The sequence below is a fragment of the Pelmatolapia mariae genome, linkage group LG3_W (genome assembly GCF_036321145.2).
Source record: "Pelmatolapia mariae isolate MD_Pm_ZW linkage group LG3_W, Pm_UMD_F_2, whole genome shotgun sequence".
In the NCBI taxonomy this organism is placed as follows: Eukaryota; Metazoa; Chordata; class Actinopteri; order Cichliformes; family Cichlidae; genus Pelmatolapia; species Pelmatolapia mariae.
Genome location: NC_086229.1, coordinates 140,879 through 285,057, shown reverse-complemented (window position 1 = coordinate 285,057; position 144,179 = coordinate 140,879). Strand labels below are relative to the sequence as shown.

The 144,179-nt window shown below is 43.0% G+C and overlaps 2 protein-coding genes across 2 annotated transcripts; both read right to left on the bottom strand.

Moving 5' to 3' along the window:
- Positions 1-43,460: 43,460 nt before the first annotated feature.
- LOC134624128 (uncharacterized) lies at positions 43,461-68,207 on the bottom strand. The gene is made up of 4 exons (XM_063469106.1): positions 68,003-68,207; positions 56,462-56,797; positions 44,028-44,354; positions 43,461-43,836 (listed from the first exon to the last, which is right to left on the bottom strand). Exons 1-4 carry the CDS (start codon positions 68,145-68,147, stop codon positions 43,745-43,747), a joined length of 900 nt encoding a protein of 299 aa, XP_063325176.1. The 5' UTR covers positions 68,148-68,207; the 3' UTR covers positions 43,461-43,744.
- A 9,846-nt stretch (positions 68,208-78,053) lies between these two features.
- LOC135932564 (uncharacterized) lies at positions 78,054-117,021 on the bottom strand. The gene is made up of 3 exons (XM_065470048.1): positions 116,933-117,021; positions 98,640-98,987; positions 78,054-78,433 (listed from the first exon to the last, which is right to left on the bottom strand). The coding sequence occupies exons 1-3, from the start codon at positions 116,967-116,969 to the stop codon at positions 78,054-78,056; spliced, it is 765 nt and encodes a 254-aa protein (XP_065326120.1). The 5' UTR covers positions 116,970-117,021.
- Positions 117,022-144,179: the final 27,158 nt, after the last annotated feature.

Genomic DNA, 144,179 nt, shown 5'->3' with positions numbered 1-144,179 from the left:
TCACTAACAAAAATCACTCAGGCCTCATTAGTCAGATTCAGTTCACCTGTGTTCCCTTGTGTATTTACGCCTTCTGTTTCCTTCTGTCCTTTGTCACAGTCTTCATGCTGTGTGTCTCACATGTTATAGTCTCTCTGTTGTTTACTCATATCTTTGAGTATATATCCTGATTTCCTGTGTTCCTGTGTTTTCTACTTTGTAGAGTTGGATGTCTTGAGACCGGTCTTGGTCTCGAGACCGGTCTCAAGACCACTTTTACTTGTTCTTGGTCTCGTCTTGGTCTCGACGGACTTTGGTCGTGGTCTTGTCTTGGTCTTGGATCCCTCGGTCTTGTCTCGGTCTCGCTGTCTCAGATCGACATAGTGGTCGGGAGATTTGGAGTCAACAGTATCCATGACACACAACGTAATGTTCAATAATGTGTCATGCGCAAAAGCATCAGCTCTAAGAGCCGTGATTAGAGAGTGCTTTGTAGTGAATCAGAAGAGTCAACTCCCATTGAGCGAGAGCCTGTGTTCTGGGAATCCATCCTACCTGACAAACCATCCTACCCATTGTTTCTACGCATGTGCACAACACGCAATTCAGTGCCAAACCGTCCTACCTTTGTAAATGTGACGTACAAGCATATTTTAACAGCTATAATTAAGTGGCAAATCATCCTACCTTTGTTAATATAAGCTAGAAGCATACCTTAACAGCTAAAATTAAGTGGCGAACCATCCTACCTTTGTGAATAAGAGCTAGAAGCATAATTTTACAGCGAGAATTCAGTGGCAAATCATCTTACCTTTGTTAATAAGAGCTAGAAACATACTCTGACGGGTAAAATTACGTGCCAAACCATGCTACCTTTGTGAATGTGACCTACAAACATACTCTGATGGGCAAAGTTACGTGGCAAACCGTCATACCTACTTACATTTGTGCTGGAATTACTCTGTGACAGCAGAAATGTGCATAAACTACTTACGGTAGGACGTTTTACCAAAGTAGGACGTTTTGTCAGAACACCGGCTCTTCACTGAATTTCCTTTCGCTGCTCAGCTCTCACACAGTGGCTCAGCTATGCTCCTCCATATTGTAGCCAATCACATGCAAGGATATAGGATAATATCATTATGTGAAAAACAGAGAGGGTGAGAGACATGACAGTCAAGTGGAGCATGCGTCTGTCCTCTCAGTAAATGAGTGAGACAGTAGACAGCGGTGAGGAGGGCTGTGCGAGTGCATCGTAAAACCACATAAATATGCCTGACACCTGTAAACGAGGCAGCATCTGGCTGCAGTTTAAAGACTTTTTGTCTTGGTCTCGGTCTCGGTCTTGGTCTCGGTCTTGGTTTAGGCAGTCTTGACTACAAGTCGACTACTTTGTAGTTCTCCCTTATTTTCCAGCAATAAAGCTGTGGTTAACTTTAGTTCTGCATCTGTACATTGGCATTAATGACAGAGCTATCGTACTACAACGAAAATAAATACTCACATATGAACAGAGGTGGCAAAAATGCAGTACAAGTATCTGTATCTGTACAAGTGCAATACAATATCTGTACTTGTACAGTAGAAGTACAAATATGTGTGCTAAAAAATACTTGAGTACATTTCAGTACTTTTTTTTAACTTCTACTTAAATAAAGAAATGTTGTCAGTACTCCAACTTTTACTGAAGTAAGAAAGTAAAAGTAGTTCTTTGGAAGTTTCTAGCAGCTGTTTCTGTGTAAAGCTAACTGAACCTTGTGCTATAGTAATGTAATACAATAATAGTACATAGGAATAAACACTTTATTTCATTTTTATTTGATAGTAATGAATGTCGTCAGCTTAAATCTGTCATGTAGAACATGAAAAACAAGGAGAATTTTAAAAATTGCTGTATTTTGTTTGCTTCAAAGTGGAGTCAGCAGGTGGGGAACGCTAAAATCAGTCACAGTGACCCAGCTTAGGACAAAAAAAAAAAAATCACTGCTTACGATAATGTCAGTTGTGACCTCCAGTAGTCTTTCTGAGTGTACAGGCTGTGGTCGCCTGACCTGTGCTGATGTACTGTTGTACTTTATTACTCCCACGTCTGCACATGAAGATACTTTCCTAATGTCTCATTCATTTTATATGTTGCTTTACTTTAACAGGATTTGTCATTAGATCACTAGCAGGGTTCACATTCACATCATCACCTATGAAGGGTCAGGCATTAAACCATTCGTTAGAGTTATACTAGTTTTTCAAATACTATACACCAGCAGTACCACAAGCTAGCTTTGGATGGCGGCAGTCAGAGCACCAGGACCTCCACCTCTGACTACCATCAGATCCAATAAGCACCAAACATCTATGGCTCCTCCTGTGGGAAAAACACCACCCTTTTTGTGCTGAGCCCAGCTGAGAGTCATGGGCAGAGGCCTGACCAGAAAATTGGCCTTGAGGCTCTACCCCAGGGTCCAGCACAACCTACCACCTTATTCAGGGTAGGTGGCCGCAGAGACAAACAGACAGACAGATCTCTCAATTTCACAGCTGTGAGATCGCCAGACTGTCAACATTTACAGACACACTGAGATGGTTCAGCTGAGGCTTTGTGGTCTGCTGAAATCGGCTCTCGCGAGCTGCTAGAACGCCCGAATCAGCTGACGGCTCTCGCGAGGAGGTGCATCCAGGCCAGACGTCCCTCAGCATCCACCACCTGAAAGAGCGACTTCCGTAAAGAAACCCAAACCTTATAAACAGTACCTTTGCACAATGACTGAAACTCACACCACTGAAGGAACAACGGGCTGTGAGGTCAGTTCATGATCATTAATATGCAAATTGTCTTGACCAATGATTAAAGACCAGCTAAGACTGAAGAAGTCACTTGGATGAGTGATGAAACGTTTCCCCCACTGTGTCCACATAAACAGAATCAACCTTTTTGGATACATATAGAAGGCAATTACATCTCCCAAAAACCTAAGCCTGGGTAGTCAAAGAGTTTGCAAAACAAAGCATCTGGACTTCTTTAAGTTGCTTGATGACGTTTCACCTCTCATCCGAGAAGCTTCTTCAGTTCTAAGGTCAAATGGCCGAGAGTCCCAGATTTAAACCCAGTGGGAGTATCCCCCCAAAGAGGGACAAAGGACCCCCTGATGATCCTCTAATCACATAAGCCAAGGTGTGAAAACGGGTGTAGGTCCCAATCAGCCAGGGTTTCGGGTGAGCTCATTGTGAAACCTGGCCCCACCTTGTCATGTGATTTGCTGAGGTCAGATGGCCCAGGATGTGAGTGGGTGTTAAGGCGTCTGGGGAGGGAACTCAAAACTGGATTATAGATGGCAGACAGTTGGTGTCGTAAACCACCGCCTCTGTTCAAAGATGGTCGCTCACAGTGGACGTAAACGGCTTCTTTCACTCTTCTTTCAAACCATCTGTCCTCTCTGTCCAAAATGTGAACGTTGGCATCCTCGAAAGAGTGACCTTTGACCTTTAGATGCATCCTCTGACACCACACCCTTAAGCCGCTGCTCCACCCCTCCCCTTCCGCTGAGCCACAAACCACACCCCTCCACAAACAGATGACCATAAAGTGTGACGTTGTTAAGGAGTGTTGCCATGGTCACCAGTGGACTGCTGCCCCCTTTTGGATCTTTGCTAACCCAGTTTAAAGCCCCGAGGTCCTCGGGCTGAGTGGGGGGATGGCAGCAGTTTGAGGTTAACTGCTGACTTCATGTGTGTCTCATTCACTCCTGGTCTACTTCATGATTCCTCTAATCCTGCTGCCACTAGTGCAACATTAATGGTGCCACTGATAACTGAGATCTCAGTTGGTCTATCTTTAAACTCCCCCTGTGTGTCTGATTTAATGTTTCCTCTGTGACACATTTCTACTGCCAGTGTTACAGTAGGCTCTTTAATGCACACTCAGCAGCTATGTTTATGTTTATTAGCACTTCTAAACAGGTCGTAGTTCTGACAGAGTATACTCCACCTATGATGGCCAGGTCCAGGCCCATCCATCTGTTTGTATTTAAAAGTTCATTTTAGTTTGCCACAGTCTTAATGTCTTAGTTTTCCTCTTTGACTGTCTGTTGGAGCTTGATTGAATGAACAGCTGACTCACTGAGGAGCAGAGATACAGATGCAGACTTCTGATGAGCAGAGACGCCCTCAGAGTCACGCTAACATCCCTGTTACCATATGCAGCCCATCAAAAAGACTGTACAACGAGGTCTTAGTGTTCCTGTGAAGGCCACACATCTCGTCACGGTCTCATCAAGTCCTCCCTTTAGTCTTTTTTCTATTTGTTGGTGTTTTGGGGGCTTTGTACTCACTGGCCACTGGTCTGTGATTGTTTCCACCAGGTCCTCAGCTGGTCTCATTAGCAGTGAGTTCATATTAATCAGTTTTCTTGGAGATTGTTCCTGATGAGCAGCCTGTTCTCTGTCGTACAGTAGTTTGTTTCTTCAGGATTGAGCCTGTGTCGGGTTAATCCCGTCTGTTCTTTGTTCATTATGAGCTGAATCCAAATATGACAGTTAAAACAGTTCATTGGCTGATTGACCTTTTACACTTGTGCACATGGTTTAGATGAGGTTTATTCATAGATTGCAAGTTTCTGTTTTCTCTGTCTATTTGATTTAATTCTGTTTTATTTAAAAATCACAAAATCACAAAAACACTTGCCTAAAAATGTTAAAATTACAGTTTCTTCAGGTGATAATATTTCACATAAATTATTACAATGGCAGGTCGAGCAGGGTTATTCCAGCTCAGCTCATACAAAAATATCATCTTTTACTGGAAAATGATGTCATGTACAGTTTATAGTATCATCACTTTCATGTCAGTGGATAAAATGTGTTTCATGTCTTAAAAGAACAAAAGATTATCAGATTTGATGAACAGTTTGGGAAGTGTAAACTTATAAGTATTCACTCTTCTTTTCTTTGGTTTGGTCACAGAGCTCTGTTAGTGTCCATCTTTGGGTTTCTTCTTCTGGACTTTGGATCTCGGTGTTGTTGATTGAGTAGGTCTGGTTTTGAGCTTGTTAGAGGTGTTTCTGGGCTGTGTCTACGCACTGAATGTTATGTTGTTGTTTCTGGGCTGTGTTTACGCACTGAATGTTGTGTTGTTGTTTCTGGGCTGTGTCTACGCACTGAATGTTATGTTGTTGTTTCTGGGCTGTGTTTACGCACTGAATGTTGTGTTGTTGCTTCTGGGCTGTGTCTACGCACTGAATGTTATGTTGTTGTTTCTGGGCTGTGTCTACGCACTGAATGTTATTTTGTCGTTTCTGGGCTGTGTCTACGCACTGAATGTTATTTTGTCGTTTCTGGGCTGTGTCTACGCACTGAATGTTATTTTGTTGTTTCTGGGCTGTGTCTACGCGCTGGATTAAAGGGGTTTTTTTTTTGTTGCTTCGCTGAAGTCTTGTGTCTACTCGTTGCTACTCTGCTACAGTCTACGTCCACCGTTTTCAACATTTAATGTTCAATTTTTCTGTCATGGTACATACCAATAACAGGTCAAAGGTCAAGGTCATAGCAAATGTAAAAACTAGTAGAAACTTTGTATATTTATGGATCATCTTCAAACTTCACAACAATGCACCAGGGCTTTGTCAAATGCGAGCTTGGCTAAGTGTTTGACCTTATAAAATGTGTTAATAAACCGTATTATATCATGAAGGCCATGGACAGAACTGAATCACAGATTTAGGGGAATCACAGTCCATGAGCTCCAGACTGAGTCACTGACTGCATGTGATTTTCATTAGCATTAAAAATAATCCTCATATTTTAAATGATCTTAGTTTGTCCCGTGACCTTTGACCCTCTGCCTGTGTAAACCAAGTGTTTCTCCAACAAACAGGGAGCTGAGTGCACGCAGGCTAACGTGCTGATCCCAACAGACGTTTTTTCCATAAATCTGAAGCTTCAAATCAAAGAAAAACAGTGTGTAGTTGGAGCTGAACACACTGATGTGTAAATGTGTTTAGAAGCTTCAGAGCTTCGATGTTCAGTCGTGATGAACTCTGATGGATTTAGATGATCAGCATCTGCAGTTTTGCTCGTTTGATGATTATCTGATATTTATAGTATTTTATATCCCGAGGGAGTTTACTGTAGTGATTGTGATAGCTGTTTACATACCGCCGGATGCTAACGTTGGCACGGCTCTCAGCCTCTTGCTGAGAGCCTCTCACTTTGGACCCCCACCAATTTGCCTACAGGACAAATCGATCCACCGAGGACGCTATCACCATAGCGCTCCACACTGCGCTGAGTCACCTGGAGCACAGAGGAAGCTATGTAAGAATGCTCTTTCTGGACTTCAGCTCAGCATTCAATCATATCATCCCGGAGATCCTGGTCCAGAAACTGTCTCACCTGGGACTCTCCACCCCCATCTGCCTCTGGATCAAGGACTTCCTGACAAACAGACCTCAGTCTGTCAGACTCGGCCCCCACCTGTCCAGCACCATCACACTCAGCACCGGGTCTCCACAAGGATGTGTTCTGAGTCCCCTCCTGTTTACGCTCTACACATCCGACTGCTCCCCTACCCATTTCTCAAACACCATTATAAAGTTTGCGGATGACACCACTGTGGTTGGACTCATCTCAAGGGGGGATGAGTCAGACTACAGAGATGAGGTCAACAGACTGACTGAGTGGTGTTCAGTTAACAACCTCCAACTGAACACCACAAAAACTAAAGAACTCATCTTGGACTTTAGGAAGGGAAGTGCAGACCCGGCCCCACTTTACATCCACGGGAACTGTGTGGAGAGGGTAGACTCCATGAGGTTTCTGGGCGTGCAGATCTCTGATGATCTCTCCTGGACTGCAAATACCACGGCGGTGGTAAAAAAGGCCCAGCAGCGTCTCCACTTTCTAAGAGTGCTCAGGAGGAACAACCTGGAGGAGCGGCTGCTGGTGACATTCTACAGAGCCACCATAGAGAGCATCCTAACGTACGGCATAACAACATGGTATGCAGGGTGCTCAGCTGCAGACAGGAAAGCACTGCAGAGGGTCATCAACACAGCCCAGAAGATCACTGGCTGCTCTCTGCCCAGCCTGGAGGTCATTGCAAACTCTCGGTACCTCAGCAGAGCTGGCAATATCATCAAGGACTACTCTCACCCCAGCAATCAACTGTTTGAACTATTACCATCAGGCAGACGGTACAGGTCACATAAAACCAGAACAAACAGATTCAGGGATAGCTTCTTTCCCAGAGCTATCACCATTGCAAATAAGCACAAAAACAATTGAACCTGCTTAGCCATACCATACTGTCACTGCCATTATATTATGCTGCTATTCATACTGTCATACTGTCATTATATTAATGCTGCTATCCTGTAAATATCATACTTACATTTGTTTGAGTACTTATGTTTGTTTTATTGTACCTTTTATATCTTACTATTTTTTATTATATTTATTATTGCATTTTGCACCAAGGGAGTGGCACTCCAATTTCGTTGTACCCTGTACAATGACAATAAAGGCTATTCTATTCTATTCTATTCTATTCTATTCTATTTTAAAGCTGTATCTGTAAATTCAAACAGTCTTTGAATCCACTTAATAAGGAGATGATGATGATGATGTGTTCTGCTGTCAGTGCTGACATCAGCTAAATAATAAAACTGTGGACTCCTTCATGATCATCTGATTGACCCATGATCCTCACGTTCTCCTCCTGCAGGAGTTAACTTGGATTATTAACTCCTCACTGAGGTTGTGTGAGGCAGGAGTCCAGCATGCATCAGCACTGCCAAAATGATCATCATGATTATTATAATCAGAATTTAAATCAGGACTGATTTCAGTATTGATCATGATTATTGTGTGATTTTAGAGACTGAAAAGTTTTTATTGCAGTCTAATTATTATTTTATTCAGTCTGATGATAATTTGTAAAAACTCTCAGTGTGACTACACACAGAGATATTTGAACAGTTCAGAGAACACAGAGTCTCTCAGACCTCAGACTGGACTTTGGCTCAGGACCAGGAATTGTTCCCTCTGCAGGGCTGTGGCAGCTCAGCACACCAGCAGGTCGGACCCACATGTACACTGATGGAGCTCAGATCTGTAAATGTCTTACAATAAAGAGCTCAGAGGGAAAAGACAGACAGGGATGCTGATTCTTCCACTGACACAGGACAGATCTGATAATGATGACACAAAAGTTCCCAAAACAAAGAGTTTTATTCATTTTATCCGATCAAACGTTTAGAAAACATTGAAAAAAATTTCATTGAGAAACAAATAGAAAAAGATTACACACACACACACACACACACACACACACACACACACACACACACACACACACACACACACACACACAGGTTCTGTTCCAGGAAGCAGGTTTGATGAGTTTGTTAATCCTCAGATGAAGGAAACTCCAGCCTTTTGGTCTTGATGCCATGGTAACTTGAACAGGGTCAGTTACCATGGCAACAGATGACACACATCCAGAAAGCCATAACTCCTGATCTTTAGTACAAACATGTAAATAGTGTGAAGGAGAGCATGTAGGAGGAAAAAGGAATGAACAAATATGGTCTGTGGACAATCAGCAGCAGCTCAAACTGAGACCAGCAGAGGGCGCTGTCGGCTCATCTCAGTGCTTCTGTGCTTTGACCTCACCTGCTGCACCTGCTGCTGCCTAAGTGTGTCTGTGTGGACATCAGAGGGGACAGACAGTAGTTGTGTGTGTTGCTCTCAGTGCATGTTAATGCTGCTGAGCTCACAGTGAGCGTCGACTCAGGCTCACATCCACGCTCTGTCACACAGACTCAGCTCTCTGAGGAGGTCACAGACCCTCATTCACACCTGTGTCCTCAGCTCTCACTACTGCTTCTGTCTGTGGCTCAGGGGTACACCGGGTCCCCACCAATCAGAGACTGTGGATTGGCAGTCAGAGGACCTCTGTGCTAAACAGCCTGCAGCCTCCATCAGTGTGAGAGTGTGTTAGAGTGCAGCACAGCGTCTGTGTGCAAGTCTGAAACCTGCACAGGTGACAACAGGAAACTCAGAGTTACTGAACCTGCTTCCTGAGCAGATGTTACTGTGTGCACAGGTGAGAGCTAACAGCTGTATTTAAAACAGACTAAAGCACAGACAGCATGAAGAAGAGGAGCAGAGGGAAAGATGAAGGTCCATCAGGCCCAGGGTGTCCTCAGCTTCCTGTTCAGAGACAAACATGATGTCAGCTCCTCACAGTCAGCCCATCTGATCTTAATGACCTTATAGTAGAATAAGTAAAATGTGTTCACAGGAGATCACACACTCACAGATAAAAATCACAAACTGCTTCACAATAAAACCAGAAGTATAAATACAATAATAACATGAAACGATTAATTAATTAACAGCTTGTCTGTATAGAAATGCCTTCAGCTGCTTTTTAAAGACACTCAGTGGATTCAGCGTAAACACGGTGGAGGAGACGACCTTGGTGCTGCTGCCTGAAAAGCACAATCCACTCATGTTTTGAACCGAGTACGTGGGACCAACTATAACCTCTGACCTGAAGGCCTAAGTGCTCAGGATGAAGCGTGAGGTTGAAACAGGTCAGAGATGTACTGGGGAGCTTCACCATGAAGAGCTCTAAAATTTACTGGCAACCAATGAAGAGAAGCCAAAACTGGAGTAATGTTTGACCAGAATGCATCAGCATTGTGTATAATCTGAAGGCAATCCAAGGCTGACTGGTGGGAACAAGTAAAAAGACCGTTACAACAATCCAAGGGAAGGGCACATCCTCCACACTCCTCTTTGGTACACGCCACACTGCCAGAAACACACACAAAACTCCAAACTCACACTCAGGGATTCAGGGCAGAATCAGGGACAGGTCCAAGGAAATCTGCATACAAAGAAACAGGCGATTAGAATCAGTAACAACAAAGGCCAAGAGAATACGAGAGTAGAAAAGAGCCGACTGACGCAAGTAGCAATGATCCAACAAACAGAAACACTGAGCCGATGCTCTAAGTAGTGTCTGGAGGAGTCAGGTTAATGAGCAGCAGGTAGGTTATCAAACACAGGTGTCTCAGCGTAGAGAATGGACCTCAATCATTGTTACGCAAACAAAGAAAAGAAGTCAGTGTTCATCAGTCTGCTCCTGAATCTCTCCTGCTACAGCAGCAGCAAACCTCTCTGCGTTGATGATTGTTGGGTTTTCCTCTGTATGTATTATTCTAGGGTCCACCTTACAGCATGAAGCACCTTGAGGTGATTGTTGTGTTTTGGCGCTGTATAAATAAAATTGAATTGAACTGAAAACTTTACATTTGTGTGTAAATGTTACCTGCTCTCAGTGATGAATACACAACACCTGGATCAGCTGACTGCTCTGTAACACACACAGAAACACAACAGAAGAGTGTGAAGCATCATACGTGTCCTGCAGTCATGTGTAGGTTCAAACTGTCAGAGGCAGCTCACATACATGAAGCTCCAACTTCTCACTCACTGCATATAAATTCAAAGAGGAGTCCTTTCATCTCCTCCACCTGCTCTGAGCAGCCACCTGTCCCACCTGTCTGTGAAGTTTCCTCCAGTAAATGATCAGAAACAGATCAACCCTCCTTTCTGTTCTTCCACATCAGTTACTTAGGAAGTGATTGACTCATAGCTCTGTGGTCTTACCCCACAGCAACCCTGACACCAGAGCAGAAATCACCTTCCACTTCAGCCTCTCAGACTCTGGAACCCCTCCCACCCCAGATGTGAACTGTTTGTGACACCACCCTGACACGAGCTCCATCAGAACAGTTTCTTTCTCCCAGTCGTTGTAATCCTTAAGTCTCTCATCGGTCCTCATTCTGTGATATTAAACCTGTTAAACTGAGACTCGTCTCTTGCCAACAGTCCACTTTCTCATACCGACCCCCCTTCAGGTCTTGACTCAGCTGCTGGACTCCCATCCAGATGTTTGTGTTCTATGTACAGTGTCTTGACAAAGTATTTATATTCATCCTGTAAAGTGTGGTGTGAATCTGTATTCAGCCCCCATTAATCTGACTACATATTTTATTTCCTACCTTCTTCCTTAATCTGCTCTGTTTTTCTCTCTGGTGTGCTGCACATTTATTGTTATGAAAAAAAACCTGATCTAATAAAATTAACAAAATTCATTTTATACATTTGTACCTGCAGTGAGAATCCTCACGTCAGAGTAGACAACATCTGTATCAGCTTGATGTGTATCTGGAAAATACAAACACACACACTCAGGTCATGTTACAACTACAAGCAGAGGAAACACAAACAGATGATGTTTAAAGTCTGTAATCAGCTGCAGTCAGCACAGAACCTCAAACATACTGACTCATACTAAGTCACACTGACTGATACTGATTCACCTGTAATGAAGCAGACGTTTGGCAGTTTGGTGGTCTGGAGCATTCAGCTGTGTGTTAACACAACACCAACAATAAAGACAACAGTGATTTTACAGGTAAGTTTGTTAACATTGTGGGAAGGTTTTGAAGCCATTTCCAGACAAAGGTAACTGACCCCGAGGTCAAAGCAGACAGCCCTCAGAGGAAACAACAGAAACCCAAAACCTCAAGCCTCATCTCATCATTTCAGTCAGATGTTGCCAAACCTCAGTGTGATCACACTTCAGAAATAAGTCTGGTTGCTAAGCTAGCCTGCCTGTAGTCCACCTGTTTCACTCACTGAAACATCTGAAGCTTTATAAAACCAAAAGTTCTCTTAAAGGAGCAGCTGAGATCAACCAAAATGGAAACATCTGGCCTCAGACTGCAGCAGCTGGGCTCCTTGTTGTGATGAAAAATAAAAGATATCAGGTGAATGTGACAGAGGTCGTACCATTTGCTTCATTTTGCTTTTTGCAGTGGAAAAGAAGTCGAACTAGAACCAAGAGCAGAACCAGAAGAACCACAGGAACCAGGCCTGCTATGAGTGCAGTGAGAAAGGAGGTGAGACCCTGAGGAGGTGATGCAGCAGTGTCAACAGAAGAGTTCACAGGAGGAGTGGAGTCTGAGCTCCTGTGCTGAGGAGGACCTGCAGGAGAGATGATGAAGACGGTTCAGTCATTTTATCAGCAAGTCATGTCTGTAAACAGGAAGTGATGTCACTGTTCTGACCTCTGACCCTCAGAAAGCTCTGAGGAGATGGTCCAAATGCTTCAGTAGCACAAGAGTAGAGACCTTCATCAGACTGTTTAACCCATCTAATGACGAGCTCTGCTGCTGTTCCAGATCCAACAGGACGTCCATTAAAGGAGAAATAAGCACCGCTCCTCTCTCTGCAACGCATAGTGAGATCACTTCCTGTCATCACAGGAAGTGCAGGAATCTCTAGAATCGCACCTTTATCTGACAACAGAAACACAAACAGAGCAGAGTCAAGAGCTCCTCTCAGATGTGCTGCTTCCTGTCTGAATGAGCACCTCGCTGACTTCCTGTCACTGAGACGATCTGAGCAGGTCACACCTCAAAACATCCATCAGTCTGAACATATGCTGCCAAAATATTGGGACTGGGGTGGCTGTAGCTCAGGTGGTAGAGCAGGTCATCTACTGATCGAAAGGTTGGTAGTTCGATTCTTGGCTTCCCCTAGTCTGCATGCCAAATATCCTTGGGCAAGATACTAACCCTAAATTGCTCTCCGATGCCTCCATCGGAGTATGAGTGTGTGTGTGAATGTTACTTAGAAAGCACCCAGAAAAAATGTGCTTGGGTGAATGCACAAGTTGTGTACAGCGCTTTAAGTGCTCAGAAGAGTAGAAAAGCGCTCTATAAGAACCAGTCCATTTACCATTTACTATCTCACTTACAGACATGTAGCCAACATCTGGAAACACCTGCACAGAGACACTGGAACATCTCCCTGTCTGTACCTGAAACAATGATGGACACTTCATCGCTCTGCTGTCCAGATGGGTTCTCACAGAAGTAACTTCCATCAGAGGAGACGGAGCGATCCAGAACACAGGAGGAACCATGAACCCTCCCAAAGCCTGCAGCTGCTCCACAGTCCTCAGTGAGTCCTCCTCTGGTCCTCTTCACTGTCCATCCATCAGCTGTCTGTCCATCATCAACACAACTCAGAGACACAGAAGAAGATCCTCTGAAGACCTGCTGAAGGTTTGGACTGACAGACAGAGACACTGGAGGATACAGACAGACACACACACACACACACACAGAGTAAGTGTATTTGTGTTCTTGTTGGAATCTCACTGATTGTTTTCACTTCCATCAACTCACCTGCAGAAACAGTCGGTGCAGACAGCAGCAGCACACACACACCTGCAACAGGAGGACAGAGGTCACTAAAGGTCAGAGGTCATTAGTTACTAGGGACAAGTTACCCCTGGAAGGGTCATCAGAGGGAATTTGGTATTTGCATGAGCCATTCTTCTTCCAAGCTCAGGAGTGTTGGATGTTATCTTATTGTGTAGTTTGTATTTTTTATTTTAAGCTAGAAAGAGAATAATTTACCTTTCAAACTACAGCAGTTTGTCTCCTCATTAAAAAAAAAAACTTATGCTGATGAATTTTGCGGTGAACAGTGTTTGTGCTGATCTTGAGAGGACGTTTGGAGCTCCGCATTTTACGTGACTTTTACACACCAATTGCCTCGAGACTCGATGACTGTATTCTGTGACCGTATATGGTCTTATACTTCCGGGATGAGCTGCTGTGGTTACTAAATGTTTCCACTGTGAAATGATTTCACTTAGAGCCGATTATGGAAAATTTATAATCTGTCTGTGGAGGTTCTCAGTCATCCACTTTATTGACATCCAGCAACACACTCAGACAGAAACTGGTTCACCCGAAAGACAAAACTCCAAAACACTTCTGCATCTAAAGGTCAAAGGTCACTCTTTGAGGATGCCAATGTTCACATTTTGGACAGAGAGGACAGATGGTTTGAAAGAGGCAACATTTAGAATAAAATAGAATAAAAAAGATTTTTACAAACCGACGTGTTATGATCCTGTTACAGTTCTAGACTCGCGTTCACTGAGCTCTTAGAAAGATCCATTCTTTGACTAATGTTTCTAAAAGCAGTCTGCATGGCAGCTGCTGCATTTTATACACCTGTGGTCATGAGATTAAAAACACCAGATTTCACTGATTAATACTACTCAAACCCAGGCCAGCTGCTCTCAGCAATGCGATACACCGCCTATAAAGCTAAGCCTGCCCCGGGCTGCAATTAAGCACCAAAATTGGAGAAGGCATAGAGAGGGGATACACTAACATATGAAACTGGAAATGAGCGCCGTGTGTTCTATTTATTTCAACAAAGTAACTTCTGATTACCACCTTTGTAAACTGTAACTGTAAAGGAATGCAGTTACCCATATTTTGTATTTTAAATATGAAACACCGGTACATGTATTCCGTTACTCCCCAACACTGGGCAGATGATATCATGGATAAATGAGTAGATGAACGTTTGACTCACCGAGGAGCAGAGAGGCAGACGGGGACTTCATGGTGTCTGAATGGCGACTGAATGCTTTAAGTCTGAGCAGCGTAGACGTCTTCAGCTTCACCACTTCCCTGTTAACACTTTCACTGTCTGAGCAAACGCTCCACTGATGAGAAGCACACTCACACAGCGCCCGGTAAGTTCCAACAACATTTTTACTTAATAAATGAAATCCTCATTTAAAAACTGTAATGTGTAGAACTCAGGTTGTATTTGTCTAATATTACATTTGTTTCATGATTGGAAACAATAAGTGTGACAAATATGTACAAAACCAAGACATTGGTGAGGGGGCAGATTCATTTTCATGGTATAAACTGAAACATGATGCATCTAAAAAGGTAGGACCAGGAGATTTTAGTGCTGCACACAGGTTGGCAACCTTCTGACATTTATTTATTTCTATGCACATTAGGAGAAATGTGGCCCTGTGAGGGACTCTAATGTGTTCATAGTAAGAGTGTGTTATTGTAATTCATTAACTGTAAAGTGACCAGCAGACGGGCTGGAGGAATAAAGCTCGTGTCCAGTAGTTCAACTTCACATGGACAGAAACTGCTCTGGTGCTGAGAGGTTCTGACCCTGATGGACTGCAGCCTCCTGCCTGAGGGGAGCAACTCAGGAAGTTTCTTTTTGAGGGAGGTTGGGGAGGTCAGCACTAATATGTCCTACCTGCATCATGGTCCTTGAAGCCCACGTTGAGGAAGAGCAGACTGCAGGTGGTGAAGGTGGAGGTAAGGATAGTTTCTCTGATGAAGGAGTAGTTGTATCATTGACCACAGGAAGTTCATCGTTTGCTTTCGTGATGAGGGTGCTGATGATAGCGGTCACTCTGATCCTGGAGACGACTGTTCAGAAAGACTTCAGTGTCTGATGGACTCTGTGTCTCTGTAGAGCCTGAAACATACTCGTCCCTCTGGTTCTTCTACTTCTCTGTACAGTTGCATTCATTCCAACACTTTCACCAATCTGCCTCCAGGATTTCTCACATCTGTGAGTCTTTATATTCTTTATAGTCTTTATATTAAAACTCTGATTATTACTCTTCATCTTTGAAGTTCTCTCACTGATCCATTCGAAAAATGAGTCGACTGTATGGAACAGACCGATCACAATATTCAAAGACTGCAACAACCCAACGAGGTTCACCTCAAGTTACAGTGCAGGAAACAGGTCATATCTCAGCAAGCTGTGTGGTTAGCATATAGCTGTGCTATAGAGAAGAAGCAGAGGTAGAACTCCCATGAACCTTTGTAGACCGAAGGAGAGCCATTAGCTTTTATTATTTAACCTTTATTTCCACAGGTAGTCCTGCTGAGACTCAGTGTCTCATTTTTAAGATAGACCTGTATCTCTCATTAGCTCATGACCACAGGTGGAGGTGGAGACACAGACTGACAGATCGATAATGTTGCTTTCACACTCTCTCTTTACTTCACTTTAATATAATTTCCAAAAGTTTTCTACATTTTACACCTGAACACATGGTTTAGAAGATCTTTAAATTGATTGATTGATTGATTGATATACCTTTATTACTCCCACAAGGGGAAATTTCATAAGGCTGCCGACCTATTGCACGCAATGGCGGCGCCATCTTACCCTCCGACCATACATACATTACACAAAAACATCACATGGGGAAGACAGGTCAGAGAGGTATAACAATGGAAAATACACCACATGAGGAAAGATAAGGAGAAAAAATAACTCCCCCCAGACTGAGCTCCGACAGGGAGATCAGTTTGAGAACAGAAAAAAAACACCTCTGCACATAGCACATGAAAAAACTCTTAATACACCGAAGAAACACATGACAAGCAACAGGGGTCGGTAAAGGGTGAGAGACAGCCGATGTAGACAGTACATCCGGGCCTGCAACCTATGCGCTGGTCTCCTTGATCCACCGTCAGCATCGGAGGGGAATAAGCATTGAAGGCGTTTGGAGGGGGGAGGGGGGATGAGTGTAAATCTGCATGTGTATATATGTCTGTGTGTGTGTGTGTGTCTGTGTCCAGAGTTCAGCTGAGACAGTGTCCTTCGCCCTGCCAGGCTAAGTAAACAGTCTTCCAGCCAACCCAGGTGGCCTTGCATAGAATGGGAAGAACAGTCTAAACACAGTCGTTATCTCAGGGTGTTGTTGTTCAGCTCCAGCCTTGAGATTGCAGCTGGCGCCGAAGGGGTCTCCGCATGAAGTGATGGTGGTTTTAACTTTAATGCGAACAACTCAAATGAATTTCAAAGTTGTTCTAACAGTCCAACACTGGTCTCTCAATCTCCCGTTGGAGAGCCGTGAGCTTCCTAATTCTAATCTTATGTCTTCTCACTCACCTCTAGTCACTTCATATGATACCGCCAGAGCCCACATTTGACCTCTTTTATGGGCCCAGAACCATTTTTTAACCTTTATGAAATACTATTTCTCTGAAGCACCAGTGTCAGAAGTTTAATAGTTTTTCTTTGAAGGTCACAAAGACTACAAACTAATGAAGAAGCTCCACACACAGATGCAGAGACGACCCTCTCTCATCAGGCCGTGTAATGATGTGTATGCAGGTTGTGGTAGGTGGTTCAGTTCAGCTTAACGTGGGCGTTTCACAAAAGACAAAGACAGTAGCAGATGATCTAAAGAGCAAACAGAGAAGAACAAAGACAGCAATGCAGAGCTGAACTGATCTGAACACAACTGTCCTGTCCGTGTACCTGCTTTCATAACGTGTGTTTAAATGTGCATGTTAATGGTAAATGGTAAATGGCCTGTATTTATACAGCGCTTTTATGGTCCCTAAGGACCCCAAAGCGCTGTACATATCCAGTCATTCACCCATTCACACACACATTCACACACTGGTGATGGCAAGCTACGTTGTAGCCACAGCCACCCTGGGGCGCACTGACAGAGGCGAGGCTGCCGGACACTGGCGCCACCGGGCCCTCTGACCACCACCAGTAGGCAACGGGTGAAGTGTCTTGCCCAAGGACACAACGACCGAGACTGTCCGAGCCGGGGCTCGAACCGGTAACCTTCCGATTACAAGGCGAACTCCCAACTCTTGAGCCACGATCGCCCTTAATGATGCTTCAGCCTCAGCAGAAGAGACCGCAGAGACAGAGACTCAGATCTCTGACTGTGTAGTGGAAACATGAACCACAACTTTGACATCGTCAGACTGTCACAAACACTGACAGTCTGAGAGATTTAATAACATACATTATCACAGCACACTGAGGTAATCAACCACTCTTAGCTCTGTGTGTTAGCACAAGTGTTAGTCTGTGAAGAAATAATGTTATCAGGTCTGAACTTCAAACACTTGATTATCATCTATTCTTTAACCCTGCACATGCCTTTGAGGATGAGCTCCTTTATTTCCTTTGCTTTAAAGTCACAGGGCCCCCCATCCCCCAGCAGGGGCCAGACAGAGCCGGGGGGGGGGGGCACCGTCAAGCAACCTCCGTGAGTGAGCCAGTACACACCTGAGCACCCAGCCCCAAACACCAAGAACCACCAGTCTAAGTCACTCAATAATCAAACTGAAGGGGAGGCTGAAAATTTACATTTCAGACACTTTGATATGTCTTCACAGATCCAGGTCCAACACCTGTAATGGTCCCTGTGCCTGCTCAGCTGACTCGGTATGGCTCTGACATCATGACTCATGACATCAGCTCAGTGTAAAACATTTCAACAACTTCTTTAAGCTGTTTGGTAAAAAGGATCGGTCTCTTTTATCTAAAGGAGGCTTTTTTAAATCACACATGCTAATATCACCCTTAAATTTGACTGTCAATGGAAAATATTGTACTTAGTAGTCAGTATAATCTTTTAATAATATAAGTTTACTTATGGTAAAATACTGCATGTAATCATTTGTGTTTAGAAGTATGTAGTGGATTGTATATTGAAAGAATGTCTCATCCTAGGAGGTTTGTGTGCATTCCAGAGTGTTCTGGCATTCACCCCCACATCCTAGGATCATAGGAAAGGGAACACCTTCTTTTATTGTTTTACGGTAGGATAAACGTAGCTATGTCAGTTTTAGTCTAAGTGCCTTTTTTACATTACATTACCCTAACTGTTGGATTTTCCAGACCACCTAAACATCCACATTACAATTTAATGAACAAACGCACCCACTGGTGTATATAATAAAGAGCAGGACAATGGGAGAGCGGACTCTTGGAGCCCTGGCTTCGTGCGGGTGCTCTGGGAGCTCCCCTTGCTTGCAAGTGAGTTCTGCAGTGTGTGTGTCTCCACTCTCTGACTCTCAGCTGAAGAAGTGTTAATCAGAATAAATCTCTTGACATTGACCCAAAATGCACTTTGTGAAGGTGGATTCAAAAGATCAGGGTACCAACGTTCATATCTACATCACAGATATTAAATGTTTTCCCACTAGATCACAGATCTATGTCTGATGGTATTGGTGCAGTTTCTAACAGAGCTTAAACATGTTTTTCAGGTCATAATTTAATAAAAATGCTGGAACACAGTTAAAGCACCACATTTAGACCCACCTGTGTGCACTTCAAGGGCCTGACACTCTTTTCTACAGAGGCCACATCAGAGCAGTAATATACTGGTTTACAGGGTCAGAGCGAGAGGATACCATCCATTACTGTGCATGTGTGTGGTTGTTGTGGTACCTGTCCTCCTGCCAGCCTTCCTCTGAGGTTTGATGGCCACCTGACAATAAGTGACCTCAGGAGGACCTGAAGACATGAAGACATGAATGAAGTGATGCTGCTGGATCAGACACAGGAAACCTCTCAGCCCTGAGAGACCTGAATCAGCTGAACGTGTCTCTGAAACACGTCTGAAACGCTCTGGTATCCACTTGGGCTGCAACAAACGATTATTTTGATAGTCGACTAGTCACTGATTACTTTTGCGATTAGTCGACTAATCAGATTATACATCCACTGGACGTAAAACGTACAGCTTATTGCACCAGCAGCATCTGCTCTTATATAACTATCATTAGCTTACAGCTTGAAGTGTTTAAGGTATGTGCTAACTAAAAATAAAGACAAGATGATAGTTTATTAAATTTTAATGACATTTGCAGATTGTTTCGGTGGAGTTTAATAAACGCAGCCGTCTGCTCCTTGCTATCTAGAATATAACGGGACACCGGAGTATATTCTCGAGCATCTCACACTTCTGATAATCAGTTGTCTGCTTGATGTTTATTCAGCTGTGTAAAAACTATAACTTTAATCTCAGCCAAACCGATTTACTCAGGAACAAATAAAATACTGAAAAAAGCCAAACAATAACATTTTTAAGTTATCTAAGTGACTTATATATCATGGTTAACCTGAGTAGCGAAAGACGGCGGCGGGTTTGAAAACGATTTGCCGGGAGTCCGGTGTTCTCACAGGCTCTAGTGAGCCTTGAGCTCTCGGCTAGCTATCGAGCTGGTGGGTAACAGACGTCTCCGAAAACGTCGGAGCGCTATTGAAAATATGTGGTGTCTTGATAAACTGAGCAGATATTTGAGGTTTACACAGTTACATTCTCGCCTGAAAACATGTTAAACGTTTATTTTGTGACCCAGAAAGAATAATAAGAGTAATATTGAAACTAACTAGCTGCTGCCATTGTTGGAAACTGAGCAGGGCCGCGCTATGAATTCTGGGACGCAGCTTCTTCTTCTTCAGGGTTTAACGGCAGCTGGCATCCTTCTTCATGCAGTGCTGCCATCTTCTGTTTCAGTCCGTTATTACACTCTTAAATCCTACTACTTATTCCTGCGTCTTTTGGGATCTTACAAAGCTTCAAACAACGCGTCGACTATTAAATTAGTCGGCGACGATTTTGATAGTCGACGTAATCGTGACTAGTCGACTAATCGTGGCAGCCCTAGTGAGAACCATGAAACTGTTTTTGATAGAAACCCCACAAAGAACAGATCCAGACTGGGGGACAAAATGGTTTCAGGACATTTCTCAAATAAAAATGATTTTATCTTCATCTGCTGTTCTTAATAAGGCCAAAATAAAACGTGCTACATTAAAAACACATCAGTGAATGAACCTAAAGGAATCCTTCCCACCAGGTGCTCACACAGTCTGTCCCATCCTGAAGTTAATTTTAACACCCTGTTCCTGCTCCAGGAGCTGAGCTCTCAGACTCTCAGCCCATGCAGCAGGTCATGGTTACATGTCCTCTACCTTTGATCACCTCTGTGATCCTCAGAGCCACTATCTACTCTAACTAGACTCAGACATGATTATCATCTTGCATCACAGCAAGCGATTAACAGACACGCTGGCCCACAGTGTGGATTCTACGCTTTGCCTCTGCTCAGTGTGAAATGGACATGATTATTTATTCACAGCCAACCAGTCGCTACTGACAAAGGAATATAGGAAGTACAGTCCAGGTTACAGAAAATTTAAAAAAAATTACTTGAGATTTTGATGCAGCTTTTTGATTGATGTAACTAGATTGTTTATGCATACTTTCATATGTTATGTCACCTTACTGTACTTGTATGCTGCTTTATTCCTGACCTATACTGTTCTTTAGTTTGACTACTGCTTTGTTCTTATACTTGTATATGACTCTTTGTTGACATGTCAAAATAAGCGCTGTATTGTTATATTGTTTGAAAATTAAAAAAAAGTACAGTCCAGGCACCTTTTCTGTCAGGTGAGATCGAGCTGGGTGTCTGATATATACTTACATGTCCTAGAACTGTCTTTATGTTGGTCGGAAATCAAATGTCTTCTTACTGCTGATACTGCAGCTTACTGTAACTTGTGAATGCGTGTCCATTTCACACTCTGCTGTGACACTGGGTTGGTAAGGTAGCTACAACCCTCACAAAACTCATCTCAGAGACCAAAGATTAATTTAGGTGGTCTGTTTTTTAAACAAGTATCTCTTTAAGCGTAAACTGCCAGTAGCAACAGCACACATTCAGACAGAGTAGTGGATGGTGGTTTTAGTAGTGTATGTGTCACAGAGGGGCAAACACAAAAACATACAAAGGAGAGACAGAACTGAAAAAGGCGAAACAAAGTTGACACTAAACTAAAACCTAAATTGGAAAAAAGTAACACTAACTATGAAACTGCACAGGAACATGCAAAAACATAAATGTGAAAAAATCCAAACATGCAAACGAACAGTGGGAAGCAAAATCTATGTGAGCTGACATGAAGACAGACGACCCAACAGAGGACTTAAATACACAGAAGGGTACTGAGGGAAGTGGAAACACCTGGGGAGACACAGCTGACACAAATGATCATGATGCCGCTGGAAAAAGTAAGTAATCTGAGGCTGTATCCCAATCCAGCGACCGCACGCTTCAGAGTACGCGCAGTTCGCGTACTACGCACGGCACGTACTAGGAAGTACGACAAGTGCAGAAGTGAGGAGAAGGGTCTGGCTACAGCCAGGTGCTCTTGAAATTAGAGGAGATTTACGCACAGTCGTAAATTCCCACAGTCTGCTCTTTGTGCTTGTAGTGTGTGTAGTTTTGTTTTATACAGTTGTCAGTCAGGCATCTAACTAGGAAAAAAATTACACTCCAAAAGACAAAAACAACCCAGGCTTAAGCCCAGTAACCCAGGCAAGAAATTTATACTAGGGGAAAATTCCCCCCCAGCCCGTGGATATTTAGGGTGGAAGATACATGTTCATATACAGCAACATTGTTGATTATCAGCGAGTAGGAGACACACACGCTCCACTTGTTAGGTGTTTAAATGTCACAAACGAGGATAGACCTATCTCCATTCTAACTTTTTGAAAAGGTGTACTACACTTCAGCATCCAAATCCACCACTGATGATATTGAAATAGCATTGAAAGACGATCAAAACCAGTACATAATTGTAACCCAAAAGGACCTGACACGACTCAGAAGCTCACAGTTTGGTTTTTATTTTGCTACAGTGTCTGTGGCTTTTCCCTGCACCCTACAGCATTTTGCAGTGCTCACTGCTCCTGTCTGCACTGGCTCTCTGCTCCTGCAGCTCTCTCCTCCTCCTCTCCAGCCTAGCTGCTACTGAAATAGGGAAGGCATGACTAGATGATGCTCGTTGGCTGTGAAAACCAGCCTTCCCTAGCATCACTGTATATTTTGTAGCTTATTTAAATTTCCAGTACTGTTGCTTAACCCTGTAAGACCCAACCCATCAAAAAATGCCAGTTTACCTTTCGCAGCCTCGCTGTTCGTGGATTTTTTTGTCCGCAATTTTGCATGCTGCTTTTCTTTTTTTCTTTTTTTTTAACAGCGCAGTGTCCTGATTGGCTGTAGACCATTGTCAGTTTTGTGCCGTGTCTCCTGTACAGTACAGAATGCGTTCAGCTTGTTAAGTTTGACAACATCATGGAGAAGCTCACGGCTCTCCAACGGGAGATTGAGAGAACAGTGTTGGACTGTTAGAACAGCTTTGAAATTCATATGAGTTTGTTCGCACTAAAGTAAAAAACCACCATCACTTCTTGCGTATACCCCTTCGGCGCCAGCTGCAGTCTCAAGGCTGCAGCTGAACAAAAACACCCTGATAACGACTGTGTTTAGACTGTTCTTCCCATTCTATGCAAGGCCACCTGGTTTGGCTGGAAGACTGTTTACTTAACCTGGCAGGGCGAAGGACACTGTCTCAGCTGAACTCTGGACACACACACACACACGCACATGCACACAGACATACACATGCAGATGTACACTCATCCCCCCTCCCCCCTCCAAACGCCTTCGATGCTTATTCCCCTCCGATGCTGACGGTGGATCAAGGAGACCAGCGCTTATGCTGCAGGCCCGGATGCACTGTCTACATTGGCTGTCTCTCACCCCTTACCCATCCCTGTTGCTTGTCATGTGTTTCTTTGGTGTATTAAGAGTTTTTTCATGTGCTATGTGCAGAGGTGTTTTTTTTTCTGTTCTCAAACTGATCTCCCTGTTGGAGCTCAGTCTGGGGGGAGTTATCTTTCCTCATGTGGTGCATTTTCCATTGTTATACCCCTCTGACCTGTCTTCCCCATGTGATGTTTGTGTGATGTATGTATGGTCAGAAGGGTAAGTCGGTGCTGGCAAAGGTCGGCAGCCTTAACCCAAATTTCCCTCGGGGTCAACCTTCAGGATCAATAAAGTTTTATTGAATTGAATTTACATGAATCTTAAATCACTAGCAGTGTGACTCTGAAGTGCTGCACTGTGTGTTTGTAAGTTTTCTCCCCAACAAACACACTGTCAAGGGCACCTGCTGTAGCATCCAAAAGGCAGAGGAAGATGCTGACTGTAGCACAAGTTGGACTTCTGGACATGCTAAAGGAAGGCAGAAGTTACTGTGTTTTTCGGACCATAAGACAAGCCGAATTATAAGGCACATTAAGTGAAACAAAACTGTCAGATAAGTCACTTTTCTCAACTCATTCTTCTTGCTTCCTCTACTTCCGTACCATTGATTTATTAATATTGAATTCTCTCACAGCTGCTCTATTCCCATGTTGTAGACCTGAAAACAGGGTTTGATCTTTGGTTTCATTTTATAATTCTGGACTTATTTTTCTATGACATTTTGAAATCTGAGACTGTTTAAACAAGAGAGAAAAGTGTGAAAATGTTCATGCCTGTCTGAGAAAAGTGTATATAGAGCATCACAGAATGGAGGGCTATTGGCAATGGCATCTTCTGTGGATCTGTTTGCACGGTATGCAAACTGGTAGGGGTTGAACTCTGGGGGGAGGAAGTCCTTAATCTGCTGAAGGACTAGTCTCTCGAAGCATTTCATGATTACCAGTGTGAGGGCCACAGGGTGGAAATCATTCAGGCTGGTGATGGGAGACTTCTTCGGCACTGGGATGATGGTGGCTGATTTTAGACAGGATGGGATGGCTGCCTGATCCAGTGAGAGGTTGAAGATTATGGTTAAGATGAGGGTGATCTAGTGAGCACATGCTCTTAGCACCTTGCAAGGTACTCCATCTGGACTGGCAGCCTTCCTGGGGTTCACTGCTAGGAACACGTCTGACATCGTGGTCCGTTACAGTGAGTTGAGACATGCAGGAACCAGATGAGCAGATGAGTGCTGCTGTTGCAAAGTGGGCGAAGAAGCTGTTTATTTGAAGAGTGATTGGACCTGGCTGGTCATCCAGGGTTTTTGGTTTGGGAAAACCTGAATGCTTTTGTCCACAGTCAAATTCCCAATACAGAACTTGATATAGTCCATTATTGATCCTGTGAAAGTTTCTAGGTCCTGGTGTTCAAATATGTCCCAGTCTGTCTGTGTGAAGCAGTCCTGCAGTTTGGAGAGAGCATTTTCAGGCAGGGTTTTAACCGTCTTCGTGGTGGGCCTGGCACTGCATCTGAGGGGGGTGTAGGCTGGAGAGAGCAGGAGGGAGAGGTGGTCTTACTGGCCAAGGTGGGGGAGGGGTATGGCTCTAAATGCATGCTTGATGTTGGAGTAAACATGATCTCGAGTGTGCTCTCCCCTGGTGGGACATTTAACATGCTGATAGAACTTTGTTTATGTTGGCCTTATTAAAGTCACCTGCAGTTAAGTAAGTGAGTAAAATTTAATTTATATAACACCTTTCTTGATAAAAGAAGATAAAAGTGCTTCACACAGGGATGCCAAAGTATAAAACAAAACAGACAAAAGTTAACAAAGTGCAATTCTAAAAAGATTAGTTTTTGGTTGTTTCTTAAAAGAGACTACTGAGTCCACAGATTGTGGAACTCTTTCCCCTATTTTTTTTTTTATAAAGCTCTGACTTGTATTATGAGTATGAGTCTGTGGTCTGGGAGAGAGTCCTGTAACTCTCTGTCTGCAAAATACAGAATATAATGACCAATGTTGAGCAAATAATTATATAGTTACTTCTTCAAAAAAGTAACTGAGTTTTGCAAACAACAAAGTTTTTTGCAGCTGTTTACCGTTAGAACTGTGTCCAGTACAAGCATGAAACAGGAAGTGTTGAATGAACCCAGGTGACAGGTGCGTCACAGGTTAGTGTGGCTGGACTGTGACACTGACATCCAGTCTGAGTGCAGGTAACAGGAAGTGTGTGTGTAGATGTGCTGACCACCCTCACAGAGAGGTGTGTGTGAAGAAGAAGAACAGCAACAACATAACGAAATAACGAACACGGATCAGTGCAGACACCTGTCTCGTGCTTCAGTGCTGTAGAGTCACCTGATGAGGTCACGTGAGCTTTCTCAGTCTAAAATTAAGTGTTAAAAACGACACGCAGAGATCAGATTTAAAGATTAAACATCGACCGCGTTCATTTCCCTGGAAATCAAATCTGCCCAGATCTCAGTTACCCCGAGTGACCAGTTAATCTAAACTACCTGTCTGGAAACTGTAAAGAGTAGAAAGTACAGATATTTTTAGGGATTAACAGTAAAAAGTTAGAATACTCAGTACAGACAGTAGTAAACTATATTGAAGTACAGTATTTGTACGTTACTGCCCACCTGTGGAGTAGAGCCAGTTTACTAAAACATTTTGTTCTTTGATTTTATACAGAAGCTTCCTGTGTCTCTCTGAGACTACATAAAGTTTACTTAAAGTAACTGTGACATCAGTTAGCTCCGCTCACCTGTGTGGACCTGCTCCTTTCTGCAGAGCTCAGCCTAGAGCGCCTGGCTGCAGCCACTGTGGTCAGACCCTTCTCAGCTCAGTGACTCAGCATGTCCTTTGACTTCCTGCTGACGTGTTGGCCTCTACCGCCCCCTGTGGTTCAGTGTGGTAAGCCAGCCTGACTGAACACACCATGTTTGATGTTGTCTGATGATGTTTCTTGACTTTTGTGAACAGGATGAGATCTATTTTCTCCTGTTTCAGTCAGAGAGGCTGATGGCGTTTGCACATGTGCAGAGGACAGAGGGAGGATACAGTCATGAAAGAGGTTGGTGTCCTGCTTTTTAGGATTTCTGTTCAAACATTCAAGTTTCAAGTTTTATTGTAATGTACAGATAAACAGTGTAGCCACATTTACCCATCATGAAATTCTTTGGCTTGTGCTCCTCAGCTTTACATGAATATATAGAAAGGGTGCAGTTATATTTAAGAAGAAATAATAAATATAAAATGAAAAAGAAATAAAATACTAAAGTATTAAATATTAAGACAATTTAGGACAATCGTTGGTATATACGGTTTTTGCAAAAACTTGTGCAGTGAGGATTTAAAGTGGTTAAAATGATGGTGTGGAGTCTAGTACTTGTAGTGAGTTTGTAATGCTGTGTGCAGTTCAAAAGCCTTGTGGCTTGTAGGTAGAAACCATCCCTGTGTGCAGGTCTGGATGCTCCTGAACCGCCTGCCGGATGGCAGGAGTGTGAAAAGTCTGGCTGGGATCAGAGAGGATCCGCTACATCTTCCTCATCCAGTGCTGTCTATAGAGATTCTGCATGGCTGGCAGTTCAGTCCTGGTGATGTGCTGTGCTGATCTCACCACCCTCTGCTGTACCAGGTGGTGATGCAGCCGGTCAGAATACTTACAATAATGCATCGGTAGAAGTTTGTAAGTATTCTGGAGTTTGTGCTGAATCTTCTGAGGTGCCTCCGGAAGAAGTGCTGCTGTCTTGCTGATTTTGTGATCACACAAATTTGATGATAGTGTTGGAGCTGTGTGTTGCTGTACAGTCGTGAGTGAACAAGGTCTACAGCAGGGGGCTGAGCACACATCACTGGGGGGCACCGGTGTTGAGTTTGGATGAGGTGATGCTGCCGAGCCGAACCACCTGAGGTCTGTCTGTCAGGAAGTCCAGGATCCAGCTGCACAGGGAGGAGCTGATGTTCAGGTCATAGAGGTTCATGACGAGTCTCGATGGAATGATGGCAGTAATCTGCCCCATAATCAAAGCTGTCTTAAAATTCTTACATCACATCTGTTTTCACTTTTAATAGAAACACAGTTATTTAAAAAACACATTATTTTAAAATTTAAAAAGCAGATTTTTGTAAACAAACTTGTGTCTCTTGCATAAATCACCTGTACATAAAAAGTTCAATTATTAGTGATGAATAATATGAGAAACATTCATTTAAATTGTCTTGTTTTTATAATCTGGTGGTTTTGTTAACAATCTTGTGTCACTGATATTATTATCTTCTATATGTAATTCAATTTCAATTCAATTCAATTTTATTTATATAGCGCCAAATCACAACAAAAATCGCCTCAAGGCGTTTTATATTGTACAGTAGATACAGAGAAAAACCCAACAATCATATGACCCCCTTTGAGCAAGCACTTTGGTGACAGTGGGAAGGAAAAACTCCCTTTTAACAGGAAGAAACCTCCAGCAGAACCAGGCTCAGGGAGGGGCGGCCATCTGCTGGTTGGGGTGAGAGAAGGAAGACAGGATGAAGACATGCTGTGGAAGAGAGACAGAGATTAAAAGCAAGTGTAATTCAATACAGAGAGGTCTATTAACACATAGTGAGTGAGAAAGGTGACTGAAGAAGAAATAATGCATCCTTTTGTTGGTGTTAGCGAGTGTGCAGATCAGCCATCACTGATTCAGTCACCCTGGTAAACATTCGTTCCATAATGAACAAAAAGTCTTTCGGGTCGTGGTGGAGGACTTGATGCTGAGATTCAGAAGCAGACTGATGAACTCTGAAAGAGGAGTCCTTTCATCTCTTCTACCTGCTCAGAGCAGCCATCTGTGCCACATGTTTGTAAAATTTCCTCCAGTGATTGATGACAATCAGATCAACGCTCCTTTTTGTTCCTCCACACCAGTCAGCTAGGAAGTCATTGACTCAGACACCAGAGTGGAGCTCACCTTCCATTTCAGCCTCTCAGCCTCTGGAACCACCAGAACACAAACTGTTTGAGCTCCATCAGAAGAGTTTCTTTCACCCAGCACACTAAATCTTCATCAGTGCTCTTTCTGTGTTATTAAATCTGTTAAACTGTGTCTCAGATTCACCTCTTGCTAAAAGTCTGCTTTCCCATATCAACCCCTTCAGGTCTTGGCTTTGCTGGATGCCCATCCAGATGTGCATGTTTCATGTACAGTGTCTTGAAGAAGTATTTATACCTCTTGAACTTGTAAAGTGTGGTGTGAATCTGTATTCAGCTCTCATTGCATTTTATGTTTCCTACCTTCTCCCTTTATCTGCTGTTTTTCTCTCAGGTGTGCTGCACGTCTTGATTAAATTAACGAAAAAATACGACCATCAATGTTTTGGTTCATTTGTACCTGCAGTGTGAATCCTCTCATCTGAGTAGACAACATGTGGAGCAGCATGATGTGTATCTGGAAAACACACACACAGGTCATGCCAAACTGCAAAGAGATGAAACACAAGCTGATTATGATGTTTAAAGTCTGTAATCTGCTGCAGTCAGCACAGAACCTGAAATAACAGACCGACTCATACTAAGTCACACTGAGTGACACTGAATCGCCTGTAATGAAGCAGAGGTTTTGGTGGTCTGGAGCATTCAGGTGTGTGTTAACACAGTACCAACAACCAAGACAACAGTGATTTTAGAGACACACCATTTGCTTCATTTTTCTTTTTGCAGTGGAAAAGAAGTTGAACTAGAACCAAGAGCAGAACCAGAAGAACCACAGGAACCAGGCCTGCTATGAGTGCAGTGAGAAAGGAGGTGAGACCCTGAGGAGGTGATGAAGCAGTGTCAACAGAAGAGTTCACAGGAGGAGTGGAGTCTGAGCTCCTGTGCTGAGGAGGACCTGCAGGAGAGATGGTGAAGACGGTTCAGTCATTTTATCAGGAGATCATGTCTGTAAACAGGAAGTGATGTCACTGTTCTGACCTCTGACCCTCAGAAAGCTCTGAGGAGATGATCCAAATGCTTCAGTAGCACACGAGTAGAGACCTTCATCAGACTGTTTAACCCTTCTGATGACGAGCTCTGCTGCTGTTCCAGATCCAACAGGACGTCCATTAAAGGAGAAATAAGCAGCAGCTGTGTCACCGCTCCTCTCTCTGCAACGCAGAGTGAGATCACTTCCTGTCCTCACAGGAAGTGCAGGAATCTCCAGGATCACACCTTTATCTGACCAACAGAGACACATAAAGAGTCATGAGCTCCTCTCAGACGAGCTGCTTCCTGTTTGAACGAGCACCTCACTGACTTCCTGTCACAGCGACAGTCTGAGCTGCTACAGAAATCAGTGACTCTAAAAACACAAATGAAGAACCAAACAGAATATTTAAATAAAAACTTTACAAATGACATGACTGCTAAAAGACTTAAAAACCCTAGGTCAAACTGCTCAAGGCCATGACAAAGATAGACTAACAATCACAAAATTAGGGAAGCATTTCCAACTAATGAAGAAGCCAAAATTTTTTACTGGCTCATGTAATGAGAGAGAAGAGTCTGATGGTGCACAACATTGTGGGGATGAGGACTTTGAAGATCCATCTTCTAGTAGCTCATCGATCCCCAAATCTTACACTGAGTCCTTTAACCGATACAAGATTTGGATCTATCAAAGGAAGTGTCTGATTTTGTGGGTCTGGCCTCAGTCAGAAAATCTTCTGGCTCCAGGAAGTTCAGACCTGACGTCTCTACAATGAGTCATCTAGATGTAAAGGATGTTGTCTTTCTGACTATGTTCTCCTCTGTTTTCTCTTTAGAGTACCAGCTGGAGATGGTGGAGGTGACACAGGGGAACGAGTTTGTCCTGCTGCCCTTTAAAATCAAAGAAGGCTTCACCCAGGATGTCAAAGTGGAGTGGAAACACAAAAACAAGATGGTCCATGAGTATCAGATTGGTAAAGACCAGTGTCACTTAAAGGGCCAGGATCAGAAACAGCGCACTGAGATGAAGAAAGACCCACTGAACACTAAAGACCTCAGTCTGACCCTGAAAGACCTCCACCTCACTGACAGTGGAGTCTACACCTGCACCGTCTACAACAAGGATGGACACATGCTGCTACGGAAATCAGTGACTCTCAGTGTCAGAGGTGAGTGTTACAGCTGTTTGTCCACTGTCCAAAATAGGTATAGATTTATAAGTAACAAAAAAGAATTTAGAGACTAAAACTAAGAGTTCACGTAATAAAAGTTAAACAAAAACTAAACATTGACATGGTGAAGAGAGGATTATCAGTAGACGTTGTGAAAGACAGGGATACACTGTTGGATCAAATAAAACAGCAGACTTGGCAAACAAGTACGAAGAAGAAACGTGGAGACACGATCCAAAAGCAGGGTTTCAAGGAGCGTCTCCAGGTATTTAGGCACCAAGATGACTGTGGATAACCAGGCTGCTTGTGACGGAGCATCATATTAGAGGTAAACTCAAGAGTACAGAGACTTAAGAGGAACTGATACTACGAACTTTATTTTGATAAAGATGTTTTAGTTATATGTTTTGGTAATTCCATAAAGAGGGCATATAAAAGTACATTAAAGTCGAGCCATTTACATGCATAGTAAGCTGGACCCTACAGACCACTGGGCTTTCAGCCTGTGTGCCGAAGAGGGCACTCTTCCACAATGTTTTTTTTTTTCTATAATGTTGGTTTTTTTTTTGTTTTCTTTTTTTTCCATAGGGGTGTACTTTTCGATTTCTGGTTATGTTCAGAGATTAAAATCGTATAAGGTAGTACAATAATGCCTTGTAAGGAAACTAAAGTAGTGTCATTTAATGTAAATGGCTTGGGGAATTGTATTAAAAGAAGCAAATTAATGTCAAATATAAAAAGAGAAGGAATAGACGTTGCCTTTCTACAGGAATCTCACTTACCACAGTTTGAGCATGAAAAACTTAGGAAATGGAAATTTAACCAGTATTCTTCTTCTTGTCCTCAGAGTTCCAAAAGGGGTGTGGTATTTTTAATTTCGAGTAGGTTAAATTTTGAATGCATTCAAGAAATAGGCGTGTGCTAGTAAAGGGGTATCTGGAGGGTATACTGACTACTCTTTTAAATGTATATGCTCCCCCAGGATCAGAGTTAAAATGTTTTAAACAGGTCTTTGAAATGATTGCTGTAGAGGCACAAGGTCTTCTAATTTTGGGAGGATATTGGAACGCTTGTCTCAATCCGTCTTTAGACTCATCAAACCCACACGCCCTGGGATTAAATAAAATAACCAAAAATATTGAATTCATTTTAAAGGATTTAGGGCTTATAGATGTCTGGAGAGAGTTAAACCCCATAAAAAAGGACTACACCTTTCACTGTCAGGGTCCTGGGTCTGAGCGACCCAGGATCCCTGGGCAGTCATGGACTTGTATTATTATGTGTATAGGTGATACTATGCTGCTGTTCGGTGTCCACATTTCTGTATAGGCAGGTATGTGTGTGTGTGTGTGTGTGTGTGTGTGTGTGTGTGTGTGTGTGTTTATATATATATGTGTTTGGCTGTAAGATGATGTCAAGCACCTGCAGGCCTGGTGGGTGTGGCCCTGCTGGCGGACTGGCCACACCTGCTGCTGATCAGGGCTCGTCGGGGGAGCTACTTAGGAGAGTCTTGGAGCTCCCACCGACGCGGGATCATTGCGTGAGACTCCACGTTAGTCATCCAGTTGAGCTTAGTTAGTGTGTGTGTATGCCCGCGGTTGTATGTGTCCTGACGGACTTCTATTGTGTCCCCAGGAGAAGTGTGGAGCGCCAGACAGCAGACAGCACGAGGAGTGCTGAGACACGATCTGTTCACGGAGAGACACAACACGGGAGTCAGGGGAAAGTACGGGGATTTATTGTTGTTATTTCCACACACTGTAAATAAACGCACTGCTTGTACATAGAGCACCGCGACTGGGTCCATCATTCCCCACATCCCCACGGTCTGCCATGCCAAACCGTGACATTCTCTCTCACCCACATTCATTTTATGCTAGATTGGACTATTTCTTTAAGTTTCAAAAAGACTTTAACAGTGTGGTCAATTGCAGGATAGGAGTGATGGATTTATCAGATCATGCCCCACTGTATCTGGAAGTAGTGCAAGGAAACGAAAGAAGATACATCTTGGAGATTAAATACAAGTATTCTATGTCCGTTGAAAGAGCAAATTAGCCAAGATATAATACATCATGTAGCTGAAAATGATAATGAAGAAGTTTCTCTGAGTATTTTATGGGATGCCCTAAAAGCGGTTATACGAGGAAAACTTAAAGGCTACAGCACCAACTTAAAAAAGAAGAGAAATGAGCACTTAAGAAAACTCCAGGCGCAACTACAATATCTTGAAGATGCCCATAAAATAAGCGCAGATATAAATTTGAATTTAGAAATACAAAAGAAAAAAATGAAATTAATGAGATTTTTTCATGTGAAATACAAAAAAATATGGCTTTTTAACAGCAAAGATACTATGAGGTAGGAGGCAAAGGAAAAACTCCCTTTTAACAGGAAGAAACCTCCGGCAGAACCAGGCTCAGGGAGGGGCGGGGCCATCTGCTGCGACCGGTTGGGGTGAAAGAAGGAAAACAGGATGAAAGACATGCTGTGGAAGAGAGACAGAGATTAATAACAGATATGATTCGATGCAGAGAGGTCTATTAACACATAGTGAGTGAGAAAGGTGACTGGAAAGGAAAAACTCAATGCATCATGGGAATCCCCGGCAGCCTACGTCTATTGCAGCATAACTAAGGGAGGATTCAGGGTCACCTGGTCCAGCCCTAACTATATGCTTTAGCAAAAAGGAAAGTTTTAAGCCTAATCTTAAAAGTAGAGATAGTGTCTGTCTCCCGAATCCAAACTGGAAGCTGGTTCCACAGAAGAGGGGCCTGAAAACTGAAGGCTCTCCCTCCCATTCTACTTTTAAATACTCTAGGAACAACAAGTAAGCCTGCAGAGCGAGAGCGAAGTGCTCTAATAGGGTGATATGGCACTACAAGGTCATTAAGATAAGATGGGGCCTGATTATTTAAGACCTTGTATGTGAGGAGCAGGATTTTGAATTCAATTCTGGATTTAACAGGAAGCCAATGAAGGGAAGCCAAAACAGGAGAAATATGCTCTCTCTTTCTAGTCCCTGTCAGGACTCTTGCTGCAGCAGTTTGGATCAGCTGAGTTTTTAGGACATCCTGATAATAATGAATTACAGTAGTCCAGCCTGGAAGTAATAAATGCATGAACTAGTTTTTCAGCGTCACTCTGAGACAGGATATTTCTAATTTTAGAGATGTTGCGCAAATGGAAGAAAGCAGTCTTACATATTTGTTTAATATGTGCCTTGAAGGACATGTCCTGGTCAAAAATGACTCCAAGGTTTCTCACAGTGTTACTGGAGGCCAAGGTAATGCCATCCAGAGTAAGAATCTGCTTAGATACCATATTTCTAAGATTTTCAGGGCCGAGTACAATAACCTCAGTTTTATCTGAATTAAGAAGCAGAAAGTTAGCGGCCATCCAGGTCTTTATGTCTTTAAGACATTCCTGCAGTTTATCTGGTGTGTGTTACCTGGCTTCATGCATAGATAGAGCTGCGTGTCATCTGCATAGCAGTGAAAATTTATGCTATGTCTTCTAATGATGCTGCCTAAGGGAAGCATGTATAATGTAAACAGAATTGGTCCTAGCACTGAACCCTGTGGAACTCCATAATTGACCTTAGTGGGTGAAGAGGACTCTCCATTTACATGTACAAATTGGAGTCTATTAGATAGATATGATACAAACCACTGCAGCACAGTACCTGTAATACCTACAGCATGTTCTAATCGCTCTAATAGGATATTATGGTCAACAGTATCGAACGCAGCACTGAGGTCTATCAGGACAAGCACAGAGATGAGTCCACTGTCAGAGGCCATAAGAAGATCATTTGTAACCTTCACTAAAGCTGTTTCTGTGCTGTGATGAGCTCTGAAACCTGACTGAAACTCTTCAAATAAGCCATTCCTCTGCAGATGATCTGTTAGCTGTTTGACAACTACTCTTTCAAGGATTTTTGATATGAAAGGAAGGTTGGAGATTGGCCTATAATTAGCTAAGACAGCTGGGTCTAGAGATGCTTTTTGAGTAAAGGTTTAACTACAGCCACCTTGAAGGCCTGTGGTACATAGCCGATTATTAGAGATAGGTTGATCATATTTAAGATTGAAGAATTAATTAATGGCAGGACTTCTTTGAGCAGTTTTGTAGGAATGGGGCCTAAAAGACACGTTGATGGTTTGGAGGAAGTAATTACTGAAGTTAACTCAGAAAGATCAATAGGAGAAAAAGAGTCTAAATGAATATCAATGGTACTAAAAGTAGCTGTAGATAATATTACATCTGTGACATGATTATGGGTAATTTTTTCTCTAATGATTAGTTTTATTTGTGAAGAAGTTCATGAAGTCATTACTAGTTAACGTTAAAGGGATGGTTGGCTCAGTAGAGCTCTGACTTTTTGTCAGCCTGGCTACAGTGCTGAAGAGAAACCTGGGGTTGTTCTTATTTTCTTCAATCAGTGATGAATAGTAAGATGTTCTGGCTTTGCGGAGGGCTTTCTTATAAAGCAACAAACTATTTCTCCAGGCTAAATGATGATCCTCTAAATTTGTGACACGCCATTTCCTCTCCAGCTTACGAGTTATCTGCTTTAGGCTACGTGTTTGAGAATTATACCACGGAGTCAGATACTTCTGATTTGAGGCCTTAGTTTTCACAGGAGCTACAGTATCCAGAGTCAAACGTAGTGAGGAGGTAAAATTATTAACAAGATGATCAACCTCTGTTGGAATAGCGTTCAGGTAGCTGCTCTGCTCTATGTTGGTACAGGGCATTGAAGATGACAACAGTGGGTGGATTATATTCTTAAACTTAATTACAGAGCTTTCAGAAAGACATCTAATGTGATAAGGAGAGGGTTTTCAGGAAATAATGTTCAGTTTCTATGCCATATATTAAAACAAGATCTAGAGTGTGATTAAAGTGGTGACTGGGTTCTTTTACATTTTGAGAGAAGCCAATTGAGTCTAATAACAGATTAAATGCAATGTTGAGGCTGTCATTTTTAGCATCTACATGAATGTTAAAATCACCCACAATAACTAGTTTTACTCATCTCTTTGGAACAATCCAGCTATTCAAACAGAGAAAAAAATGGTGTTTTGCAAACTGTAGCAGTCTTGTGGCATAAATGTTATTAGTGACTTATTTAAAGATGGGGAATTTATGTCCTATATAGATCTTGTCCAAACATACAAATTGGAAGAGAAGGAAAATTTTGGGAGATATTTGCAATTTAGACACTGTGTGACGTCGAAGTTCAGTAGGGGACATGGAAATCTTGTTTTACACTTTATAAATATGCCTTGGGAGTGCCACACAGCATCATGCTTTTATAAGTTGGTAAATGAAAATAGAAGTAGGGAGTGTTCGAATATTAAAACTTTGTGGCAGTAAGATTTAAATGCACCAATTTCAAATGAAAAATGGATGGGGATGGGGATCTTGGCGGAAAATGGGATTTATGTTAAGGAGGCGAGGAGCAAAGGTATACAACATAAAATTCCGTATGAAGCTTATGCCTGACAACGTTTTTTGGAAATGCAAAATTGAGGTGGGGACTTTCCTCCATTGTTTTTGGGAATGTTCCCTTATTGCTCCTTTTTGGAAGGAAGTCGTCACACTTCTAAAAGGTTGGTCAGGATCAGAAGTGCCCTTAACTCCTGAATTGTGTTTGTTAGGAGACTATCAAACACAATTCTTATGGTTTTTATGGTTGTTATGCTTGGACTGGTAACTTCATCAAAGATTATCCTCAGGCACTGGAAGACCGCAGTACATCCTGAGTTGAAAGACTGGATCAGAGCAATGGCAGAGACTGCTTCCTACGAGTCCATGCTAAATAAACTTAAAAATGATGCAGAGGACAAAGATAAACATTGGGACTACTTTTGGAATTATCTGAAGCAAACAGGAAATCACGACCATAATACCATAATGTGAAGGATTATTGACTGTGACTACTGGTCACTTTTTATTGCCCGTTTCTGTGTTTCTTCTTTTGGAACCTACTGTTAGTTTCTATTTCCTTTTCTCAGACTTTTAAGGGGAGGGGGGAGGGGTGCACAAAAAAATGACAGCACTAATAAGCACAAACTTTAGACAAAGGTTCACTTTAAATGGAAAAACTTTAAAAACCGTAAACTTTCAACTTTAATCTCCCCTCAAACACATTTGAGGGGAGTTATTATTTCATCAGTATGAGCCTTCAAACATCAAAGTGATTTGAGCCTAAACAGAAACACATGAAAGGAAATCCTGTTCATTTATTAATCACATAAAAAGAGACCAAAGAGTCAAACTGTGAGTCACAGTCAGGGCTTAAAGTGGGCCATGTTTTTATTTGATATGTTTTTGGGACAACACCTGAATGACTGGAGGTGTCTCTAAGTTGTGTTAGCGCTACTTTAGCATCTAGCTAGCCCTGCTGAAGAGGAGCGAAGAATGAAGGGAGTAATGGTACAAACACACTGTATGAGCACAATAAAAATTGAGCACTATGTATGAGTGTCGGTCGTTGCCACACTCTTCTTTTATTTGAATGTGTGAGTAGAATAAAACAAAAATTAGAATAGAATGTGCTTAGGTTTGCTTAGATAATAAGGTATGGCTGCAGATCAGAAGAACAGGAAATGATAAGTGTGTGTTTTGTTAGGATGATGTTGTCAACCCCTGTTTAAAGGACAATTGTAGAATTTTGTTTTCAAAGCATTTCATGTGACCTTAAAGCTCTCAAGAATGAGATTAAGTTGCTAAACCCTGACCTCTGGCATCCCAAATCAGTTGGTTTAGCTATAAACTTTGGTGTGTAACTGTATAGTGTGAGGAATTTATTGACAGTTGTTCTCTGCCTGTCATAAAATGAGGAGTAAGAGCTTCCTCAGCCCGATAAATAGGAAGCCACAGTTACGAGCCTGGGGGAGAGCAAACCCCCGAAGACTGAACAGTAGAATTAGTGGAAAGTTACTGAAGAGGGGGGGACACAGGGCTGCTTACTCTATATAGGTGTGTGTATGAGGAGTGCTCCTCAGATCCACTTGGTGCTTGGTGCATGTCTTGGGATCTCCCAATGTGCATTGGTAATAAAGCTTTGATGAAAAATACTCCAGCCTCATCTGACCCTTTTCTCCAGCTGGGATATCAAATGGATCGGTGAGGTCGAGAAGAAGTGAATCTCTGTCACAGTCTGCCCCTGCCAGACTGTATGTGTTGTAAAAAAGGACTCAAGTGCAGACCAAAACTATGAAACGTGACGTGGATTAACAGAAGACGAGCAGTTTATTAAGGGCTGGCAAAGAAGTATAAAACAAAAGGCAAAGGTGAAACTAAACAATAAACTAAACTGGGTGAACTAAGATATAAGCATGGAAAAAACTAGTGATGGCTCGCTTGAAGCTGACGCTCCGGTGGGTGTGTCAAAAAAATCAACACACTGTTTCAGAAGCACTGTGTCGAAGCTTGATTCATTTGGCCAGAGTCACGTGATCAGTGACGTCCGAAGCTTCATTTAGAACCTAACTGCTTCAGTATCTGATTCAATGGTTTATAAGCAGGTGAATCATTCGCGGGATTTGTGGAGTGTTTTGATGGTGACAAATAACAAACCACTGATATTTATATTGAGAGATTTGAAGCCAGCGAGGGATAGAGGAAGTTCTGTTGTGTCGGAGTATTTTGAGTTGATTTTGGTCAGTCGGGTGGGTTTTCCAGCTTTGTGTTCTGGCTGTTTGCTTTTGTTTTGTGCGTGTGTATTTTATCTGGAAACGGGAAAAACTTAAAATGTCAAAAATCTGCTTTTCATAATATAAATATCATTAAATAACTTTAGAAAGACTTCCATTTGACTCATAACATTTAATGTTATAAAAAGATTTTTTTTTTTTTTTTTTTTTTTTTTTTTTTTTAATTCTTCCCCTGTCCCGTTTGGATCTTTAGCCATCAGAATTGTTGTCTTAAGGCCAAGAGAGATGCCAAGCGGATTTACTTTACCAACTGGATCATCATGGCCTTGCCATATTGATCCATTTGATTGACCTTTATTATAATTATGTATTTATTTTATTTTCAGTTGTTACAGTCGGGACAGACATGACTGGGAGATAGGACAGGGAGAAAGAAAGAAAGAAAGAGAGGGAGAGAAAGAAAAATTGAGGGGAGAAGAGATGGCGAGAAAGGGGAGAAGAAAGAAAGAAAACAAACAAAACACCTGGATCACCTGTATGGAGAGAAAAAACAGAAGAGACAACAAACAAACAAACAAACAAACAAACAAACAAAAAACAGCTACATAATAAATACAGCACCATCACAATAAACTAGCTAGCAGTAGATAACAGTAGATACTAAATATTAAATGTTGTTGTGCAGCACGCAAGATAGATAGCGCACAATGTGCTTTGAGGTAGCAGCCAAGAAAGGTGTAGTTTGTGTCTGTGAACACCCGTGTATACACCTGTGTGGATAAGCATGCTTGTATTCCAAAGGTTTCTCCATGTAACGATCTGCTAGGGAGTGTGGGGAGCCATAGCCCCATCCCCCAGGGCATGAAGCAGCTATGTAGGAGATCCAGGCCCCAGACATCCAGAGGCCCCAGAGTATGAGGACCCAAGGAGGACCACCAAAGGGGGGGAACCGTGCCACCCTCCTGGGAAGAGCTGAGTAGACCCCCAAACGAGATGTCACCCAGCAGCCACAGAGCAGAGGCCGGAGGGGGTTGCAGTGGCGTGCCCGCGGGCTCTGCCGGCAGCCGGCTGCGCCAGAGAGGACCGAGCTTCAGGCCCAGAGGCCAGAGGCCTGAGGGCACCCCACCCCCCGGAAGGGGCCCAGCCGGGCCACAGGCGCCAGGCCCCGCCAATCGGCCACCAGGAGTGAGCCGGTACATACATGAGTGCCCAGCCCCAGTCGACAAGAACCACCAGCACACCAACGTCTGAGGGCATCAGCCACCGGCAGGGAGTGTGGTGAGGGGAGATAGGCCTCCGTACTTTGGAGGGCCTGAGATGTTCCCAGAGAGGTAGAGTCTAAGGCCCAACCTGACATATAGACACAGACAAACAGACGCACGCAGACTCAAACGTGTATTCCCACCCCCATATATACAACCAAATACTCGGTACTTACCCAACATGTAGACAGACACAAATAGACCCTGCACAGACAATCACACTCCCCAAACATACTCTGTATCCCAGGTCCAGGTACCCCCGCCCCCAGAGGGGCAAGCCGCACCCAGACCCAGGAGGTGTAACGCTTCTCTCTGGGGTGGAGGCAAGCGGACCGCCCTCCCATCTGCAGTAGCAGGGAGGCCCCGCATCCCAGACCCCAATCCGACGGCCAGCACCTCCTCCCAGCCCTGACGGCCAACAGAACCGGGGTGAGTGAAGACCCCAAACCTCCCTCCGCCCGCTCATATGTAGTGTTGCTGTGTGCTGTTCTAAAGTGCATTTAAAACACAGGAGGGCATGGTGCTTCCTGCCAGAGAGCAGCACGGCTCCTCCCGAAAACCCTCAGTGTCTATATGCATTAAAATTGAGGGTAGGGCACCAGCGCCAGAGGTGGGTTGGAATACACCGACCATCCTCTGGATGCTGTAAAACGTGCCCACCCCCAAGGCCCTATATGTATGTGTTATGTGAGAGTGTGAGTAATGTGAATGTCTAGGTTGCAGAATAAAATTGAGGCACAGGTGGCCAGAAGGGGACAGAGGGGGGGGGAGTGCCTCCCCTGCACCCTGGTGACACATCTGCACCCCAAGCCCTGTGTGTGTGGGTGGGTGTGGTAGAGCGGGAAGAGGGAGGCAGCTGAGGATGGGGAGGGAAGAAAGGGAGGGGCAAGTGGCCCCTCCTTGGGGCCAGCTCCCCCGCTGACCCCAGTAAGCACCCCCAACTCTGGAACCCACCAGGGCAAGGGGGCCCAGGCCCATCCGGATCGGGGCCCACAGCAGCAGCACCACCCAGCCCCGCAGAGTCCGGGGCAGCCCACCCGACTCCACCGCAGAGAAAACTGCACCCACCCCATCATCCAATCATCTCCCAAACTACACAAGACAATAGACACCCAGGTTGAGTTCATTCTCTACCTCTCCTATATCTCTCCCCCACCTGCAAAGTGAGCTCCTGTAGAGAGGAGACCACCTGCAAAGATGTAACAGCCTCCCCACCAGTTAGAGAGTCCCCCAGTTGGGCTGATGCACCAGAGGTCCCCCGCACTGGGGCTGAGCCCCCCTGCACCCACCCGCCCACAGCCCCGGCGACACAACAGCCAGGACCCAAGCCCCCAAGGCCCCGCCAGCACCCCAGACCGGGGGCGGAGCACCCCCAGACCCCCAAGCCTCCACGCCCGTCCCGGACCCACCCGGGGGCAACCAGGCCACCAGGCCAGTAACCAACGTCCGCCAGTACAGACCCTCCCCCATCTCCGCTGTACGCAGCCACAAGGATAACACCATCTAGGAGCCATCAGAGCCCCTAACCAGGTCGTGGCCACATCCCCCGGGTTAGGCCCTCCAGGGAAAACATCCCTAGGGACTCCCCAGACGCCCTAAGGCCGTCCCTACCCCCATATCAACCACAATAGCGAAGGCAGGACCAAACCATGACCCCCCACCCCCACTAGGTGATGAAGCCGATCAAAGGAGCCCAAAGGGATTGATCAAATGTGGTGGCAGAGGCTGTATCAAGACTAATGTGATCTATTAGATGGTTTTTATATTGATTAGAATTAAGATTATTTTTATTTTTCCAGTTAAGGAGGACCGTTTTCTTGGCAATGCATAGGGCTGTAAAAACAATGTGGGCTGTGTTTATTTCTGCAGTGACCTCATCCAAGTTGCTCAGCAAGCATATTAAAGGGGAGGCTGGAATGTTGCATTTCAGACACTTTGATAAGTCTTCACATATCTCACGATATATTTTATTTTTAAAATAATCTTAAAATGTTAGTTTACAAAATGTGCAGCAATCTAATTTATTGCTTCTCTTTAGCTGATAGTTTGTGGGGCCCAGTTAGACTGTATAACTGCATCTCTACCAGTTTCTCTGCACTCCAGCTTCTTCTGTGCCATTTGAAGGGATTTTCCTTATGGAAGGAGAAATTATTTCCACGAAAAGGAACAGGTTCAGCCATCGCACAGTGAAACAAATTGTCTTCTTAAATAAAAATGAAAAAGGGTTACCTTAAATGCATCATGCTTTTAATTTGCAAGTTCATAAGCATTTTCCCTTTCCATTTCACAATCAATTCTGCCCCCAGGTCAAAAATATGTATAGGAAAATTTCCCTAATATAATATTATTTATAAATATACCCGTCTAGCGATTAATTGTATAAGTACATGGAGGCAGGACCTCACAGCAGAAGCATACTCCATAATATGTTGTACATTATTATTTGTATATTATATGTAACGTGGTATTTTTCAATTATTGTATTTACCAACATCAAGAAGTCACAAGCAAAAAAAGACCAAACCATGGTGCATGTTTAAAAAGGAAAGTTTACTGGTCAAAATTATTTATTAAACAAATAAACCACATTTTTTTTAACCACCAAAAAATACACGTTCAAAGCAACACAACAACGGCCCAATATCAGACAGAATTCCACTCTGTAGAGTGGGCTATCATTATGAAGCAGTTGGTTTTATTTTGTGGATTCAAGCTGCTCTTCATATTTTTGGCCACCAGATGTCACCAGAGAGGACTGTGTTGAAAAGCTTCGAGTAATGAGCCATATTTCAATACAAGCTTCAGTGCTTCAGAAAGCTTCATTTGGCCATCACTAGAAGAAACCTTACACATGGAGACATGGAGACATGGAAAAAACCTGGACGTGACATGACGTGAACACAGCAGACGACCTGACAAGAAATGACTGAAGACACACGGACTAAATACACAGGAGGATAATGAGGGAAGTGGGAACACATGGGGAAACAGCTGACACACATGAACATAACGACGTCACAAGGGGAGAGTAAGGGCGTTTCTCAATATGCGTACTTGTGCGTACTTGCGTTCTCGTGTACTCGTGATACGTCATCAGTCGGAGACCAAGTACTGTTCCAATTCGAAGTACGCATCAAGCCGAGAACGCGATAAAGTCCCGGATGTGTTCTCGCTCCGCCCGTTTTATCGAGCATGCATCGGTGTGGACTTGGTACAGCTAAATATCCCAGAATGCATTTCGTCCAGAACAGCGGACTCCCGGCACATCGTTTTCAACCCCCCCCCGCCCGCGGTCTTTTCACTACTCAGGTTAAAGAAACTCCAGCAGCTGTCTATAGTATTGTGTGTCCACTAAAATAAAAATAAAAGCGTTCTAACATCTCACCTGCTTCTTTTTATTAAGGTATGTACACGTATGTACATGTACACTATTTTTATTAATAGAGGTTTCACTACTGAGGTTAAAAATGATATACAAGTCACTTAGATCACTTCCAAATGTTAATGTTTGGTTTATTTCAGTGTTTTATTTGTTCCTGAGTAAACTGGTTTGGCTGTGATTAAAGTTAAGCTTCATAACATGTTACTCACAGTTACATTAAGAGGGGACGGCAGTAAAAACTCCGGACCTGTGACATCATCACGTACGCTGGTGTTCCAATTGTACAAATCACGAGTCCGTGCTCGCGTTCTCGGCGAGTACGTACTCGCCGAGAACGCGAGTACGTACTCACGTACTTGAGAATTGAGAAACGGCCTAAAACTAAACACATTGAACATAGGAACACAGGACCTCTTCAAAATGAAACAGGAAACATAATGAGATGCAGACATGACAACGTGAACTTGACAACACAAGACACACAGACATGAAACACATGAAGGGCAAGGGAGACTTAACAGGGGTTGAAAACACAAGGGGAAACTAATAAACAAATGAACTTAGATAACTTAATGAACTTAAACAAACCATAAACATCAAAATAAACTAAAACTCAAAATGCTGGGTCAAAAGACCCAGGATCATGACAATCTCATCAAATGTAACAGAAAAACATGACTAGAATTTCCACAAACGTGTTTACAGGCTGACTTTAATGCGTTTCTACACATGCTTGTCCTCTAGTCATGTGATCATGTGGTTTGTAGGAACGCTCCTCTTCCTCAGAGGATCCACCTGTGCTTCCTCTCCTCTCTCCTCCGCCTGTTACAGTGAGGGAACCTCCTCCATGATGGAGGAGCTGCTGGAAAGTGCTGAGAGTTTCCTCCAGAGTGAGACCTCTGTCACAGTTCAGAGGATCTACGGCAGCAGAGACCTTCATGGACACTAAAAGTCTCAAACACACAACAACAACATCACACTGACTCCACTCTGACATCACTGATCAATAATCAAAGAACACACAGATCAAACTGATTGATCAGCCATCAGAGGAGTCGGATCAATGGAGCTGCTCCTGTTCCTGATGTCCCCTGTTTGATCCTGGACCTGAACTCTCCCTGCAGAGGAGACACAAGACAGTCAGACACACACACACAAGACAGATATCAGAGGTGAAATGTCACCTGACTCTATTTTTACCAGAATTCATTAGAAACGTTTTAAGCTATTGTGTTTACAAACAGTGTAATATGACAACATAACCTCCTTTCCAGAGGTGATAATCAAATAGACAGACAGATAAACAGACCTTTGACTTTTAGCTGCACTGATTTGTATCTTATCCAGACATTGTTCATGTCAACTGCACACACATATTCTCCACTGTCTCTCTCTGTGGGGTGTTTCAGGGTCAGACTGAGGTCTCCAGTTTTCAGCAGGTCTTTGTTCATCTTCGTTCGGTTTCTGTAAACCTGGTGCTGTTCTTCAGGCTGGTCAGAGCCGTTCTTATACACGTGGACCTTCCTGTATGGTTCATAGTGTACCCACTCCACTTTAGCATCTTCAGGAAGGTTTTGTGTGGTTTTGAAGGGCAGCTGGACAGACTCCGCCCCCTCCTCCACCTCCACCTGACAGACTGAGAGGACAACAAACACAACATGAGCTGTACAAAGTGTGATTGGTGCTCACAGAGCAGCATCATGTGACTCTTGTTCTGCACTAAATGAAGCGATGGAGTGGCGCCTCCTTCAGGCAGAGAAACAGCTCATGGAGAGAAATAATTATTAGAGCAAAAACAAGAGTGGAGCTGCAAATAAGGCCGAGAGGAACGCTGCAGAAAACTGTTCATGTGTGAATTCATAACTTCATAGATTTATATAATTTCTACAATGGCGGATAGAGACAAAATACTGTTGCTGTTAATCTGACTATCTGCAGCTTTTACACGCACGCAGTTACTGTCCCTCTATTTAGAAAGACAAGCGTCAGCGTGAACTTCACACGTGGCTTCTACATTCAAAACAGACTCTGTCCCAAACTAAATCCTGATGTTGGTTTACAGCATACATAAATTTACTTTGAAAAAAAATGAAATTTATGTATGCTGTTTGCATTTTGTTCATTCTTAAGCTGTGAGTCTACACCAACCAAAATACTGTCTTTAGTTATTAACATTTGAAATGATGAAGGCACTTGAAAGCAATACAATTATCTGCCTTTTCAGAAAAACAAAAACTTTTCAGTCTTTTTAGTCTTTCCCTCCCAGGCTTCTAGACTTCTGATTGCACAACATTTCGTTTATAGCGTTTACATGTTTTACATGTTTTTTCAAAACTGCACGTGTGGACGGGATTTAAAAAAAAAACAAAAAAAAACAAAACGAAAACAGAAAGTCTTCGTTTTCAAAAATACCTGTGTACCTGTGGATGTAGCCTTAGAAATCAGATGTCCTTGCAGAGCCTTAACTCCATCCTGTACATCTGATTTCGACTGAAGCTGTGTGGTGAGGCTCGCTATGTCCATTTTGATTGTTAATGGATAAAAATGTTCTTCTTTTACTGTTACTTTTTGTGGATCACAAGGTTTAAAACTACTTAAAAAGACACACACACAAAGTAACCCCGCTAGAGCGCCTATTTTGGGTCACTTTTGCCGGTCCCAAGTCCAGATAAAGGAGGGTTGGAATTGTGACATTAAAAAAAATAATATTTGCTAAAATAAATTTAATTTGTAGTTCTAAATATATTCTAAATGCTTTTAGGGTGTTTTCTTTACTCACTTTATGTCTCGTCCACAGTGTTATTTCTCTCTCCTACAGCGCCTGTTACAACATAGGTAGGACCTAATATGCAAATTAGGCAATGACGTCATTTAGCGACTTCTAGTGACTTTTAGGACAGCCAATGGCAATTTTCCTTACTGAGGAATTGGCAACACTGCGCTCGCCTTCAGATCTGGCAGAAGCGAGAGAGGAAAACACACTACCTGTATTCCATCTTGTCATTTACCTGTTTTTTCAGGTTAGTAAGTAATAAGGCCACACATGTGGTCCACATAATTTACATACCAAGTATGGGTAAAACCCGACCAGCAGTTTGTTTTGGTGGGATCCGTTTTTATTTATTTTGCTCTTTGAAATGTGTTACGGTTAAGAGAGTAGCAGCTAGCTTAGCTCTCCGCATGCTGGAGTAGCCTTCAGCTTTGTCTTCTTCTAAACTTAAGGCACCCTCTTGTAACAACAGTACGCCACGGCTCCTGTATATTTGAGTTAGTGTGTTTGCAGAGACAGTTTGATGTGTTGCCACTGTAATTGTAATAATAACTCTAATCGCTCTGCAATGTTGATGTGGAGATTTCCACTACACAGATATGCCATTAGTATATGATACAGTGCTGGAATGTTTGTTTTATCAAACTATGTGTGGGGAAAAAAAGAGTGTGATTTGTAGCTCATAGTAACAAATAACAGATATGGCTGTTTAGATATTTGTTTATATTATTTAAGATTAAAGAGGTTAAGAAGTTTTTGCAACCTATTGTGGTGTGTCTGGTCATCATGAAGACACTCGTACTCTTAGTGGCTACTGTTGCACTCCTGGTGAGTTTATTAATACTCACCCGAAAGAGGAAAGATGAACAACACCACCTGCAGACAAGATGGATGCATGACAACTCACATCTCCGTGATATGACACAAGACCACAATCATCCATGGATGAACAACGCATGGTATAGATATATACATGACAGCACACCCAGAAAAGACTGCTATGTTTGCTCCTACATGCCCCCAACGACACAATACGCCACCCTGTATGCGAAGGGAATGGACATAATTCAAGCAAAGTGTGCCGCGAGCTACGCCAGCCTTGGGTATCAATTCCAGGGAATCGTGGTCAACCATGAGGAACCTCTCCAGATAGGACTGCGAAATGGCACATGTGACGAATGGTTCTGGGTTGACCTGAAAGTGAAGCACAGAAGTAAGGCTAAATCATTCCCAGTCTTTCTTGAAAACAATGGGAATTTGAGCCACAGCCTATGCTACCGCCAAGAGAACGGATCCACACCAATGGGAAACACCACCAACTGCAAAGCAGTACAGACACAAGCTCCTGGAGGGCCCGTGAAAAGCAACAACATCTCAAATGGCACCTTCTGGGTGCAAGGGATGGCCTGGATCTGTGGCCAGCAGGCCTATTTTATCCTTCCTGGGAATTGGACAGGTCAGTGCGCTCCCATTTTCATATCAGACCACACTTTCAAGATAACCATGGACGCCACGTCAACTTCAACATCAACAACAAGGAAAAGACGAAGCACCCCGAACCTCAAGCAGCATGATTCTGTGTGGGGTTCCGATGTCCCAGAGGAATTCAAACTTTGGACTGACAGACAGAAAGTTATTCACGCACTCTTCCCATGGGTGGGGGTAGGAAAACACGCTTTAAGGATAGAGACTCTGAACTATCGCTTTGGACTTTTTCTGAATGCTTCATGTAAAATCGACGAGGAACAGGATCAGGAAATTGACGCCCTGCGCATTGCAGTAATGCAACACAGGGTAGCATTGGACATGATTCTCGCCGAGAAAGGTGGACTATGTATCCTTTTTAACAACACATGTTGCACATACATCCCAGATAATGTGCACTCACCGAACATGACTGATGCTCTGGAAACACTCAGACAACTTCGAGATGCACAACAACGAGACTATGCCACAAACACAGAAGACTGGCTTACGTGGCTTTTAAGCGGCTCTTGGAAGTCCCTGCTAATTAAAGGACTTGTTTTTGTTGGTGTTTTCCTGCTGTTGTTGTGTCTGTTCACTTCATGTGTCATACCTTGTCTGAAGAGCATGGTATCACAAATGGTAACTGCTTCAATTCATGCTTACATCACCCTATCACCAACTGATGAAGATGGTAATGAGATAGACACTTGGATATAACATACTCACAAAAACCCACTATTTTATGATGTCTTGGCTAAAAATGTCTACAAGTGGCCATAGACTGATGCACTGTTAGTGGTTGCTATGTACATATATAGAAGGAAAGATCAAACAACAGGTGGGAATGTCAAAAGATTTCAGGATTTTGGCATTTTTATTATCATTTTATTTTATTATTTTATCTTTTGCTCTTTATGTTTATGTTTGCTCTTTCAGTAGGTCCCACTTTGTGCAGACTCTTAAATGGGGAAGTTACACTCTGTACTCCAGTCTGCACGCAGCAGCTATTTTATCTCTTCCTGTATCATTTCCTGTATGTGCTTTCAATAAAAGACTACTTCTTTATGCTGCAAGGGAGAGTCTCTCTGAGATTCCCCGTGTACACGTTAACCTGTCTGAGCGTTTTATTCTGACCTGAGTTGCATAGCAGGAAAACTCCTGACAGTAGTCATGGCAGACCATGACAGGAAGAGCCTGGTATGGGACATCAGGAAGAGCCTACTGTCTCTGTCATCCAGTGAACTTTTCCAGATTGTTTTTGCCGTAGGCCCTGTTCCAGGCAAAGTTGCTGCAGAGCTTTCCAGTGGAGACGCTGATGAATGTTTTGAGTGCATCCACGCCTTTATGTACAGTAAGGACCTGCTAGATGCTGAGGATAGGGACATGGGAGAACTGCTAGCCCTAAAAGATAATGTCGATGACGTTGTTCAGTCTCAAATTAGTGTAATCTTACCTGCTAAGTCGAGTGTAAATACAAAGCCAAATTCCCCACTTATCACTGATGCCACAAATGTAACCACTCCTGTAACAACAAACGCCAAACTAATCACCTGGACAACTAATGAACTCAGCTATGATGTTTCACCAGAGTATGTCCAAAAGATGCTGTTAGACTATGAGGATTTGAGCCAAAAGCTTTTTAGGCTGATGCACATTCCCACAACACGGCGCTGGCACTGCTGGCAGCCTTAACCCAATTTCCCTCAGGATGAATAAAGTATGATCAAATCAAATCAAACAAGCCACAGCACAACCTACATCAACACTTTCAGTCCCACCAAACGGGGTCCCACCTCACTCTGTGACACAGACAGACATTTCCAGACACAGAGGACTTGAACAAGTAGTGTCATTAAAGGATCTGTCCTACAGTCATCGCCGTAAATTTAAAGTTCAAGGAGGCCAAATTGGAGATCACTCATCTGACATTAGTTTTAACAATGTTTGCAGACAGATAGAGGAGGGGATGAAAGATAATTTCACTGAGTCTGAGATCGTGAGGGGTGTGCTAAGGATAATAAAACCAAGAGATTTCAAGGACACCCTGGTAAATAAAGAAGACATGACTGTAGTTGAGCTCAGGGGATTCCTTCAGTCACACTTAGGAGAGAGAAATAGCACAGAACTATTTCAAGAACTAATGTGTGCCAAACAAAATGAGTATGAAACCACTCAAGAGTTCCTCTACCGTGTTAATGGACTGAAGCAAAGAAAACTGTTTGGGTCAAGACAGCCAGGGACTGACATTAGGTATAGCCCAGACACAGTACAAGGTGTCTTCTTACACACAGTGTATCAGGGAATAGGACACAAGCACAATGATATTCGCAGGAAGCTGAAACTTTTACTTTCAGACAACACAGCTACAGATGAGATAATCCTAAAGCATGTTATGAGAGTAACAAGCGATGAGAGCGAATGACAAAGGCATCTGGGGTCGACACAATGCTCAAAACAAGCTGCTGCACATACTCTACAGGTTAAGGGAGAACATGTGAAGGAGGCAAATGCAAAGAAAGAGACGGCAGAGCACATAGCTAAATCAGATAAAGTACAGAAACTCCCAGAGAAAACAGATGTCCTCACCAAATTGGTAGGCACGCTCGCAGAGAAAGTGGAGAGAAGCCAGTCATACAGCTGTCTACCCCCTAAGTCACAAGCAACCAGAAGAGGAAGCCGTTATGGATGTCCAAAGTGTTTGCAGGAGGGGTTACAAGATTGTAAACACCGCTTCTCTTGTGGCAACCTGGGACACAGAGCTGTGTGTTGCCTAAAAAACCCTAGGCATCAGGGAAACATGAACCAGTTGCTGTGGGGGGACAAACAGTAACTGGAGTTCTTCCCAAGTCTCAATGCACAGAGTAGCTGAAACAGACAGCAGCCACAACATAACGGGGAACAATAAGTTCAAAACAACTATTGAAACAGCCGCTGTTAACAAAAAGCATAGCTGTGAGAGAACTACTGCTAACCTCCTGAAAGACATGACACCTACCAATGAATCTGTTGCCAAATTAATTGGTAGGAAAACTTTGACTAGGTGTATACTCAATGGCCTCGCAGTCAGTGCTCTCCTGGAGGATGGGAGGATAAAAAGACACTGGAAGTGTAAGCAGTCAATGGTGGACTAATCCTCTTTGATGGCTGGGTGATCATAACCATGAACTTACCAGGAAATGAGGACCCAGCCTTATCAATCAGTATACCCTTCCTGGTTAGCTCATTGCCCTTAGAAATGCCACTTTTGGGATTCAATGTGGTTGAAGTAGTGATTCAGGGAAAACCAGATAGGCTAGTTTCCACTAAGTCACTTATTAGGTGGGGCAATGTCCATCCCTGATGACACAGCACAGACCATTGTCCATTTTGTACAGACTAAAAAAACTGTTTCTGCTCAGGGGAGCTTGAGAACAGGTCCAAAAGACAAAGTCATCCCAGCTGGCAGCGTAACCTGGGTAAAGTGTAGAGTACCACCAAAATTTGACCCTGGTGACCCCCTATTTTTGTTTGAACCTGAGGAAAATTACCCACAGTTACAACAGCTAGATGTGGGTGAGGGCCTCTTAGAAGTTCAAATGGGCAAAACTCCACATTTAATCTTGCCTTTGGGGAACCAGACAAAACATGACATTATTCTACCTCGAAAAGTTTTGATTGGCAGTATTCAGCCTATCAAAAAAATTGTTGAGACTGACTAGGGCTGGGCCATATCATACCGTTCACGGTAATACCGGTATAATGTTGGGCAACGATAAGAAAATGAAATATCGCGATAGAATATGGGTAAAACGCGCATGCGCAGTGCCTATGTTTACATACGCACATGGCGGAAAAAGCATGGCGGCGATGGAGAATGAGAAGGGCAAAAGTGGATCGTTGAATGAAACGGATGAACCAGAATTGGTTTGTAAAAATGCTGCAACTTCAGTGGTGTGGAACTGGTTTAGCTTTCGTCCGTCAGATACACAACGAAGCACTATTTTTGGTAGAGCATGCTAGTGGGCCGTCGTTATTACCGTGTTTTTTGGAAAATACAGCACACTTAAAATCAATCCTTTGATTTTTCTGAAAATCGACAGTGCCCTTAAAATCCTGTGCGCATTATGTATGAATTCTGGTTGTGTTTACTGACCTCGACATGATTTTATTTGGTACACGGCGATCAAAAATCTGTCAAATGTTTTAGTACGACTTTGCTAAGCTACGAACCCGCACCGCTTGATGGATTGTCGGAGCATTAAGGCTATCGTAGGCAGGAGCCTCGCGGAGTGATACGTACTGTGCTTCAACATAATCTTACCGTATTGTGTGTGTATAACCTCTTTTTAAGTTTTGTGGATATTATACATGGTTATGCTGAGGATATGTCGGCCAATTTCCACTGGAAATGCCTTTTGGTTAAACTGTCAGCAAGGAATTTGCATCTGCACTGTTAAATTTTTATATAACTTTAATGCACATAAAAAACAGCTGCTTGTTTAAGTGAACATTCATTGATGGGTTTGTTTGGTTTTTTTGCACTAATAAAGTTGTGGAGTTGTAAAGTATTTTGTCTAGTGTCAATTATATCATCAGTTATATCGTTATTGCAAATTTTCAAATGTATATCGTGATAAATATTTTTGGTCATATCGCCCTGCTCTAAGACTGACTCACTCCCAAACAGAGACGTAGAGATTCAGAGTCCCACAGTTGAATATAAAAAAAATATCAAAAAAAAAATTGCACAGTGAAAAGGGTACTAAAGCTCAGTTGTTCCCGCCCTCTTTTGTCCTCCTGTTTCCCCTCCCTCTCCCCTCCAGAGAGGAGTTAAACAGTTTGATGGCGTGTGGGACAAAGGAGTTTTTAAGTCTGTTGGTCCTTGACTTTGGGAGAAGCAACCTGTCGCTGAATAGACTTCTCTGGTTGTTTATGGCCATATGCAGAGGATGCCCTGCATTGTCCATAATGTCCAGCAATGTCCTTTTCTCTGCCACTGTCATCAGAGTATCCAGCTTCATACCAACCACGGAGCCAGCCTTCTGATTGGTTTTTCCAGCCTGGATGAGTCCTTCTTTGTTCTGTGAAAAAGTTCCTTACCAGACTCCTGTACTCCTCTTCCTGATCATCCCAGATACACCCCATGATGGCCGTGTTGTCTGCAAACTTCTGAATATGGCATGATTCAGAGTTATAGTAGAAGTCAGAGGTGTACAGGGTGACGAGAAGAGGGGACAGCACAGTTCCCTGTGGTGCTCCTGTGCTGCTGACCACAGTGTCAGATGTGATGTCCTTCAGTCTGACGTACTGTGGTGTGTCGGTGAGGTAGTTGGAGGTCCAAGTGACCAGGCAGGGGTCCACCTGCATCCTGTTCAGTTTCTCCTGGAGCAGACAGGGCTGGATTGTATTAAAGGCACTTGAAAAGTCAAGAAACAGGATCCTGACCGTGCCTTTTTCCTTATCCAGGTGTGAGTGGGCTCTGTGTAGGAGGTACAGAATGACATCCTCCACTCCGACATCCACCTTGTAGGCGAACTATAGTGGGTCCTGGGCATGTTGTACCTGTGGTCGGAGGAGGTTGAGAAAGAGCCACTCTAGAGTCTTCATAAAATGTGACGTCAGTGCCACCGGTCGGAAGTCATTCAGCTCATTGGGCCGGCTCTTTTTGGGGACCAGGACAATGTAGGATGTCTTCCAGAGGGCGGGCACTGTCCCCAGTCGCAGACTGAGATTGAAGATTCTCTGTAGCGGCTCCCCAAGTTCAGCAGCACACGCCTTTAGCATCCTAGGACACACCTTGTCTGGGCCTGCTGCCTTCCTGGGGCGAAGCTTCCTCAGTTGTCTCCTGACCTGATGTTACGCTGTTGCATCACGATCAGGGTCGTGATGCAATTTTTTGACTTTTCTCTACAGGGGAGACTCATACATCTAATCTGCTCACAATCACTCAACTCACTTCAACAACATGCTGACTCAGTCATTTCTGCACGTTTCCTCATGTTACAGCCCTGACTTCAGTTCAGCTGAGGAGGAGATGAGGGAGGAGAGAGCAGTGGTGGAGGAGGCAGGAACAGTTAGCATCAGAGGCTTTGAGCCATCATGGACTCCCACTCCGACTCCTTCCATCCAGCCCTGTGTTGATCAGCAGCTCCAAAGGACTGCCTCCCACCCAACTTTGACCCCCACCAGTATGCCTATAAGACAAACAGGTCCACTGAGGATGCAATTTCCACCGCCCACTGCTGTGCTCTGCATCACCTGGAGAATCCTGGGACTTCAGTAAGGATGCTCTTCATTGATTTCAGCTCGGCTTTCAATACCATCATACCCAAGCTGGTAAACTTGGATCTCCCCCCTCCACATGTGCATGGATCAAAAACTTCCTCAGACCGTTCACAATCAGTCAAGGTTGGCAACCAAAGATCATCCACCCTGTCACTCAGCACTGACTCACCACAGGGATGTGTGCTGAGTCCACTCCTATACACCATCTACACCAGTGACTGCACCCCCACGCATCCCTGCAACATCATCATCAAATTTGCAGACGACACCACTCTGATGGGCTTCATCACCAACAATAACGATACCGCCTACAGACATGAGGTCCAGCGAATGACAGAATGGTGTGACTACAATAACCTCATCATAAAAGCAGGAAAACCAAAGAAGTGGTCATGGACTTCCGCAAGACAAGAACTGACCCCCCTCCCCTATCCATAAAAGGTGACTATGTGGAGAGTGTGCCCTCCTTTAAGTTCCTCGGCACCCTCCTGGGTCTGGGTGCAGTTTCCCCCTCTGGGGGCGAGGGTACCTGGACCTGGGGTATAGAGTATGTTTGGGGAGTATGATTGTGTGAACAATGTCCATTTGTGTCTGTCTTTACGTTGGGTGAGTGCTGAGTATTTGTATATGTGTGCATGAGGGTGGGAATGTACATTTGTGTCTTTGTGTGCCTGTTTGTCTGTGTCTATATGTCAGGTCATCCCTGTCTGGTACACTGGTTGCACAACAACCGACAAGAAGAGACTACAGAGGGTCATCAGAACTGCAGAGGAGGTGATCGGCCGTCCACTCTCCTCCCTGGACTCAATTGCCAGCTCAAGATGTCTCTCCAGAGCCAGGGTAATTATAAAAAGACCACTTCCACCCTAACCACCAACTCTTCAACATCCTTGTCTCTGGAAAAAGGTTCAGATCCATCAGGTGCAAAAACCAATAGACTAAAAAACAGCTTCTTCCCGTGGGCTGTCAGAACTCTTAATGCAAACTAAGAGTGTGAACAGACTTCTCCAATACAACTACTCTGTCGCTGCTACCGATTAACTACGTTGCTGCCATCTCAGGCCACATAAAACCAGAGTTATGATAAAAATATCTGCAATGTTTGGTTTTCTTCCTGAATACTATCGTTGTTTATATTTACTGCGGGAAGAAACGGTAAAAACGGCGTTTTATAAGGAAAACGATCGAAAGCAAAAACAACCCCCCCACCCCCCTCTCTCTTTTGTATTCGTCCAAAAAAGCACCAATCAAAAAATGATATAGCAACGTGGCATCTAGTTGTTAAGAAACGGGGGGAAGTTTTAGGAGTGACGGCGGTGTTTTGAGATGTGAGAGATTTGAGACGTTTAGCACAAATCTTGTGTAGTTAGTGTGTAGTGTAGTCAATAGTTTTGTTGGTGTGTCAGAACAATGAGGCGACTGCTGAATGTTACAGGTGTTACAGGAGTGATACATCTCCTGTTGACAGGCCTGCAGGTATCAGGCTGTTGTTCTCCTTTATCTCATAGTGGGCAGAAATTAATTTTTGGAGTGGCACAAATAATTTGTGTGGCATCAGATTTGATGCAGAACAGCTGATTGTTCTGTAAATAGTTTGAAATGTTTTTAAATAAACGCCTTGGCTGCATTAAAAAAAATAGCTCCAAAAACCTTTGTTTGCCAAACTGAGTTATTTTTTTGAAGAAGTAACTATATAATTAATTGCCCAACATTGGTCATTATATGCTGTATTTTGCAGACAGAGAGTTACAGACTCTCTCCCAGACCACAGACTCATAATACAAGTCAGAGCTTTAAATTAAAAAAAAAGAAAGAAAGTTGTGTTTTCAAAATTGGAGTTCAAGTTATTTTTACTTCCAATAGTGTTAACATACTACACAGGTCATGACTAGATTTCTTTTTACATTTTCATTGTAAGTGGGCTAAAGCAGTTAATTAAAAGTAGTCTAACATAAATGTAAATGCTGTAATTTGATTATTTTAATAAACCATGTAACTTGGATGGATTCGATGCTGGCGTGACCACAGTGCACACGTCTGATGTCGCTCACAGTGGTCCAAGGGATCGCTCAGGGAGTTTGTGTGTTCGCTCAGACACATGAAACATTAGAGGGAACATTGCTGACAGGGCTGGAGATGAACTGGATTCTGATTTCAGTCACAGTTTTGGCTTTCAGTCGTCATCAAAACACTTTGTTTCATTCATGTTACTCTGAAGTTTTCCTTTCTTCTCATTGACGTGTTATGAACCAATCACAGCCCTTTCCTTTACAGCGCTCTGCTTTCACCCCTCCCTAAAAGCCCAAATTCACTCTCAGTTTAGTTCAGCTGGAGCCAAGATGACACAGAGAGCCTTTGGTCCATGAGATCTATCTAGGAGACATCAGTAATATCAGGTTTGTGTAAGCCGTCCTGTAGAACGCTTACATACAGCTGCTTCTGTCTCTGAGTATCTCTCAGCTTCAGCTGGGACTCCACCCAAGTGTTGGTTGGTTGTTGGCACAGGTGTAGAGCTGCTGCAGTGATTCACAGCTGCTTTCATCCAGTTTAAATACAGACATGAAAATCCTCCAAATATCAATCTAGAAATTGAAATATTTGGAGGACTGTGGGACATGTGAGGCTGACATTAATATGTCTTAAAGTGGGAGATGAAGAAATGATTCCAGGGCCCAAATCATTGAAACAAACATCAATCCACACTTCACTTTGTTTCATGTCTCTAAAGTGGGAATATTTCAGTGTGATGAACAAACGGCCTCCAACAAATAAAGCTGATTTTCCTTTCCTCTGTAGCTTCAAGCTGTTTCTCTTTACAAGGAGAGCTACAAACCTTTTCATCCAGCCACAAAGACCCCATGGGCTCCTCTGGGTCATCACACTCATCTGTTTCACTTCACAATAAAAGCCTCATATTTATGGCTGCTCCATCCTGACATTTGACAACATCTAAATGACTGGATCAAAGTGTTTGAATGATCTCAGCAGTTTTAAAACTATTGATATTTGTACATTTAAATTGATTTGGACTAAACTAATAAAATTATTGATTTGATCCAAACTCAAATCAGCCAGAGGCTTTTATTTTGAAGTTAGGATCATTTCAACTCCATTTTTAATAGTCTTCTTAGTCTATTCATTTAAATGCACAGTTGCTCTGCTGCTGAATGAGCTGAAAATAGATTAAAGCTCTTAGAGAATCAACTCCTACATGACTTCTGACCTGTATCTACAGCACTGACCTCTGACTTTCAGCTCCACTTGTTTCATCATCACGAGGTTTCCCTCCCTGCTGTAGACGGTGCAGGTGTAGATGTAGTTATCTTTCTCTGTGGGGTATTTCAGGGTCAGACTGAGGTCTCCAGTTTTCAGCAGGTCTTTGTTCATCTTCGTTCGGTCTCTGTAAACCTGGTGCTGTTCTTCAATCTGGTCAGAGCCGTTCTTATACACGTGGACCTTCCTGTCGTTTAACTCGTAATTGTCCTTCCACTCCACTTTAGCATCTTCAGGCAGGTGAGGTGTGGTTTTGAAGGGCAGCTGGACAGACTCCACCCCTGAATCCACCTCCACCTGGGGGACTGAGAGGACAACAAAGCACAACATGAGCTTGGATGGAGACATTTGTGTTGACTCTAACAGGCTGAATGCTGCTGCTTCACTGGGAGCTCACTGTTAGATAGAAAGTGGTCAGTGTGAAGAGGAGACGCAGCAGAAAGATGAAGACTGACAGGAAGAAAGCAGTGAACAGACTGTTGGAGCTGCTGTTAGTGGGACAGGACTTTATTCAGTCTGTGAGGACCAGATTTGACTTGATGAAGCAGAGAAACACAGTCTGAGTGTTTCTGTCACACTCACTTCATCACACAGCTCAGTTTGACAACATTTGGAAGAATTTGATAGAAGCCTTCCTTTAGTAAAAGCACCAATAAAACACCATGAAAACACCTCACTACACACAAAACTGCAGTACTGGCAAATTGGACATAAAGTATGAAAAGTCAAAGTACTTATTGTGCAGAAAAATGTTCCCATCAGTGTCTATGGATCAATATTACTGCTGCACATGTTTAAGGCTGAGCTCATTTCAAATCCTTTCTATTGTGTTGAATGTGCAGTAATGCATCATATTCTATAAAATCACATGTTTGTAGTGGCTGTCCTGTGAGGACCACGTATTAAAGTTCAAAGTATTTGAACTGATCCAACTTTATTAACACAGACAAAGATTTGTGGATCAGCGGCTGTTTGCTGCTATAGATATAATCCAGCTGATGTGGGAGAACTACATGTGACACTTTGATGCAGCCATGAGTCTGACTGATTTCTTTCCATTTTCAAAGGTTGATGCATCAGTTAAAGTCCTTAAAAAGCTCAGAAATAAAGAGAAAGGTTGGTTAAAGCAAAGAGAGGCACTGGCAGCATTTAAGACACTAAACAAGAGAAACAGATCAGAGAACATCAGACTGAATAAGTGGAATAAAGTGAAACAGGAAGTTAGCTGTGTGCCGGTCTCCAGGACATCCTGTTCTTCTCCTTTAAAGAGCTTCTGAAACATTTATTTTTTGTCAGTATTAATGATATAATGAGTGTTATAAGTTCATCCAGCCCCTCTTTATCACAGAGATTTGTTACACTGTGATTATTGCTGAGCTGCTGTTATCAAATTTAGTGTGCATGTGGTAAATTATTATCATCATGTTGGTTATTTTGATTCTGTGCTCAGTATAAAAAAAATGTTCATAAGTCAATGAAAAAACATTTGTGTCTATTTTTAGTTTTAAAAACAAAGTTGATCATTTGACCAAAGATGAAGTAAAAGCTGTGAACTTTACTTCTGTGTCTGATGTTTATTGAAGCTGTCAGCTGTCTGTCAAAGTGGACAAAGGGACGAACAATAAGGACAGAACAGTAAAAAAGCTCCTTCATGACAAGCAGAGACATTCAAGGAGAGAAATCTTCACTTCAGAGCTTCTCAACATATCTGCTGCTGCTGACGCTTGGCTCACTGCAGCATCGAGAGAAGGACGACACAAAGAAATAACACAGCTGTCCGCTCTAGAGACCAGGTCAGTGAACTCATCACCATGTAGTGGATCAGCGTGTTAAAGTGGAGGCAGCTCATGGATGAGCTAATTATGCTGCAATGAATTCAGAGATGATGATGATGATTGGAAAGGCTCACACAGAGGTCAAACATACCTCCCAGTATGAAGAGGAGGTGCAGCAGCTGTGGATGAAGCCAGCGTCCTTGAAGCTGCGGCAGAGGAGTTTAACCAGAACAGAAAACCATGTTTGAGGAGGACTCTGGAGGACACAGCAGTGTGTAGAGCAGCAGCTACAACCAGCAGAGTGCTGCACCAGATATAGAGCCTACAGAGTCAGCTGTTCACCAGCTAACACCTGTGACTCCACCCAGATGAAGCTTTAGCACCACACCTGTAGAAGCTGCCTGTTTACACTGAGGAATCAGAGCATTTCAAGGACAGGACCACCTCAAGAACCAAAGACTGATTTATCCCCACTCAGCACCTCACCCACAGCATAAAGGAGCAGTCTTCCAATCATGCCATTACTCAACAGCCACTAGATGGCAGTGCTCAACTGGCTGATATTACATTTGGCACGAGGGGATCTCATTAATGTGTCTCACAAAGTTTGACGACTGCCCTGAAAATGATTGAGAACAGAAATCGTCCGTTCAGAAAGAATCAGTGAACTGAAACTCTGTCCTAAGTGGCTGAAACAGGACTCAGCACCAGATGTGAGAAGAATAAAGACGGCACAGGTCAGTCATCCTGAAGTTTGATTGAGTAACGTCTGGGACTGGTGTTTTGGCTCTCCAGTGATAATTTAGAGATCTCTCTTTGACAGACTCACAAACTTGTAAAGGTCAAAGATCCTGTGAAGCTGAGAGAGCTCCGCGACCTTCTGACACAGGTGAAAGCAGCTAAATCAGAAGGTTGTCTCACCCACAACATCCAGGAAAAGTGTCTCACTCAGGGTTTGAAGTATAAGCTCGAATAGCGTGTTAGAAAATGGAACATGTCCTGATGTCTTTGACTTGTTGAGTTCTTGTTCAGTGTATCAATAAGATCCAGGTTAACGTCCATGTTTCTGAGGTTTACAATCAGTCTCCTTGATATTTCTGACAGTATAATAAACATGTTGTATAGTTTCATCTTCTCCACAGTTCTCTCATTTCCCTGCATCTCTTCCTATTATTAATACTGTTCTGTTTAAACCAGTGAGTCCAAATCTGACTCCTCATATGACCTCCTCTCCTCTCTTCTACTCCTTCCTGTGCTCCTCATTTCTCCTCCTTTCCTTTGAATTTTCTAAACCATCATCCTCTCTTTTCTTCCACCCACTGCTTTTTCACCTGTCTGCATACCTGTAAACTGACCAAAGATGAACCCGAATCTGAACACATTTATTTATTTAACCTTTATTTAACCAGGATGATCCCACTGAGATTAAAAACCTCTTTTTCAAGGGAGACCTGGCCAAGATAGGCAGCAGCACGTATCTCACAGTTACAGAAATTACAAAATAAACACAGGCAGCAACAACACACACATGCAAAAAAAATAAAAATAAAAATAAATAATTAAATACAAATAAAATTCAATTAAAATGACAAGCAATCTAATTGAAACAGTTGCATGTTATGGCCTCAAGGATTCTTAGTTTTGATTTAAAAGCACTGAATGAATTCAGTCATTTTCCATTCGTTCTGCAGTTCGTTCCAAGCAGAGGGTGCTAAATGGACAAAAGCTCTTTTGCCAAGTTCAGTTCAGGCAAATGGAACAGAAAGCAACAAGTAACCTTGCGGACGAAGAGAATACCAACCAACATGTTTCAATGCAGGCAGGGAACATATGTAGGAAGGCAGCAATCCAATTATTGCCTTATAAATAAAACCGTATAGATGAGAGTTCCTCCAACTAAGCAGGCTATCCTAGCTGAGAGGATAACTCACAATGGTCAGTCTGAAATTTACGGTTAGTGATGAACCTCAGAGAAGCATGATACACAGTATCAACCAATCGAAGACATTGAGCCGAAGCATTCATATACAGAATATCTCCATAATCCAGCACAGGTAAAAATGTTGCAGCAACAAGCCGCTTCTTTGTATTAAAAGAGAAACAACTTATTTTGAAAATACAAACTCAGTTTTAACTTTGGTTTCTTCACGAGTTTCTTTACATGTGGTTTGAAGGTGAGCGAGTCATCAGTCAAGATACCCATATATTCATACGTGTGAACTAGAGATGGCACGATACCACTTTTTTATGTCCGATACCGATATAAATTTGGATATCTCCCGATACCGATATGAATCCGATATAGTGTGTTTTTTAATCAATAAAACTGTTTTTTAAATATCTTGCTGCATTGTGTATAAGTTCATACTCAAGTTTAAATAAACAACAACACTAAAGCTATTCTGTTATACCTGTATGTAAAAAACACACTGCACCCAAAATATTTCATAGTTCAGCAATACTGATCAATCTAATAAACTTAAACCTACTCCATCCTTCCTATTCTGGTATTTTGAAGAGTACTTAGCAGAAATATTAAGCAACCTAACTAATAGGGTTGCAAACTCCCAGCAAAATAAAATAGGGAACCACCCCCCACCCTCCACCTCATGATGCTTAATCGATGTAATCAACTTTAATTTGATGCAGGGTGAAAAAAAATGCACAGAAATAAATTATTTTTCTACAATAATTAAATAGATTCAACATCTTTCTTCTACAGAATTGCAGACTGCACAGATGGTACCATCCCAAAGGAAAAAGTACTATAGCTTACTAGGGTATATTAGACTTAACAGTTACTATATAGAGTAATGGACTTCTATACATTTTACATCAGATTAAAACTTTGGGTGTAAGATTCAGATAATTATTTATTAAAAGCGAGACATTTTAAATGAGAATAAGAAAGATAAGTATGTCTTTGTGCCCCCTTTTCCCTGTTCATGCCCTATCGGCCCCCCTGGCTAAACTTTGCTAGATCCGCCCCTGCACAGTTACCAGCCATCAGCTACGCAGAAAAGGATCCTGGTGTAGAAAGTAATATTAAATAAATTCTAACAACAGCTTATCAAGTTTAAACGTGCTGCTGTTGTTCCGCCGCTGGTTTCCTCTTTCTGGTGCAAAGTGGGCCAAAAACAAAGAAGAGAGACGGAGTCGCGACAGAAAAGCCGATCAGCTGATCATTGATCAGTTTCAAGATTGAAGTAGCAACAGAAGAGGGAGGGAGAGGTTGTTAAGCTTAACATGGGAATGCTTTACAAACATTCAGAGATGAACTTACACACTTGCTTTACTTCTCTCTGGGATAACTTCCTCGGAGATGAAATGCTGGTTTGGTAGCGAGGCTACAAATACACACAGTCGCTCTATCACGTGAGCACACTGCTCCGACGTGCTATGGTTATGAGCCGAGTTACGCCGTGTCGCAAGTTTTGTGAGGTGCTTTTTTGATATTTAATGGATCGGATTACATTTTTTATTTCTCGCCGATATCCGATCCAGTAATTTACGTCAGTATCGGACCGATACCGATACGTAATATCGGATCGGTCCATCTCTAGTGTGAACCACACATCACTCATTTTAATGGTCTCATGTCTTCAGTCATCTCTCCTGTGTACACTGATACCATAATTGATCCTTTTCCTACTTTAACATGAAACTCTGGAATAATGAATGCTGTGTTTTGATTGGCTGTGTTCTTTGATCCATCTGTACAGATTTGAACATAACTGTATGATCAGTGTTTGTGCTGTGTGTGACTTTAAAGTAAAAGCTCAGGAAGATCCATGGCTGTACTGCTGGTACCAACACTGTCTGACTGAGAGATTTTAACTTCAGCTGTTTTCTGTTTCTTCTGACAAACCACACACTGACAAACTTCAATTGATCTGTCCTTCCCAACTGTTGTTCATAATATCTGAGTTTGATTTCATCTCCAAATTTTCATTATTTCATGTTTTAAACATGAAGCTGGATCCATCGTACTTCTCCTTCTCCTAAACCCACTCTGATATTTACACTCTGGTATCTTTTATTTTCCATATAGTTTGTTAATCTGTCGTTAAGCATCGTCTCCATTATGTTGCAGATGTTGGATGTTAAAGCCATTGGTCTGTCATTTCCTGGTTTTCATTTTGGTACAATCACTGCTTCCTTCCAGCTCTGTGGAAGTTTTCCACCCTCCCAAACTCTGTGATATGATTCTAATAAAGTGTCTTTGGAGACTATTTATCCTGATATAACAAACCTGATCTTTTCCTGGTGCTGATAGTTTGGATTTGTGCCTGATTTTATTCTGTCTTTGTAAACAGTGTATTTAATAAATCATGTGAGTCTTCTACTCGCTGCAATAACTCCTGATTTTCTATAACTGTGTCTTCTTCACTAATATTATCTGAACTATATCTGTCTTTCACTGCTGTGACTTCTCTTCACCAGCCTCCACTGTCACTGCTCCACCCTCCCCTACACCCGAGCTACAGACCACCACAGATCTTTATCACATTCTTTGTTTGTGACCTTCCCTTCTTTCTTCTTCATCGCCTGCTTTGCTGTTTCTAAAACAGTGTTACAAACAGATCAACTTCAATCATCAACACTCACATCAGTTTGTACATTTCCTGCTCACTAACAAGTCTGAATGTCTTCCAGTGAGCAGTACTGAAACACCACCTCATCATCCCCCTGTATCACTCCTCTACACTCAGCTCTGTCTGATCATTACAGGAGTGAGATCACTTCCTGCAGGAGTGTCTGTGACTTCCTGCCATCAACAAACATCTGACAGCCAATCTGAGACCACCCTGAGATCAGCTGCTGACTCTGTCCCTGCTCTAATATCTACTCCTATACAGCTTCTTTAACTTCATTCATTCTTCACTGACTGCTCTGCTCACTGTGACCATTAAAATCCCCACACCACATTATTTTCACTGCACTGGTTTCATCCACTGGTTCTGATGACAGTCTGCTACATGGGCTGTAAAAGCTGAGCTTAAACTGTCCCAGTTTAAAATAATCAGCCCGTTCTCTCTCCTGGTCCTCCCCCAGTCTCTTATTAACATGATACGTCTCTGAGAGCAAACACGTCACTGCTGCCTTCACAGTTTATTTCATTTTCTCTCATGTTTCCAATGGTCTGAACACTTTATTATACATGCAATGAGTAGAGTAATCTTAACCCCTTGTGAGAGCTGTATGTGGTTCATGTATCTGTCCTACATCTGATGCTGACACTGGACAAATCTTTCATTGCTTACCAACGTCACCTCTTGCATTAAGTAACATGCAAGAAAACAGTCCACCTTAAAAGCTGCTGCTAGCTGCTGCTTTCACACGTTAATGAGTGAAAATAACAGGCAGCAGGTCAAAGGTCATCACAATGAGGAAGGCCTTTACTTCATTCACATGAACTGTGTTTTCTCTTCCACACACTGACCTTTAACCTTTGACCTCACCTGCTGAAGAGAACTTTTCTTCTTCTTCTGCTTGACAGAAGAATCAAACAGTGATGTCCCAATAATCCATCAGTCTGTTTTGGCCCTGCTCTCTTAAACTTACTGCACTACACTCTTTACGGAAACATATCATTTCTTGTGTGCATTTTAAATTAAAAGCACTCTAACATGTCAGTGGACACAAAACCTTCATTTCTGAGGGTCCGCGTGGTCACAGTGATGTAAATGTCATCAGACGGTGAGCGCGAGGGGCTGTGCGCAGGTCCGCTTTTCCCTTTTTGTTACCGGGTGGATTTCAAGTGGACTCCAAAGAAGTCTAACAGGAAGGACTCCTCTGCCGTGGAGTCTCAAGCTGTCCATGTCCACAGCAGAGTAGAATCAAGGCTTTAACCAGGCCTTTATTGTGAAACACTGAATTTGTGGAAAAGTCAGCCTGAATATCTCCAACTGTGACGTTTCCTCTGAAGCAGCAGAATTCAAAATGTACTACGTGTTATTTCGTGAGAGAAGAAGTCAAGGAGAGAGATGGCATCACAGTCAGAGAGAGAGTGGACAACTATCCCACAGGAAAGAATGAAAGAGAGAAGACACATCCAGTGAGGAGAGAGATGGTAGCAATATGTAGCAGCTGATGAAGATGGTCAGACAGACGGGCTGGGCACACAGAGGACTTTATGATCTGTTCTTAAATTCAGTCCAACATGGATCATTTCTGCTCAGAGTCCAATCATCTCTGGAAACTTGCCACTGTGCTTACATGGCACACGGTGCGCTGGGCTACTTCAACAAATAGCACTACACCTCTGGTTGTCAGCTTCATCTCTCCATCGCTCTCCCCGTGGCTACAGTACAAGTGAGCTGACACATCCATCAGTGGAGACTGTGGGCCAGTAAGGAGCAGCAGCTGCCTGCAACATGGGCTTTACATTGAAAACAGCCACAAGTCTGGGCCTAACCACGCCTTTGGACTTCTTCATTTCAATGAGATTTACATTTCAGGGAGTTCCCCTGGAAAAAGAGCCATTTTGAAAGCTGTTTGCTGACTTCATCAATAATCTGCTTCAATCATCCAGATGAGAATCCTGAGAATGGAGCAGCCCTGATAGCAGCTCATAGGATCACAGTGTTTTTCATTCAGCTGATTGATTTCACAGGTTAGGAGGTGAACAATCTAACTGTGCTCCTCCTTCCACCTTTGGACCACTCATTTAGTGACAGCCAGGATTTGACAATCAGCTGTGACACAGGAAAACATGAGGTGGGAAACTCTGAAGATTTGCTTTTCTCTACAGGGGAGGCTCGCACATCTAATCTGCTCACAATCACTCAACTCACTTCAACAACATGCTGACTCAGTCATTTCTAGGGCTGCACGATTTTGCATAAAATGAGAATCACGATTTTTTTGCTTAGAATTGAGATCACGATTCTCTCACGATTTTCTTTTCCAGTATAAATATTTATTGCACTTATTAACTGCACATCAACTTCGTAACAGTTGAGACTGAACATAAAAACAATAAATGAACATAAAAACAACAAATGTCTCACATTTTGTCGTTGCCGCAAAATGTTGTACTGCTTGTAATTCCGTCTCCACCGTTGCTCGACACTGCATGTATAGAGCAGGTAGTGCAACAATAGAAAAATAGTTACTGGACGGCACTGTGTAGCGTTTGGCTAGGGTGTTGATCATTTTCCTAAATCCCTCGTTTTGCACAGTGTTGATGGGAGCCATATCTTTAGCCAGGTGATAAGTGATAGCCTCCGTAATTTCTTTATGCTTTGCGCTTGTTTTCATGCAGATTATGTCCCGGATCAAAATGCGGTACAATCGTCATCTTTTTTTCTTTTTTTTTTAATCGTTGTCATTTGGAAATGAGATCGCACATAAGTATGAATTGAGATCGCGATTTTCTAACGATTAATTGTGCAGCCCTAGTCATTTCTGCACGTTTCCTCATGTTACAGCCCTGACTTCAGTTCAGCTGAGGAGGAGATGAGGGAGGAGAGAGCAGTGGTGGAGGAGGCAGATAAGGAAGAAGAGGAGGAGAAGATCCAAAGAGGAGGCAGGGGGAGAGGCTCAGGAACAGTTAGGATCAGAGACTTTGAGCCATCATGGACTCCCACTCCTTCCATCCAGCCCTGTGTGGATCAGCAGCTCCAAAATGTCTGCTCACTCATGTTCTTACTGTCTGTGCTCTTCTTTCATTTCACTCATTATATATGAACTGCTTCTAAATCACACTGGATATGGATTTTCTGTCCATCCACACTAATTCTCTTCATTCTCACCTGATTGTTTGGATGCTCTTTGGTAGCACATTCAAAATCCTCACAGTGACTTCTATTGCCACACTGACTGGACAAATACAAAGTTGAAGGCTTCATGTGTTTGGCACAAATAATACTTTGGTAGGTCTGAATTGTGTTTTGAACCATCTCTCAGGACCAAAGTCTTTTTGCTTCATTCAAAAAGAGCTGAAGGCTTTTTACCTCACAGTTTGTCCTTTGATATTATTGGATGATGGACTATGGAAAACACAAATGTGCACTTCTTAATGGCTCATATGTGCTGTGAAAGAGCTCTTTGTCATCTTGAAGCCTTTTCAATAGTTTTTCTTTGGCTGTTTGTAAAGTTTTCTGTGTGAACTCTCAGGAATCTGGAGCAGTCTAATAGAAGTCTACTGGGGTATAGAGGGAGGAGCTTCTGTCAGACTCTTTCTGATGAGGAACTGAAGCCGCTCTCATGGTCTCATCAAATCCATCAGACTCTGCTGAGAAAAACAGTCATGTGACCTCTCAGAACAAACAGCCTGTTAGTTTCCTGCTGCCTCCATCACTCACTTTCATTCACTCTCAATCACACTAACATGTTAAAGCAGCGCTATAGCTCACCTGGCTGAGCAGGTGGGCTGAAGGCGGGGTTGGTAGGGTTGAGTATTGCAGCCTTGATGCGATCAAATCGAAGGAAAATGATGATGGAGGCAAAAATATCCTTAAGATTTTGGTAACTTTATTCTACGTGTAGACACGATACAAACTTTCCTCATGGTTGCCATTTCTGTTGTGCACCCTATCACTCAGTCAGGGGCTTGATGACGCAACATACATGCCCTTGCAGTGAAACACCCCTTTGTGGTGACAACTAAAATACTGTCGCTCAGTTAAACAACAGTAACCATAATGCAGTTCAACACATTCTACAACACAATGAATACCTTAACACTGGGCTTACTACAGGTGCCTGTGTGTCCCTCACTCTCTCCCCACTTTCCTGTCTACTCTCTGCACCTATATAATTAAAGGCAAAAATGCCTCCAATAGAAATCTTTGCAAACACAAAGTCCCACAGCAGCCCCTTGTTCTCCGGCTAAAATGAGAGTTTTTGTCAGTGGAGTCTGGTGGCTTTAACCACACAAACATTACAGCTGCGCTCAAATATCACAAAGAGCTGTGACAGCAGAGAAACACATGAAAATCCTCCAAATATCATCTAGAAATAGAAATCTGTCCACTGTGGGACATGTGAGGCTGACATTAATATGTCTTAAAGTGGGAGATGAAGAAATGATTCCAGGGCCCAAATCATTGAGACAAACATCAATCCACACTTCACTTTGTTTCATGTCTCTAAAGTGGGAATATTTCAGTGTGATGAACAAACGGCCTCCAACAAATAAAGCTGATTTTCTTTTCCTGTCTTTTCTCCAGCGGCCTCAGCTTCTTCCTCTTTCCCCTGTCTTCTTCTGCAGACGCTCCTCTGTAGCTTCAAGCTGTTTCTCTTTACAAGGAGAGCTACAAACCTTTGCATCCAGCCACAAAGACCCCATGGGCTCCACTGGGTCATCACACATCATTTTCACTTCACAATAAAAGCCTCATATTTATGGCTGCTCCACCCTGACATTTGACAACATCCAAATGACTGGATCAAAGTGTTTGAATGATCTCAGCAGCTTTAAAACTATTGCTATTTATACATTTAAATTGATTTGGACTAAACTAACAAAACTATTCATTTGATCCACACTCAAATCATACCAGAGGCTTTTATTTTGAAGTTAGGATCATTTCAACTCCATTTTTAATGGTCTTCTTAGTCTGTTCATTTAAACACACAGTTGCTCCGCCTGACATTTTTGGCCGTAAGATCAAAATATCAAAGAATTTATTTTATTTGAACAAACTGATAATAGGTTCAAACTGAAAGCTTTTAGAGAATCAACTCCTACATGACCTCTGACCTTTGACCTGTATCTACAGCACTGACCTCTGACTTTCAGCTCCACTTGTTTCATCATCACGAGGTTTCCCTCCCTGCTGTAGACGGTGCAGGTGTAGATGTAGTTATCTTTCTCTGTGGGGTATTTCAGGGTCAGACTGAGGTCTCCAGTTTTCAGCAGGTCTTTGTTCATCTTCGTTCGGTCTCTGTAAACCTGGTGCTGTTCTTCAATCTGGTCAGAGCCGTTCTTATACACGTGGACCTTAAAACTATCACTGTCCTTCCACTCCACTTTAGCGTCTTCAGGCAGGTGAGGTGTGGTTTTGAAGGGCAGCTGGACAGACTCCACCCCTGAATCCACCTCCACCTGGGGGACTGAGAGGACAACAAAGCACAACATGAGCTTGGATGGAGACATTTGTGTTGACTCTAACAGGCTGAATGCTGCTGCTTCACTGGGAGCTCACTGTTAGATAGAAAGTGGTCAGTGTGAAGAGGAGACGCAGCAGAAAGATGAAGACTGACAGGAAGAAAGCAGTGAACAGACTGTTGGAGCTGCTGTTAGTGGGACAGGACTTTATTCAGTCTGTGAGGACCAGATTTGACTTGATGAAGCAGAGAAACACAGTCTGAGTGTTTCTGTCACACTCACTTCATCACACAGCTCAGTTTGACAACATTTGGAAGAATTTGATAGAAGCCTTCCTTTAGTAAAAGCACCAATAAAACACCATGAAAACACCTCACTACACACAAAACTGCAGTACTGGCAAATTGGACATAAAGTATTTTACTGAGATTTGAACTGACTTAGCTTAGCCTGTGTTTTAGCCACATGCTAAACAAACACATGTTCAGAAACTAGAAGATGTTACCTTTCAGATGAAGTCTCACACATGAACTTTGCTCCTACAGTTCATCTGCTGAAGCTTTTACATTTGGGTGGAAATCAAATAAAAACCAAAACAGCTACAAACATCAGACATGCTAACACTGTAACATTATTGGATGGAGCCCACTGAGACTGAACCACCATCATGAGTCTGACCTCTGACCTGTATCTACAGCACTGACCTCTCACTTTCAGCTCCACTTGTTTCTCCATCAGGATGTTTCCCTCCCTGCTGTAGGCGGTGCAGGTGTAGGTGGAGTTGTCTCCATCTGTGGGGTGTTTCAGGGTCAGACTGAGGTCTCCAGGTTCCAGTAAGTTTCTCTTCATCTTTGTTCGGTTCTTGTATTTATCGTCCTGTTCTTCAGGCTGGTCAGAGCTGGTCTCATACACGTGGACCGTCCTGTTTTTTTTGTCCTTCCACTCCACTTTAGCATCTTTAGGCAGGCAAACTGTGGTTTTGCAGATCAGCTGGACAGACTCCACCCCTGAATCCACCTCCACCCAGGGGACTGAGAGGACAACAAAGCACAACATGAGCTGTAGTGAAGGTTACTAATGTTCTCCTTATAACCTGGTCATAACCTCCTTATGACCCTATGATCATGTGGTCGCCCCATGGTCGGAAAGCCCGGGTTTCAAATCTACCGAACGGCTACCCTGAGGTACCCCTGAACAAGGTACCATCTCCACACACTGCTCCCCATGTTGCCCACTGCTTTACTGAGTGAATAGGTTAAATGCAGAAAACTAATTTCTTGTGGACAAATTTCCTACGGGATTAATAAAGTATACAGAGGACTTATTTCTGTGCTTGGACCTCAGTGTAGACCACAACATTTTACTAAAAGGACAAGAGCACACCAGAGTTATTAAAGGAAATTCACTGCAGTGGTTTGAATCATATTTATCTGATAGATTCTAATTTGTTCATGTAAATTAGTTTTCTTCAAGTAAGTTTTATTTATACAGCGCCAACAACAACAGTTGCCTCATGGCGCGTTTATATTGTAAGATAGACCCTGCAATTATAAAAACAAAAATTATTTATTGATTTCCACTATTGTCATGCAGATGATACCCATTTGTTAAATCAGTTACAGGCGTGTCTTAAAGACATAAAAGTCCAGATGCCCTCCTGCTTCTAAATTTATCACATCGATCTGGGACGTGTATATAAAAATAAATCATATTGTTTAACTAACACGCCCATATTGGTGTTTTTTGCAAATAACTTTGTGATCGCTGCAGTCAGACAATTGAAGCTCCCAAAATCTCCAAATTCTCAAATAGTTTTTAAATAAGATTTTAAGAATTTCTGTGAGCAAACTTTCTTTCACAATTTATGGGAATACCACTCTAATAGGATCCACCTCATTACTGATGTAGACCTGACAGTGAAAACATTATATACCGTATTTTTCGTATCATAAGGCACACCGGATTATAAGGTGCACTGTAAATGAACAGGTCGGTTTTCATATATAAGGCGCAGCTGATTATAAGGCACATTAAACTCCTTATAATTTTTGCTATGTAACTTTGCACTGTCCACTTTCTGCTGTAACAAAACAAATTTCCCACGTGTGGGACGAATAAAGGTCATCTTATCTTATCTTAATGACTAACCTCGTATTGTGGGTGGATTATCGCTGTTGTTCTCCTGACTGAAGTTTGGTCCGTTTACAGCATCTTTCCATGTGATTGCATTTGTCACAAACCATCGGGAACTTTTATCGAGTGGAAAAAAGTTAGCGTTAATCCTCCAGCTTTACTGTGTTTATGTTATGCTAACATAGCTGTGTTGCTAGCAATCACGTAGCACAGCATTATATACCAGCTAGTCCAACTTCAGTAACCCTACACAAATTACTGTTGTGTAGTTTTCTGTCTTCATTTATGTTGGAAGTGATAGAAGAGCTGTACATTTTATTTTTTTTCCAGAAATCTCTCAGTCAGAGTGAAACCAGCGAGCTTACTTCCTGCTAACTTCTAACTCCGTAAAATTTAATAAATTCTGTTTTTATCGATGCCTGGATGTTAAATTTAATTGGTACATCTGGTTGAGCAGCAACACTGATCATTTTATTAAAGATGAAAGAATTTAGATAGTTTTTAACTCTCAGTGTTCGTTTGACTTTGGGACCTGAAGCCGATGGAGTTTTGGGCCTACTGTGTTATGCTTTTTGTCAGGCTAACATAGCTGTGTTGCTAGCGATCACGTAGCACACCAATATATACCAGCTAACCCAACTTCAATAACCCTACAAACGTCACTGCTGTGCAGTTTTATGTTTTCATTTATGCTATAAGTGATAGCAGAGCTGTACATTTTATCTTTTTCCAGAAATTTGTCAGCCAGAACATGGTATATCATGTTTAGGTAACTAGCGAAACCAGCGAGCTAACTTCGTACTAACTTCCTGCTAACTTCTAACTCCGTTAAATTTAATACATTTTGTTTTCATGGATGCCTGGATGTTAAACTTAATTGTTACACCTGGTAAAACAGCAACGCTGATGATTTTATTAAAGAAAGAATGAAAGAAAGAATTTAGATAGTTTTTAACTCTCAGTGTGCCTCAGTGTTCGTTTGACTTTAGGACCTGAAGCCAAAGGAGTTATGGATCCAGATCACTATGAGTCCGCAAGGCTCCTGACTACAGCCGTAATGCTCCGACAATCCATCAAGCTTCGTAGCTTACCAAAGTCCTACTATAACATTTTTTGTCAGATTTTTGAGTGCCGTGTACCACATAAAATCAGTTCAAGGTCAGTAAGCACAACCAGAATTCATACATAAGGCGCACCGGATTATAAGACGCACTGACGATTTTTGAGAAAATTAAAGGATTTTAAGTGTGCCTTATAGTGCGGAAAATACGGTAAATATGAATCTAAATATCATATAAATAAAATATAGCAATATAAATAAACATGCCCCCATACAAGAATAAACTACAGAAACAATGCTTGGTTTTCTTTTCCACTGTCCAGTCTCCTCATTCAAAAGGATGCTGTATGAGGTCAGGCCAGATAAACTAAATCTGAAGCAATTTGGCTTTAGACAGCTCAGAAGTCATTCAGGTCAAGTCATTCAAACTCCTTAATTAAAAAGGCAAAATCAGAATTATATCTTTCAAAAACTGCTAAACATCATATCATCATTGCTTCTTCCGGCGCCGCTCCGAGCTGGCAGCCAGTATCAGCAGCTCCTACCTGACCGTCCTTTTCTTCTCTTTAATATATGTTTCTTTTTGTTTTTGTGTTTATTGTTTTTTATTTTTCTATTGTGGACTGCTGTCCGCTACAATGGAGCTCAGAATTCTATGGACAATGGTGTTCTTTATTACATTTTTTACGGCGTCTTTGTCCGGAGAGCGCGTGGAGGTCCGACCTCCCATTGTTTACAGCAGGGATCAGCTGTTAGCCCTCGGAGCCTCTGTTGCCATGCCTACCGCCGAGCAAACAAACATCCCCCGCGAGGTGAGGAGGAAGAGACGCGGTACTCGGGCCGGGATCGGGCGTCGCAGTAAAGTTCGGAGGTATCGGCCAGCGATTCCATCTATTATTATGGGGAATGTGAGATCTCTCCCCAATAAAGCAGACAAGCTGGCAGCTCTTACCCGACATCAGAGGAGCTACAGGGAGTGCAGCCTGATGTGCTTCACAGAGTCGTGGCTAACTGCGCTAACTCCGGACTCACACGTAAACATGGATGGTTTTCATCTGATCCGGGCCGACAGAACAGCGGAGAGTGGTAAGAAGAGAGGAGGGGGTCTGGCTGTGTTTGTGAACGATAGATGGTGTAACTCTGGACATTTATCTATCAAAGAGACGCTATGCTGTAAGGACATTGAGCTGCTAGCGGTTAGCATGAGACCGTACTATCTACCGCGAGAGTTTACACACGTTATTGTGATAGCTGTGTATGTCCCGCCCTCTGCTAACGCTGCAGCAGCCTGTGAGGTCCTGCACACTGTGACCAGCAGACTCCAAACACAGCACCCTCAGGCCCTTTTCCTGATCTCTGGGGACTTTAATCACATCTCCCTGTCCTCCACTCTCCCCACCTTCACCCAGTATGTTACCTGCCACACCAGAGACAATAAAACATTGGACTTATTGTATGCCAACACCAAGGAGGCATACAGCTCATCACCTCTCCCTCCCCTGGGGGGCTCAAATCACAATCTGGTTCATCTCCAGCCTGTGTATAAACCTCTAGTACACAGAGAACCAGTAGTGAAACGCACAGTAAGGAAATGGTCGGCAGAGACTGAAGAGGCCCTGAGGGACTGTTTCCGTTCTACTGTGTGGGACAACCTCTGCAGCCCCCTGGAGGATGACCTCAACAGCATCACAGACTGCATTACGGATTACATGAACTTCTGTGTGGACAACACCGTACCCATCAAAAAGGTACGGTGTTTTTCTAACAACAAGCCATGGATAAATCCTGAAATTAAGGCTCTCCTCAAGGAGAAGAAGAGAGTCTTTAGATCTGGGGACAAACAGGAGCTGAGAGTTGTCCAGAAGAAGCTGAAATGGATGATAAGGCAAGGAAAGGAAAACTACAGGAGGAAGATGGAAGAGCAGCTGCAACAGGACAACATCAGAGGGGTTTGGAACAGCCTGAAGACAATCTCAGGACAAAAACCAACCCCCCAGGCTGCAGGAGACTTGGGGTGGGTGAATGACCTAAATAAATATTTTAATAGGTTTGATCATCCACCCACCCCTCCCACAGCATCGTCCCCCCTGCCTGTCCTTCATCTCAGGACTTCACACCTCTCAGCTTCACACCTCCCAGCTCCCAGTCATTACACCCACCCCCGGCTTCTGTGGACTCCAACATTCACCCCCCTCCCCCAGAACCCAGTCTTTCTATCTCAGCACTTCAGGTGAGGAACGAGCTTCACAAGATCAAGGTGCGGAAGGCTGCAGGTCCAGATGGCATCAGCTCCAAGCTCCTGAGGTGCTGCGCAGATGAACTGTGTGGCATCCTAGTTTATCTGTTCAACCTGAGCCTGTCACTGGGGAAAGTACCACAGCTGTGGAAGACATCCTGTGTGGTACCGGTACCAAAGACCTCCCATCCCAAGGACCTCAGCAGCTACAGGCCAGTAGCCCTAACTTCGCATCTGATGAAGACCCTCGAGAGGTTGGTTCTAAACCATCTGCGCCCCCTGGTGAGGTCTTCAGTGGATCCGCTGCAGTTTGCTTACCAGCCTGGTATTGGGGTGGAGGACGCCATCATCTACCTCCTGCACCAAGCTCTGACTCACCTGGAGAAGCCTGGAAGCACTGTGAGGATCATGTTCTTTGATTTCTCCAGTGCTTTTAACACCATCCAGCCACGACTTCTGAGAGACAAGCTGGAGCTATCGGGAGTGGACCACCACATGTCCCAGTGGATACTGGACTACCTCACAGAACGTCCACAGTATGTGAGGTCACAGGGCTGTGTCTCTGATACACTGGTCTGCAGTACGGGGGCCCCACAGGGAACTGTGCAGGCACTGTTCCTCTTCACCCTCTACACTGCAGACTTCTCCATCAACTCCCCACGCTGCCACCTACAGAAGTTCTCTGACGACTCTGCCATAGTCGGCCTCATCACAGGTGAGGACGACTCAGAGTACAGACAGTGGACTCTGGACTTTGTAGACTGGTGTCAGCAGAACCACCTGCTGATCAACGCCGGGAAAACCAAGGAATTGGTGGTGGACTTCCGGAGACGCAGACCCACCACACTGACACCGGTGAACGTCCAGGGAGTGAACATTGAGATAGTGGACTCTTATAGGTACCTGGGTGTTCACCTGAATAATAAACTGGACTGGAGCCACAACACTGATGCTCTTTACAGGAAGGGTCAGAGCAGACTCTACCTGCTGAGGCGGCTGAGGTCATTTGGAGTACAGGGAGCGCTTTTAAAGACCTTCTATGACTCTGTGGTGGCATCTGTCATTTTTTACAGTGTTGTATGTTGGAGCAGCAGTTTATCGGCAGCTGAGAGGAAGAGGCTGGATAAACTCATCAGGAAGGCCAGCTCTGTTCTGGGATGCACCCTGGACCCAGTGCAGGTGGTGGGAGACAAAAGGACTCTGGCCAAAATAACATCTCTGATGGACAGAGTCTCCCACCCCATGCATGGAAATGTTGCTGAACTGCAGAGCTCCTTCAGTGAGAGATTGCTGCATCCTAGATGCATGAAGGAGCGTTTCCGCAGGTCCTTCCTCCCTGCAGCTGTCAGACTGTACAATCACAACTGCTCCCAACAATCATAGATGTTTACATTTTCGCAATAAGTTAATCAACCGATTCACACTACAACCCGGGTTTGCCTCTTATCTGTATATATTTTTTATTTAATTTAAAAACTGTACAATACTCTGTGTTGCGACTTTCATCCATAAATAAAGCCGCGGCCGGCTGAGTTGGTTGTGTCCCTGTGACGCGCCTCCAATAATCCATAATGAGTCGTACTTGTAGTTTGCGTATTTATTTTAAGAACAAAACAAAAACAAACGTTTGTGCTTTCAATCAATTTACAACTAGCGCATGGAATAACTTGTGTACCAAAAAATGACGGTCAACAGAAAAGTTTGCCCACAAAACCACTCACCCAACACACCTGCTGCGAACACCAAGATCAGGTAAATAGACAGTGACCACACCCACATGTCATCAGCTGAGAGGCAGGTAAAGCTATACACCTGTGCCACCATAACAAATAAGCAAAACATAAACATTGACTTTGGCTCTTACACTCTGTTTATAGTAACCATTGTCCATTGTAAAATTGTAAATATGTAAGAAAAATTGTGTATGTTTCTGTTCTGTTCTGTGTCCTGTTTGTTTGTATATGTATCTTTTTGGCTGCTGTTACAACCAAATTTCCCCTTGTGGGACAATTAAAGGATTATTCTATTCTATTCTATTCTATCCTAAAAAAATCTGGAAAATAACAAAATCTTATAAAGGGAATATAACCACCAAGATTCCAGCTTCTAATTTAAAAGACTCATGTACCTTACTGAAAAATGTGGCATTTTAAACTGTTTAAACTGAACATTTTGTTCCATATCTAAATAATGTTTTTTTAGTTTAAGCATTTACGTTTGCTTATTAAACCTTATTATTGAACAAATTAACTTTTTGGACCTGCCATTTTAAAAAACAGACTAAACAATATTGGTCTAACTGCAAATGCTGTAAGTTCTTTATGAAATTTGTTGTCAGCTAGAACACAAGGTGTCCACAATGCTTTGTCTTCTTCCTGTTTTCTGGAAGTATCCAAAGATGTTCCACAGGGCTCTATACTAGAACCATTGCAGTTTGATTTGGTTCAGACCCATTTAACTTTGCCTAGTTTGGTGTTAAATGCACATAATTGGAGATAAATTATCTGAATTTCAGGAGTGGGAGCACACTTCCAAGCACGCCTCTTCCGGGTTTCATGTATATATGACCCCCCACCCCCACTGGTTTTCACTTCTCATTAGTACATGGGGCTCTGCCCAGCCCGGGAGCCACCGCCAGTCCCCATCGAGGCCTTCCCCTTAACAGGTTGGATACTGTCAATTATTGTGCTTTATGTTTTTTTACTAACTGTGGAAATTGTGTATATCACTGTTCTCTGTATACTGCTGCTAAATGGCCAACTCTGAATATCTGCAGATTTCCCTATTGGTTGGTTTTTATCTATAAATCCCTGCTTGGGTTTCTTCCTTCTTCTCTCTGTGTCTGTATGTGTAAAAACCAGTCAATACAGCCGACACTCCCACAGCATCATACAAATGTTTGTCACCACACTCAGAACAGAATTAGAAAAAAAAAGCTTTTTAATACGTTGACCTTGTTTCTTCAAATAATCTACAAAAGGATCTAAAACTGTCAGAAATGGTGGAGCTTAAAGTCAATTATAAGGTCTGACAGCAGGAGGGGTATCAGTCCAGTTTTCCAGGTGGAAACAGCGTTTAGACTGCAATCTGCCTGTGGTGGCTTTTTTGGAGCGACTGTGACATTCAGCAGTATAACTAACACACAATACAAAACAATAACCACACAACACACTAACTACAGCCTCCAAACATGCTAAACGTCACCAATGTCTTACATATGAAAATTCGCTCTCTCTCTCTCTTTCTTTCACTCGCCCGCTTTCTCTCGCAGGCGTCACTCCTAAAACTGCCCCTTCTCCCTAAACAACCAAATGTCACATGTTGCCTTATCATTTTTTTGATTGGCTGACATGGTAGACTTTAACACCAATAGGGAAGGGGTGTTTTTTCTTTTTCTTTTTTCACAGTGTCAGAGTGTTTCCTAGCGCTGTCTGTAGAAAACACAGTTTTTACCGTTCTTCCCGCTGTAAACACCACTGTTTTGTTCAGAAAAAAACATTGCGTGTATTTTTTATCATAACTCTGGTTTTACGTGGCCTGTCGGCACAATTTAAAAACTGGTATATAAGGCCACACTTTCGACCCAAGTTGAAATGGAGACTCTGGGTCGCTGCATCTCGTTGCTGTGTCGTCTTAAATTGGTCATGTGATTTTGACATGCGGGCGCGTTCGTCGACCCTAGAGGGTTAAAGAAGCGAAAAAATGGCTCTTTTCGCCAGTGTGACTGTTGATGTCGCTCCTGTAATGTAATATAATGTAAAGTGATTGCATATTATTCATGTGTTCATGTTTACTTGTATTAGTGTATTTGTTGTAAATTCTGCTGCCCTCTTAACCTATCACAATGACACTTTTATGTGGATAAATTGCAGATAATGAAAGCACAGCTTATACACATGCAGCCTCTGTGTCAGATCAATGCAGTGAAGCACACACACTGTTTAGTAAAGTCATATTGTGGAGCTGTTTCAGCTGAGTCTAAAAGGAGGTTTCCTGACTTCTGGAACAAACCTGGAAGTTTCTCTTCAGCTCTCTGTATCAGCTGTTTCTAACTCTCAACTCTTTCAGCTTCTGGAACAAGTTTGTGTGAGCCATGGTTAAGGAGCCACCAGAGGACACCTGCTAACCATCGGCATTATGGGTAGTGTAGTAGGAGACACTCACCTGACATGAAATAGTGCCGGAAAAGAAATAAAAGAGCTCCAGAAACCACAAGAATAACCAGGAGAACCAGGAGGGCTTTGGGCCAGGATGGAAACCGTTCTGTGGAGAAACGAAAAGAAATCCATGACCTTTGACCTCAGTCTACTATACTGACCTCTGATCTGTTTCTACTGCACTGACCTCTGACATAGTTCATCACAACTTTCTGTCTCAAGATGTCATTGTCCCTGTAGATGCTACAGATATATCCTCCTGTGTCTCTCTCTGTGGGGTATTTCAAGGTCAGACTGAGGTCTCCAGTTCTCAGCAGGTCGTTGTTCATCTTTGTGCGACCACAGTAAAAGTTATCCTGTTTCTTAAAGAGGTCACTTCTGTTTGAATACGCATGGACAACTATCTGCTCCAGGTCAGAGCGAGTCCACTCCACTGTGGTGTCTTCAGGAAGGTCACCTGTTGTTTTGCAGGGCAGGATGACAGAGTCTGACCCTTCCTCCACCTTCACCTCCACCTGTTGGTCTGAGACAACATTAAACCACAATATCAGTTATAGAGTTTTCTGTGGGCAACCGATAGTGGGCTTTCCACAGAAAACCTCACTGGTCTCCATCTGGTACAGGGGCCCACAGTGAGTACTGCTTCCCACCATCACACTACGTGGCAACATCAGTAGTCATAGTAACTGAACTGAGTATGTATATTCTTGACCTGTAAACAATAATACATTATACAATTATAAAATTAAAATGATAAAATTAAAATTTAAAATTAAATTGTATAAAATTATTAATTATAAAATTATAAAATAATACTGTTTGACTGTCTTTTTTTGAATGACAACTAAATTGGACGACTGCATAAGCCGCCACAGCCCTACAGGACTGTTTTGACAACACGATCCGGAGTATATTTGCATAAGGAACAGACTTTGAGAGCCACACATCTGCCGTACTCTCATACATCAACTTTTTAACAACAACAAAGACTGTTAAAGTGTTCCTAAACCAGAAGCCATGGCTTAACAGCAAGGTGCGAGCTCTACTAAGGGCACAGGACTGTGCCTTCAAATCAGGATTCAATTCAATTCAATTCAATTTTATTTATATAGCGCCAAATCACACCAAAAGTCGCCTCAAGGCGCTTTATATTGTACAGTAGATCACACAATAATAAATACAGAGAAAAACCCAACAATCATGTGACCCCCTATGAGCAAGCACTTTGGCGACAGTGGGAAGGAAAAACTCCCTTTTAACAGGAAGAACAGGGGCCATCTGCTGCGACCGGTTGCGGTGAAAGAAGGAAAACAGGATAAAGACATGCTGTGAAAGAGAGACAGAGATTAATAACAAGTATGATTCGATGCAGAGAGGTCTATTAACACATAGTGAGTGAGAAAGGTGACTGGAAAGGAAAAACTCAATGCATCATGGGAATCCCCGGCAGCCTACGTCTATAGCAGCATAACTAAGGGAGGATTCAGGTTCACCTGGTCCAGCCCTAACTATATGCTTTAGCAAAAAGGAAGGTTTTAAGCCTAATCTTGAAAGTAGAGATAGTGTCTGTCTCCCGAATCCAAACTGGAAGCTGGTTCCACAGAAGAGGGGCCTGAAAACTGAAGGCTCTCCCTCCCATTCTACTTTTAAATACCCTAGGGACAACAAGTAGGCCTGCAGAGCGAGAGCGAAGTGCTCTAATAGGGTGATATGGCACTACAAGGTCATTAAGATACGATGGGGCCTGATTTGGAGACCAATTAGTCTACAAAGAGGGATACCAAGGCTTAAGGGGATTAAACAAGCCAAGCGTGAATACAAACAGTGCAGTGAGGAACACTTTAACACAAACAACCCAGAAAAATGTGGCAGGGGATCAAGACACTTACTGGCTACAAAGACAATCTCACACAAACAAACCTTCTGGACATCACCTTACCTGACACCCTATACCAGTTCTTCGCCCTCTTTGACCAATAGAACAGGAACTGTTTCTCTCTGTTTCAGAGAGAGATGATGCCCCCATTCAGCTGGAGCAACATCAGGTAAGAACCACACTACGCAGAGTCAATGCGAGGAAAGCAGCTGGTCCTGACGGAGTAGCAGGAAGAGTGCTTAAAGCATTTGCAGACCAATTAGCAGAGGTTTTCACCACCATCTTCAACCTCTCACTGCTACAGTCTGTAGTACCATCCTGCCTCAAGTCAGCCACCATCATTCCAGTGCCAACAAAGAACATAGTCAGCTGCCTGAATGACTATCGTTCAGTTGCTCTAACACCCATAATCACCAAATGTTTTGAGAAACTTATCATGTCACAAACTTAGGCTGTCATCCCTGCAGACCTCGATCCATACCAGTTTGCATACAAGGCAAACAGGTAGACAGAAGATGCCATAATAACAGCTCTTCACACAACCCTCACACACCTGGACAGTAGTAACACCTATGTGAAAATGTGGTCATGGCAAAGCTTGAAACCTGGATCCTCCGCAGCCGGTTACCAAGACTACGTAAAGTACCCTCAGAAGATCTACTAGATAATGTGAATGCAGCACTACGGACGATACCTACTGCCACCATTACTGACACTAACAAGCTGGTCTACACTATGGCAGCAGTGATCAGTGACATGCTTGGCTACAAGTTGAATAGCTGCAAAGAGCTGTACCCTCCATGGAGAAGGAGACTAGAGGCTAAGATCAAGGTAGCACAGAGGGAGGTTAGCCAACTATCGGAGCTGCAGAAAGATGTGACAAAGAAGCTGCCTGAGAAGTACAGCAAGCTGTCCATACCTGAGGCCTTGGAAACTGCCAAGCAAAGACTCACAGTCCTGGCCAGCCACTTGAAGGGGTACACCAGAGATAGAAGGCAGGAGAATAAACCAGCTGTTCTCCATGGAACCAGCCAAGGTGTACTCTCAGTGGCAGAGGAACCATATGAGAACAGCACCACCAAGGCTGGAGACGGAGCAGTACTGGAAGAGCATATGGGAGAAGGACACAACCCATAATGGAAATGCTCAGTAGCTAGTGGATCTGAGGGCAGATCACAGCAACCTGCCTGAACAGTGACCAGTAACCATCACTGGCAGACATTCAAGAAAGGGTCTCCAATATGAAGAGTTGGACAGCACCAGGCCCCAAAATGGTTCACGTCTACTGGTTGAAGAAGCTGACTGCACTCCATGAGCGTCTGGCAGTACAAATGACCCAGACGAGAGACATCCAGAATGCTAACCGAAGGTCGGACAGTCCTGATCCTCAGGGACCCACAGAAGGGACCGGTCCCATCCAACCAATAACCTGCCTCAGTACCACATGGAAGCTCCTGTCAGGCATCATAGCGGTATGCTAAGCATACAGGCCGGGGATGTGTCAGCACCACGGTCCAGGATGAGACAACGAACATCCACGAATACATCAGGAAGATGGCCCCAACTGACTGCAAGCTCAGTGAATAGCTCACGCAACAGAAACCTAAGAAAGAGGAGGAAAGCGAGGAACCACCATGGAAGGACAGGCCTCTGCACGGTATGTTTAATATGAAGGCAATAGGCAGAGTGTTACAGCCATAGTCTTAAAGAATGTAGAATCATGGGCATTGTAGTCCGTGCTGCAGGGAGAATGGACTGCCATACCTGTTGAGTCTGAGTGCAAGGGAGGGAGAAGAAAGGGAGTGGAAAAGTACGAGTTGTCACCGACCAGTAACGGGAGCTGGAAGCATGTAAATATATTAATAACCACTGCAGCCAAAAAGAGTGCCTGACGAGCCCACTTGTAAGTAAGCTATTAAGACTCAACTGTACACTGTGTTCGTGTTTTCCTCTGAAACAATAACTTCCGTTGGAGCAGCCCTTCAACGCCCCTCTCCTGTGTCTCACTAGCAAATTTGACCCAGACAACAAAGTAGAGCTAGTTTTTGGCTACGAGCGCGACACGGAACCCGACGTATTAGCCAGAGGTCCCTTTACTACGGTTCAGAGCCGCGGACCTGTTTTATATACGTGCGGAATAGTTTTCTATAGGAGATCGCTGCTAAAAGTGCAGCCTTACCTAATGTCCACCCCACTGTTACTCATTTTATATTAAGATTTTAACATCTAGTTGGTATTGGTATAGCGAGTAACCTTCAGTAATAGTAATAAATCACACATTAATAGTACAGTCATGTAGTTGTAAATAGCATGATAATATATTAAGTAATCCAAAGTATTCAGAATACGTTACTCTCATTGAATAACGTAACAGAATACATTACAAAATATGCACTGAACCCTATGAGGAGTACGTGGTGATAGTGGAAAGAAAAAACTCCCATTTAGAAGGAATAAACCTTCAACAGGCTCTGGGAAAGACATCCAAAACCTGCTGAGTGTGAGAGGAAGAAGAGACAGAAGAGAGTAAGACAGACCTGACTGACTCACAGCATGTGGGTAAGAAGACATGTATATTTCAGGGATGTTCAGTGAAGCCTGACATTAAAGCAGAGATAGTTTCTGTTTCCTGAATCTAAACTTGGTGATTTTGCTTATCTCAGAATTGTACTGCTCTTGGAACACAAAATGACGTGCTGTAAGCACAGAAAATCTGTTGATAAAAATTCTACTTAATTATAATTACAATTAGTACATAATTATTAACACAAGCATGAGTTATTTCTACAAAAAACATTTATTTCAGAAACCCATCCATCCATCCATTTTCTTCCGCTTATCTGGGGCCGATTAGTAGGGGCAGCAACCTAAGCACAGAAGCCCAGAAGTCCCTCTCCCCAGCCACCTCCTCCAGCTTGTCCAAGGGAACACCCAGGCCAGCCAAGAGATGTAATCTCTCCGTGGGTCTGCCCCCGGGGCCTCCTCCAGGTGGGACAACACCTCACCCAGGAGGCGCCCAGGAGGCATCCTTGTCAGATGCACGAACCACCTCAACTGGCACCTTTCGATGGGAAGGAGCAGCGGCTCTACTCTGAGCCCCTCCCGAATGTCCGAACTTCTCACCCTATCTCTAAGGGAGAGGCCAGCCACCCTTCGGAGGAAGCCCATTTCTGCCGCTTGTATCTGTGATCTTGTTCTTTCAGTCACTACCTACAGCTCATGACTAGGGATGGGTACCGGTGTCCGGTGCCATGATGGCACCGGTTCTGACATAAACGGTAGTAACCAGACCGAAAAGCAGCGCACATTTCGGTGCTTTATTTCGGTGCTTTTTTTTCCTGAGCCACTTCTAGCCAATCATTTTACGTTTCCGAGGAAAGTAGGCAGGCTCAGGTACGTACGTTCTTTTAGAGCAGAGCTACAGATTAAAAATGCCCAAGGCGAAGCGGTCAAAAGTCTGGTTGTACTTCGCAGCAAAGCATACAAACTCAGCAGCCTGCAACAAGTGCTTTAAGCTGATACTGTGATACTGTCAAAGGAGGTAACACCTCGAATCCGATGAAACGCCTGGCAACGAATAGCGTTTTTTTTTAAGCCGAGATATGCGCCTTGTTTAGCTTGCTGCGAGACCTCACACCGTGCACATCTACTGCGGGTGTGGTGCCTGTTATCGGACCCGGAGTTAGCAACATCCCCCCAAAAACCCGAAGAGTAGAGTCCTGGCCCCTAGCCCTGCCAGTGTAGCAGAAATGATGACGATGATGATGGCAGCAGCAGCCGTTCTTCTCTGAGTGAGTAGCTTAATGTTGTTTGTGTGTAATTCACATTGAGTAGGCTAACCACATTAATGCATGTAAGGTGAACTAGCGAACACCGTGGTATTACATGCGGCTGTCTTCTTGTTTGATGGCAGATACTCCCTTCACCCTGGCCAAAAAGGCTAAAATGACCAAAGAAAAAGTGGAAAACATTTAAACATGAGAGGTTTTTGGACCAATTTTGTGTTCCCCATTCTTTAAGCACCGGTTTGAGCACCGTTTAAGCACCGGCACAGTTTCAAAAGTACCGGTTTGGCACCGGTATCAGATAAAACCTAAACGATACCCATCCCTACTCATGACCATAAGTGAGGGTAGGAACGAAGATCAACCGATAAAATTGAGAGCTTTGCTTTTACACTCAGCACTCTCTTCACCACAACAGACGGGTACAGCATCCGCATCACTGCGGCCGCTGCACCAAATCCGTCTGTCGATTTCCCGCTCCCTTCTCCCGTCACTCGTGAACAAGACCCCAAGATACTAAAACATCATGTGGTCAACTTGTTTGACTTGCATGTGGTCTGTGGGTGGCGCTGTCACTTGGTGTTTCGCTCGCTTTGTGGTAGAGTATCACTTCCTGTTCCTGTTCTTGCTCAAACACAGTGGTGTTTCTGAGTAGCTTTTCTGCTTAGCAATTTAATTGAAATCTTTTGATACATACCTTTTTCATAGTATAATCTTCACGTGCTTCATCTGAATCACCCTCTCTGTGTGCTCACTACCTAATTTATAGCCAAAGTATTCACTCACTGTCTCTTTACTGTTTCGCTAGCTTAGCTTAGCTCGTAGCCAACTCGTTAGCACCATGGCTACTTCACCTGTCCCTGTTGCACTTTCCTGCTCATTGTGTCAGATGTTTAGTTACTCCTCGGCCTCCTTTAGCAGTAATGATACCTGTAACAAATGTAGCATATTTGCAGCTCTGGAGGCCAGGATTACTGAATTGGAGACTCGGCTTCGCACCCTTCATTCACCCGTAGCTAGCCAGGCCCCTGTAGCTGGTGCAGCCGATGATAGCGTAGGCCCCGATAGCTGTTCCCCGGCAGACCCCAAGCAGCTGGGGAAAGAGGGCGGCTGGGTGACGGTGAGGAGGAAGCATAGTCTTAAACAGAAGCCCCAGGTACACCACCAACCTGTTCATGTGTCTAACCGTTTTTCCCCACTCGGCGACACACCCGCCGGGGGTCAAACTCTGGTAATTGGTGATTCTGTTCTCAGACATGTGAAGCTAGAGACACCGGCAACCATAGTCAATTGTCTTCCAGGGGCCAGAGCAGGCGACATTGAAGGAAATTTAAAACTGCTGGCTAAGGGTAAACGTAAATACAGTAAGATCATAATTCACGTCGGCAGTAATGACACCCGGTTACGCCAATCGGAGGTCACTAAAATCAATATTGAATCGGTGTGCAACTTTGCCAAAACAATGTCGGACTCTGTAGTTTTCTCTGGTCCCCTCCCCAATCAGACCAGGAGTGACATGTTTAGCCGCATGTTCTCCTTAAATTGCTGGCTGTCTGAGTGGTGTCCCAGAAACGATGTGGGCTTCATAGATAATTGGCAAACCTTCTGGAGGAAACCTGGTCTTGTTAGGAGAGACGGCATCCATCCCACTTTGGATGGAGCAGCTCTCATTTCTAGAAATATGGACCAATTTATTAAACCCCCCAAAATATGACTATCCAGAGTTTGGACCAGGAAGCAGAGTTGCAGTCTTACACGCCTCTCTGCAGCTTCTCTCCTCCTGCTACCCCCCCAAAAACCCATCTCCATTGAGACTGTGTCAGCTCCCAAAAAGACAAAAAAACAAACCAAAAACCAGCAATAAAAAACTTAAACATAAAAAATCAAAAAGAAAGAACAATACAGTATCCACATCTGAACCAAAGAGTAAAACAGTGAAATGTGGATTATTAAATATTAGGTCTCTCTCCTCCAAGTCTCTGTTAGTACATGACTTAATAATTGACCAAGAAATCGATTTACTCTGCCTTACAGAAACCTGGTTGCAGCAGGATGATTATGTTAGTTTAAATGAATCAACACCCCCGAGTTATTCTAACTACCAGAAACCTCGAAGCACAGGCCGAGGGGGCGGTGTGGCAGCAATTTTTCACACCAGTCTATTAATTAACGAAAGATCAAGACAGACTTTTAATTCATTTGAAAGCCTGATGCTTAGCCTTGTCCACCCCAGCTGTAAAACTCAGAAACCAGTCTTACTTGTTATCATCTATCGTCCACCTGGGCCTTACACAGAGTTTCTCTCTGATTTCTCAGACTTTTTATCTGATTTAGTGCTCAGCTCTGACAAAATAATTATTGTGGGTGATTTTAACATCCATGTAGATGCTAAAAATGACAGCCTCAACATGGCATTTAATCTGTTATTAGACTCAATTGGCTTCTCTCAAAATGTAAAAGAACCCACCCACCACTTTAATCACACTCTAGATCTTGTTTTAACATATGGCATAGAAACTGAACATTTAACAGTGTTTCCTGAAAACCCTCTGCTGTCTGATCATTTCCTGATAACATTTACATTTACAATGATTGATTACACAGCAGTGGAGAGTAGACTTTATCAAAGTAGATGTCTTTCTGAAAGTGCTGTAACTAAGTTTAAGAATATAATACACCCACTGTTATCATCTTCAATGCCCTGTACCAACATAGAGCAGAGCAGCTATCCGAACGCCACTCTAACAGAGGTCGATTATCTTGTTAATAATTTTACCTCCTCACAACGTACAACTCTGGATACTGTAGCTCCTGTGAAAACTAAGGCCTCAAACCACAAGTACTTGACTCCGTGGTATAATTCTCAAACACGTAGCCTAAAGCAGATAACTCGTAAGCTGGAGAGGAAATGGCGTGTCACAAATTTAGAGGATCATCATTTAGCCTGGAGAAATAGTTTGCTGCTATATAAGAAAGCCCTCCGCAAAGCCAGAACATCTTACTATTCGTCACTGATTGAAGAAAATAAGAACAACCCCAGGTTTCTCTTCAGCACTGTAGCCAGGCTGACAAACAGTCAGAGCTCTACTGAGCCAACAATCCCTTTAACGTTAACTAGTAATGACTTCATGAACTTCTTCACAAATAAAATTTTTATCATTAGAGAAAAAATTACCAATAATCATCCCACAGATGTAATATCATCTACAGCTACTTTTAGTACCATCGATGTTAAGTTAGACTCTTTTTCTCCAATTGATCTTTCTGAGTTAACTTCAATAATTAATTCCTCCAAACCATCAACGTGTCTTTTAGACCCCATTCCTACAACACTGCTTAAAGAAGTTCTGCCATTAATTAATTCTTCAATCTTAAATATGATCAACCTATCTCTAATAATCGGCTATGTACCACAGGCCTTCAAGCTGGCTGTAGTTAAAGCTTTACTTAAAACCCATCTCTAGACCCAGCTGTCTTAGCTAATTATAGGCCAATCTCCAACCTTCCTTTCATATCAAAAATCCTTGAAAGAGTAGTTGTCAAACAGCTAACAGATCATCTGCAGAGGAATGGCTTATTTGAAGAGTTTCAGTCAGGTTTCAGAGCTCATCACAGCACAGAAACAGCTTTAGTGAAGGTTACAAATGATCTTCTTATGGCCTCTGACAGTGGACTCATCTCTGTGCTTGTCCTGCTAGACCTCAGTGCTGCGTTTGATACTGTTGATCATAATATCCTATTAGAGTGATTAGAACATGCTGTAGGTATTACAGGTACTGCGCTGCAGTGGTTTGTATCATATCTATCTAATAGACTCCAATTTGTTCAAGTAAATGGAGAGTCCTCTTCACTCACTAAGGTCTATTATGGTGTTCCTCAGGGCTTAGTGCTAGGACCAATTCTATTTACATTATACATGCTTCCCTTAGGCAGCATCATTAGAAGACATAGCATAAATTTTCACTGCTATGCAGATGATACGCAGCTCTATCTATCCATGAAGCCAGATAACACACACCAATTAGTTAAACTGCAGGAATGTCTTAAAGACATAAAGACCTGGATGGCCGCTAACTTTCTGCTTCTTAATTCAGATAAAACCGAGGTTATTGTACTCGGCCCTGAAAATCTTAGAAATATGGTATGTAAGCGGATTCTTACTCTGGATGGCATTACCTTGGCCTCCAGTAATGCTGTGAGGAACCTTGGAGTCATTTTTGACCAGGACATGTCCTTCAAGGCACATATTAAACAAATATGTAAGACTGCTTTCTTCCATTTGCGCAACATCTCTAAAATTAGAAATATCCTGTCTCAGAGTGATGCTGAAAAACTAGTTCATGCATTTATTACTTCCAGGCTGGACTACTGTAATTCTTTATTATCAGGATGTCCTAAAAACTCGCTGAAAAGTCTTCAGCTAATCCAAATTGCTGCAGCAAGAGTCCTGACAGGGACTAGAAAGAGAGAGCAGATTTCTCCTGTTTTGGCTTCCCTTCATTGGCTTCCTGTTAAATCCAGAATTGAATTCAAAATCCTGCTCCTCACTTACAAGGCCTTAAATAATCAGGCCCCATCTTATCTTAATGACCTTGTAGTACCATATCACCCTATTAGAGCACTTCGCTCTCGCTCTGCAGGCCTACTTGTTGTTCCTAGAGTATTTAAAAGTAGAATGGGAGGGAGAGCCTTCAGTTTTCAGGCCCCTCTTCAGTGGAACCAGCTTCCAGTTTGGATTCGGGAGACAGACACTATCTCTACTTTCAAGATTAGGCTTAAAACTTTCCTTTTTGCTAAAGCATATAGTTAGGGCTGGACCAGGTGACCCTGAATCCTCCCTTAGTTATGCTGCAATAGACGTAGGCTGCCGGGGATTCCCATGATGCATTGAGTTTTTCCTTTCCAGTCACCTTCTCACTCACTATGTGTTAATAGACCTCTCTGCATCGAATCATATCTGTTATTAATCTCTGTCTCTCTTCCACAGCATGTCTTTATCCTGTTTTCCTTCTTTTACCCCAACCGGTTGCAGCAGATGGCCCCGCCCCTCCCTGAGCCTGGTTCTGCCGGAGGTTTCTTCCTGTTAAAAGGGAGTTTTTCCTTCCCACTGTCGCCAAAGTGCTTCCTCACAGGGGGTCATATGATATGATTGTTGGGTTTTTCTCTGTATTTATTATTGTGCTATCTACTGTGCAATATAAAGCGCCTTGAGGCGACTTTTGTTGTGATTTGGCACTATATAAATAAAATTGAATTGAATTGAATTGAATTGAATAAACTCCTCTACTTGGGGCAGGAACTTGTCCCTGATCCGGAGTGGGCACTCCACCCTTTTCCGGCTGAGGAGAAAAGCCTCGGATTTGGAGGTGCTGTTTCTTATTCCCACCATTTCACACCGTTCCAAAACAAGCTGGAGGCCATCACCCGATGAAGCCAACAGAACCACATCACCCGCAAAAAGCAGAGATGAGATCCTGAGACCACCCAAGTGAAAGCGTTCTGCCACTTGGCTACGCCTAGAAATTCTGTCCATAAAATTATAAACAGAAAAGGGCAGCCCTGGTGGAGCCCATCACCCACCAGGAACAAGTCCGACTTATTGCCGGCTATGCGGACCAAGCTCTTGCAACACGTCTGTGAAGGTTCTCAGTCATCCAGGTCTAAGGAGCATAGAAAGAAAAGCGTCTGGACTTCTTTAAGTTGCTTGAAGACGTTTCACCTCTCATCCGAGAAGCTTCTTCAGTTCTAAGGGTCAAATGGTGGAGAGTCCCAGATTTAAAGCCAATGGGAGTTTCCCCCCCAAAGAAGGACAAAGGACCCCCAGATGATCCTCTACCTAATCACATGAGCCAAGATGTGAAAACGGGTGTGGGTCACCAGCAGCGGGTTTTTGATACGGGCGACACGGTCGGCTTGCCCGGGTGCAGCATCGTGGTGGGGGGCGGCATCACGGGCATCGGCAAAAAGAAAATTTACTCGTACTCAAGCTGCCCCGACATGATGCCATATTGGGAATGGCATAGGCACCGATTGGTTTTCTGCCGCCCATTTGCTGGGAGTAAGGGCGCCCTCCGTTTGCGAGGTGCGCCTGCTGCTTGCGGCGCAGAGAGGAGAGGGCGGGGTGGCGGGGGATTCTCTGGCTGGCTGGAGCAGCATATAATAACCAACCTGCAAAATAAAACAAAATAAAAACAAACCAACAAGCACCAGACATTATGATGCAGACTTATAATTTCAGGCTCCAGTTACAGCAGTGCAAGTAAACAAATAATAAATATAAGAAGAGTAAGAAAATAAATATACACTTTAGGACTAGGGGTAAAGAGATCAATAACAATTTAAAATTTATAATTTACAGTTTGATTATTCACACACAACCCGTCGAAAGGGGAGGAGGGCCGGTTGCTTCCAAATAGAGCACATTTCATTCATAATGTTGTAAATCCAAGCCCATTATGTATTCATGATCTGAATCCTGGGTTGTGTGAAACCCCAGAAATAAATCCTAGACAAAGTGAATCTGTGAACTAAGGTGTAGGTATAATAGGTTATGTTGTGGTGATCCTCTGGTGGATGGGTGTTCATACTGGAGTGCAAAATTAAAACCAATGGAAGATGGACAAGAAAAGTTCAAAGTCATCAGGTGCTCAGTTTAGAAAAAAGAGAAAAGAAGAGGAGGAGAAACGAGCAAAAGATACAGGTAAGCAGATGTGTCATTGGATAATGGCAGGTCATCTTGAAACAATCAGAATCAGAATACTTTATTAATTCCTAAGGAAATTATGTGGGTTACAGTTACTCCAAGAAGAAATGGTAAAAATAGCAACAGTAACAGACTAAACTCCAAACAATACATTATTTTATAGATTTTACACATTTAAGAAATAGCACTAATATATACAGATCACTCAATTATAAACATCAAGGATTAACAGAGGGGATTATAAATAAATATCAAGAAAATTGACAAAAATATTACAGAGTAGAAAAGAGCGTGTGTAAAAGGGGTGTAACTATTGCAGTGTTCACAGTGTGTTAGATGGAGGAGTTGTATGGGGAGATGGCCACAGGGGGAGCGCCAGAGGGAGTGTTCGCCCGGGGCGCCAAACAGGCTAGGACCGCCACTGTGGGTCACAATCAGCCAGGGTTTCGGGTGAGCTCATAGTGCAACCTGGCCCAACCCTATCATTCGATTTCCTGAGGTCAGATGGCCCAGGACGGGCGTTAAGGCGTCACTCCTCCTCCTAGAGGAGTGAAAGAAGCCATTTACGTCCACTGTGAGCGACCATCTTTGAAAAGAGGCGGTGGTTTACGACACCAACTGTCTGCTATCTATAATCCAGTTTTGAGTTCCCTTCCCAGATGCCTTAACGCCCACTCACATCCTGGGCCAAAGACCAAACATAACAATAAAAATTAATAAAAGTGTCAGTTACCCACAGAGTTAAGAGCCAGGGAATAAAAATAGGTTTTTAATCTGGACTTAAAAACCGGCACTGATGTAGCTTGTCTAATATGGAGAGGAAGACCATTCGAAAGCATTGGGGCCACAATAGAGAATGCCAGGTCTCCTCTAAGTTTCAGCCGCGACTTAGGGATTGAAAGCAATAGCTTCTCAGCTGACGGAAGCGAACGAGTGGGGACATGGGGCTTCAACAGATCAGACAAATAAACAGGAGCCAGACCATTTAAAGATTTAAAACCCAATAAAAGAACTTTAAAACGGATCCTGAATTCGCAGCCAATGTAGAGAGGCCAAGACCGGAGTGATGCGATCTTCTATCAGTTAAAAATCGTGCCGCCGCATTTTGCACTAGTTGCAAGCGTGACAAAGTGCCCAGCCCAACCCCTATTAAAAAGGAATTGCAATAATCCAAATGTGAAGTAATAAAAGCATGAACAACAGTTTCCAAGTTACACTGGGAAAGAAAGGGCTTGACTTTCGATAGATGCTTGAGGTGATAGAATGCTGATTTTACCACCCCGTTTACGTGACTATGAATGCTCCCTCTAATTTTTCATGTGTCTGAGCGAACGCACAAACTCCCTGAGCGGTCCCTTGGACCACTGTGAGCCACAGCAGACGTGTGGACTGTGGTCACACCAGCATCAAATCCATCCAAGTTACATGGTTTATTAAAATAATCAAATTACAGCATTTACATTTATGTTAGACTACTTTTAATTAACTGCTTCAATTTAAAAAATCTTGTTCATGACCTGTGTAGTATGTTAACGCTATTGGAAATAAATGTAACCCAGTGAGTTTACACGACTCAGTAATGCACTACAACATTGTTATTGTTAATTGAGATTTATCATTAATCTAATCACTGAGTTGAGCTAAAGTAAATCAATAATAAAAGATAACTAATATAAATATAAGAATAAAACCCCAAAGAGTACATTTAACACCCCTACTGGTTAGGAAGGAACAAGCCCCGCCTTCCCCTGCTCTGTATTTTCACATTTGCTCAGACAGAGAGACGGAGGTGCACAAGACCATCGCTGATTTTCACCGCCAAGCTCGCTGCTGGAAAATAACCATAAACTTGATAAATTGAGCAAATATCCATACCGGAGATCTGCATGGACCTTGGAGAAACACACCTGATTTGTTGTGAACATTTTGGACTTTGGAACCATCGCGATCTGGACGGGTGCGGATGAAGCGGACAAGATCCTCCTTGAGAGTTGAACATTAGAAGCGTGCTGGCTAGGTTTTTTTTGTGGGATCGTGAGACCTGGATTTCTTTCTGACAAGGAAGATGGCGAGCCTTTCCCTTTGAATCGAACCACAGCCATTCCGAGTTGGCCCAGAAGGGCAGGTTGCTCTTCTCTCACGAACAATTGCAACAGTGCGGTAGGACAAAATCACACCAATCACAGACTTTTGACCTATTGGATTTGACCTGACTGAACACTGACTATTAAGCCAGCAAGACTGACATAGCTGAGCTCAGATAGGATTCTGGTTATTTTATTTTATGTTTTCATTCCTGTTTATGAAGTGCTGTTTAATTGTTGCTATATAATTCAATACAATTCAAAGCAACTTTACTTGTGGCTCCAGTCATTCTTCTGCACGCAACTCACTTTATCCCTCCTACGAGTCTAGCTATTGGCTCTCTCCATCTTACTTTAACTTCCCCTACCCTATCCTGTACTTGGCTACATAAAAATAACTTGAACTCCAATTTTGAAAACACAACTTTTTTATTTATTTTTTATGAAGCTTTGACTTGTATTATGAGTATGAGTCTGTGGTCTGGGAGAGAGTCCTGCAACTCTGTCTGCAAAATACAGTATATATTGACCAATGTTGGGCAATTAATTATATAGTTATTTCTTCAAAAAAGTAACTCAGTTTGGCAAACAACAAAGTTTTTTGCAGCTATTTTTTTAATGCAGCCAAGGCATTTTTAAATAAACATTTCAAACTATTTACAGAACAATCAGCTGTTCTGCATCAAATCTGATGCCAAACAGACCATTTGTGCCACTCCAAAAAAAAAAAATTCTGTCCACTATGAGATAAAGGAGAACATCACAAGCCTGATACCTGCAGTTGTGACAACAGGAGATGTATCACTCCTGTAACACCTGTAACATTCAGTAGTCGCCTCATTGTTCTGACACACACAACAAAACTATTGTCTACACTCAGTGCCGGTCCTAGCCTGTTTGGCGCCCTGGGCGACCACTCCCTCTCGCGCTCACTTTTCGCGTATAGAATTTCGAAAAAACATCGGTGCAAATTATAAGTCTGTATTATAATGTCTGGTGTTTTCGTGTTTGTTGGTTTGTTTTTATTTTGTTTTATTTTGCGAGTTGGTTATTAGATGCTGCTCCAGCCGGTCAGAGAATCCCCCGCCGCCCCGCCCTCTCCTCTCTGCGCCGCAAGCAGCAGGCGCACCTCGCAAACGGAGGGCGCCTTTACTCCCAGCAAATGGGCGATAGAAAACCGATCGGTGCCTATGCCATTCCCACTATGCGCTGGCATGACGTCGGGGCAGCATGAGTACGACCATTTTTAATTTTTTTTTGCCGATGCCCGTGATGCCGCCCCGCGCAACCGCCCGTGTCGCCCGTATCTAAAACCGCTACTGACTACACTACACACTAACTACACAAGATTTGCGCTAAACGTCGCAAATCTCTCACATCTCAAAGCACCGCCGTCACTCCTAAAACTTCCTCCCGTTTCTTAACAACTAAATGCCATGTTGCCATATCATGTTTTGATTGGCAGACATGGTACATTTTTCGACAAATAGGAAAGGGTGGGTTTGATTTGGTTTTGTTTTTGCTCAAAGGCGGACAGTGCTTTCGAGCGTTTTCCTTATAAAACGCCGTTTGTACCGTTTCTTCCCGCAGTAAATATAAACAACGACAGTATTCAGGAAGAAAACCAAACATTGCATTTTTTTAAATCATAACTCTGGTTTTATGTGGCCGATCAACACAATTTAAAAACTGGTATAAAGTCCGTCAATTGTTCTGTCTGTCCTGCTCACATCTCCAATGGTTGTACACGTTGTCATTAACGTGGCTTCACTCCACATCAGCCACGCCGCTTTGCTAGCTAAAACACCGGTGTTGGCACATAAGGACGCTGTTATAGCCTGTCAACCACGTTGATTAGCTCGGTATATACAAATGTAAATCGTGTGATTGGCTGGACTATGGGATAAGGTGGCATCGTTCTAATCCCATACGGGAGCAGCCAGTCACTTACTGACTAACACTGCAAAACAGAATTGTTAAAGTGTTCATTTTAATTTCAATTCAGGTTAGATATTTTGTGTGCAGAGACCATGCCAGCAGTGCGCAATTGCAGACGCACGCAGCTTAGAGGCAACATTGGTGACTATCAAAAGTAAGTGCAGAATCAATTTTTACTCCTAGATTTGTGATCGAACTCTTCAAATGAGGAGTCAAGGCAGCAAAATCAACATCTGGAGGGTTAGAAAAATGATTTGGGCCAAATAAAATCGCTTCTGTTTTGCAATCATTAAAATTTAGAAAATTTTTAGCCATCCATGACTTAACATCACTCAAGCAGTCAAGCAGAGGTCGACTAGCAAAACTATGAGAATGACTTAAAGGTAAACAAAGCTGGCAGGCATCAGCATATAAATGGAATGACACTTTATGTTTTCGAAATATCACGCCAAGAGGCAGAAGGTACAGCAATAACAATAATGGCCCAAGAATAGATCCCTGTGCCACACCCCAAAGCAGAGGGGCCACAGAGGATGAAGCCAACCCCTACTTAACACAAAAACTCCTGTTCGAAAAACATGACTTTATCCACAAGCGTGCCAAGCCAGAAATTCTCACATAGTGCTGTGAGCGGGAGATCAGCAAGTCTTTATCGACTCTGTTGAAAGCAGCGGTCAGGTCCAATAAGACGAGCACTGCATATTTACTAGGGATGGGTATCGTTTAGGTTTCATCCGATACTGGTGCCAAACCGGTACTTTTGAAACGGTGTCGGTGCTTAAACGGTGCTCAAACCAGTGCTTAAAGAATGGAGAACATAAACTTTGTCCAAAAACCGCTTATCTTTTTATTTTAAGCCGTCTCTTTTTTTCTGCAAAATGATAACTAAGTTAGCCCTTTCTGTTGATACAACATACCTCCTTTGGTTGGAACCTGTGCTTAAACAATGAAAAACACAAATGTTGTCCTAAAAGCTCTCATATTTAGCTGTTTGTTTATTTATTTCTTTGCAAAAAGATAATCATATTAGCCTTCTCTGGAGCTATACGGCTAAGCTACTCACAAAGAGAAGAACGGCTGCTGCTGCCATCATCATCCGTCATCATTTCTGCTACACTGGCAGGGTTAGGGGCCAGGACTCTCCTCTTCGGGTTCTTGGGGGATGTTGCTAACTCCGGGTCCGATAACAGGCACCACACCAACAGTCGATGTGCTCGGTGTGAGGTCTCACAGCAAGCTATCAAATACGATTCATTTCTCGGCTTTAAAAAAACGCTATGCGTCACCAGGTTCGTCATCAGATTCGAGGTGTTACCTCCTTAGCACAGTATCACCTTAAAGCACTTGTTGCAGGCTGCTAAGTTTGCATCTTTTGCTGTGAAGTACAGCCAGACTTTTGACCGCTTCACCTTGGGCATTTTTAATCTGTAGCTCTGCTCTAAAAGAACATATGTACCTGGGCCCGCCTACTATCCTTGAAAAGGTAAAATGATTGGCTTGAATTCAAAGTGTATGACATCTCAGGAATAAAAAATCACCGAAATAAAGCACCGAAATGTGCGCTGCTTTTTGGTCTAGTTACTACCATTAATGTCAGGATACCGGTATCCATCCCTAATATTTACCACAGCCTGTCGCTACCAGAATGTCATTCATAACTTTTATGAGGGCTGTCTCCGTACTGTGAAATGACTTAAAGCCAGACTGAAAGATTTCAGACAATTGAGAGTCATTCAGATAGTCCATCAACTGAATATAGATAATCCTTTCCAGGATCTTACTCAGAAAGGGAAGCTTAGAGATAGGTCTAAAATTTGACATGACTGAACTGCCTGGTTTCTTAAGTAGGGGATGTATAACTGCATGCTTAAACTCGCTAGGTATTTCACCAGTCAAAAGACTGGTATTGATAATGTTCAAAATGTGTGGTTCAATGGTGGGAAATACCTATTTGAGAAAGCACGGAGGAACAACATCATTCGGAGAACCACACGGTTTAGCATTTAACACAAGTGTCTCTAAATCAGGTAGTGCAATTGGTAGAAAAGCAGAAAACAGACATGAGCAAGAAAGATGCATGACCGGGTGAGCAATAGACAGAGTCGGAGGTCTCAAGCTAGCAAACTTGTCCACAAAAAAATGAATAAAATGATTGCACATAACCTCAGAAGACTGCACAAAAACATGGGCTTCAATATCAAGAACATGGGCTTCGATATTAAGTACAGAATTTTTAGTGTTATACAAAACATGAGGGTTATGCAAGCTAGCAGCAATAAGTTGAGAAAAATAGGAGTGCTTGGCGGCCTTTATTGCTCTCTGATAAACTTTCCAGCTAGTCTTCTGAGCTTCCAGACATACATACACGAGTCCTTTTTTCATCATCTTTCACATCTTCTACATTCTTTTCTAATGGCTCGGGTAGAATCAGTTATCCAAAGACTAGCCTTGGGCTTGCACTGTCTGAAACTTAAAGGAGCAACAACATCAAGGATAAATTTACGAGCAGAATCCAAATAAGAAAGTAATCCATCTGAGATGGACAACTCAGGAGGATAGGACAGTATCTTGGCAGTATCTGAGCCAAAAGCACGATAGCATCGAACAGGTACAGCCTGTTTAACAATAGGATTAAAAAGAACACTGTCACATAAAATAGGCATATGGTCAGAGAATACGGCATCCTCGACAAGTACGTTACGGACAGATAAACCATGTGATAAAACCAAGTCCAATGTGTGACCACGTTCTTGAGTGGCACCTTTAACAGACTGAACAAAATTAAAAGAGTCCACTAGATCCAGAAAGTCCTTGGCTAAGGGCTTCCCCGGGCAACAGATATGTATATTAAAATCACTGAGCAGAAGGATCTGGTCATACAGTTATGCACGGTTATGCACGGTATGCAGCGGAGGCAAGTGGCCCAGTTAACACAAACAGAGTTCGAAACTGGTGTGTTGATGGGGATAGCTGCTTAAAGTTAAGATGTGCCTTAAAAACAACAGCTAGCCCTCTTCCGCAACCAGAAACTTCAGAAAGGGCGCTTAACTCACCGGATGGAATCCAGGTTTCAGTCAGACAAAGAAAATCCAGCGCATAGGAAGAGAAAAATTCCTTCAAAATGAAGGTCTTAATCACCACAGATCTCGCATTAATTAAACCCAACCTAAGGGGAACTGGGTCGGGAGCTTCCGAGGTAGTAACAACCAGATCCACCGATCGGAGGTTTGTTCGGTCCACTCCATGCCAGCACAGATGCCGAAGAGGAGGGGATTTGGCATAACTCTTCTCGAAAGATCTAACAACAGGAACCAACCAGGTGGCAGGCAATGGCACCAAGAGTCGCGGACAGAATCGACGAATGAAGCAAAGCTCATGGGGAAAATATGAAAACTGGATTCTCACTTGACAATGCAACCTCCACAGTTACCTCGTCTCCTGCGTCGCTTCAGGTGGCAGAGGTAAAGAATGCCAGTACGGTGGTAAGTCTTTCAAATAGGGAGGCAGGAAGCCTTGGTTGTCACTTCCAAGCCGAGCTAAAACTTGGGTGGATAAACCTATTTCCAATAATGTCTGGCGAATATAAGACAGTGACATGTGGCACAAAATTAACTAAAAACAATAAAACAAAACAGCGCCTGTGTGTTTGGCACGCTGTCTCTCGTTTATCTATCTTGAGAAAATCAAGATGGCGAGTATCGAAACTCCAGGTATTGATACTCAAGGGTTTGAGCTTTCACTCAGAAAGCATCGGGCCAAAGACAAAATAAATCTGGACTTGAGAAAAAATCTGTTCATGAGGTAATTTTTGTTTTTTGGTTAATAACTTTGTTTATGTGTGCAAAGTAAACTCATATAATGACGAAAAACAAAACTAGAGGGTTTGAAACTGCTTTGTTAAAAATGCCTTCCTGTCTTTAACGACACCCGGTAAATATGTTTTTATAAAATGAACTTTCATAGGCGGGCTAATAATTTGTCCTCTTCTGTAGTGTGTATAACTTCTAACATCTGATCTGGTGTAGGATAACATATTTGAGGTATTCATGTCAGCAGTCAGCTGTCGTAGACAATCTTTGATAAATGTAACGTGTTAAACCGTAAATTTAAAAAACCTACCCTTAAGGATACTACAGTTACTAGCTACACTCTGATTTACACATCACACTGATATGTACACATATTCGAGTGGTTCCTAACATGAGCGTAATATTTACATCAGGACTACATCAGGACTAACTGGATGAAAAATCTCAATGATCAATTTCTGTTTCAGTTTCTAGGATTAAAGCTCAATATCTGTGAAGGATCTTTGACCTGTACACAAGGTGTTTGTGGCTGACCTTTGACCTGCAGCTGGATATCTCTCAGTCGCCGTTCTTCTGTCCCATCACTGATGGAGCAGGTGTAGATGCTGCTGTCAGTCTTTGTTGGTTTTGTCAGAGTGAGGCTGAAGTCTCCGGTGTCCAGAGCATCAGGTCTCATCGATGTGCGCTGGCTGTAAAGCTGGTTTTGTCCTCTGAGATCGTCTGTTTCTTCTTGTCTCACATGGACAGATTTGGGATTGAGATCACTGCGAGTCCACATCACTGTGGGATTCTCAGGTATAAACCCCAAGTACTGACAGGGCAGCAGGACATATCTTTCCCCCTCATTCACCTCCACCACAACAGCCAGGGCATGCTGGGAAACTGAGGACACACAAATAAAAACACAAACAAATGCCCATTGATGACATCATTCACAGCTGTAACCCTCTGGAGGCAAAATTCATTCAGGTTAATACTAGGGATGGGTATCGAAAACCGGTTCTTGTTGAGAACCGGTTCCCACTGTTTCAATTCCTTGGAATCGTTTGCCATTTTTGCAAATGTAGAGAGTTGAAAATAGCTTTCTAGTAAAATCTGGTATCAGAAATAAACTGGGGAAAACAGCCCCCCCCCTAAAGGTTTTTGTTATGATTGTATTTGTGTACCTGTCAGTTTACAATGCTATTCTGCATCCAGCCGCTAGAGGGCGCATTACGCGCAGTGGTATCGAGTAGCGTTTTGGGGCACAGAGGAAGAATAAACCTTCCTGTTGTGAAACTGACATCAGCTCAACGTGTGTCCCTTTTTCTATTCTTTATCACAGGTTAGTAAATGCATTTAAATGAATGTATACTGCAGACCTTACAAACAGAGGATGTTGTTTATGTGGGTAATGAGCGCAACTCGCTAAAGAAATGGATTCGTTCTGAGTTGTGTCTGAATTGTGGGTTAAGGCTGCAGGCTAAATGATGCTAATGCTAGCGGACTGGGCTAATGTGGGATACTGAGTGTGTGTGGGGAAGCTAATCTGACCTGTGAGAGACTTCTGGACTGTGAACTCTTAATGTATTATGCACTCTGATAAATCGGTTTTATACTATGTTTTATTCTTGTGGTTGATGTTGTGGTTACAAGAACAAGTCTGTGGTTTAATACAAAGACATTTATAGAGTGTTATAAGGAAACTGTTTGATCAATGCTGACTGCACAGTAGTAGTGAACGCTGTTAAAGGAGCATTGCACTTTATATAGTTGTAGGTTGTATAAGAACAGTGAATGTTTGTTTTATGTCAAAGACATTATTTTCTTGTAAAGAGTAAAATAGCTGTATATTAAAAAAACAGAAGTTATATTGTCAGTACAGTGGAAATACATTTCACATAAATAAGTTAGTGCTGAACGAGAATTAAAATGTTTAAAAACGAGTTAATTTTATGATGTTTGTAAATGTAGTTAAAAATGAAGTACAGAGTACACTATTGTGTTTTGTTTATTCTTGTAAAACAAATGTGTTTATTGTGATACATTGTGGATCTGATATTATCAATGGATTTAAGCAACATTTTGTTTATGTTTTGTCAAAGTTGTATTGAGAGATTTATACAGTCTCTAGCTCAGGGAACTGTGGCCATGTATGGTAAACTGGACTGAAACATAAGGCCATTTCTTTGCAGTTAGTATGGTGATACCTGAAGCTGTTCTAAGCTGTTGTGAAGAATAAACCTTCCTGTTGTGAAACTGACATCAGCTCAACGTGTGTCCCTTTTTCTATTCTTTATCACAGCACCACACGTTGTTGAACAGGAAACCAGTTGCCCCTCTGGTCATCATCTTAGGGAGGCAACAATTCTGGGGGCTCGTCCGGGATTAGCGCCATGGCGGTCAGGTGCTAATCAGCCAAGAATTGCGGGATCCATATCCCTCTGATGCACAGCATTAGTAACGATTGACATCAGGTATCCAGACATGGCCTCTCTGCATGACCTACAGTGGGAGATCCAGAACCAGCTTCATCAGCTGACCAGAGCCGCTAACAGGGACCTGCTACATAAACTTGCAGTATTGTGTCAAGAAGAAGAGGTGGAAGATGTTCCCGGTGAGGATGCAACTGAGGTGGAGCTCTTTGACTTTATCGTTGACTTTCTGAGAAGTAAACGACTGAAGAGCCTCGAAGATCAGGGCATGTCTCGTCTGCTTGCATTTCGTGACCTCATTGATGACCTGCAAGCACCCCAGGTAACTGTTGAACTTGGTCATGCATCTGATGAAGGGGATGCTGTTTCTGTATCAGAGACTGAACCAGCAGTAGTAGCATCAGTAATGAATAAGAGAGTCCCAACATCAGTGATTGCTGATCCTGTAACTGGTTTAGTAAAACTGACAGATGTTGCTGCATTGTTACCACATAGAGAATTTAAGATACATGGTGGTCAAATCTCAGACTCAGCTTCTGATTTGAGTTTTAACTGTCTATGTAAACAAATTGATGAAGGTCTGGCTGAGGGGTTCTCAGAAGCTGAGGTCTTAAGAACAGTGCTCAAGGTAATTAAGCCTGGTACCTTTAAAGACATGCTCATGACCAAAGACACCCTGACCCTTGCTGAGTTAAAAAGGTTCCTTAAAGCACACCTTAGGGATAAGAGCAGTACTGAATTGTTCCAGGAACTAAGTAACGCAAAGCAACATGACAAAGAAAGCCCACAACAGTTTATGTATAGACTAACGGGGGTCAAGCAGCGTATAATGTTTGCTTCTAAACAAGGTACAGACTTTCAATATGACAGCAAACTGGTGCAGGGGGTGTTTCTTCATTCACTTTACCAGGGGATGAATGAAAAATGCTCATACATCAGACGAGATCTTCAACCACATATTTCAGACATGAATGTGACTGACGACTTTATACTCGAGGTGATCACAAGATCACTGAGGGAGGACACCGAGAGGAAAACCAGGTTGGGACAGGTATGCAAACAAAAAGCAATCAGTATCAATACAGCCCAGCTGGACAGTGACAAACAGAATGCCATTCAAGTGCAGGCAGAGGTGCAGGCCAATCGCAGTGCTATACAGGAGTTAACAGCCCAAGTGTCATCTTTGGCCAAAAGTTTGGAGAAAGCCATCACACCGGTAGTGAATGTGGCAACAGAAAATGCTTACAACCCTTTGCCACACGTAAAACAGTCAGCTAAGCCTGAAGTTAAAGGGAAATGTCACCAATGTGTATCCCAAGGAAATGACATCTGCTCACACTGCTTCCGATGTGGAAAAGAGGGACACAGAGCTATTGGCTGCTTACAAAAGGGAACTCTGTCGGGAAACCGGGTGAGGTCGCTGGGGAGGGACCACCAGTGACCTTGGAGAAAGCAGAGTCCCCAATCCCAGAGAAGCTGCACTCCAAAGAGAAAATTCCATCTTCAACCAGGACCTCCAGATCGTGTCAAGTGTCCAAAAGGGAGCGTGTTGCTCAGCTGATTGGGGGTAGGTGTATGGTAACTTGTTATCTAGATGGGGTCAAACTTCAAATGTTGTTGGATAGTGGGGCCCAAGTAAGTATTGTGGAGAAATCTTGGGTGCAAAAAGCCTTGCCAAATGTGACAATTAGGCCACTGGAAAGCCTACTCTCAGATCACCCACTCAAAGTCACTGCAGCTAATGGGACAGATGTGCCGTTTGAAGGATGGATAGAAGTTTTTCTTGAGATCACAAGTAGCAGACATGGCTCAGTTGCTATTCATGTTCCCATGCTAGTAAGTCGCGGAGGGCTGAGCAGCCCGCTACTAGGCTTCAATGTGATACAAGAGATGATTGCAGGGAATGGTGATCAAAGAGACGACGGCAACTTAGTGAGTCTCCTTTCAGAAGCCCTGAGAATTCAGAAGAGTAATGCTGAAAGCCTTGTTTCGGTGGTTCACACAAAGCAACCCCTGGAAGAGTCAGAATGTCCAGTATTAAGAGTTGGAAAGAAGGGACTCACCATCCACCGCAGTCAGATCTGTCAGGTGAAATGCCGCATGAGAGCTTTTCCTGGAGGAGGAGTCATGTTGTTTGAGCCGAAAGTAGACTGTCGCTTGCCAGATGGGTTGGAGTTATTTCCTGCGCTCGTTGATGTGCCGGCTGGCGCCTCAAAAATAGTGAGGATACCAATCCAGAATTCAACAAGGCATGATGTTTTTTTACCTCCAAAAGCAGTGTTAGGATTCATTGAAGAAATTGTTGAAAGCACGCCTGTAAACATCCATCCAACTATGCAGGGGCCTGGAGAACCACACAATGACACCCTTCTGTGCGCTACCCAAACAAGTCCAACCAGTGAAGAACAAAGTAATGGGAAGGAAAATGGCCGGGCTGGCAGTGTGGAGGAAAGATGGCATCCAAATGTTGATTTAGATCACCTGCCTGAGCCTGACCAGAGCACGGTACGGCAAATGCTTTATGAGGAATCAGACGTGTTTGCTCGTGATGAAGGAGACATTGGGTGTGTCCCTGGCTTACAGCTCAAAATCAATACGACTGATGACACTCCAGTTCAAAAAAGCTACAATTCCATTCCACGGCCACTGTTTAAGGAGGTAAAGGAGTATATCCAGAATCTCCTAAACAGGGGGTGGATTAGGAAGTCTGTTTCTGCCCATTCCTCACCTGTAGTGTGTGTGCGAAAAAAAGACAACAGTCTTCGCCTGTGTGTTGACTTCCGTGTGCTTAACCGCAAAACCGTTCCAGATCGTCATCCACTCCCACGGATCCAGGATTTGTTGGACAGCCTAGGAGGCAATTCATGGTTCTCCATCTTGGACCAAGGGAGTGCGTACCATCAAGGGTTTGTGAGTGAGGAGTCAAGACCTCTAACTGCCTTTAGCACACCCTGGGGACTCTACGAATGGGTACGAATACCCTTCGGCCTGACGAATGCACCAGCTGCCTTTCAGAGGTGCATGGAGGGAGTGTTAGAGGGCATCAGAGACGAGTGTTGCGTGCCGTATTTGGATGATGTCCTTTGCTATTCCAAAACGTTTGATGAACATGTAGACCATCTAAGACAAGTGTTCCACCGGATGCGACAACACGGTATTAAGCTTCGCCCAGCCAAATGTGAGCTCTTTAAGAAACAAATTCGGTACATCGGGCGAGTGGTGTCAGGAGAAGGGATTCAGATCGATCCAAAGGATTTGGAAGCAGTTCTGGCCCTGAAAGACAAGAAGCCTCGCACAGTTGGAGAGGTCCGGACGTTGCTTGGATTTCTCAGCTACTACCGGTCCTTTATCCAAGACTTTTCACGACTGGCGAGGCCCCTGTTTGAAATTCTCCAAAGCCCAGCTGAGACAGGTCATGCCATTAAGCCTCAGACTGTTAAGGGAAAAAGTCCAGCGACCAAAGGGAACAAGGGGCAACTTCCCTCTCGCTCACCTGTCACTTGGACTACTGAACATCAGAACGTGGTGTCCAGGTTGGTGGACATGTTGACAAACCCCCCCATCCTGGCCTACCCAGATTTTGATCTTCCATTTGTGTTGCACACAGACGCTTCAAACGAAGGTCTGGGAGCTGTATTATACCAACGCCAAAACAACAAACTGCGTGTCATTGGGTACGGCTCCAGGACCTTAACACCTGCAGAGAGGAACTATCATCTGCACTCGGGCAAACTTGAGTTCCTGGCACTTAAATGGGCTATTTGCAACAAGTTCCGGGATTACCTGTATTATGCACCAACTTTCACGGTCTATACCGATAATAACCCCTTGACCTACATCCTGAGTTCAGCAAGACTGAATGCTGTGGGTCACAGATGGGTTGGGGAGTTGGCGGATTTCCATTTTGACATTAAGTATAGACCAGGAAAGAGGAACGCTGATGCCGATATGTTGTCCAGGTATCCCGTGAACCTGCAGCAGCAGATGAATGACCATACAGAGACAGTGTCACCGGAGGTGGTCTCTGCCGTGTGGCAGGGGACAAAATTGGTGCAAAACGATGATGTTCCCTGGGTGGCTGCATTGCAACTAAACGGTGATAATGGAAATGCTATACCACACAATAGTGTTTCAGGCATCATTCCCAGAGATATGAGAGCTGCACAACAAGCAGATCCAGCTATTAAAGAAGTTACTTCTTTGAAACTGAGAGCATGGACTCCAAATGAAAAAGAGAAAAAAACAATGTCTAAACAGACAAGGAGACTGCTCTATGAGTGGAACAAGTTAGAAGTAGAAAAGGGACTACTCTACAGAAAAACAATCCAAAACCGACAACTGGTCCTCCCTGAACAGCTCAAATCAGTGGTACTGAAAAGCTTACATGACGACATGGGGCATGTAGGTTCTGAAAAGGTGATACATCTTGCCCGAGAACGGTTCTATTGGCCGTACATGCAGCAAGATGTGGAAGAATACGTGACAAAAAAATGCCAGTGTATTAAACAGAAGCACCCCAATATCCAGCAGAGAGCTCCAATGGGATCCCTCACCACCAGTGCACCTTTTGAGTTGGTCTCTATTGACTATTTGCACTTGGAGCCAAGCAAAGGAGGATGTGAGTATATCCTTGTCCTCGTTGATCACTTCACGCGCTTTGCGCAGGCATACCCAACGAGAAACAAATCAGGAAAGACAGCTGCTGAAAAGATATTTCAGGACTTTATTCCTCGCTTTGGGTATCCAGAGAAGTTGCATCATGACCAAGGACGTGAGTTTGAAAACAGCCTGTTCCAAAGACTGCAAGAACTATCAGGAATTGCACACTCACGCACCACTCCTTATCATCCTCAGTGCAATCCAGTGGAGCGATTAAATCGTACACTTCTCCAAATGCTGCGCACCCTACAAGAAGAGAAAAAGAGTGAATGGAAAGATCATCTGCCTCAGATCGTGCATGCCTACAATTGCACAAGGCATGACGCAACAGGGTACTCTCCATTTTTTCTCTTGTATGGCAGGGCTCCACGGCTACCAGTTGACCTACTTTTTCACCAAGGGAAAGACACTGAGGCACAAAACCACCAAACGTTTGTTCAAAAGTGGGCTGAGAGGATGCGAGTCGCTTACCAAATAGCTGCAAATAACAGCCGACAGTCCTCAGCCAAAAGCAAAAAGCAGTACGACAGACATGTAAGAGGTACCACTCTCCAGCCAGGTGACAGAGTACTGGTGAAAAATTTGTCAGAGAGAGGAGGGCCAGGAAAACTGCGCGCCTATTGGGAGAAGGTAGTACATCGCGTGGTGGAGAGACTGGGAGATGGACCAGTCTATAAGGTACAGCCAGAGAGAGGTAGTAAAGCCATGCGGGTTCTTCATAGAAACCTCCTACTACCAGTAAACGACTTACCTTTTGAGGAAGAACTTCCTGTGGAAGAAAAGACAAAAGCAAAAAGGCAAAGACAACCTGTAAGAGATGTCAATGAAACAGCGACAAGTAGCTCTGATGAGGAAGATAGTTATACCTACCACCATGGCCTCCGGAGCAAGATTCCATGCTACAGACTCGTGAACCCTCAACAACAAGGACCTGCCATGCAACAGGAGCACCCTCAGCAACAGGAAACTGTCATTCCGAAGCAGAATCCTCAAAGCGAGCCCAAGCTACGTGCGACAGCGAGAGAGTTCTGTCCACTTGACAGGCCAGAATATGGGGGAGAGCAAGATGTTGTAGAGGCTGAGGAGTTAGCAGAAAAAGACATGGAGGAAAGGGATGGAGAAAATAGAGAAAATGACTTTGTAAGGAGGTCACAGAGGAGGGGGAGACCAGCAGAAAGACTCACGTACAACGCACTGGGTCAGCCATCATACTGTCACTGGAGGGCAGATATGAACACCCTTTCGGCTAGGCAACCCTGGATGTGGACACACAGCGTCCCATCATTCTTTCACCCCATCTATTCCCAGCCGTACTACCACAATGACTTCACACTCATACACTGATGGGTCCACACATGAAGAAACAAATGTCAGGAGACATTCTTTTAAGTGGGGGAGAGTGTAGAGAGTTGAAAATAGCTTTCTAGTAAAATCTGGTATCAGAAATAAACTGGGGAAAACAGCCCCCCCCTGAAGGTTTTTGTTATGATTGTATTTGTGTACCTGTCAGTTTACAATGCTATTCTGCATCCAGCCGCTAGAGGGCGCATTACGCGCAGTGGTATCGAGTAGCGTTTTGGGGCACAGAGGAAGAATAAACCTTCCTGTTGTGAAACTGACATCAGCTCAACGTGTGTCCCTTTTTCTATTCTTTATCACAGGTTAGTAAATGCATTTAAATGAATGTATACTGCAGACCTTACAAACAGAGGATGTTGTTTATGTGGGTAATGAGCGCAACTCGCTAAAGAAATGGATTCGTTCTGAGTTGTGTCTGAATTGTGGGTTAAGGCTGCAGGCTAAATGATGCTAATGCTAGCGGACTGGGCTAATGTGGGATACTGAGTGTGTGTGGGGAAGCTAATCTGACCTGTGAGAGACTTCTGGACTGTGAACTCTTAATGTATTATGTACTCTGATAAATCGGTTTTATACTATGTTTTATTCTTGTGGTTGATGTTGTGGTTACAAGAACAAGTCTGTGGTTTAATACAAAGACATTTATAGAGTGTTATAAGGAAACTGTTTGATCAATGCTGACTGCACAGTAGTAGTGAACGCTGTTAAAGGAGCATTGCACTTTATATAGTTGTAGGTTGTATAAGAACAGTGAATGTTTGTTTTATGTCAAAGACATTATTTTCTTGTAAAGAGTAAAATAGCTGTATATTAAAAAAACAGAAGTTATATTGTCAGTACAGTGGAAATACATTTCACATAAATAAGTTAGTGCTGAACGAGAATTAAAATGTTTAAAAACGAGTTAATTTTATGATGTTTGTAAATGTAGTTAAAAATGAAGTACAGAGTACACTATTGTGTTTTGTTTATTCTTGTAAAACAAATGTGTTTATTGTGATACATTGTGGATCTGATATTATCAATGGATTTAAGCAACATTTTGTTTATGTTTTGTCAAAGTTGTATTGAGAGATTTATACAGTCTCTAGCTCAGGGAACTGTGGCCATGTATGGTAAACTGGACTGAAACATAAGGCCATTTCTTTGCAGTTAGTATGGTGATACCTGAAGCTGTTCTAAGCTGTTGTGAAGAATAAACCTTCCTGTTGTGAAACTGACATCAGCTCAACGTGTGTCCCTTTTTCTATTCTTTATCACAGCACCACACGTTGTTGAACAGGAAACCAGTTGCCCCTCTGGTCATCATCTTAGGGAGGCAACACAAACGATTCCCTTATCGATTCCAGTCGCCCCGAATGACATCACCACGTTGCGGAGCGTCATTTACCTGGCAGGAAACATGGCGGCTCAAACGCTCAAAAGTTTGTTTATACTTTACGAGAACGGATGACAACAGGGCAACTTGCAATACTTGCAAAGTAGGTATTTCACTTAAGGGAGGAAACACTACGAATCTGCAAAAGCATTTGCTCACAAAACACGCGCGATCTGCTTTATTACAAAACCTGCCATTACTGTGCATTTAGGTGACCGTGATGAGAGAGACAGAGTCTGGCTGGCTCAGATGCTGGCAGTTCTCGCTGCAGTCTACCGGTAGCGTCTCCTTTCAGGCCAGGATAGACGAATGTCACCGAGCAGTGACTAAGTTTGTGGTCAAAGCCTTGCACCCATTTGTCACAGCAGATGCCCCCGATTTTCGGTAAGTGAAGGTGTTTAATTGTAGGCAGGGACATTACTGGATATTCTTGTGTAATTGCTACAGAATAATTTATGTTATAGTACAGAAGAATATTTATTTTATTATTTTACATTTGCTTTTTTTTTCCTGGGGACCCTGTGACACCCCATTGAAGGCTGGTTCTCTTGAGATTGCACTGTTGGGTTTGTAACGCCATATTACTCCTAAATTTCTATCTTGTTCAAAGAGAAGCTATAAAACAAAGTTCTAAGCTAATCGACCTTAGTGTTCTCCTTTTTCAAAAGAATCGATAAGAGAATCGATAAAGGATCGAATCGTTAAACTGAATCCAAAATGGAATCGGAATTGTTAAAATCTTATCAATACCCATCCCTAGTTAATACTGTGTAATGGTACATTATTAGTGTATATTGATTACATAGATTCATAGTAACTGATGACAATTCTAACACTTTAACATCAACAGCTAGTTAATTTACATAATGTGAGTAATAAAAACTTCTCATCTCCAGGGTTGCGCAGTAAATAATTAAGTAAACTTTTCAGCTATCTGGACTTGAGTACTTTTTTGTGACTCCTTTTTACTTTTACTCCCTACAATTTTAAACAAATATCTGAACTTTCTACTCCTTACATTTTCAAAACAGACTCGATACTTTGTGGAGTTATTATTAGTATTTCATCACTGAGACCCTTTAACCGATTTAAGCCTGACCAGAAACACATCAAAGTAAATCCTGTTCATTTATTAATCACCAGGAGATATCACATAAAAAGATGTGTCAAAGTCAGGGGTTAAAAGTGGTTAAAGGGGTTTTTTTTGTTTTTGTTTTTGCCACAACACCTGAACGACTGCACGTGTTGTTAGTTGCAGTAATTCAGCGTCTAGCTAGCTCTGCTGAAGGGGAGCAGGCATAAAGGGAGTAATATTTTTTAGTGTCAGGTCATTTCTGCTGATGGATTTAAATAAAAAAAAACAGTGTCTGACTGGTGCACAGTGGCTGTGGTTTCATGGCCACAGTTAGCTTACATCAAGTGTAGCAGAGATTCATATGAATGACAAAGAGCAGCAGGTCAGCTGATCACAGCCTGTAAAAATAATCATGCTGTTTGTAGGTAGAACTTAACAAAAAAGCATTTTTCTGCTTAAAAAAGTAAGTTGTCTACATGTACACGTTTCCGTAAGTTGACTAATCAATGTTAAAAGTCAGTGCAACACAAAATTAAAAATCACCTCCTTAATTTCCCATATGGAAAAGATATATATAAATCTTATAAAGTCTGTATCGGTCTTGTGTGAAACTTGTATGAAAGGCATACGAGAGTGAAAACAGATATAAGGTCCCTTGAAAAATTATATAAATGAAACTTGTATTTTTTGGATACTTCCTAAAACAATATATGAAAGTAATTAGGAAGTGGCCACTTTCATGAGTAAATCATATAAGCCTTATATGATTTACTATATGAAGCAAGCCAAATCTGATGCAAGTCTTTTATAAGTTTTTTCTATTTCTTTTCCATATGGGTTAAATGTTTGAGTACATTGAACAAAATACTTTTGTGATCAATCAATAACAAAAAATATTAAGTTTGTGTAACATGTAAAAGCGAGTTTAAACATCCTTCACGTTTGAGTTGCCACGCACTGGACCATAACATAATAATTGAAACTACCGTTAAAAGCAAAAGAAGAAACAGAGGTTGGCAACACTACCTGGTAAGTTTCTTGTTTTATACTCTTTTATTATTATGTACTAGTTCTATAAGTTTACTGTGTAAGTTTAGTCTGACAATGGCAGCTACATGATGTAAACTGAAACTTAGCCTTAGCCTGTTATTTGAGTTGTTACTCTACAAAAGTAAAAGGCATGGTATTTTTTTCTGTTATTACTTAAATCTGTCACTTTGGTGGTTACTTTGGTTAGTCATAGGTTTGTATGAGACCATGCATGCAGCACAGGGCAACCCCGTAGCATATGTTTGTATCATCACGGGCACAACAGCATTCTTCTCGCTTTGTGGGAGTAGAGGTGTGTTTTCCCGAGAGTGTGTTGGGTAAGTTAACAAAGCACTGAATTCTAGTGATGTGCGGATCGATCCTGAAATATCGATTCCTCCGATACCAATCATTTATGTTCTAGAATCGATTCTCACATTAAAATATCGATATTTTAGTAATTTAGGGTAAATTTGTAGTTTATCATTAACAGGAACACAGTGGAAAGAAACTATAACATTCGGATTGTCTACATTCAAAGGAACTACTTCATCTTCCGCCTTTCATAGTCATGTGCGGAAATACGGCTGTCTGTCTCGCAGCCCCTTGGCGTGCGCACTCACAACAATGGCTGAGCGTAATTAGAGTCATGTGCGGACGTATTTTACCTCCACAAAAACTGAGACGTGGTTTGCGATACATGTGGCAAAAACGTGAGGTGTTGTGGCCATACTAAGGAGATATTCAAAAGGGCTGTTGGGGGGGGGATAAATACATTTTACAGTGTTTATTTATCGGATAAAATACGTTAAATGTCTGGAAACAGCGGGGGTGTCCAAATTCAGAGGCTGCTTCCACCTGAGGACCCGGCCGTCGCGGTCTAAAGAAAGCCGGGTAGTACGGCACGAGATCCGTCGGTGGAGTGAAACTGCCGTCTGCTCTTTGCTATCTAAAATATAACAGGGCGCTGGCGTAAACTCTCGACCGTCTCACACTTCGTTTAATCAGTTTTCTGTTTGACGTTTATTCAGCTGTGTGAAAACCCTGGAGTAACCCTCCTGAGGGATTAATAAAGTTAAATTTAATTTAATCTAATCTAATAACTTTAATCTAAAACCGATTTACTCACGAACAAATAAAACACTGAAAAAGCCAAACAATAACATTTTTAAGTTATGAAAGTGACTTATGCATCATGTTTAAGTAGTGAAAGACCGCGGGGGTTTGAAAACGATGTGTCGATCGGCTCAGATATTTGAAGTTTACACAGCTACATTCTCACCTGAAAATATGTTAAAAGTTTTTTTGCGACCCAGAAAGAGAAATAAGAGTAATATTAAAACTAAGTAGCTGTCGTCATTGTTGGAAACTGGAATTGGCTGGGCCGCGCTATGAATTCTGCAATATGGTTTTTCAATTTTGTTGTCCGGGTGGAAAATCGGGAGAAATTCGGGAGAATGGTGGCTCCGGGAGATTTTCGGGAGGGGCACTGAAATTCGGGATTCTCCTGGAAAAATCGGGAGGGTTGGCATGTATGGTTGTGGCAACATCACTAACCTTGTCAAACACCTCAGAGTAAATCATATCACAGAATATGACGAGCGTATGTTGAGACGAACTGAAGAGGAGGAGAGGGACAGGTGCTGCTAGGGCGAGACAGACGTCTCTCACGGAGTCCTTTAGTGCTGCAGGCAGGCAAGGTGTTCAAATAGCGCACAACTTCAGTTTTTTTATTTCTATATGATGAACCCTGCATTATTAAGTGATAAAAACAAGTAATCTGATGTCCTGTAATTATTATGAAGCTATAATTTGAGATACAATAAATAAAATAAGTTTTTGTACAAAGTATCGGTATCGGATCAGTATCGTCGATACCACCCTGAGTATTACTTGGTATCGGATCGGAAAGGAAATCAGTGGTATCGCACATCACTACTGAATTCTAAATAGATGAATTACAAGTTATATTTACACTTTAAAATGTCATCTTTAAAGACCTGAAATTTGATGGCTTTAATCATAATTTAGCAGAGTAGAGTTGTTGTTGTTTTTTTGTTTTTTAAAAAGGTTAGCTAGCCATTTCTTTTAGCTAGCAAACGTGCCTCACAAATAAGAGAGTACATTGTCAGTTTTTCCACTTATAATTAAAATTTTTCACTTGTCAGGGTACAATAAATTGTTATCAGGAGAGAGTCCAGCCATTTCCCTCTGAGTTTGAAGTGTGTAATCCACTTGGTACCTCAAGAAAAAAAGCACAAAATTACAGCACTGTATTGGATTTTAGCTAATGTACCGCCATTGCTCAGGTGACATTGTGTATTACATTAACATTTTGTACTATTTAATTGTGTCTTCTTCTTCTTCTTTTTCCACAGATGAATAATGAATTGTAAAGGATCACCACTGTTAACTTGGAAATAACATTCATAAAAACTGGACCAGTATTCCCTGGCCTCTTCAGAAGGAGGTGATGCAAAAATTAAGATCAAGCGCATCAGGAACATGCTGCAAGAGGTGATAAAAAAAAGTAATTGAATAAAACTTATAATCTTACTCAACAAAAGTTAAAGATTTAATTCTTTATCTCAGGAGCATTGCTGGCTATGTTTTACTTAAGAGTGAATAAGTGATAATCAGAGGTGGACATAGTAAAAATTTGCTGAAGAAAACATCACTTAAAATATGTTTTTCTGTTTTCTGTGTTGTCAGAGTCAAAAATATAGTGATGTATTTGTAACGTAATGGGTAACTGAGATTCAAGAGAAAAAAATGAAACTTGGATGCATAAGTATTTTGCACCTCATAAGTGAGTTGAAAAGACGTTAATGTAACTTTTGGTCACATTATTGCAAATGGAGGTGGTTAAATTTAAATAGATACTTTCGATGTCACAGGTAACTTGACAGTAAAATATTTGTCATATTACAGAAAATGTGAAGAGAAAAACCTGAGGTAATAATTCGGAGTGTTACAAGTACAGTGGTTTGCAAAAGTATTCGTCCCCCTTGAACTTTGCCCCAATGAAAACCATGATAAACATTTTTCATTTTTCAGTCCAAATTTATTATAACAAAAACTAACTCATTCCTTTAACGTTAGGATTTCATCTTAGACTACTGGCCTTAAATTTGTAATGTTTTTTTATCTGTCCGCCATTTTTCCACATTTGAAGCATGCATTAAATGTGCCCCTGCAAATAAAATACTGATGGATCAAACTCAGTGTTGGTGCCAATCTTTGACCAATATAAAGGCCTAATCATAATAACAATAAAATATTACTTGAAATGTATTTTATAAAAAATATTTAAGGTTTTTGTTTTTTTTTCGGCTAAAATAACAGTGCGCTCATGTAAAGACACTGGGATTTAAAGGGTTGAAACCCCAAAATATATAATTAATACTTGATATGAATATTTTAGGCAGAAGTAGTTTTAAAAGAGTGACTCAGTTAAAGTGGAAAAATATTAATATACAATTTTATAGGGCATGGCGGTTTTTTGGCCTTAGGACCACGAGTGTAACTGTCATGGTCCTGGGTCGGTGACCCAGCGCTTTAAGTTTATTATTATCCTTTTTCTAGTTTATTCTGATTTTGTATTTGTTCTTAGGGTTTGAGTTGTGTGTTTCTTTCATTCCTACCTGTGTCTCTCCTTTGTGTTCTGTTCGTGTCCCCAATTGGTTGTGTAAAACAGTCTGTGAGTTTCCTGCTTTACTTTGTAGGTTTGTGTCTTGTTATGTCCATCAGTTCCAGCTGTGTCCCCTCCTGTCTGCCATTTCCTAATTACCTGGTGTGTGTATTTATATTGCGTGTCTGCCTGTGCTCCTGGTCGCGTCGTCTGTGTCCATTCCCTATGTTTCCCTACGTCTCCCTGTTCTGCCGTCCTCATCTGCCATCTCTGAGTTTCTCCCGCTGACCTTATGTTCCAGGTTTGTTTGTTAGTTTCACCCAGTTTAGGTTTATGTTCAGTCCTGCCCTCACTTCTGTTATTTTCACTGTAAATAAACCTCCACTCGCATCTCCATCACGGTCTGCATCTTGGGTCCTCATTTATTCATCACACGACTGCTGCCCGAGTCGTGACAGTAACTATATTTGAAATCACCCTGAGACGCATGGTACCTAAGTAAATAAAAGTTATTCTAAACTTCCAATCCCACAGATAAAGTTCCCAGTTGAAACATGTGGCTCTGCCCTGTGAACTTTGGTTCACACTGGATTCTTGTGGTATGTGTTCATTTAGTTATTAATTAGCGTAATTTGTTGTGAAGCAGTTTCTGGATGAATGTGTTATTATTAAATTGGTTTTCATTGGCAAAAACTATTTTACTTTCTAATTTATTTATTTTCTTTAGATTGTCAACATTTCTAGACCTCAGGGGGAATTAATATTGTTATGACAGGAAAATTCTGCGCAACTGGAGGTATGTATGATACTGAGGTATTATTGTTTGAAAAAACATTTCTCATTTCATTATGAATTGCTTTTTCAACTAGGAATTTCTTGAGGATGCGAGGGCATGAAGACACCCTGGAGTGGCAGTTGCAGACTCTCCAACACAATAAGCAACAGGATTCCAGCAGTTGCGGAGTTTTACTGTTAAAAGCACTTATTCAAATGATTCAATTTATTGTAAACTATAATTAAGAGTTTACATTATAAATATGATAAATCTCACAGTTTGTAGAAGACTATCTTGCTTTTGGAGAAGTCAGTGGGGTGTTAACCACTACGTAAGCAGTTGTGCTGGAGCGAATGGAGATAGCTTGCATCCTACTTGAACATCGAGGTAAGTCCAGTAATGTCCTTATCATGTTAGAGTGTGTACTTCCAATTTAAATAGTGCTTTATAAACAGATTATTATTATTTTTTTATTAAAGCTGCACTTTGTGAAAAATATATTTAATTTGTTACAAATTAAATGAAAATCTGTTTTTTTTTAATTTATTTATATTTTTATCAATTAAAGAAATAATGTTTGAACAACAGCAAATAAAAATGAATGTGTTTTAGGTAACACCGAGGACTACTGCATTGTTTGCTCTGTGTTGCATGCTGATTGTCACGTCTGGGGCAGCAGTCGTGTGGTGGAGTGAATGAGACCCAAGTTGCAGACAGCGGCGGAGGTGTGAGTGAGTTTATTTACAGTGCACAATAACAAAGGCGAAGGCAGAACCGAACATAAACCTAAACTGGGGGAAAACTAATAATGACAAAACACGAAACCATAACTCACAAGGTCACACGCAGGGAAAGACATAAGGAGGTACGCAGGGAATAGAGAGCTGGAAACAGAGAGCAGGATGTGGAGCAGAGAGACGCAGAGATGACTAAATGACGCAGAATAACACAGACGAACCTACGGGGAACACAGGTAACCAGACACTATATATACACATGCTGAGGAACACAAAACAGCAAACCGGAGGGAGGCACAGCTGATCCTAATTACACAGATGAGACAGGGAGAGCACAAAACGGAACACAGAGGAGTCACACATGGGACTACGAAGTAAAACAGGAAGTATACACTGACAAAACCAAGAACACGAAATTGACCGGGAGCATAACTATAACCAAAGACCTAGAACATCCAACCCCAAATACATATAGACAGAACATAACATAATAATAATGATGGTAATAATAATAACAATAATAATAATAAACACAAAATGCTGGGCCAATGACCCAGGACTATGACACTGATGCTGACCGCAGCATGATTGAAATGGTCAAAAAAACCACAACAACACAAGTCTTATTATCATTGCTTGCTAATCATGTTTAAAATGTTATCTAAAGTATTTACCAAAAAGAATATGAGCCATTAATTTTTCCTTTCCAGGTGCAGTGTGATTCTTGCCAATGATGGGCACATTTTGAATGTGCAAAATATAAAGAGAGCAATCTTGAATAGAAATGCAAAAAAAAAATGAGGAAAACATGTAAAACGTTCTAATAAAAACAGCTGTCTTTTCCCCTCCATTTCTTCTTGTATTCTGTGTTAACATTAGATGAATGTGTGCAGGAAGCACGTTTTGATAGTGATTTGGCCATCAGAACGACCTACCTATAGATATGTACGATGGAGGCATAAATCACGTAAGGACGTATTTTCTGATAAGGTAGTACGGATTGTGTGGAAACCTTTTATAACTCAGTAGCATTAGATTGCTGCATTATAAAGATTAGCAATAGAATATTGTTGCATTGAAGTATGAGAGGGTTATCTTAAGGTCAGGCCTTCTTGTAAGGGTAGGTTTCTGTGTAGCTCTAAAAGAGAAGTAGTCAGGCAGGAAGTAACACTTACAGGAAAGGGTGCAAAACAAGCATTAACAAGTGTCTAACAGCACTGGAGAAGTATAAAGAAAGGTATAGATCAGCGTAGAATGGAAAACAGAACTTAGTAGCGAAGCTTAAGGTGCATAGAGAGTTCATGTAAAGGCCACCCACACATAGAGGAAGTGTGAGCATGTGCAGAGAAAGTAGAAATAGAAGTTGGGGCAGAAACCATACAAAGATGTTTTTTATTGAAACTGTGCATGAAGAACACAGAGTATTAAGAAAACAGGATAGGGAGATGCTGAATGAGGAACTCTGAAAAAGTATAAGTGCCCGTCGGATCTGCAGCAGGCTTTTGTACATGGTGAATAAAATTGTCGAATTGAATAAGCGTTCGTCTCGGAGTCATTTCTTGTTCCAGGTCAGAATCAAAGGATCAGGGGGGAAGTCCAATCTTCCATCAATTGATAGACATGACTATAAATTTACGCAAAGGCAGGATATTTTCACAAAGTAGGACGTTTTTCAGAACAGCGCAGACATGAGGCTACTTTACCTGAGTGTAACACTTCCGCTCACAGAGGACTGTCTGCGGAGCTGCTGCAGGTTAAACAGAGACTTACCATTCATAAGGAGCAGGAACACCACCAGCGTCTTCATCCTTCTTTAAAAGCAACTCAAACCGACACAAAGTCCCGTTAAATCCTCTGCTGACCCAACAAACCCACAGCTGGACAGACCTGCAGCTTCCAAACACCCCCACACACAAAGTTTACTTTCGGTTGAACAGGAAGTTAACAGGAAGGGGGACTCTACATCTACGTGCACAAAGGTTGGTGTAACAACAGCACTGTTGTTGACAGACACTGCTCTTCTGACCTGGAGTTCATGATGGTGAGGTGCAGACCCTCTTTTTTTGCCTAGAGAGCTAAGTGCTGTAATAATCACGGCAGTCTATGTAGCACCGGACGCTAATGTAAACACAGCTCTCTCTCTGCTGCTAAATGCCAACACTTCTCACCAGAGCGCCCATCCTAATGCCATCCACATCATAGCAGGGGACTTTAATAAGGCAAATCTCAAGACTGCTTTACCAAAATTTTACCAGCATGTAAAATGCTCAACGAGGGGAAAACACTCTGGATCATGTGTATTCCAACATCAAGCACGCTTACAGAGCATGCTTGATGTTTCTCCTCCACCCAGCATACACCCCCCTCAGCCGGCAAACAAAGCCCATAAAGAGGACCATCACCACCTGGCCCAAGGTCGCTCTCCCCCGATTGCAGGACTGCTTTGAACACACACATTGGGATGTCTTCTACAATGAAGATCTGGCAACATTTACAGATACGGTACTGTCTTACCACAATTACTGTATTGGGAACGTCACTGTGGAAAAGCGCATCCAGGTGTTCCCGAATCAGAAACCTTGGATGACGAGCCAGATCTGTATGCTCCTCCGGGCCCGTGATACAGCCTCCGGGTCGGGTGACAGAGCATTGTACAGCACCGCTCGAGCCAACCTGAGGTGGGGCATCAGAACAGCCAAAGCAGAATACAAGAGGAGAATAGTGGAACATCTTAACGACCCCAGACAGGTGTGGCAAGGCGTACAGACTATTACCAACTAGGCCCAGCGGCTATACTTCCTAAGGGTGCTCAGGAAAGAACAACTACACCCCCCGCTGCTGGTGACCTTCTACAGATCCACCATCGAGAACCTGCTGACCAATGTTCCCTCTAATTTTTCATGTGTCTGAGTGAACACACAAATTCCCCAATACTTTTAATTAACTGCTTTAGCCCACTTACAATGATATCGGCGAGAAATAAAAAATGTAATCCGATCCATTAAATATCAAAAAAGCACCTCACAAAACTTGCGACATGGCGTAACTCGGCTCATAACCGTAGCACGTCGGAGCAGTATGCATCACGTGATAGGACTCTGTGCGAGACCTGTCGGCGGTCTGGTTGAGCATTTGGAGCCTCGCTACCAAACAGGCATTTCATCTCCGAGGAAGTTATCCCAGAGAGAAGTAAAGCAAGTGTGTAAGTTCATCTCTAAATGTTTGTAAAGCGTTCCAGCGTTAAGCTTAACAACCGATATATGGAGCAACTGCCTCTCTCTCTCCCTCCCTCTCCTGCTGCTACTTCAACTGCTTAATGATCAGCTGATCGGCTTTTCTGTCGCGAGTCCGTCTCTCTTGTTTTTTTTATCGCCCAATTCGCGCCAGAAAGAGGAAACCAGCGGCTGAACAACAGCAGCACGTTTAACCTTGATAAGCTGTTGTTAGAATATATTTAATATTACTTTCTACACCAGGATCCTTTTTCTACGTAGCTGACGGCTGGTAACTGTGCAGGCGCGGATCTAGCAAAGTTTAGCCAGGGGGGCCGATAGGGCATGAACAGGGAAAAGGGGGCACAAAGACATACTTTTCTTTCTTATTCTCATTTAAAATGTCTAGCTTTGAATAAATAATTATCTGAATCTTACACCCAAAGTTTTAATCTGATGTAAAATGTATAGAAGTCCACTACTGTATATAGTAACTGTTAAGTCTAATATACCCTAGTAAGCTATAGTACTTTTTCCTTTGAGAAGATACCATCTGTGCAGTCTGCAGTTCTGTTGAAGAAAGATGTTGAATCTATTTAATTATTCTTGAAAAATAATTGATTTCTGTGCTTTTTCTTTCACACTGCATCAAATTAAAGTTGATTACGTCAATTAAGCATCATGAGGAGGAGGGCGGGGGGTGGTTCCCTTTTTTTTTTTTTGCTGGGAGTTTGCAACCCTATTAGTTAGGTTGCTTACTCTTTAAAATACCAGAATACGGAGGATGGTGTAGGTTCAAGTTTATTAGATTGATCAGTATTGCTGAACTATGAAATATTTTGGGTGCAGTGTATTTCTTGCATACAGGTATAACAGAATAGCTTTAGTGTTTTTTTAAAAAAAAAACTTGAGTTTGAACTTATACAAAATGCAGCAAGATATTAAAAAACAGTTTTATTGATTAAAAAACACACTATATCGGATTCATATCGGTATCGGCAGATATCCAAATTTATGATATCGGTATCGGACATAAAAAAGTGGTATCGTGCCATCTCTAATTATGAGTATGAGTCTGTGGTCTGGGAGAGAGTCTGTAACTCTCTGTCTGCAAAATACAGTATATAATGACCAATGTTGGGCAATTAATTATATAGTTACTTCTTCAAAAAAGTTACTGAGTTTTGCAAACAACAAAGTTTTTTGCAGCTGTTTACCTAAAAATGCAGCCAAGGCGTTTTTTTATATAAACATTTCAAACTATTTACAGAACAATCAGCTGTTCTGCATCAAATTTGATGCCACACAAATTATTTGTGCCACTCCAAAAACTAATTTCTGTCCACTATGAGATAAAGGAGAACAACAGCCTGATACCTGCAGGCCTGACAACAGGAGATGTATCACTCCTGTAACACCTGTAACATTCAGCAGTCGCCTCATTGTTCTGACACACACAACAAAACTATTGACTACACTACACACTGACTACACAAGATTTGCGCTAAACGTCTCAAATCTCTCACATCTCAAACCACCGCTGTCACTCCTAAAACTTCCCCCCTTCCTAAACAACTAAATGCCATGTTGCCATATCATGTTTTGATTGGTCGACATGGTACATTTTTCGACCAATAGGAAAGGGTGGGTTTTTTTTGGTGTTGTCTTTGCTCACAGACGGAGAGTGCTTTTGAGCGTTTTCCTTATAAAACATCGTTTTTACCAGGGCTGGAGGGTGTATGTTATGATTCAGTGTTATGGATATTGTTGTACTGTGTTTTTTGTCTGCCACACCAGAGGGTGGCATAGTTTGTGTCCTGTGTTATTGCTGCTATGTGAGTTCCAGGTGGAGGCTGACCATTGGTGGAGGACTGGGAGAGGCCGGCTATAAATGAGGACCCTTCTCAACTGGCACGTCCCCCCCCCCCCCCCCCCCCCCCCCGCCTACTTCCTGTTCCCAATGAACTGTGCATGTGGCTGCGTGTGAATTTGTATTCTGGAAGCTTTTTCCATGTTGTAAATAGTGTTGTATATTGATGTAAATAGTTGTCAATATTTAATTTTACTCGGTAGCTGTAGGGGTGAGAAGCCATTTTTCTTTGGGAACCTTTTCTCCTGTTTTAGGTTAGGGAGGCAGGTAAGACACCTGTAATTTTCTTTTGGGGTTTTCTGTAAAGGTAAGCCAGCTGCATTTCATTTCTAGAGTTTTTGGTTTGTTGTTTTGGCCATGCTCACCCTGACGCCCGCTACCTTTTGGGCCTTAATAAACTGACTGGCTGTTGTGAAATCCGTGGCAGTTGTGTTTTTGGTTCGTCTTCCTTGAGAGCAGGGAGTGTGGGGGCAGTTCTCCTTATTTTTATTTTCCGTATGTTGCACGCCAGGTTTCCCTGGGCTGGGGTGTAACAATAGTTTTTAATGTGCTAAAGCATGTTTGCCCTTTTATAGAGCTGTTTCTAATGTCGTTATACTATGTATAATGACAAAAAAGGCTTTCAGTTCAATCCTGTTTAAATCTGATTCATGAGGCAGTAATAAGATCTGCCACAGATTAATAACATAATGTGAGTTATGGAACAGCCTTAATAAATTAAGAGTAATATCATCACCTGTCATTAACTTTCACTTAAGTCAAAGCTTTCATTCATTTGAGATCTGACATAGCCTATTATCAATGTGATTTATGATATGTCTCATGTACTCATGAGAAAAGAAGTCAAATATGACTCTTTAATATTTCTTTTAAATTATCTATGTTGAATCTATCAAAATTTTAAATAATAAACAATTAAATAGTAAAAGTGGGAGATGGTGACATGAGTGGGAATCTGTTTTGTATTTTTTTATTTTACTTTTATTGTTAAATCAGTAAAAAAAAATCATAATAAAAACTATTAAATTGTAGTCATGCTTTTTATGAGTGTGATGTGATTAGTGGTAGATCCTGTGTTTGTGTATCTCAGCCTATGAGCAATCATTGAACCAACCTTAAAGAAGGGTCTTCATTTGTTCTTGGAAGATGTTTCTGCTCTCATGTGATACCTGGAGAGTCTCAGGTATGTTACTCCTGTCACCTTGGAGGTGGTGCTGAGGGTGATTGATCCACTATTGATCATGTGAGTCACCACATAAAGTATGAAACATGGCGTGGGTCATTACCAGTGTTGGGTAAATTACTTTAAATTAGTAACTTAGTTACATTACTAGTTACTTCTATCAAAAGTAACTCAGTTACAGTATAAATAAAATGTTCACATTGTCTTCCCAACAGTTTCACTAACATCTACACTGGATGGCCAGGAAGCATTCGCGATGTCTTCTCAGGCGCTTCTCCGGCGCTGATAATTGGCGTCTGTCTTGTGTCAGTGACGTAAAAGACGGATTTAATGCGACATGACTGTTCAAACAGCAGTCGCTTTCTAAAACATCGGATATGTATCTGATTCAGTACCACATACGAAAGTGACCTAGATCGGATTTGAAAATATCAGATTTGTGCCATTCACACTGTCATACCATGATCGGATAAGGGTCGCATAGGTTTAAAAAAAATCGGATTTGATGCGCTTTCGCCTGCAGTGTGAACGTAGCCATATAGACACAGACACAAACATGCATTCCCACCCTCATGCACACATATACAAATACTTAGCACTCACCCAACGTAAGGATAATAATAATAATAATAATAATAATAATAATAATAATAATAATGGATTGCATTTATATAGCGCTTTTCGGGGCCCTCAAAGCGCTTTACAATTCCATTATTCATTCACTCTCACATTCACACACTGGTGTAGGCAAGCTACTGCTGTAGCCACAGCTGCCCTGGGGCAGACTGACAGAGGCGAGGCTGCCATATCGCGCCATCGGCCCCTCTGGCCTAAATGTACATGTACACACAATCACACTCCCAAACATACTCTATACCCCGGGTCCAGGTACCCTCGCCCCCAGAGGGGGAAACGGCACCTAGACCCAGGAGATGTTACCCTTTCCCCTGGGGTGGAGGCAAGCAGACCGCCCCAGGCTCCGCAGCAGCAGGGAGGCCCCGCATCCCAGATCCCAACGGCCAACACCTCCTCCCAGATGGTATTCACAGATGGTATCTTCCCAAAGGAAAAAGTACTATAGCTTACTAGGGTATATTAGACATTTAACAGTTACTATATACAGTAATGGATTTCTATATATTTTACATCAGATTAAAACTTTGGGTGTAAGATTCAGATAATTATTTATTCAAAGCTAGACATTTTAAATGAGAATAAGAAAGAAAAGTATGTCTTTGTGCCCCCTTTTCCTGTTAATGCCCTATCGGCCCCCCTGGCTAAACTTTGCTAGATCCGCGCCTGCACAGTTACCAGGATGCTCCATATATCGGTTGTTAAGCTTAACGTGGGAACGCTTCACAAACATTCACAGATGAACTTACACACTTGCTTTACTTCTCTCTGGGATAACTTCCTCGGAGATGAAATGCTGGTTTGGTAGCGAGGCTACAAATACACACAGCCGCTCTATCACGTGATGCATACTGCTCTGACATGCTACGGTTATGAGCCGAATTACGCCGTGTCGCAAGTTCTGTGAGGTGCTTTTTTGATATTTAATGGATTGGATTACATTTTTTATTTCTCGCCGATATCCGATCCAGTAATTTACGTCAGTATCGGACCGATACCGATACCGATATGTAATATCGGATCGGTCCATCTCTATTACAGGCTGACTTTAATGTGTTTCTACACATGCTTGTCCTCTGGTCATGTGATCATGTGGTTTGTAGGAACGCTCCTCTTCCTCAGAGGATCCAACTGTGCTTCCTCTCCTCTCTCCTCCACCTGTTACAGTGAGGGAACGTCCTCCATGATGGAGGAGCTGCTGGAAAGTGCTGAGAGTTTCCTCCAGAGTGAGACCTCTGTCACAGTTCAGAGGATCTACGGCAGCAGAGACAAGGACAGATTTCCATGTACATATTGAAATGATCTAAGAGGCCCTGAGAGCTCCCTATGATCAGGGCTATGAGGGCAGAGACAGCTAAGAAGCTGCTGCTGACTTTGAGTTTAGACGCTGAGATGGATGCAGGTTTGTGAGCAGGAAACAGAAGCAGGGATGGAAGATAAGATCCTCATGACCATAGACAAGAACATCAAGCAGGTCAACATGATTCAGAGAGATGCCAGAGAACAGCACACACTCAGGTCACTGCAAAGTTTCACCTTCAGATAAAAATGTTTGGTGTCCACCAAAGGAAAATCAGCAGGACTGTGATTTTACAGCATTTTTATAAGTGCACTTTCATTTAAGCTTAAATACATTTTAATTTGTCCAAGGGCCAAAATAACAGGAACACAAACAGACTGGTGTAAATTCAGCTCACACAGACTCGTTTTGTTCTCTACATGCAGACCAGCTGTGCTCATATGTGCAGTTACAGCTCATTTAGAGGCAGGAATATCCTGCTATGTCCCTGTTAGGACCTGCTTCTTTGACTGCTCACCACTCAAACAGCTTCATGAAATTAGCAGTAAGAGCAGATGTGGATCCACAGCAAACATGTATGTTGGTCAGAATCAATGAAAGAAGCTCAGAAAGCTCTTCAGTGAAATCAGTGTTAGAAATGAAACACACAGCACAGCATGCTGGGTAATTACAAGGACTCCCATCAGGCACAGGGAGGCACGTCCCCTTAACTACTCATGCTGATTAACACAACACACACATGTTACATGCACTTCTCTCCACCACTACTAGATGTCTCCACACTCTGTGCTGACTCCAATGAATGATCAGAGCCGCTGAGCCTGTTTGCAGACAGAGGAGGAGCTCCTGGTGATCCGTGTGGGACTAAAAAGCTCTGATAACGTCCATCCAGCAGCTGATAACAGGGACATTTGGTGCCATGTCAGAGCTGCACAGTCAATCATCAGTTTGGCTCTTTAGTTTGAAGAGTTCAAAGCAGCAGCAGAGAATCTAAAGTGTGTCACACAGCACCAAGTTTCCTTTGGTCACATATGAAATGTGAGTCAGAGCTTCAGCTACACAACAACACACACACAGCAGCTGATTGTAACATGAGCTCATCTGAAAGCCACCAAGAAGAATCCAGTGATTTGAAAGTTGCTGCTTTGGATTGTTAGTTTGATCTGAATCAGAATCCAGTGTTTGATGGAAATCTCCTCCTGCTGCACTTCAACACATTAAAGAGAGAGAGATGATGATGAGAGCAGAGAGAGGAAGGTGTACTTACCGTGCAGGAGGATCACAAACACCACAAACATCTTCATGTTCCTGTCAAACTCAGAGACTCTTTAAAAGCCCTTCAGGACATCAGCTCACAGCAGCTCTCACTTTCCTCTGCTGATCATCTACTGACACTCTCACACTGCTCACACTGTCACAGAGTTCAGCTTCACACTTTGTTAAAGCACATCTGTGGAATGAAGTCCGGCCAGCCACAGATCACTTCTGAGGAAAGAGGAGGACGTTCAGCCTCCCAGTAGTGTAACTGCTCCAGGTTCACAGCGACACACAGAAAGTTCAAAGTCCTGTCACATGACCGTCATTTACAACCAGCCCAGAGCAATTTTGTGAATCAAACACAATAAAACTGAAATATGAAGCTTTTGTGCTTCACTGAGTTTATGTTAGCATGGATGCTACACACTGCACACACACAACTACAGGAAGCTTCACTCTGTGCTGTACATCAGTGTTTGTGGGATTAATGTGTTGATTTCAGCCTGAGCCAGAACCTTTTTTAATCACAGGTCACAGACTCCTGTGATTTCAGACTCTTTGTGGAGACACTGAACACACCTTTGACCTCCACCAACACAAACAGCTGCACTAAGAAACCAAACAGCGTCTGATATATATGAATGTGATTAATCTGAGAGACCATTATAGTTTCAAAGACCAACAAAACTCACTGAAACTGTGTGTTTGCACAAAGGCTGAAATGTACATGTGTGTTATTATTTCAGATTCATGCACTGAGCTTTAAATCTGTCATTAAAGTGTTCACATGTAAACCAGGCTGTTTTTGTCACTGCACACTTTACTCGGAAACACATGCAGACATGTTCTTCTGTAAATGAAAGAGGGAAACAGAAGTGGTGCTTTATGTTGATCTCAGCTCTACAATCAGGAACGACAGGGAAATAAAAGACAAAGGATCCCAGCAGGAAGAAGAAATGATTAACTATACATGAAATCAAACACTCTGAACTCTGGACTTCAGATCATGAACAGATGAAGGTTTTAAGACAGAAATTAAACTGTGGTGGGGTGTGGTCTGCAGTGTTGTTGCAGAGGAAGAGGACGAACCTGAGCAGCATCCACAATTACCCCTCACCAGCTTACCAACTTTTAGTAAAAGTTACATAAATTAAAAAAACTCAAAACTCAAATACAGAGTTTAAGAAATAAACGGTTCAATGATTTAACTCCATGTTGTCCTCAGTGATCTGCACTCAGGGCCCCGTGATGACAAACTCAGATCGGAGTTTTTGGACATTTTCTACATTTCTGAGAAAGAAAAACATGAAGTCCCCCCAGCTCCCCACCCTTGTTTCTCTGGATGCTGGTTGACATGTTTCTGCGCCCTGATTGGATAAAAGCTGTCTTGGGTCATCCTCTGCTGACCTGTCAGAAAACAGAACATGCAGGAGAAACTATAACAATACAATGGACGGACTCCACAGTTTTAATGTCTGAGCACCACAGCCATGCTCACTGCACTCCTCTCTTCTCCTCTACTCATCTCTCAGGTGGTAGGAACCGCGAGCATGTTCGTAATGAGGAATAAGGATGGGGTGTGTCCCTGCAGCACAAACAGCAGCAGCATCACACACCACCTCTGCTAAAGTGTGACAGGGTGGCTCATGATGTCAGTGCACAGAGCTCTAAGATGATCTCTGGCTGTTACATTATCACAGCACAGACACGTTAGCAGTGAGAGCAGCTCCGTGTGCTTCATGCTTCATTAACAGCATGAAGGTCTGAGGAACACTCTGGTTCCTGTTCTTTAAAGCTCACACACACGTTTAACGGAGAGGGGGGCAGGACCTCAGGTAGTCTCACGTGGGTGAGTCTAGTTTCCTGGACAACAGGTCACCCTGTCAGTGTGAAACTAACACCACACTAGCCTGCACAGGGACCAATGCCGACAAGTGTGCACTGCTGATGGAGAAGTGGCTATGGTGGCTATTTCTGTGACGTTTCTACTCATTTTTCCATATGATAAACAACTGCCCAAACATCACAAGCACATTCTCTTAGTGCTTTTCTAACTTACACCCACCCAATTTACACACACATTCATACTCATCAGAGAGCAATTTGGGGTTAGTATCTTGCTCAAGGATACTTGGCATGCAGACTAGGGGAAGCCAGGAATCAAACCACCAACCTTCAGATGAGTAGATGACCTGTTCTACCGCCTGAGTTACAGCCACCCCAAATGTCACGACTACTTCACTATTAATTTTTTCATGCACAGCCTGTGTGGCATCTAGAACGGTTCTTATTGTGACACCGATTCCTGACCCTTCAGAAACCTGTGCATTGGATCCTCAGTTCTCAGTTCAGTTTAATTATTGATGCAGGGCTGTTATCAAACTGATTATCTTACTACAGTAAAAATGACAAAAGGCTGCATGACCTATGGCACTCTAAGTGGACAGATAAATGCCTATCTGTCACTCTGCTGTAAAATCCAAATCAAAAGTGGCTGATATATGGTGGCTGTGTGGAGGTTTCTTCCTGTTAAAAGGGAGTTTTTCCTTCCCACCGTTGCCAAAGTGCTTGCTCATAGGGGGTCATATGATTGTTGGGTTTTTCTCTGTATTTATTATTGTACGATCTACTGTACAATATAAAGCGCCTTGAGGCGACTTTTGTTGTGATTTGGCACTATATAAATAAAACTGAATTGAATTGAATTGAATTGTTCCCGGTTTTACCACAAACCTGGAAAGGCAAGTATCACAGTTAAATGAATTCAACAAACCGTGATTCATCCACAGGTTCAATTGCAGCACTACCCTTATGGCCCTTTTAAAGCTTTCAGTTACATCTTTGAGGCTGACTCTAAAAGTGTATATACTGTAGCTGCTATTGGAGCACCACAATTGGGTTCCTGATGAAAATAAATGGCTCTCGTGACCCAGTTCTGATAAAAACCAATAAAACCACAGAGTCGATAAAATTACATCTATTATAACCAGCAAAGATTTACTAATGTCACCAGAGATGTTCTTAAAGCTCTAGGAGACCAAATGCAGGTAAACAGTCTGATGGCAATGAAGGGTGGAATGACACTTGTCAGCTGAGAAAGGAGGGTGTGTGTGATGTTTGGTGATGCATGTTGCACCGTCATCCCTAAAAATACAGCAGCTAATGATTCTTGTACAGAAGCCCTCACTAAAATAGAAACATTGGCTGATGAAAACAGAATGCAGGAACAGACAGTTCCATGTTTATATGGTTTGACAGGATTTTGGGGAAATGGACGGCCTTCATATTGTCACTCATTACAAGAGTCATTGTAGCTGCGGTTGCTGCGTATGAACAACTGGATTTAAACCCTGTATCCTAACTGGATAACTCCTTATGATGACAATGATGATGATGTAAAATCCAAAGAACATGAACAAAATGAAGATGAAGTGTAAATTTAAATTCTCTTCACAATTTCTATATTTTGCTGAGCAGCTGAGGCTATTCCACCCTCCAATTCATGATGTTTTTACTTAAGTTTATGTTATTATTATCACCACTGCATCACAATTACACACAAATTTTATACTATAAAAATTATTTTAAATAATCCAAGAGTGGAAATGTGATGAAAAATCTGTTTCACCTGATCTGTGCCAATGACATGTAAGCTTTGTTTATCAAGCTGCTGCCTACATGATGGTGAGAATGAATGAATAAACTCCCAACTGCTGAACAGACAACAGCTATAAAGGAGCTGCTTGAGGACACCTGGTGGCCACTGTGAGGATGGCAGGTGTGGGGAGAGGACTGGAGATGAGGGAGTGTAGCTGCAGAGGGATTGAGGTGAGCTGGCGGTGAAACTTCATCACACATTTCCATCTATAATGGAATAATAATAATAATAATAATAATAATAATAATGGATTGCATTTATATAGCGCTTTTCGGGGCCCTCAAAGCGCTTTACAATGCCATTATTCATTCACGCTCACATTCACACACTGGTGGAGGCAAGCTACGGTTGTAGCCACAGCTGCCCTGGGGCAGACTGACAGAAGTGAGGCTGCCATATCGCGCCATCAGCCCCTCTGGCCAACACCAGTAGGCGGTAGGTGAAGTGTCTTGCCCAAGGACACAACAACCGAGACTGTCCAAGCTGGGGCTCGAATCGGCAACCTTCCGGTTACAAGACGAACTGCCCACTCTTTAAGCCACGATCACCCTAATAGTGACTCATCATGACAGCAGCATCCATCCAGGCTCCTTTACTGTCACACTGACTTGAGGCTCAGTCACAAGAATGGAAACACTTTGAAAAAGGACTTCCTGCTGCTGCGAACCCACTCAGTCATCTAACTGGAGGAGACAAACCTAACCTGGACTCTGTGACTGACTTAAAGGCTGTAAAGAGTGTGTGGGCTGTGTGCCAATGGCTGTGATGTATTAAACACAGCAGACAAAGACAGGATGCTGAGTTTCGATAAAACAACATGACATGGGGCAATCATAGTTAAGCAGTTCATTTTCATCTGTAGATTCAAGCTGCTCTTCATATTTTGTCCACCAGATGTCACCAAAGAGCACTGTGTTGTAAAGCTTCCAGCAATTAAGGTTCAAGGTTCTTTATTCGTCACATGCATAGTTACACAAGTATACACACAGTGAAATGTAACCTGACACACTCCTCGACTTCTGCAAAAGGGGGGAGGAATAGAACAATTAGACCTTTTTTTAATACAAGCTTCAGAACGCTTAATTTGCAAATTACCAGATTCCACCATGTTCCTGTCATGTGTAAAATGTAAAATAACCCAAACACAGAAGTAAACAAAAGCAAACTTTATTTTGACTGATGACAGAGTCTAGAATCTCAGAGTCCATTCAAAGAAACAGCAAACTAAATCCAGCAAACTCAACAGGAAACACACAAAGACCAACAACAGCACTGAGACAAAGACTGTGTCCAAATTCAGGGGTATGCTGAGGAAATATGAATGATGCTGACTGGATGAGCAAAAGCTCAGAAATACAATCAAAATTTTTCATTGTGACATTTTCAGATAGTTTGTGGACCTGTAGCTGCAATACATCAACATCTGTGTGCGTCTCATGAATTAAAGGCAAACAAGAAGTTGAATCCAGACTGAGGTTGGTTTCTCACAGAGTCACAACATCAGTTTGTACATTTCTAAAAAACAACACGAGAAACAGAGAAAAAACAGTGTGAAATAATCTAACATTGTAGTGTTTGAAAGCAGAAGGTGAGGAAAAGAAGGGAGGCTCTGGTGCGGCTGTCTGAGAGACATCAGTGAGACTTGAGCTGGATCCTTTCTGTGGGAGGAAGCAACCTCTGTATCGAGCCTGTGCTGAAGAATGTCTGTGAGCAGGAAGTTCAATATAGATAGAATGTGGGAGAACTCCATTTGACACACTCATATTCATCTTACTGCACACTTCAAAGATAAACACAGCAGACAACATGAACCCTAAAGGCAAATGTGTGCACAGAGGAAGGTGAAGAGCTCATCCCTGAAGTGGATCATCATCACGGCTGTTTGAAAACACATCAGATTTCAGACATGTTATGGTAACAAGAAGAAATCACATGCAGAAAGCATGCAGAGTCGTATCTGGAACACACAGACACTGTAGTGGAGATATCAAAGATAAGCATGGTTGTGGCACTGATTCAGTCTTTGAGCACTACAGTCACCCCGGTGTGTCGGCCAGAACACCACTTAAGGCCACATTGTCCCAGAGTATGAAGAAGGAGGGAGCTTGAGGTTTGGTTTGAGGCACTTTTAGTGCCACAACTCAATTTCTGGGCTGCGAAACACAATTCCCTGTGTATGGGTGTGTGTGGTTTTCTACAAAGGAAATAAACAATACAAATAAAAGATAAACAAAAAGAATAGACAAGTGACATACTCAAATATAGACATAATCCAATATATAACAACATAATCACATTTTTATACACACACACACACACACACACACACACACACATATATCTCAGAGTTTAAGGTCGACTATTGTATTATTATATTTTAAAGGCTTTAAAACCAAGTAAATGCTGAAAGTACAAACATCACTAATGTCACATAACTTTGCCGACATGTGGCCAACAGTAATGTTTTAATGTTCCTCATTATTCAACATTTTCACATAAATAAGTGACATCATATTCAGTACTTACGTTTAACAGTTTGCTGCTCCGCTTCTGCCATCTGCGGCAAAATTATCCACAGTGACTGCCGCGCTATGAATTGTGGGATATGTTGGGCCACGAAGTCTACACCGCCACAGCCTTAAAATTCAGGGAAATGAAGGCCGCATTTCAGGGCCGCATTTCGAGCAGCCTTTGAATTGGGACAGCCTTCGGCGCGCCGCTGTGATGTAATCGGCCTTAAAATGCAGCCTTTAAGGCTGCAGACCCTGAATTGGGATACAGCCATGAAGTCAAATCAAACCTGTGTCCAAATTTAGGGGACCCTTCCTACCCGGTCCACTGAGAATGGGTCCTTTGACGGCAGGGTAGGATGGAAGTGAGTGGCTGTAAAATTGGACAGGCTTCTAAGCTCTTACTTACCGCCCTTGCTTCCATGTTTTCCTGGTCGCCAGCGCCACAGTGGAAAAACTTGGAAAATGGACCCAGAAATGTCACTCCATTGTCTCCTACAAAGTTACAAGTATTATACTCAAAGTAATATAGCATCCACCATCCTCCTGCTTGCATATTTCTGAAAACATCTTAATGTAATGGCTCCCCTTTGTCACAAACACATTCTCCAACCACACACCCATATTTCGTTTTCAAACTCCATTGCAGTTTATTTCACACCTCAACCCTTTTTCTAAACAATTAAACAAATAAAAATTAACTGCAATAAATTACAGGTTGCAATAAAATAAACTAATTACTCTTTTAAATAACAGAAAAACAAACCATCTTCATGGTGTAGTTATTTTACGTATAGTTGTCGTAGTGCTGAGAGTTTCCTCCAGAGTGAGACCTCTTTCACAGTTCAGAGGATCTACGGCAGCAGAAACCTTCATGGAGACTAAAAGTCTCAAACACACAACAACAACATCACACTGACTCCACTCTGACATCAATAATCAATAATCAAAGAACACACAGATCAAACTGATTGATCAGCCATCAGAGGAGTCGGATCAATGGAGCTGCTTCTGTTGCTGATGTCCCCTGTTTGATCCTGGACCTGAACTCTCCCTGCAGAGGAGACACAAGACAGTCAGACAGAGACACACACACACTACAAACCTTTGACTTTGAGCTGCACTGTTTTTCCTCTGATCCAGATGTTCTTGGTTTGGACTCCACAGCTGTATCTCGCACTGTCTCTCTCTGTGGGGTTTTTCAGGGTCAGACTGAGGTCTCCAGTTTTCAGCAGGTCTTCATTCATCTTCGTTCGGACACACACACACACACACACACACACACACACACACACACACACACACACACACACAATGAGGAGGTTACTTCCCCACGTCACAAACACAAGTGTGGACTCGCAGGACAGAAATCAGAAAAATTTTGTTTATACTGTGTGGTGAATGCTTCAATAATCAGATTTGTTCTGCTGGATTGTCATTAACAAACAGCATCAAGCACACAGGAACAAATAGATAATCTCATTGATTATTCATTCATATATTGATTCTCATCCACAGAGCACAGCACTTTGTTTTGTACATTGGCACTGTGGTTAATGAGGAAATCCTTCATTCCTCATTAGAAGCAGCAGCAAAAATCAGAGTTAACAACCATTTTAACTAGGGCGATCGTGGCTCAAGACTTGGGTGTTCGTCTTGTAATCGGAAGGTTGCCGGTTCGAGCCCCGGCTCGGACAGTCTCGGTCGTTGTGTCCTTGGGCAAGACACTTCACCTACCGCCTACTGGTGTTGGCCAGAGGGGCCGATGGCGCGATATGGCAGCCTCGCCTCTGTCAGTCTGCCCCAGGGCAGCTGTGGCTACAACTGTAGCTTGCCTCCACCAGTGTGTGAATGCGAGAGTGAATGAGTAGTGGTATTGTAAAGCGCTTTGAGGGGTCCCGAAAAGCGCTATATAAATGCAATCCATTATTATAACTAATGGTAGAGGTGCTGCAATCTAGGCTAAGATAAGATGGCCTTTATTAGTCCCACAGGTGGGAAATTTGTTTTGTTACAGCAAAAGTGCAAAGTTATGTAGCATGTAGCAGGCTACATCAGTCTGCTGCCCTGACATTACATTTAGCTGGGATATTTAAAAGACATTCAGTCCATGTCCCAGCAGTGTCTTCAGTCCGCCTGTTGGCAGTAAAAGAAGACTGTAAGTTCACCTCTGAGCCCTCACTCTGAACCACAGTTCTTGTATTAAATAAAGATTAAGAATAAAATGCTTTATTATTAGGAAATAGGGCAAAGCTGTTTTTAGCTCTCTAATAACCAAATCATCAATCACTCTAATCATTTTTAATCATTATCTAATCACTTCTAATCAAAGACCTTTTACCCTCTTAGCTGTAATGTAGAGCAGCGGTCCCCACCCTTTTCTGCATCACGGACCGGTTTATGCCAGACAATATTTTTATGAACTGGCCTTTAAGGTGTCGCGGATAAATACACCAAAATAAAACCAGTACCGAAAAAAAGAAGATTTATTCATAACACACGTGAAAAGACCCAGGAAAACCGAGTTAACGATAAAAATGATAACAAAATAGCGTTATAAACAGATAAAAACCCTGAAAACCATACATTTCACACCCGAGCCTCAACTACATTGTTGGTACTAAAGTTGCCCCTGTGAATGAACTAAAGATATTCAAACACAGTAGCGCCACCTTGTGGATAGAGTTATATCACTGACATATGTTGATCCACCACAGTTTCTTGGATTCTGTCTGCAGGTGGCGCAACAGCACAAATACAGCTTCAAACGTTCACAGCAATGAGAGTTTGAGCAGCATTATGTCTTCAAACACTTGTCTTGTCTTTAACTGTAACACATTCCAGTCAGCTCGTGATGTTGAGCTGAACAGACCAGCTTTTAGTTTCAGTGTCTAACATTAAGACATTTAAAGTACTAAACTCGTAAATGTAATCTTTGATGTCAAACATCAATTATATAAATGTGATCATGTCAGATATGTAGATTTAAAACATTTCTACTTTCAGCTTAACACACAGTACCTTGTAGTTGCCCTTTCAGCTGGTCGGTCTCAGTCTGCAGCTTTGCTTCTTGTTCTGAAAAATTGCAAAATAAAGGAAATCTCACTGACAGCACACAGTGATTCACATGTTTTTATCTGTAAGTAAGAAAGTGACTGTGACTCTCATTCTGTTCATGCTACACTGAGCGGTGGTCTCCTCGACGTCCCCTCATCCTCCACCTCACACACTGCACAGCCACAGAACCACACCTGCTACAGATGCTGTGTGCCCACAGACTGTATGCAAAAGATGGAAGTATCCACACCACTCATATGATAATTTGAGGTGATAAACTGTAGGGACTTGTACTCATATAGCACCTTTCTACTCAGCCCTCAAAGGATGGATGATGGCTGTAACCATGCTGCTGTAGCTCTGTTCATTAATCAGGTGACCCGTATGCCAAATGGCTACAGAGGCTTGGGTTTGATTCATGATTATGTAGCATAGTTCATAAATACATTATAACCCAACAGTTGATTAGAGGTTGTTGTCTTCTGTCTGCATGTGGCGCTACAGCACAAATACAGATTAAAATGATCACAGAAATTAGGCCAAATTTGCTAAAACAGCCTGTGAGTGTAATGGTGAAACAGCACTAATAGGTTTAGTTAGTTCTATGTGTGCTGCTCTGTTTACTGAACACTGTTGCAGTCAGTCCATTACCTCCACAAAGGAGGTTAAAATTTTGGATGTGTTCATGTGCATGTCTTTCTTTCAACAGAGTCAGATGATCATCATAGTTAATTAAGTGGTTGGAAGATTTAAAATTCTCAATTCTGCCAACTGAACATATACGAGATTTTAATGAGGATGAATAATTAGCCGGCATGGAGGAAACGGACCTTTATTTGGTGGAGTGGCAACAAGAAGCCAAAAGGCGGGTGGCCGGTCTATGAAGCCTCCATCATCAAGCTAGCAGGTGCCTTTTCTCATATAATATTACTTTATTCTCGCTTATTTGGCACGGAAGCGTAGAGCTGCCACCCAGGCAAAAGAGAAATATAAGTATATCACGTTATAACGTGAAAGGTTTATTGTTCTAACAATATACTATCATGTTTATACAATATACTTTTCATGTTTGAACATTGTACGAACAATGTACATAATTATCACGTTCGTACAATATTGTGCGAACGTGATAATTATGTATATTGTAATAACGTGATATTATATTATACAAACATGAAAAGCATAATGTTAGAACAATAAACATTTCATGTTATAACGTGATATAGCTCTATTTTTCTTTTGCCTGGGTGGCAGCTCCACGCTTCCATAATTTGGTAATCAAAATATGTAACTTAATTAATTATATTGTGACGTACTTTTGCCTTTTCTTATTATTCTGCCTTCTCAGAAAGGGAAAAAAATACAAATAAAACTGTTTTACACTTGTTATATACAATAACTGTCAAAACCTATTCACATTTAATTTGGCTTTCACAGAAATCCCACCTCTCCGTCTGGCTACAGAGTACTTACCAAAGTTAGAAACAAAGCACAGTTATGCTTTATTAATGTTCGCTAATTACAATGTTCCACATTTCCTTGCTTTTTAAGTCATTTTTAGGCTTTTTAGAGTTTTTGGTTTTTTTAGCAGTAATGTTTCTGCCTATTTATTTCAGCCCATGAAATCGAATGCAGATCTTCCTGATGTGAGATTTACATAAATGTAGGTAATTTTGTTTGTCATTGTCATTAATGTTGTTGCTGTTGTTGTTTTTGTGCAGTTTGCAATCATATAAACCTAGCAAGCATCAGTCAGCACAGTGACTAACCTAAACTGATTCTTGCTTTATTCACATATATTATATGTAATTATATATACCTGCACATTGTACCTAGGGTTGCAGCCACTTGGCCCCACCCCATTGTTGTGACAGCCCTGATTGTACTTATACTGCAGCTGAACAGGGAACATTCTGCCACATTAACATTTGTAATACATGAATTTGTTTCTTACAGATGTCAAAGTCTCAACCTCATGCTGCCCTCCCCCATCCTCCTAAAGTAAGTATTTGTTGTTGTAGTTTTTATACAGTGTCTGTGTCACATGCTAATCATAATTATTGAAATAACTGTTTTCTAACAGATTTTCCAAAACACTAGTTATGTTTGTTGTCATTCAGACTAATACTACTGCTTAGACATTGCTTAGTGGTCATGCATGTTTGACAAGCTTGTTATGATACCAAAACAGTAGGCCTGTCACAATAATCGATATATCGACTTAACACACAATACATGTACATGACCTCAATAATTGTTGATGATGCAATTTATCTGCCATTATATTTACAAAAATAAAATATAATAATAACAACACAATAACATTTCTATTTGTTAGAAAATTTACTATTTATTCAAGTTTTTATGGTATCTAATATTTTGATACCTAATTTCCATGATCTAAATATTTATTTATTTTATTTTATATTTTGTTGGTTTGTCAATTGAAAGTGTGTAGATCTTGCATTATTATGGTGTTATATTATGATTATACATTCAAAGACATAAAATGGTCTTAAAATGACAATGACATAACTTGTCGCAATTGTTTATTGGTCAATATACCGACCAACAAAAAGTTGTTATCGTAACAAGCCTTCAAAACAGACGGTTTTATGATTGATAAATTCAAAAAATGAATACATTTAATTTCTCTGAGATTCTCTGATATTCAGTTACAGTTCACAACACAGCTACCTGTACATGCAGTATTATACTGTAAATATAAATCTCTGCATTTAGCATCCGACTAGAAGAGTCACAGTTACTGCCTCTTTTTTTTTTTTTTTACAAATACCTGTACTATTACTAACACATTTACTGTTTTACTTTTAGCCTGTGGATACAAATGCAGATTTCCTTAATTTAAGTTGTGCATTTTAATTACATCATGTTATTTTTATTATTATTTATTTATTTATTTTATTTTACATTCAAATATGATTGCTAGTAGGTAAAGAATAGTTCAACCTATAATTGATATTCCCAATTAATTTCTCACCTCTGATTGAATGCCTTTGTTTGTTTGCCTTTTTTGACTATAACAAAACATTTTTGCAGGATATGTATGGTGAATTTATATGCATTGATACAGTCGTAGTGCTTGACACATGCACAGAGCAGTAGATGTACTAAAAAGGAAATAATTACAATCATGATGTTGATTGCTAATGTCAGTATATAGTGTAACGTTCTCAAGAACCAGACGTTTTGGTCTCAGTTTGTCCGTTTATTCCGTGACAGGCAACAGGCCGTTAACTCCGGGGAGAGTGCTCTCATACAACACCTCACTTCAGCCCCGCACAGTCACACACAACAACCACAAGGACCCCCCCGCCCCTTCCTGCACATCCAAACATGTAACTTAAAGAAACAACAGCGTGCAGAGAACCAACCTGACTGTAACATAACACTTAACCATCGTTACACTGCCCCCCCAGCAATAAGTTCCTCGTCCCCGAGGGAACAACACAGTCTCTGAGGCGGGGTGGTAGCCTACGTTCCCTCCTTGACCTCCTGAGCCCCTGGGGTGTACACGGAGCTTCGGGGCTTTGAGGAGGAGAGTCCGAGGGAGGGGAACACAGCTCCGGCCGGGGGTCCCTCTGTGCAGGGTCATGGGAGCTCTGTACATGTCCCTCAGGGAAGGAGGGGAGGGACTGCCCTCTATAGGGGGCCATCCGGTCTCTGTGCAGCGCCACTTTCCTCCCTCTAGGAGGCAACTGCACCCTGTAAACAACTTCCCCCACTCGCTCCAGGACGCTGCAGGGCCCCACCCAGCTGCTATCCAGTTTAGGACACCGTCCTTTCTTTCTCTTTGGGCTGTAGACCCACACCAGCTCCCCAGCACGGAAGTGCCTCCCCTTAGTGGTGATGTCATAATTCCTCTTTTGGCGCAGGCCTGCCTTCGCCAGCTGCTCCCGGGCGTAGGAATGTGCAGAATCCAGCCGGTCCTGCAGCCTCCTTGCGTAGTCCCGGCCTGGTGGTGCCTCTGGCGCGTCCGGGGGCTTCCCAAAAGCCAACTCTGCAGGAGTTCTCAGCTCTCTCCCTAACATGAGCAGGGCAGGTGTACATTGGGTGGAGTCTTGCACTGCCGACCTGTAGGCCATGAGGATAAGGGGAAGATGGTAGTCCCAGTCCTGTTGGTGTTCTGAAGTAAGGATGGCTAGCTGCTGGGCCAGCGTCCTGTTAAACCTTTCCACCAGTCCATCGCTTTGGGGGTGAAGTGGGGTGGTGCGGGTCTTCTTAATCCCAAGGCGTTCACACATGGCAGCAAATACCTTGGACTCAAAGTTACGCCCCTGGTCACTGTGGAGGGTCTCTGCTGTTCCAAAGCAGCTGAACATCCCCTCCACTAATACATCAGCGACAGTCTCAGCCTCCTGATCTGGGATGGCATCTGCTTCCGGCCACTTGGTGAAATAGTCCATGGCCACAAGGACATAGCGGTTTCCTCTGTCTGTACGAGGAAATGGGCCCATGACGTCCACAGCTACTCGCTCCATTGGAGCTCCTGCTGGTTGCTGCTGAAGCTGAGTCCGGGATTGGTCCTGTGGCCCTTTGTGCGAGGAACATGCATCACAGCTGCGGCAAAAGTCTTCCACATCCCTCCGCTGCTGGCCCCAGTAGTAGCCCTGGCGGAGGCGGCGGAGGGTCTTGGAGACCCCAAAGTGGCCGGAGCCAGTGCTCCCATGGCAAGCTTCCAGCACAGCTGACCTCAGCGACCTTGGCACCACAACCTGCCACCTCTCCTCCCCTGTGGCAGGATCCTTCCAGGCACGTTCCAACACCCCCTCCTTCAGCCTGAGAGCTGTAAACTTGGCCCACAGCCCCCTGGTACAGATGGAAAACCCAGTGACCTCATCCCAAAGGGGTCGCTCCTCCTTCTCCAGCCACTGCAGGACTGGCAGCAGGTCAGTGTCTTGTTCCTGCCGTGCCCTCCACTCCACTGCATCCACCACCAGAAGAGCCCTGCAGGTGAGCTGTGCTGCTCCATCCATTGTTGTGAGTTCCCGCTCTGTCTCCTCTCGCTTCTCACAGTAACGGCAGCCAGCTGCAGCACATGGGCGGCGAGAGAGGGCGTCTGCGTTAGAATGGTGCGTCCCTGCTCTGTGCTCCACAGTGAAATTGAAGGCTTGGAGCTCTTCCAGCCAGCGAGCCACCTGTCCCTCTGGCTCCCTGAAAGACATCAGCCACTGGAGGGCGGCATGATCAGTTCTGATAACAAATGATGTGCCACACAGGTAGTACTTAAAGTGTCTCACCACGGCCAGCAGCTCTCGTCGTGTGACACAGTAGCGCCGCTCACTCCTGTTCAGGACCCGGCTGAAGTACGCCACCACCTTCTCACCTTCCGGCCCAACCTGCGACAACACAGCTCCCAGCCCCACATTGCTTGCGTCAGTGTCCAGGACAAAAGGCAGGGTGGGGTCAGGGGGGGCGAGGACTGGGGACTCTGTCAGTGATCTGCGGAGGGTGTTGAATGCCTGCTGACAGTCCTGGGTCCAGATGAAGTCACGGTCCTTCTGCAGCAGGTGGAAGAGTGGTGCAGCTATAGAGGAAAAGCCCTTCACAAACCTCCTGTAATAAGACGCCAGTCCTAGGAAGCTTTTGAGCTGTTTCTGGTCCGCTGGTGTGGGCCACTCAGTAATGGTGTGAATTTTCTCCTCCAAAGTGCCAATGCCCTCCTGACCCAGCTTGTGGCCCAGAAACTCCACCTCCCTCCTCATGAAGTGGCACTTGTCGGGGTGCAGTTTCAGGCCTGCAGCCGCCACCCTCCCCAACACTTGTCTCAGGGCATCCAGGGCAGCATCAAGGGAGCTCCCGTGTACTAGAAGGTCATCCAGGTAGACCAGACACCTTTGCCGTGGGACACCAGCCAGCACACTGTCCATCAGCCTCTCAAAGGTAGCAGGAGCGTTACAAAGACCAAAGCTCAGGACTTTGAACTGCCATAGTCCCCTGTTGGTGCAGAAGGCTGTCTTCGGTCTGGATTCAGGGGACAGTGGCACCTGCCAGTAGCCACTCCGCAGGTCCAGGGTGGAGAACCAGGAGGATCCGGCTACTAAATCGAGAGACTCGTCAATCCTGGGAAGGGGGTAAGAGTCCTTTTTTGTCACTTTGTTGAGTGGTCTGTAGTCCACACAGAAACGCGTCCTTGGGCTGTTTTTCTTAGGCACCATCACCACAGCGGAGGCCCACGGGCTATCAGATGGCTCTATGATGCCCGCCTTCATCATTTCACACAACTCTCTGTCAGCAGCCTCCTGATGAGCCAGGGGCAGGCGGCGGGGGCGCACTTTAATAGGCTGGGCATCCCCGGTCTCAATGACGTGCTCTACCAAGTGTGTCAAGCCAACATCACTTTCTTTCAGGGCAAAAATGTCACTAAACTCTCTCAGTACCTGCCATAGACTCTCTTGCTGCTGTGGAGTCAGCCCCTCGCAGTTCTTTGACCAAATGCTCCTCACTGCTGAGAGCCCCTCCTCCTCCCCCGCTTGCTGTTCTGCTGGCGGGTCCGCGGGGGTCTCCGAGGTGGAGGTGGATGCTGCGGCAGATGCTGGGCAGACCGGGGGAGGAATAAGCTGCACCTTCTTCCCATCAGGGAGTATGAGGAAGCCTTTGCCCAAGTCCAGTACACCACCAATGGCTCGCAAAAAATCCAGCCCAAGGATGCAGGCGTCCTGCACGTTAGCCACCCAGGCAGCATAAGGCACACCGAAGTCCCCCACCTTAAACTGGAACACTCCCCTCCCTCTAATTGGTGCCAGATCCCCGGTCACAGTCTTAAGTCGCACATTAGTCGGTTGCACAGCAGCTCCGGTTGGGACGACATCGGGTCGGACCAGTGTTGCATTGGACCCTGTGTCCAGAAGGGCCGTACAGGGCACCCCCGCAATCATCACTGGAACATGGCAAAAGTCGCCAACCTGGGTCCAGCCCACAGCGATGACCGCACTGGGTGGAAATGGCGGTGGTGTGGGGATGTCGCTCTCCCTGGCCCGTGTACTCCCACCTACACGGGCCCGTGGGCGTTTCCCTGAACCGCTGCAAGCTTGGGGCACTGCCTGATGAGGTGTCCGACTTGTCCACATCCCCAGCAGCTCTGTGGTCGGCGGCGTGGGCCAGCCCGAGGGGAAGGCGACTGCAGAGAAGCCGTCTGAACCAAACTGCACGGGCCCGCCGGCATCTCCATCCGCCCTGCAGGTGCTGACATAGCCCTCACCACATGCGTGTCATCAGCGCCCCCAGAGGATCCTGCAAGCATCTCCCTCTCCAACGCTAGCTCCAGGGCTGCACTGAGCGTGGCCGGTCGAGCAAGCTGAGTCTGCATACGGAGCTCTTTAGGGCTCAGGGCCTGCAGGAACTGGTCCCGAGCTAACTCCGCCTGCACTGATGGTGGCATGCTGTCATACGCCCTCCGGCAGAGACACTCGACTTCATGGGCCAAAATGCGAAGGGGCTCTCCTGGCAATCTGCGTCTGTTGTGGAACTCCGACCTCAGCAGCACCGGTTGGTTATACTGCCCGAAACGTCTCTGAAGTGCCCCAACCAGAGCATTATAATCTCCCCTTTGCTCCTCGGTCAGCAGCAGCAGGCATGCAGCTGCATCCTCACACAGGCACAAAGCCAATTGGAGAGCTTTATGTTCCTCAGACCAGCCAGCTGCAACAGCTAACAGCTCAAACTGTGGAATAAACACTTCCCATGGCATCTTGCCGCTGAACTTAGGCGTCTTTATGTTCGCGGCAGCTTGCTGGGCGCCGCCATGTTTGTTTACATCACGTGACGGCGCGCCAAGCGAGGTCGACTCCCCCCCACCGGAATCGCGGCCACGGTGCGAAAATGTCCCGAGCCTAGTCAAACCTGGAGAAAATCCAGCCTCAGCAGACAGCCGCAGCGCCGTTTCCCTCACTCTATGGGCAGGCGAGCGCGGACGAACCTCCCTCTCCTCCGTCTCCCTCTTAATCTTGTCCGGCAACATCCTCCGGTCTCGTGACGGTCAGCGTCGCCAGCAACAGGTTGCCGGGCGTTTCAGGCGGACGTTCTTCACTTCTGACACCAGTGTAACGTTCTCAAGAACCAGACGTTTTGGTCGCAGTTTGTCCGTTTATTCCGTGACAGGCAACAGGCCGTTAACTCCGGGGAGAGTGCTCTCATACAACACCTCACTTCAGCCCCCGCACAGTCACACACAACAACCACAAGGACCCCCCGCCCCTTCCTGCACATCCAAACATGTAACTTAAAGAAACAACAGCGTGCAGAGAACCAACCTGACTGTAACATAACACTTAACCATCGTTACAATATATTTTAGAGGAATGTTTTGTTTTTCACCCAAAATGAACTATATTGCTTGGGAAGAGATTTATTACCCTACCTGACTCTTATATATTGTTCTGTTTTTTGTTTGTTTGTTTGATTTTGTTATTTTCAGGTTCAATGGTGCGTGTTCTTCTAATGGCTGCCTTCCCACTGGAGGTTTTGATCCACAGCAATTTAAAAGGTAAACAGCTTTGAAAGTCAGTTCAAAAATATATGTGCTAAAATATATTTCAAAATATATAAATATATTTTAAAATGTATTTTAGCACATATATTTTTTGGCCATTTTTTGTATATTTTGAAATATATTTCAAAATGTATTTTAAAATATATTTTTTTACCGTATGGGATTTCATGAGTGAACTTGGCTTTAAGTGACTTACAGGTTTGTTTGAAAAATACGGTCTTATATCCAGGTTCTTCCTTTTTGCTGCCGTCCTCCTCTCCTCCTTGCAGGACCTCGCAGCGCAGGCTTCCTGCTACTAAAACTCACTGCGCTGCTGTGCTGACTAGCTAGCAGGTGTGTTCACTTCCATCTTCAATGAGTCCCTGGCGAAGTCCGTGGTCCCCACATCCACTATCATCCCTGTGCCCAAGAACAGCAAACCCTCATCCCTGAACGATTACGGGCCAGTTGCGCTGACCTCGGTAGTCATGAAGGTGTTTGAGAGGCTGCTGAAGAACATCATCTCTTCCTCCATCCCAGTCACCACAGATCCGCTCCAGTTCGCCTACCGACCCAACAGATCCACTGAGGACGCCATCGCCCACGTCCTGCACACCACCCTCAGCCACGTGGACAAGAAACAGGGTAACTATGTGAGAATGCTGTTTGTTGATTACAGTTCAGCGTTTAACACAATAGTGCCCAGCAGACTGTTCACAAAGCTGAGGGATCTGGGACGCAACAGCCGTCTGTGTGCGTGGGTGTTGGACTTCCTCACTGGCGGAACTCAGGTGGTGAGGGTGGGTAGATGCGTCTCTAACAGCATCACCATCAACACAGGAGCACCACAGGGATGTGTCCTCTCGCCACTGCTCTACTCCCTCTACACTTCAGACTGTGTGGCCACCCACAGCTCCAACACCATTGTGAAGATTGCTGATGACACAGTGGTGTTGGGTGCCATCTCCAACAACGATGAGGCGGCCTACATGGACGAAGTGAAGAATCTGGCATCATGGTGCCAGGACAACCACCTCCAGCTGAACGTCGGCAAGACCAAGGAGCTGGTAGTGGACTTCAGAATGAGTCAGCACAGAGACTACAAGCCCATTATCATCAATGGAGCTCCAGTGGAGAGGGTGCAGTCCTTCAAGTATCTCGGTGTCCACATCTCCTCAGACCTGACATGGTCTGCCCACATTCAGGTCCAGACCAAAAAGACTAGACATTCAATTAGGAACATTGTAACGTGATCAAACAATGAAATTACCTATAAACAAGGTCAATGAATGTGGCAATATGAATCATAATACGTAAATGTCCAGAAATATACAGTTAACAGTTGGTTTAACTAATAATGGATTGCATGCTTTGGGACAGACTGACAGAGGCGAGGCTGCCGTATCGCACCATCGGCCCCTCTGGCCATCGCCAGTAGGTGAAGTGTCTTGACCACGGACACAACGACCGAGAGTGTCCGAGCCAGTGCTCGAACCGGCAACCTTCTGATCACAAGGCGAACGGCCAACTCTTGAGCCACGATCGCCCTAACTAGCAATGATAACAATACTTATGTGATGTAACACAAGCTTATAGGGATCATGTTATATACTTTACCATAGCATTACATTTGAATTCAACAGTTCAATCTTTCAAATAACGGACAGATATTTGTGGAATCATGATACATTTGTGAATGTATTTTAACAATCTAAATATGCATATGTACAGACAGCTACATTTAATAATCATGACAATTATGTTTCATTACATTACAGTGATTTGACGTTAATTTACATTTGAAATGTGAAGTCAAGGTCTATTTACGTAACTTTAATGATATTCT

Excerpts from the sequence above, each read along its gene's own strand:
- LOC134624128 (XM_063469106.1), bottom strand. The coding sequence starts at position 68,147 with ATGAACAAAGACCTGCTGAAAACTGGAGACCTCAGTCTGACCCTGAAA. Across the intron at positions 44,355-56,461 it reads AGTGGAGCTGAAAGTCAGAG|TCTGTCAGGTGGAGGTGGAG; the intron begins GTCAGTGCTGTA and ends TTGTCCTCTCAG. Across the intron at positions 43,837-44,027 it reads AGTGCAGCTAAAAGTCAAAG|GGAGAGTTCAGGTCCAGGAT; the intron begins GTCTGTTTATCT and ends TCTCCTCTGCAG.
- LOC135932564 (XM_065470048.1), bottom strand. The coding sequence starts at position 116,969 with ATGAAGACGCTGGTGGTGTTCCTGCTCCTTATGAATG. Across the intron at positions 98,988-116,932 it reads GTTCCTGCTCCTTATGAATG|TTTCCCAGCATGCCCTGGCT; the intron begins GTAAGTCTCTGT and ends GTGTGTCCTCAG. Across the intron at positions 78,434-98,639 it reads TATCCAGCTGCAGGTCAAAG|ACCAACAGGTGGAGGTGAAG; the intron begins GTCAGCCACAAA and ends ATGTTGTCTCAG.